Source organism: Callospermophilus lateralis, chromosome 7 (assembly GCF_048772815.1).
Source record: "Callospermophilus lateralis isolate mCalLat2 chromosome 7, mCalLat2.hap1, whole genome shotgun sequence".
Taxonomy (NCBI): domain Eukaryota; kingdom Metazoa; phylum Chordata; class Mammalia; order Rodentia; family Sciuridae; genus Callospermophilus; species Callospermophilus lateralis.
In genome coordinates, this window is record NC_135311.1 from 141,633,799 (window position 1) to 141,770,229 (window position 136,431).

Below are 136,431 nucleotides of genomic sequence, written 5' to 3' on the forward strand. Positions count from 1 at the left end.
TCCCACCCGGCTTCTTCTGCTGTTTGAAAACCACCCTCCAGCTCAGCAGAGGGGTCTGCCTGGCCACAGACCCAGAGCAAAAAGGTGAAGTGACCATGGACTGAAATGTCTGAAACCAGGAACCCAAATAACCATGTTCTCCTTAGGATGTCCCCCTTATCTATCTCAGGCATATGTCTATCACAGTAATGGAAAGTTGACTAACACAGAAAATCTGGACCAAGAAGCAGGGTTGTTTCTGTGACTGTATCTGAGGATGTGATTCAGAGACCTTTGGAACTGCCTTGCAGTGGGAACTTGGGAAAGTCTGGAGGAGAAGGTCAGAAAAAGCCTAGATTGCTATCAGCAGATCTTGACGTTCGATTCTCGTGGGGGCCCAGAAGACCAGAGTGCTGACCGGTATGCAGACAGTAAAGGTCAGGTTGATGAGGTTTCAGAATGAATGAGGACTCCACTGGGATTCGGACTAGAGGTCACTCATGTTCCATTCTGGAAAAGAACTTGCCTGTGTTTTGTCCATGCCCTGAGACTTTGTGTGAGGCCGAATTTAAAGATGATGAACTAATTTATGTAGGAAATTTCAAGGCAGCACAGTCTTCAGACAGTGGGATGGGTGTTGTTGCTTTTATCCATATTTACAGTGAAAATTGGGAGCAAGATACAAAGCAGAAAGATTTGAAAAACTTGCTGTATGTCCCTAACAGGAGTACTAAAAGTTGTATCCAAGGAGGGTGCGGTTGCTAAAGAAATAAACGCCATTAAAAAGAAGCCGAGCACTGTGGACTGGGTAACGGGAAGAAAACCGTGAGGGCATCTCATGAATCAGCAAGCCCCTCTTTGCAGGTCCAGAGATTTGCCTGAGAAGAGAGACCCAGGGAGGGCAGCATACTTACACAGAGCTGTCCAGGGATGATTTTCCCAGGATTCTTTTCCCTGTGTTCGGCCATCCAAGCCCTCAGGAGCTGCTGCAGCGGTGGTCCAGTGGCAGACCTGGTGTGCAGATGTGCAGAATGCAAGGGGTTCTGGAGGGTTCTGGGATTTCCAAGGAAATCCAGGGAGGCCATGCAGGGGGTGGCAGGGTCGGGATCCCTGCAAGCAACTCCTGCCGGGGGGATGCACGAAACTGAAAGAGAAGCGAACCGGCAGTGTGAACCCCAGGAAGTCGGAGATGCCAGCACCCCGGAGCTTGCTGAGAGCAGCCGCAGGTAGTGTGGAGAGCCAGCCCCAGAAAGAGGCCACGGGCTGCAGCCAGGCCACAGGGGGACGCTGCCCAGACACTTTGGAGGTTCTGCCACTGTGTGCTCCAGGTGCCACACATGGAGCTACAGGATTTCATGTTTCCCTGCTGGATTTGATCTTGCCTTTGTTCAATCCTTCTTCTATTCCCCTAAACCTCCCTTTTGGAGTAGGAATGCCTACCCTGTGCCACTGTATCTTGGCATCATATGACTTGTTCTTTTGATTTCCATAGCTAGGAGCTGCCTCGAGTCTCGGAGACTTGAGACCCTGGCTTTTGGCAAATTCTGGCACTGTTAAGACTTTAGGGAGCCCTGGAGATTGACTCTCTGCATTTTGCATTATGAGATGGACATGGAGGCAGGGCAGGACCAAAATGTTATGGTTTGGATCTTCAATTTCCTCCAAAGGCTGTGTGTTTAGGGCTTGGTCAGCAGCCTGAGGCACTACTGGGAGATATGGAAACCTGTAGATGTGAGGCCCAGTGGGAGGAGGTTCGGTCACCGGAGGAGTGCCCTCCAAGGTGGTGGTGGGGGACCTGGGCCCTTGTCTCTCTCCTTGCCTCATAGCTACCACGAGGTGAGCAGCTCTGCGGCTCCATGTGTGTAGTATTCAGTTTTTTTTTTTTTTAATAGAGAGAGAGGTAGAGAGAGAGAGAATTTTTTAATATTTATTTTTTTCAGCAGGCACAACATCTTTGTTTGTACGTGGTGCTGAGGATCGAACCCGGGCCGCACGCATTCCAGGCGAGTGCGCTACCGCTTGAGCCACATCCCCAGCCCTAGTATTCAGTTTTAGCACAGAAAATCAACCGTGATGGTCAGTCTAGCCGGAACCCCCCCAGCCCTGACGTCCACTCTTTGCCATTGACCCTCTTCCCCTGAGTTTCTGCCCCTGGCCAGAACCTTTGCCTCGTCCTTTCTGTACAAACGTCCTGTCTAACGGGTGCGTGAGCCTTCTGCTCGGGCTCCTCTGTGGGCCTTGGTTTTCTTGGGAAGACTCCTGTGCACGTGTACAATTCTAATATAAATGTGTGTCCTTCTCCTGTTAATCTGTCCCGTGTCGATGTAATTCTTAGGCACAGCCAGAGATGCCAGACAGTAGGGAAATGCCTCCCCACACACCCTCACAACCAGCAGGAAGTGACCGGATGGGCTGGGAGACCCTGTCCCTTCCCCTGGGCTGCCACCAGAACCTGGCGAACACCCTGCCCTGTCTCCCCACTGACACCAGGACCTGGGGACAGGACCACAGTGGGATGTGCCCGCGTCTCCTGCCCTCCCACCCACCGTGTCTGTGCGAGGGGATAATGATCCATTTGTATTCATAAGCCTATTGTTCAGAAGATTAATTAAAAGGCAAGAGTATTTTTAACCATCTGTACTAATTTAGGGAAAGAATTTAGAAATATAATTGCGTTATCTATAACTGAGGAATTCACACAGATCCCTCTTGGAATCAGAATATTAATATCTCTCCATGAGACTCTGCGACTTGAGCACATCATCGCAGTCGTTCCTTCTAAATTAGCCAAATTAAACGAGGATGATTTAAAATGTTTGGCTGGGCGGACAGCAGCCATGTACCAGCGAAAAGGCGGACTTTCTCCCCAAGTTTAGGAAACCCACGACTCCGACAGGTAGGCAGAGGAGTTGCCAGGCCCCACACAGGACCTGCGCTGGGGCTCAAGCCACAGGGGTGGGGACAGCTGTGTCCCTGCAGATAATGCAGCAGGGAAATCAGGTCAGCAACAGGCTTGAGAGGAGGGATCCCCCCCTGGGTTTCCACCTGAGCAGCCCCTCGCACCTTGGAGTGGGTGACCCACAACCTCTGTCCCCTAAGGCCACCAGGAAGAGCCATCCCCCTGTGCAGCCAACAGACACAGACAACAAGCAAACTCATGGGGGGGAGGCTCAGCTGGTCAGCAAGCCCTGGAGGAGCCAAGGGCTGCTGCTCTGCTCTTTGGGTCCCCTGACCTGGTCCCCAGGAGAAGCTGCACTTTCCCCTTCCCCTCTGCCCGGGAGACTTTTGAAGACCCCACGTTAGTTCTTTTAGTCCACAGTGAAGGACAAAGGCTGGGAGGGGCACGGGGGACACGGTCCAGGTAGCACCATCAGGAGGTCATAACTGGGGCAGAGGTGGGCTGAGGTCCCAGACAGGGGCCTCATCAGGGCCCTGTAGCTGAGATAGGAGCTGGAGGACCTTATGCGGAGACAGGTGCCAGGACCCCCCTGTGCTGTGAAGGGGCCTGGGGCACAGAGGCCCGGGGACAGGTGCTATTGTGAGGCCACTCATAACACATTACATGTCAGGGTGCGCTCGGAAACTTGGGTCCCCTGGGTGGAGTCCAGGATGGTCCAGGGTCAGGCCTGGAACCAGTCCAAGGTCAAGCTGGAGAAAGGCTCCAAGCAGGGGACTCCTCCCGCCCACCTGGCTTCCTCTGCCCAGCAGCCTGCCCAGGAAGTGGCCGGCCCTCCAGGACTCCAGAGCCGCTCTGTGTCTTGTGCCATATGGAAAACGAGCCACGCTCACTGCGAACCGACAGCCCCTTCAAGCCGTCAGAGCCGCTGCACGTGGAGTGAAAGGGGGGGAAGACAATTTACAATTGCAAATTGGAGCTCCTCTCCAGAGCCGGCGATGATCTCGCTCCGGAGACAGATGGCGAGGAGTGTTCCAGGAACGCGTTTCAACACATCGCGGAACAGCAGAGAGGTGGGGCCAGTAAGGCCCGCGGCCTGTCACTCCAACTTGAGGGGACGCGGGGCTCCCTGCCCACCTGCCTCAGAAGCTCACCATCCCCCTCCCCTCTCACCACAGAGGGGGCCAGAACCGCAGAGCCCCAGGGCCCAAAGCCCACAGTCGCAGACCCCAAACTCATGTGCCACAGCTGTGGGCAGACCAGGTGGGGACAAACCAGACCAACTCTCTCTGTGGCTTTTAAATGAAGGACAAGGAGGACAGACGGTCCAGGCTGCATGCCAGAGCTCAGGCCCATGTGCATCACACAAGAGCCCCACTTGGAGCGGGGACACGTGGAAGGGAAGGGGAGGAGCCCACAGCCCCTCGGCCTCAGGCAAGGAGAAGGGGTACCCGTCCTGGGCGCAGGGCCACCCTTGCTCCCAGTGGTGCCTCTCTGCAGCCAGGATCTCTGCGAATGGGTGGTTAGCAGGACTGGGCTGTCCCTCCCAGAGCTCCCTCACAATGCAGCTGCCCGAGGGCCTGCCACATGCAGAGAGAGTCCAGGACAGGTGGAGGGAGGCCACCGGTCAGGGTCCAGGCTCTGAGGAGAGGAAACTTTGGGAGCCTGACGCCAGCCCAATGCCACACTGCAGGTCCAGCTTAGGGGCCTGGGGTGGCCAGGTGAGTGAGGACAAGGACACAGCCCCACAGGATCCCAAAGCCTGGGTCAGGCTGGTCAGGCTGGTCAGGGGAGAGGGAGTGGCGGGGGGATGTGCCCTGCCATCAGAACTCCCTGCGCGGAGGCTCCGAGGGGCAGCTGCAGTGCAGCCAGCTAGAATCTGCCACGAGACGGTAACAGAAAACGTCAGGGAGATGCAACACACACTCAGTGGTGCAAGGGGCCCGTGCCGGCTGGGCAGAAGATAGGGGAGGGAGGGAGGGGACGGGCCTGCTGAGCCAGCAGCCCCTCAGCCACTGCGGGGGGAGAGAACTGAAACCCTGAGGACCTGGAAGGGCCCCAGGATGCAGCAGCCTCTGTGGATGGGCGGACACGGTCAGCACCAATCCGCAGACTGCACAGGTTTGGGGTGTTCGTTTTTAATGCACCCCCTGCTTCCCCCTAAGGGGTTAAAGGTAATGAATAATGTCTCAGCGTCACTTTTGAAGAGAGAAAATTTAAAATCCCAAAAAAGATCCTCTGAAGGGCACATGAAGAGCCAGGATGCGCCAGGGTGCGCCAGGCCACGCTTCCGTCTGGATCTGGCTGGCGCTGCCCTTCTCGGGGAAGACCCTGGGCAGGGAAGGTGAGGCCCGGCTGCCTGGCCACGGCGGCTCTGGGTGGTGTGTGCCCGACTCTGCACCAGGCTCTGCCCTCGTGCCCCGGGCCCATCGTTCCCGGAGGCTGGGCCGGGAGGCTCTGGCAGAATGGCCCCATGGTGCTGCCCTGGGAACCCGTGCCACGTCAGGGCCCTCGACTTGGGCCATCGTGGTCACCAAACACGCAGGCTGCCGCTGGGACAGCGTCTTGTTTGAGACACTGTCCCGAGCAAGTGAGACCGGCCGATGTGCTCAGTCGTTCATCTGTTCTTTCGTGAATTGGGAAATTAATCCCGCAAATATTTACAGAGAGCTTTGCAGAGCGCTTTGAAGGGGAAATGAAGTTGCTGGCGGAGCTCCCGCCCTCGCCCGCCTCCCGCCACACGCTGGCTCCATGGGAGGTTTCAGGCCACTTACAAAACCTGCTCCTTGCTCCTCCAGCCGGACACTGAGGCTGGACGCTGAGGCCAGGAGGTCAGAGCCCCCCACTGTGGCTGAACCTGGAGAAGAGCCTTGATGGGCTCCCTGGGGCTGACGGGACAGCCCTGTGGCTGGCGGCTCCCACAGCCGCGGTGCGCGTCCTCACGGTTCAGAAGGCTGAAGCCCAGGATCAGGTGTCCCAGGTCAGTGCCTCCTGGGGCCCCTGTGCTTGGCTAGTAGCTGCCGTCTTCTCCCTGGGACCTCATATATGTGCCCGATCTGCGTGTCTGTGTCCAAATGTCCCCTCCCCATAAGGACATCAGTCAGGTTGGATCAGGGCCATCGCAATGACCTCATTTCACTTTGATCACCTTTGGAAGATCCTGTCTCCACACGAGGTCACATGTCAGGTACCACAGGTGAAAACCTCAGACCTGGGGCTGAGTCACCAGGGTCACAATTCAGCCCAGAACGATCCCTGAGCCTCACCTAGAAAGTCGGCATGATAGCTTCAGCCACACTGTCCCCAGGCTGACCTCCTAGGTGGGGCACGGTCAGCACTGTGAGCTCTAAAGGGCCGTGCCTAGGGTCACCCTTTCCTCTCCAGGCACAGGGAGCGAGACAGACAGGGCTCCTATCTCCCTGCAGCCCTCTGGACACTAGGTTTCGAGGGTGGGAGGGGACACTAGCATGTCCATCAGCAGAGGAAACCCTTTAAGAAAGGCCAAGTTTCTTTGAGAAGACGTGACCATAAGGTCAGCGCCGTCTCACCAGACAACCACTTCCCCGGCTAATTACGCGGCCTGCCTGGCTGATGGCATTGGATGCTAACAAGATGAGCTCTTCAGAGGTAATAAAAAAAAAAAAAAAACAGAAGTAAAAAAGGCAGTCCCTGGGTGGGAGGGCTTTGGCGTTTCGTCTGAATTCCATAATGAATAATTTATATAAAAGCTCTATTGGAGCCCGAGCGCCACAGTGAATGTTCCACGAGAACATACGCAAATATTTCAACATCGATGTGTCTCTGGTGGCTTCAGCTGACGGCCCGAACCAGATTTGAGCGGCTGCATTGCTTATTTACGAAAAATATCATAATCTTGCTTTTATTTGCATTTTCCCGGCTTGCAAGGGGTGACGGATTCTCGAGGCAGGGCAGCCGATGCAGCTGCTGGGTGGGCTCAGGAGGGAAGGCGGGTGGGATGGGGGCAGGAGGTGAGGAGAGGGGCCTCAGCACCCTTCACCCGCACAGCAGCACCTAGGAGAGGGACGGGGAAGGAGCCCGTGCTTTCCAGAACATGGGAAGTGCTTGGCCACACATCCTGAGGGGTTTGGGGGTTTGAGGAGACCCAGCCGCTGAGCTTTGAAAGAAGAGCCCAGAGAGAAGGGCTGGGAGCAGGAGGCCCTGGCAAACCCTTCTCCCAGGTGGTCGCGTTTCCAGGTTCAGCACACGATGGGGAGCCAGAGCCCAATAGACCCCAGAGTGGATGGGACGGAGCTGAGAGTCCGGGGAGACCAGGCCAGCTAGAGTCCCGAGGACAGATCAGAGAGGAGGCAACTGACTTCTGGAGGTGTGCAGAGGGTCCCCTTCAAGGGTCAAGCAGAGCCACAGATAGTGCGTGAAGGTGAGGAAACCACCCAGGGCTGGGAAAGGAGCGGCCAAAGGATTAGAGGAAATGGTGCCCCTTGATCATAGGGTGGGACTGCCACTGTTCCTACCAGTCAGACTGAAAAAGCTCAGCTCCAGGGCAGCTCTAGGTAGAGAGCAGAAGGAAGTGCCTCAGTCCCAGGAATAATTAACCCTGGATCACACACTGATCCATCTCATCTATCAAGTCTTAAACATCTGAAAGGATCGACGTGCTTCCACATAAGTCAACTGCATCTCAGGTAAACTCAAAAAGAGTTTGGAAAGACAAAAAAGAATTCAGACCAAAAATGTAAGACTTCAATGTCTGACACCTGATCAAAAACTTTAGGCATGCAAGAAGCATCACTATTATCACCATTATAACTCATAGTAAGCTCATAAGTGGCATGAACATTAGAATTAGCAGGCAAAAACATTCAGGAAACTATTAAAGTATATTCCACATGCTTAGTTAGAAGCAGAAAAAATATAAAAAGGCCCAAATCAAATTTCTAGACATGAAAAATACACTGAATATCACTTAGTAGCAGATTAGACACTGAAGAAGGAAAGATCAGCAAACTTAAAGACATAGTAATGAAAGTCTCCAAAACAAAACTCAAAGAGAAAAATAATTTTTAAAAATTGATGTAGCCAATGATGAATCAACTGGAAGAGGAGTTAGGAAAACTATCCCACTCACAATAACTTCAAAAAAATAAAATAAAATACTTGGCAATCAATCTAACAAAAGAGATTAAAGACCTCTATAAAGAAAACTATAGTACACTAAGGAAAGAAATTGAAGAAAACCTTAGAAAATAAAAAGATCTCCCATGTTCTAAGATGGGCAGAGGACAAAATGGCCAGACTACCAAAGGCACTTTACAGATTTAGTGTGATTCCTATTAAAATCCCAACGACATTCTTCATAGAAATAGAAAAAGCAGTAATAAAATTTATTTGGGAAAATAAGAGACCCAGAATAGCCAAAGCAATCCTTAGCAAGAAGAGTGAAGCAGGTGGCATCGCTATACCAGACCTTAATTGTACTACAGAGCTATAGTAACAAAAATGGAATGGCATTGGCACCAAAACAGACATGAAGACCCGTGGAAGAGAACGGAAGACACAGAGACACATCCACATACATCCAGTTATCTTATTCTAGTCAAAGGCGCCATAAACATACACTGGAGAAAAGATGGCCTCTTCAGTAAATGATGCTGGGAAAGCTGGAAATCCATTTGTAGCAAAATGAAATTGAACCCCTCTCTCTCTCACCTTGCACAAAACTCAACTCAGAGTGGATCAAGGACCTAGGCTTTAGACCACAGACCCTGCACCTAACAGAAGAAAAAGCAGGCCCAAATTCACATCATGTTGGCTCAGGAACCCAGCCCCTCAACCAGACTCCTAAAGCAAAGAAGTGAACTCAAGAATCAATAAATGAGACAGCATCAAACTGAAAAGAGAAGAGAAGACAGTCAAGAATGTGAAAAGAGAGCCTATAGAATGGGAGAAGGTGTTTGCCACTGGACCTCAGAGAGAGCATCGATCTCCAGGAGACATAAAGAATTCAGAAAACTCAACACCAAATAGGCAAATGACTCAACGAATAAATGGGCAAAGGAACTGAATGGACCCTTCACAGGAGATACAAACAGTCAATGAATATGTGGGAAAATGTCCAACACCTCCAGAAATTAAAGAGATTCAGATTTAGACTACACTGAGGGCTGTGTTGTAGTTCAGAGGTAGCACACTTGCTTAGCGCTGTGAGGCAGTGGGATTGATCCTCAGCACCATAGGAAAATAAATAGATAAAATAAAGCTAAAAAAAACTACAATGTGATTTCATCTCTCCAGTCAGAATGGCGATTATCAAGAATACAAGTAACAATGAATGTAGACAAAAAGGTAGACTCATACGTGGCAGATAGGACTGCGAATTGGTGCAACCACTCTGCAAAACAGTATGGAGATTCATCAGAAAACTTTGAATGGAACCACCATTTGACCCAGTTAGCCCACTCCTTAGTATATACCCAAAGGACTTAAAGTCAGCATACTACAGTGATGCAACCACAACAGTGCTTACAGAAGCTCAATTTATAATAGCTAAGCTATTGAAACAACTTAGGTGCCTTTCGCCAAATGAATGGATAGAGAAAACATGGTATACATACACAATGGAATATTACTCAGCCATAAATAACAATGAGATTATGGCATTTGCCAGTAAATGGATGGACCTAGAGACAATCATGCTAAGTGAAATAAACCATTTCATTTCCTAAAAATGAAAAGCCAAACGTTCTCTCTGATATGTGAATGTTAACACATGATAAGGCGGGAGGGGAGAATAGAAGTTCATTGGATGAGACAAAGGGAAATGAAGGGAAGGGAAGGAGAATGAGAAAGGAGAGGAGAATGAACCAGACATCACTTTCCTGTGTTCATATATGAAGACATGACCAGTGAAACTCCACATCACGTACAGCCACAAGAACGGGATCCTAATTACACTCCATGTATGTGTAATATGTCAAAATACACTCCACTGTCATGTATGTCTAAAAAAGAACAAACCCAAAAAATGACTATAAAAACTTTATGTAGGATTAGTGAGCTTGGGAATAACTCCGAGCAGTCTGATGTCAATGTGTAATTAGAATCTCAGAAGGAGAAAAGGGGGACAGACAATCTATTTGAAGAAATAATGGCTAAAAACACCCCAGGCTTGATGAAAACCACATTTTTACTATTCCAGAGGCTCAATGTACCTTAAGCACAAAAAAATATAAAGTCATGTCATAATCAAATTGCAAAAGAGAGTACCTCCAGAGTAGCCCTAGGAAACCTATTACCTACAGAGGAACCTGGTTTAGAATGACAGCAGATTTCTTACTGAAACAATGCGAGCGAGAAGACAGTGGGTCAAATCTCCACAGTAATTAATTGAAACTATCAACTAGAATTTCATACAATGAAATGTCCTTAAAAATAAAGGCAATGATTCAGTCTTCAGATAAGATGGCGTAATTATGCTCCATCAGGTCTCCCCCTTGGGATACAACTGTAAGACCTGGGCAGATGTGTGGACTGGGTCCTGGGGGACTCTGGGAATTAATTGCGGCAGACAGAGTAGGAAAGAAAATTAGACTTCGGGGTCTCACCAACCAGCAGTGAGAGTGCAAGTTTCCTCCTGTGTGGCTTGGCCTGAGCACAGGGCGGCTTGAAACCCAAAATGGGCATTAGCTCACACAGAGAGGGCCCTAGGGGAAGCCCTCGGATTCTAGCTCAAGGGCTGGGAAGGGTCTCCTGATGCTGCAGACCCCCACATCCTTGCTCTTCTCTATTATCTCCGACCCCAGCCCCCAGGCAATCCTGTGGCATTTGGGGCAGAAACCACAACAGGAACTGAAACCCTGAGGCATGAAACTTCTCCAGTTAGTGGATATGAGACTCCAGAAGGGCAGCAACCCCACTGCACTTCATCCTCTTCTGTTCCCCACCATTTGGCACCAGTTAAGGCACAGTCCCAGGCACAGCAGCCAGGACAGAGCAACGGACACCCTTGGGTTTGGGGACAAAGGACCAAAATGGCTGAAAGGATTGCAGAGGTGGGAAAGTTCTGGAAAGCAGCCCCATGAGTTGTTCATGAACTTCTAGTCTCACCTTAAGATGCACTGAACTGAGCCACTTGCTGGTTCAAAGGTGAACCGGCTGCTAGATGGTGAACATGGGACAGTTCTGGATGGTATCCCAAGGCTTTGAAGACGGAACTGACACTGGGACAACCCACAGGAAGTGGGTTGAGGCTTGAACTCAACCAGACTTGTAGTTTCCTAAAACAGAAATATCAACATTTTCTCCAAGTTTAAATAAAGAATCATCTCAGAATATTTGTAGTATTCAGGATACAGTCCAAAGGTATGTGGCATACAAAGAACCAGCAAAATACCAACATACATGGAAAAAAGAGAAATATTGGCAATAAAAGATGATAAAGACATTAGAATTATCTGATAAATAATTTGAAGTATTAGTATTAGTCTGTTTTCACTACTATAATGAAATACTTGAAGCAGGTTACCTTATAATAAAGAAAAGGTGTTTATTTAGATGATAGTTCTAGAGGCTCAAGGGTCCATTTGTGATGATGCCCTTCTTGCTGGCAGAGTACTAAGGAGGTACAGGGTATCAGGTGGCAAGAGACAGGGAGCATGTATATATGTGTCCATTCTGGTCTCTCTTCCTAAAAGCTACCAGTAATCAATCATGGGCCTCCACCTCAATGACCTTATCTCATCCTAACCACCTCCTGCAGGCCCCACCTCTAAGTCCATTAGGTTTCCACTCTTAATGGGAATAAAACACAATTCACAAAGCCTGGGGGTGGAGGGGACTCATTCTAGCCATATCCTAAACATGGCAGGCAGCTCTTACAAAATCCTTCAACAAGTAACCATCAACACTCTTGAAACCAAAGGGAAAATAGGCAAAGTTCAATCTATAAAGAAAAACCAAATGGAAATTGTAGAATGAAAAATAACCAAAAAAAAATTAAAGACTCATCAGATGGGCCCAAAGTAAAACAGAAGTGATAGACCATTGTCCATGAACGTGAAGCTAGATCAGTAAAAAATATTAAATCTTAACAGAATAATTAGTGAAAAACGGAATCAGGGACCTCTGGGATGGTAAAGAAGTTAGGAAAGACTTAATTTTTTCCCCTGAAGCTCCAAGAAAAGAGGAAAATCGTGTTGCTGAGGCAAAGCCTGAGAAGCTTCCTGAATTTGGTGGAAGACATGAGCCTACAGGTCGAAGAATCTGGGAGAAACACAAACAGGACAAACTCAGAGCTGCAGCTGTCAGGGCAGGGGATGAGACTCCATGGTAGAGCTTGCCTGGCATGTGCAAGGCCCTGGGTTCAGTGGCCAGTAGAGAGCCAGAGAGAAGAGAAAGAGAGACGGGGGCACGTGCTCTTTAAAATTGGCAATAGATAAAATTTTAAAAAGGAAACGAAAGAGAGATTTAATCCAAAGAATGCATCTCTCCTGGCTGCAGCCATCCCCTCTGCCCTTAAGAGATGGCATGACAGGGGCTGGGGTTGTGGGGACTGTGGCTCAGTGGCAGAGTGCTCGTTTAGCACGAGTGAGGCCCTGGGTTCGATCCTCAGCACCACATATAAGTAAATAAATAATATAAAGGTGTTGTGTCCAACTACAACTGAAAAAGTAAATATTGAGAAAAAAGAGATGGAAGGGCAAACCCTGAGTGAAGGACAAACCCTGAGTGACATGTACCTAAGTCCCTGCGCTGCTTCCAGACCCAGCAGCAGCAGAAGCAGCACATATAAAGGAACCCAGAAGGCCCTACCTACGAGGCCACTTTGATTTTTTTCTTTCCTGCTGTCCTCTCTCAGACCCTATCAGTTAGATTCAGGATTTAAGTTTAGTGGTAACTCCCAGGAGACCAGGCTACTTCAGCCGGGTGAGGAGAGGAGGCAGAGGCTGGCCAGGGAGGTGGGGAGGACACAGTGACCTGGCTCAGGGTCCTTGTGCCCAGGGACATCCTCACTCAGGTGAGGTACCACGGCTTCACCCTGCTCTTGGCCCCTTCACCCACCCCTGCCTCCAGTGTCCCTGTCCTCCACGGGACCACGCAGGATGGCAGCTCAAGTGCAGATTTGGATGAGTCTGTTGATGCCTCTGGTCTCTCTTTGGTGACAGAACTACCCTGACCCCACCCCTAGCCTTCAGAGCAGCTGAGGTCAGGTGGGGGTCAGCAAACCAGGGCACAGAGGACGCATCTGCCCCAGGAGTGAGGCACGTGGACTCTAGGTCCAGCAGCCTGGAGCTGCCCGTGGCTCAGCCACAGATGCCTCTGGTTCCCTGAAAGACTCCACCAGCTTTGGACACCGCTTGACCCCGTGCCTGATGAAGGGGTCAGCAATAGACAAACTTCTGATTTTTTTTAAACCATTCAGGTTTTTTAAATTTATTATTCTTTTTTTGTTGTCGATAGACCTTTATTTTATTGATTTATTTGCGGTGCTGAGAATCTACCCAGTGCCCCACACATGCCAGGCACGTGTGCTACTGCTGAGCCCCAGCCCAGCGCCCCCAACTTCTAATGTTTTAAGCCCCACCCTGCCGGGTCCTTGGTCAGCGATGTGTATGAATCAAAGAAGCCACGGTGGCCAAGAGCAGTGACCTCCACTCCGGCCACTGTGCTCAGTGGGGAACTGCCAGCAGAATGCAGCCAGTCCTTCGCTATGTCTGCCTCCTCTAGGACCTTACACTCTGCCTGGGTCCCTGCTCGGCTCTGCACAAGGCGTGTTAGTAGGTTTATCAGCCCTAATTACACCTACTTCGTTCTCCTTCAAGACTGAGGCAAGATTTGCAGCCTCCATCTAAGACCCCTGGAGTGGTACATAAGAGTCCTTGTCCTGCACCTTCCAGGAACCGGGGAGGCAGGACCGTCACCCCACAGTGACACCCTCCAGCAGGAGTGACCGCCTCCTGGGGACTGAAACGCCCTCTCCCAGGACCAGGTCTGACAGGTGAACACCCGACAATAAGTGAAACCCGCCCGTCGAGTGACGAAGCCTTCTCCGGCAAAGACATCTCGCTGAACCAGAACTGAAATCGTGACCTCAGCGTGACCAAGGCTCTTAATTAAGCAGACCTCGGGCCCCACCCCATCTTCTCTAACTCAACCTGCAGCCCCTCAAGATGGGGCTGGGTGCGGATCCCCCTGTGCCTTCCCCACACGGACAGGTTGACAAAGCTCCTTCCCTGCCTCTCACCATGACCTTCTGGGTGATCAGACCTGTTCTGTTGGGGCCCCCAGAGTCAGGCCTCTAGCCTAGAACCCCGGAATTTCTTCACATGCATTCACAAGCCCTGGGACTCTCGACCTCCTCCTCTGAGCGGCCAGCCTAGTTGAAAACACAGCCTGCCACTGTTTCCCATGTGTGTTCACACACGCAAACACAAGACCCCCGCTGGAGAAACAGGACACTGAACACTCGTGCACAGATAGCCCGCCTCTTACCACCAATTCCCCAGCCCCGATCCCACGGGGCGACATGGCCTGAGTGCATGTACCTGCGTGCACAGAGGGCTGAACCACGTAGAGGGAAACCTGGTGCTTTAGCAGGCCGGCTGGTGCGCACTCTCGCTGTCCCTTCCCGCTACAACTTCTCTTGACTCTTGAATGCCAACAATCCTCTCCAGGCTCGGGGGGGCGGTCAGCCGAGTTGACTGTCCCTGAATGCAGACACCGGTCCTGGAGGACAGGCAGCTTTGCTCTGTCGGCCCCCAGCTCCCCTGCTCAGGAGGCCCACACTGACCTGCAGAACCTGGAACGTTCTGGGCAACTGCCATCGGCTGGCAAAAGCCTCCTCATGGAGAGGTCTGTCAGAAGTGGAAGGCACACAGGCAGGAGCCTCATCTCCGCAGAAGCCGAGGAGCCGGAGCCACCCACGAGACAACACTGTGGATGGGGGAGACTCCTACAGGCACCTTGGACAGGATGGAATGGCCGCCGGGAATGGACAGCACTCTCAGACCCCGGCAGCCACTTCCTGGCAGGGCAGAACTGGAGCCTGCACGGACGCCCCGTGTGGCCTCCCTCTTGGTGAGTGAGCAGTTCCTGTCCCCAGTGTTGTCCATGGAGCTACGTACTCTGGCCCGCTCTCTACATGGTCCCAGGGAGCCTGGGGGACCATGTAGACCGCTTGCCCCACAAGTCATCTCTGTTCCCAGAGCCACTCTCCACCCTTCCCTACAAGAGCATGGCCCCCAGGGTGGGACAGTGTGGGTGCCAATCCCAGCTCCGCTACCCACAGCTGCAGGCAATGGCAGCGCCTCCATCGCCAGCCTGTCTGAGCTGGCACTTCAACAGCACCAGTCACGGGAGAGTGCTCGGCGCTGCTCCAAGGCTCACCTGGCCTCGGCTTCCGGCACCCAGAGGTGCTGCTCAGATCCACGTGGCCCTCCGCCCCCAGCCCCACCACCCACGACGGTCTCCCCCAACCCGGAAGGAGCACAGTTAGCTGTGTGGTTGGCTCAGTTGTCACAGCAAAGCCCACAGACCGGGTGGCTTCTCCAACAGTGGTCCTAGTGGCCAGAGTGCAAGAAAAGACACCGCAGGGCTGGATCCTCTGAGGCCGCGAGGGAGACTTTGTCCCTGTCTCCCCAGCTCCTGCTGCGATCCTTGCTGGTCCTTGGCTACAGGCACCACCCACCCCGGCGTCCCTCTTCACTAGGTGTTCTCTGCGAGTGGGCAGGGGACGGGGTGTCTGTCTCCGAATTTCTCTTTTTATAAGCACCCGCATTCTGGATTATGGCTCACCCTAAGGACCTCCACCTAGCCAATCGCCTCGGCAAGGTCTCCATTGCCCAGTAAGGTCACTTGCTGCAGCACTGGGCAGTGGGGCTCCACCCTATGGCTCAGAGGAGTCACAGTGCACCCCACGGCCACCCCCCAGGTTAGTAGGTGCAAAGGCCTTTTCCCCCGTGGGCCCGTGCGGGGACCTCTGTGTCACCACACAGCACAGACACTGGAGCCTCAGGTGCAAGGTGCCCTTGAGGGTTCAGAACTGCTTCTGGGCCTCGCGCCAAGGCAGGAGTCCCTGTGTGTGTCCACTTCTGCTCCCTGGAGGCCTCCTTCACCCAGTGCTTCAGGGCAGATGGCTCTTCCAGGCTGCAGCTGTGGGGAGAAAGTGGGGGCAGAGAAGGGAGCGTGGGGAGCCAGCCGGGCACCTCCTGCCCCCACCCCCGTAGTCCCAGACTCATCACGAGGCCCAGGTGCCAGCGCTCCACCTGGGATCCAGAGCGTCACCCCTCGGCAGCCCTGCCTGAAGAGGGTTCCCAGGCGGAGGCTCTGATTCCCCTGCCAAGCGGAAGGAACCCAGCAGGCGATGCCTCCTGGTCACTGTCCCTGCTGGCTGTGTTTTGTCTTTTGTAGTCACCCACTGAGCTGGACACCGCTGAAGGTCACCAGGCTGGGCCCAAGCATGACCCGAGAACCCAGCAGGTCCGCCAGTGGGTGGTCCCAGCCCAGACCACACAGACGTTGGAGAGGTCCGTGCCACCAGATGCACTGTTGGTGGAACTTCATAAACGGCAGCATGAAATATTTACCCACTTACACGAGCTTAAGTAATTTAAGTTTGCTGGAAATCAACATCATGTTTTCATCTTTAATGAGCCTCTGTAAAGCAGCGGCTTCTGTCACTGGCAGGTGTCGGGGACAGGAGCTTCCACAGCCAGATGCGGCTTTAATCTCCCTCCTCAGCAGTGCAGGCAAAGCTTGGCCCCGGGCAGGGCAGGCGGGCGGGGGATCAGAGCCCCGTGTCCCCCCTGCTCCCCTGCTGTCTCTGAACACTGAAGGACACTGGGCACTCCTCAGCAGAGCTCACAGGGCCCTGGTCAGCTGAACGGTGGTCTCCAAAGATGTGCAAGTCTTAGTCACCGGGACCTGTGAATCCGTCAGTTGATGTGGCACAAGGGACTTTGCAGACATAAGGACCTGGAGATGGACAGTGTGAGGACTTATTTTATGTGTCAACTCGACTGGGCCGAGGAGGGCCCGGAGAGCTGGCGTGACCTCATTTGGGTGCACCGATGCCCTGTTTCCAGAAGAGGGCAGCATTTCCATCAGTAGACAGAAGAACCCCGCCCATGCCGGTGGGCCTTGTCCAGTGTGGGTGGTCACCTTCCAGCAGCAGTATCACCCAGGACAGGTGGACGTCATCCAGTCAGTTGGGGCCCCAAAGAGAACAAAAAGTGGAGGAAGGGCAGCTGTGGTCTCTACAGGGCCATTTATCTTCTGCCTTGGATGTTGGGGCTCCTGGTTCTTGGGCCTTTGGACTCTGGGAGGTAGACCCGGCTGCCCATTCCAGGCCTCCAGCTCCAGACTGGACTGCACCCTGGCTGTCCTGGCCTCTGGCTTGCAGGCAGCAGTCTGTGGGACCGCTTGACTCCTTATCCTGTGAGCCAGTCCCCCCAGTAAATCTCCTCGTAGACAGATGCGCACGTACACACTGCTGTAGCCCGCTCTCCCATGGCTGCAATCGAAAGCCCTGACCAGAACAATTTAGAGGAGGAGAAGCTTGTTTTAGAGGTCTCAGTCCAGAGAAGGCTGGCTCCATTCCTCAGGACTTGAGGTGGGGCAGCGCATCATGGCACAAGGACGTGGCAGAGGGAAGCAGCCAGACCACGGCACCAGGAAGCAGAGAGAGAGAGGGAGGGAGGGCGCTCCACTCATCAGGGACAAATAGGTGCTCCAAAGTCACGGCCCAGTGACACCTCCTCCAACCGCCCCTCCCTGCCCGCAGTCACCACCCAGTTAATCCTATCAGAGGATTACTGCACTGGTTAGGTTAAGGCTCTCATAACCCATCATTTCACCTCTGAACCTTTCTGCACTGTCTCACACATGGGCTTCTGGGGGACACCTCGTCTCTAAGCCATCACACACACAAACATGGCAAATTCTCTCTAGAGCACACAGCCAACCCTCCAGATCCATGGGTTGTGCATCCAGGGGTTCAACCCACCTCAGTCAAACATATTCAGAAAATTGCATCTGCTCGTAAGTAGAATATTAAAAAGTTGATCTCATGGAAAATGAGAGTGGGGAGAAGAGGGAGGCCGTGGGCGAGGCAGGTCGGCAGGTGCAATGTCGCTGAGCCTGTTACCCTCTAGGGGTGCTGGGTTCCCCGTCTGCGCTCAGCAGAGCATTCAAGAGCAGGACAGAGACAGAAGCAGGCAGCAGGCTGATGGCAGACCCAACAGAACAGACTTCTCCAAAGAGAAGGGGCCCCGGCGCCAGGAGGTGGTGGGGCAGTTTTGGCCTGTTCTTTTTATGGTCTCCGAAATGTCCTCCTTTCCTTACCTCCTCCCTGTCCACGTGCTCCTCACCATTATTGATTGGTGCCCCCCGTGTTCTGTGTTAGTGTTTCTATTGGGTCCCCCCCTTAGGGGCAGGAATACGGAAACACCTGTCCCCGCTTGTGTCCACAAGCGCTTTCGTCAAGGAGGAAGTTGACCTCTCAGGAGACCCTCTCCGTGCGCCTTTGTTCTGGCCCTGCCTGGACCTCCTCCCTCGCCATCTTGCCCAGCCTGCCTACGCCCTTCTGCCTCTTCCTCAAGGGATAAGAAGAAAAAGTCCTGTTAGCAGCACAGTACTGTGGATTCGATCAGCACAAGGCAACGTATGTGTGAACCAGCTCAAGGGATGAGTGTGAACACACTCACCACGGAGAAAGGACCAGTGTCTGGTGATGGGTGTGCTAATTACTCTGTGCCGATCGCTGCTCAATGCAGACATGAATCAAAACATCACATCGTGCTCCATAAATATGTACAAATATTATGTGTCAATCAAAAAATAAAAAGAAGGAAATTGCATCTGTGATGATGAGATACGGATTGTTTCTCCTGCCATTGTTCCTAAACAATATGGTGTAACAACTATTTACATAGCATTTACATTAAATGACATATTCCAGGTGTCCTAGAGATGATTTCAGGTCTTGAGGGAGGGCTGGGGGCGGAGCTCAGTGGCAGAGAACATGCCCAACGTGTGTGAGGCCCTGCGCCCCATCTCCAGCTCTGCAAAAACTAAATAAATAAAGTCTTGGGAGGACTGTGAAGGGCACACACAGATACTGCAGGATTTTATATCAGGAACTTGAGCATCTAGGGAGCTTGTTACCCACCGGGGGTCCTGGAACCAATCCCCATGGATACCAAGGGAGCACAGTGAGGGGAGAGAGAGAGAGAGAGAGAGAGAGAGAGAGAGAGAGAGAGAGAGAGAGAGATGATTGACACACACATATCCTACAGCTTACACTTCCTCTGGAAAACCCTAAGGCAGGAAGAATTATCTGGGGTGGGGTGCGGGGAGGCAGGACCCACTGCGGTCACAAAGGATCCTCACAGGGACAGAATGTGAGAGAAGATGCTACATGGCCGCCTTTGAAAATGGAGAAAGGTCTCCCAGAGCTGCAGGCAGCCCCTAGAAGCTGGGAAGGCAGGAGGAAATGGTTCTCCCCTGGGACCTCCGGAGGAGCCAGCACTGTCCACCCTCATACACTTCTGCTCACCAGCCACAGAGAGCAAACTTGTGCAGGTTTCAGCCCCTAAGTCGGTGGCCCCAGGACCGTGACCTCCCTTCAGCTTCTGCCAACCAGCTCTCAACCTGGCTGCACAGGCTCCTGTGAGGTCTGGCTTCAAACCTCCGGCCACCACATCCAGCTCTGTGACCTTGGGCAGGAGGCTTGACCCCTCTGGGCCTGAGTCTCCTCTTTGAGGGCCCTGAGAGTGGGCCCTGGGGCTACTTGGCACTGTCAGCACGGTGCCCTGGAGCTGCCGCTGCCCGCCTCTCGGGGGCTGTCTGAGAGGGGCAGGAGTTCTCGTCACGAGTCTGCCCAGCGGGAGTCCTGCAGAGAGGAAGCTCTTGCCCATTAGTGCTGCCATATGTCTAAGGAAAGATGAAACGGAGACCAAAGCTGCCTCCACGGCCCAGCGAGGAACAATTAATGCTGGGATAACGGATGTGGCACTGAGCGAAGGCAGGTCGGGCTGGCAAAGTCACACTGGGCACACGCGGCCCGTAAGCCCTGGAGGGGCAGAGGCAGGTGGCAATGCCTCCCACCCCCCCAACCCAGCCCTCTGACAGTCCAGTTCCTGCACAGCATGCTGGGCACTGCAGAGACCTGGCCTTGGCTGAGTGCTGGGGGGACCTCGGCCCATGCTCTGGATGGAGGAAGAGTCTAGCAGGATACCAAGGCAGGAAGGAGGGATGCCACTCAGGCATTAGGCTCCTCCTAGGTCCCCAGCTCCTGGTCACAAACTGCTGGGACTTGGGAGGAGACTCCAGATGGCCCCAGCTGAGAGAGGCACCTGTCATCTGGTTGCAGAGAGGTGTACGTGAACCGCTGTGACTCGAGACGCAGAGGACTCTCAGGGCAGGCGGGACAGAGGGGCAGGCTCAGGGGCTTGATTCCCTGAGGGGCCAGTTGCCAAAGGGAGATGCGGGTGGCCCCACTGGCTCTGGCCTGGGTGGCTGGGGGGACAGAGCACTGGAGCCTGAGGAGGGACAGGGTGACGGGGAAGCCCGGGGAAGCCCTGGACTTGGTTGGGGGCTGCGAACGTGGGGTCCAGGCAGAACCTCTGTGGGGAAGCTGAGGCAGGTGCGGAGTGGCACTCAGTTGGAAGGGACAGGCTGTGACCGGCTTCAGACACGACCCTGCTCTGAACAAGGAGCCTGTGGGAACTCTACCGTCCCTCCTCTGGTCCCTGGTTCCCCTCCAGCACCCGGTGGCTACGGGAGTTACCCGACATCCTCTTGCCCATGCTGGCAGGGCCACACAGAGTCGCTGCCGAGGAGAACACTGAGAATCTGTGGGTGCTTCCCACAGACTCTGCAGGGGGCAGGGGGCGAGGGAAGACCCCTGCAGGTGAGGAGGGCAGGCCGGGGAGGAGGTGGGTGGTGGTGCAGCCAGGAGCACTCCTCCAGGCCGCCCCTCACAGTGCCCTGGGTCAGGCTCCAGCACAACCTCAGGAGGGCCGACTTCAAAGGGCCTCGTTGGAAGCCCTTCGGTGGCTCAGCCAGCAGCTGTCAGAGTGCCTGTAATGACTCTGAACTTTCCCTTAATCCTTCCAACTCTGCAAGCAGCTTACATAATCCATCCATCCATCACCAGGCAAGTGTGGCGTACAATGAGCAGGACTGTCCCCAAATGACCCCGGGCCACGTGCCAGCTGAGACAGGGGCTCTCCTTTCCCCTAGTGAACAGGCTGCTTCCCACAGACTCACCCAGGCAGGAGCTGAGAGCCCCACAAGCCAGGGCCTCGACCCTGAGCAACTAACTGTCATTTCCAGACACTGCCTGGTGCCAAAAACAAATGACGAATCTCATTTCTCTCAAGTGCACAACACAAAGCTGGGATGGGAGGAGGTGCGCTCCCTCCCTGGGACAGGACAGGCCTGGCACACCCCTGCCTCGGTGCCCAACCCAGGCCTGGTCTGCCTCTCAATCTTCCCGTCCAGTCTACCAGCTGACCCCCATGTCTCAGAGTCCAGGAGTGTGACCCAGACCCTGACATGTCATGGTGCCCCAGATAGAGCCATCTGGTATGAGACCAAGGTCCTGGCCCATCCCCAGGAGTATGATCCTGAGAATGTGCAGGACAAGGGTGGCATTGGGCGGGGGGGGGGGGGGGTGCCGGAGCCTAAGAGCGTAGCCTTGGAGAGCAGCCACCAGGACTCAGATATCACTCTGGGCTTTGGGGTGTTTCCTCATTTCTCCCTGCAAGACCTGAGGTCGTGGGCATTAATATCACCCTGGTCCTGCTGACGAGGAGACGAAGCCATGCTCACCCCAGGCTCCCAGGGAGACAGTGGCGGCAACGAGACTGGAGTCCAGACATCTGGCTGCAGCGGCTCCCTGCACGGCCTCTCAGAACAGCAGTGGCTGCTCCACGGGGCTCTGAAACCCTCAAGGAAATCAGGCAGGGTGCAGGGCTCAGCCCTGGGGCTGCACAGAGCAAGTTCTTGTTAAAACAGCTCCTACTGTGGGGCAGGACACAGGAGGAGGGGCAGTGTCTCCAGGTGGGATCCCTCCAGCTAGAGCGTGGATGGGATTCACAGGTGAGGAAAGCTAATGGCCACACTGGGTGCCACTATCCATTACATGATGAATGGATGGGTCTGGGCTGCCATATTGGTTTCCTGGGGCTGCTGCAATAAACTGGGGTGTCTCAAAACACTACACATTTCTTCTCTCACAGTTCTGGGGGCCCAAAGCGAAAATCCAGGTGTTGGCAGGGTCAGTCCCTCTGGAGGCCCTGAGGGAGAATCTGCTCCACATGCCTCTCCAGCTCCAGGGTTCGGCAGCCATCCTCGGCCTCCCCAGGCTTGTGGATGCATCACTGCACCTTGGCCTCGTCTTCGCTCCATGCTCCTCCCGGATGTATGTCTCCGACTCCACAGGAGTCCCCTTTCTCTGTGTCTGCATCCAAAGTTTCCTCTTATATTGTTAGAGTCTGTAAACAAGTCTGGATGGCGCCTGGCAAAATGCCAGAGGGAGTGGTTTGTAAAGTAACAAAAGCGAGCCATTAAGTGTGGAGATTCCTGATTGGTTGACTGCTGTATCTAGTTTATGCTAATTAAGATAAGCTGTGCAAAATGTATAAATACCTCTGTTATCCTACAATAAAGGGCTCCGATTCCTGCTACATCAACGTACACAAGTTATTCGTCACCCCCTGGCTATTCTGCTGCAGCTGGACTGCGGCATTATATGACACTGGTCATTGGGTCAAGGACCACCCAGCCAAACACCGTTCCAGCTTCACCCGATTATACTCACAAAGTCCCTATCTTCAAACAAGATGGAAGACATGGGTACTGAGGGTTTGGATTTGAACGTACCTTTTTAGGAACACAATTATACTCAGTGGAGCTGCTCACATCAGCAAAGAGTGGGACCGATGTCACCTGCCTCCTGCTGAGAGAACCAGCACCACCTGCTGCTCATCAAAAGAACCAAGCCATCTACTGAGCCGCCAGTTTCAGCTGCCCCTTGCCAGGAAGTACCAAGGACAGAGGAACACGGTGAATGGCACCATGGGGACGACGCAGTCAGCAAAGTGCAGAGTCGGGGCCCCTCTAGAGCCAGCCCACCAGACAACACGTAGGAAGTGAAAGGGCAGGATGGGCAACCTGTCCATTAAAGGAGACACCAAAGAGACATCAGGTTTAAATAATGGGTACCACTGCACAGAGTTCCGTTAATTGATGTGGGTGGGGGTTTCGGGTTGTTTGCCTTTTGATAGCCCATTAAGCTAAACAGGCATTTGGTCTGATTTTCTGTTATGTGTGGGTTTCGTTATCATAGAAAGGTTTCAAAAGTTAACTACTCTAATTACTATTAAAATCATCACCATTGCTGTGAGTTGAATGTGTCCCCAAAATGCATGTGTTGGGAACTTAGTCTGAAAGTTCAAGTGTTGATCTCACTTGGAGGCAGGACCTTTAGGAGGTGGTCAGGGATAGACGAGGTCATGAGGGAAGGCCCTGTGACAGGTCAGCAGCCACACAAGAGCAGCAGAGACTGAGCCGCACATGCAGCTCCTTTCTCCAGCCACCTGGTGCTCTCCTGCAGATAAGGTTCTCACCGGATAAGGGCCTCCCCTTTGGACTTCCCAGCCTTCAGAACTGTAAAAAACAAATGTCTTTTCTTTATAAATTACCAGCCCACATGGAATTGTGCCACAGCAACACAAAAAAGAATTTAGATAATCATCTTAACCATGATCCTGATATCCTTCCACAAACATTTATGAAGATTTCCATGATCTGGGCATGGTGGCACATGACTGGGATCCCAGTGACTCAGGAGGCTGAGGCAGGAGGATCACAAGTTCAAGGTTAGCCTCAGCAACTGAGGCGCTAGGGAACTTAGCAAGACCCTGTCTCAAAATAAAAAAGGGCTGGGGGATGTGGCTCAGTGGCAAAACACTCCTGGTTTCAATCCCCAGTACAAAAGGAAAAAAAAAAAAAAAAAAAAACCATGGATCTAGCACTGCACTGTGCTCTATGCTGAGATTTCAGTGATAAAACAGACAGGATCTCTGACCCATGGAACTTACTACCTGGGGCAGGTGAATGGTGAACAGGTAACGATCCCACAAACGACCATGTCATTCCAGCATGAGGGACGCGAGGACAGAGAGGGGACTTGGAGGCCGAGGGTAGCACCCGGAGCCTGTTGTGGTCTGGATGTGAGTGTGCCCCGGAGCTCCCGTGTTGCCAGGATGTTTGGGATGACTAGGGAGAGCTGAGACCTGATCAGAGGGTGAGTGCACCTGGGTGGAAACTGTAGGCAGGTGGGGGTCGGGGAGGCGGTCACCAGGGCTGCCCTGGAGGGTTCTACTGTCCCCAGCCCCTCCTCTGCCCCAGCTTCCTGGCCCTCACGGGGTGAGCGCTCTCCTCCCCCATGCCCACTCTCCGCGATGCTCCGACTTACGGACCAGAGCAACGAGGCCCCCGACTGTGGGCCCACCCTCTGACCCCGTGAGCCCAAAGCACCCTTCCCTCCTCTCACTCGTTCTCACTGGGTGCTGACTGACGGATACTGAGCCGACAGACAGCCTCCATTTCCCCCGGGAGGGAGGGTTTGGGTCCTGAGGGAAGGATGTGGGCTGAATGCGAGCACCTCCCGGTCAGTAGGGTGCCAGGCCCTCTCCCTGGGGCGCAGATGGAGGTCCTCATTTCAGACCCCATTTGAAACACGGGAAAACAGACCTACGAGCTGGTGTGAAGCTTTCTAAATCATGCCTGATCTGCATGCCAAAATGCACGGTTCTGCAGTGCTCATCGAGCGAGTCTTGGCAGCTGCCTGTACCCGTGTACAAAAACACCCCACAGAAGAAGGGCGGCAGGCCCTCGCCTCTCTAGAGAGTCCCTGCTCCAGCCACCTCTGCTCAGAGGCCGTGCCTTAGATGTCGAGAAACTCGGTCCAGGCAGTTTTAAGAGAACTCTCTGCCACAACTGGCTGCAGCTTCCCCTAAAGGAGGGTCAGGGGTGGCTGCCGTCTCCAAGGCGCTCGGACCCCTGCACAGCATCACCCCAAACCTGCACAATTAGGCAGGGGAAAGGGCCAGCCAGCTGTCACCTGGAGGTGGGGCACAGGAGGCCGTGATGACAGGCATCTCTCACCCAAGAGACCTGCAGCTCATCCACTCCAGCTGCACTCGGGGTGAGGACCCAGAAGCCAAGACATCGGGCGGCAGGCTGGGAAGAAACTCGAGCAATTTCTGGAAAGCGGGGGGACAAGAAAGCCATTCAAATGGCTAAAAGTGCCCCTGAGCTGCACAGTCAGAGTCCAGGTCTCTTTCTTCCTGGGCCAATGGCAGGAAGTGTGAGGTCTGCTCTGCTGGGACCTTCTTCCACGAGTTCTCTCTGTTGGTGAAACCGTCCCTGGAATGTGGGCACACAGTCCTCAATAGCCACTTGTCCTTGCTCCCAGGATCCCGCTGGCCTCCTTGCCCACATTTGCCTTGTGCAACACGTAAAGAGGTGAAAGAGAGTGGGAGGGGTCTCCGTATAAGCCCAGCTCCCCTACCCCACTACCCACCCACGCCCCTCACAACCAAGAAGAGGTCACCCTCCACCACCACAGCTCCTGAGCAGGGACGATGGAGATGCCGATGACACGGATTCCCTATTCGGGAAAGCAAAGGAGTGTCCCTGCAAGAACAGCTGGTGCCGTGGGCTGAGGTTAAAGGGCAGGAGGAGCTGGCCTCTGCTGCTGACCCTCCTGGCTCACAAAGACTTCCCCTGAACCGAGTAGGAGACCCGCGTGAGCCATGAAGCCAGGAATAGCACCAGGGAGGGCAAACGCTTTGAAGCTGGCGGATTGCTGGATAGGGGAGAAGAGTGGGGGGGAGACGGTCATCGCTGGGAGGAGGAGGAGCCCTCAGGCACCCCGACCTCCAAGCACACTGCTCAGAGCAGCCCTCTGCCTCCTCTTTGGCAAGCCCAGGGCTGAAGACCCTGGGAATAAATCCCCAAGCCTATTAACCGCCCTTGGGAGGGCTCTTCATCTCTCTGTCTGGCCACACCCCGGGCTCCCGGCGGCAGGTGTTTTGGAATGACAATCCAGCCGAGGACTAGCTCAAGGGTTTCCTAGGAAATCTGCCACCCAAACTCCAGCAACTGCCTCAGAGGTTGTTCCTCACCCACCACGAGAGAAACGCATGGGCTTATCCTGAAAGAGGAGGTTCAGTGCCCACCCGACCCGGGCAGAGGCGGGAAATGGGGCGCCCGCCATGCCTGGGCCCTGCATGTGGCAGTTCTGCCAAAGAGAGGCTGCCTGAGAGAGAAACCACCTGAGTCTCTGCGGCACAAGAGGCTCTTCATCCTACCTCCCAATTGGGAACGCCAGCACCCGCCTTCCCTTTGCAGCCGCTGACCTGTCCTGGTTAACCCCCGCAAAGAGGGTGACCCTAAATGGAAAGAAAGGAGGATTCAGTTCATTGAGACCCTACCACAGGCCAACCCCTGTACCAAGGACAGTACATGCCTCGTCTGCCAGGAAGCCCGCACCCGGGCCCCTGGGACCACCATCTTCCACCACCAGTGGGTGCACCTTTAGGAAGGGGCGGACTCCACCTGGCTTCCTGTCAGGCCTGACCAATCAGCTCCTGCGGTGCTGGTGATTGGCTCACACAGGGCCAGGACCCAATCACAGTGCACTCCTAGGGGTCTGGATTGGGGAGGTGGCCCTGAGCTTCTAGGGCGTCCTGCTCCCAACTGGAACTGGAGACTCAAAGGCCGCACCTGAGTGGAGAGAACCAAAGACCCAGACGGGCCTGGAATTCATGGGGCCTGCAGTCCTGTCTTTGGCGTCAGCCAGTTTGGGTTGTTTCCTCCTTTTCACCTGCAATCCCAAGAGCCCTATCAGCTGTCATCGCCGCTGTCAGACAGGGAAACTGAAGCTCGGGGATTAGGCAGAGCAGCCAGATTCACACAGCTGTTTAGCTGCAGAGGTGAACTTGAAATTTTAATTCGGATCTGTCTGAATCTGTCAGAATGAATCACATATTCCATCAAATCAAAGGCATACCATTATGTGATGGACCACTAAGAAAGAATTCTAAACTCTGCCAATTAAATCTTAACTCAATGCTTTCCTATCACCTGTGATTTTATTTTTATAAAATCCTTGAGCAAAAAAAAAAACTTTATGTATCGCATTTCCCTCAGATACACACAGGAAAGGGAAGACACGTGAAAGGAGTCAGTCTCTGCTATTTCTGAATCTCCCAGCCCACGAGCCCCACTCTCCGGGGCCACCTCTGAGTCCCTGTGGCTGTCTGGTTTCCCACAGTGTGTGTGGCCAGAGGGTGGGACCGGCGGTGAGGGGAAGAGGCATCTCTCCCAGGAGGCCCCCGGCTGCCTCAGACTTCTCTTCCAGTTGGGACGCTGAGAGTTTCTGGAAGGAGCCAGAGGGGGGCTTTTATCCCCAGCCAGGACTCCTGTTCCTTCCTGAGTGGGCCCTTCGGTGGCCGTGACTGAAGGTGAAGGCAGCACCTGGAATGACCGCCAATTCACAGGTAAGCAGACCTCGAGGCCCCAAAGTCAAGGTCAGGTGCAGGCAATTCCGAGAGGCTGAGATGGAAAAATACCCCAGGGCCCAGGCCCTGCTCGGGATGCACAGGGCCCTCCTGCGTTCACAGAACATGCGTCCAGTTTCCCGCTGGATCCTAAAAACATCAGTGGAAAGCCTGCTTGGAAAGCCCAGGGACCCAGGGACCCAGGAGCGGGGCGTCCACAGGCCCCAGGCACAAGGCAGCATCCAGGCCTAACTCAGGCTTGCTGCCTCCAGAGCCCGATCGGGGCACACCGAGGTGGAGGAGAGTTGGGATCCTTTAAAGCACTCGCTCTTTGAGGAGACCCCAATAACATCACCCTTCTTCCCACCCAAGTTCTGCGCCAATTAGAATCAAGACAAACGAGTCAGTGGAGGGTGAGCCGGAGTCTCACTTGGGGGCACAGCTTCAGGGAGGAACAGACAGGCTTCCCACCCCAGAGCAGAGCTGGCAGGGCCCCCCGACAGGAGGCCGAGAGCCCGGGCAGACACACCGGCTGCTCCTGCACCCATCCAGTGGGGGAGGGTGGGGAGACTCGGTCTCTTCAGCTCGCACATCCCGTATTTTATCTGCAGCCCATGGTCAAAGGCAGACTGAGGACTGTGAGCCACCACAGCAGGCCCAGCCCGCTGCCGTGGGCAGGAGTGAGGGCCCAGGGCCAGAGGCAGAGCATCTTGAAGAGGCATTTTTCCCTGGAAGGAAACGCCAGGCGTGGGCAGCAAACACCTGACTCCCGCCCCGGTCCCCTGTGCCCTGGGGGCATCAGAAGGCCTCCTCTCGGGAGAACTGCTCTTCTGTGTGTGAAAACCCACAGTGGGCCTCAGGGTGGCAGAGAAAACGCTGGAGCCTGCTGTGAAACGGGCGAGGCTGACAGACGGACAGAAGGGACGATCATCTGCACCAGGCAGCGCCATCTTCTCTGGGAGCAGATGCACCTACGGAGAGCTTGGCCCAGGTGCCAGCCCAATTCAGCCAAGAAAACAGTCATGGCATGAATTTCAGGAAAGAGGGTTCCATGTGGGAACTAGAAAAGTTGGGGGCCGAGATAGGGAAGGCTTGGGGGGGGGAAAGACTGACCTCCAGCCTGCAGCCTGGGAGCAAGTGGGGAAACAGGAAGTGGGGACACAGCATGATGCTCAGTGAGCAAGGCCTGCTGGTGACTGCCAGGGCCCTCCCAGGTGGCTGTGGGGCTGCACTGCAGGACCCCAACCACCAGGCAGCACAGGATGTTCGCTCAGGATGTATGAGCACTCTGCTTTGGCCTGAGGAGATGAGGCTATAGACCAGTGGCCTGCTGAGGGCCCTCGAGCACCAGCCTGGGATGCAGGGCCCCTCAGCCCCAACCCAGGCCAGGTTCGTTGTGTCTTGATTCCTGGGCACTGGGCTGTACCAGCTCAGCACCATGCCCAGCAGCCCAGCGCAGCAGCTGCTGTCTGGCACAGGACGACCGTGCCCACATCTGTGTTGGCACTGGCAGCCAGGCTCCAGCAGGCCGCCCTGACCCATGGCCAGCAGAGACGGCTCTGGGGAGCACAGGGCCAGAGACGGCTGTCCCAACCTTTGCTTAGTTTCCGTTCTGCTCACCCACAGACTCACAGCTCTCCAGCAGTTCTCGGGGTGCAGTCTCTCCTCTCGGGTTCCCCTGACACGTGGAAGCTCAGAACCCCACCCCCACACACACAGGCTCGGGTCTTGGAGGAAGCCCATACCTGCCCTGGCTCACTCCCCTGGCAAACAGGTGGCTGGGCCGCGGGGTGGACTGACAGTCAGTCTGCACCTTAATTCCATCTCCGTCTCTTTGCCCTGGTTAACTGAAGAGTTGGGATCAAGGTGCTGCAGTGCGTACCTGGAGGATGGCTGGAAGCACCTGCACCAAGCGTTTGTAGGGAACCGTGCTGGGAAAAGATTGGCGTCTCAGGAGAGCTCCGAGGCCCAGCTCCCCAGAAACCCCGGAAAGCCAGGAGCGTGTCCCAGGTCCCCCAAACATGCACCATGGCAGATTGAGCCCAGCTGGAGAGCAGAGCTTTGTGCAGAGACTCAGAAACAAAGGCAAGCAGGACGGGGGACCCAAGAAGGGGAAAGAATGCAGGGAGGAATGGGGAGGAATGGGGAGGACCGAGCGGACAGAGATTGACGCTGGGAGAAGACACAGCCCTCCCCACAGGGAAGACGTGCAGGTGCACACGGGGCCAGCCCAGCCACTGGGTCCCAGGGCTTCAGTAGGTCTCAGGCCACCCCGGACCTCAGTCTCCTCATCTGAACCAACAGGCCCTTGTGCCCCCCGCCATGACTCACTGGTGATCTCAGGAGAGAGAAAGGGTTTTCTAGGAAAAGACAGTGGGAGCGGGGGCCGGAGAGGAAAGGAAAGCCAGGAAGCCGGACGGAGCTCGGAGTCCCTGCTGTCCTCGGGGTCTCAAAGGGTGGAAGCCCCTGCAGCTGGAGCCACAGCTCGGCCACCCAAGGGAGGGGCTGGGCCGCTGAACCCAGGAAGGGTGCCCCTGTGTGAGGGAGAAGCCAGTCAGCCCACATGTGCTGCCTACGAGGTGCCTGAGCCCCAGGGAACAGCAGCAGCAGCCCAGCCGGGCACCTGGGAAACCCAGCCCACGCCAGCCCAGAACCACGGGGATGGGAGGATTCGCCCTGCTCCAGACCAGAGGGCAGTGGCCAGCTCTGGACGCACAGGGTGCAGTGAGCCCTCCCGCCTGCGCTGTAAGCAGCTGCCACCGCTAATGCGTTCTTAAGGTGCCACTTTCACTGCCTGGCACTGGCCAAGGTGCTGGGAACCTGAGAAGCCAAAAACGCACAGAAAATGCTTCTGCTCACTCTGACCCCGGGCTGCACAGAAGATTCTAAAGGCCGTTAGGAAAGGAGCCCCTTTCTGTGTCCCTCGCCTGCTTACCACAGCCACTCGTCCTCCCAGAGGGCATCCTGGGATGCTAGATCCAAGAACAAACTGAGACCAGGAAGCGGCCCAGAAACTGTGCTGCCTGGGCCCGCCAGCCACTTCTTCTGCTGTCTCATCCTGCCCCCTGGTGTCCAGGACCAGAGACTCCCAGGAATGGCTTCTCTGGGTGCTAGCTTAGTGCTCAGGAACAGAGCCCCACAGGGTGGAGAAGTGGGGGGATGTCTAGGTCCAAATCTGGCCGGAGCACCTCCTTGCTGTGTGATCCTGGGTGAGTTTCGCCCCCTCTCTGTGCCTCAGCTTCCCCAGGTGTAAATGAAGGCAACAAGAGAACTTGTCTGTCATAGGTTGTGGGGAGAATCACCTGAAGTGGTCCATAGGAGAGGTTTCCAACAGTTCATGAACAAATGGGGGTGCTCTCAAAACAGGGGGACCTCGTTATTCCACCCACGGGGAATCCAGTGGAGGCCAAGCCAGTAGGCAACTATCCATGACTTGATCACTAAAACCGTGGTCACTCCTGTGCCCAAGACCCTGTGCCAGCCACCTATGCAGGTGGACAGCCGACTCTCTGCAAAGGTGAAGTCCTATGAGGTCAGAGTGCGGGCTGAGGGCTGGACCTGGGGCTTCGTGGTAGAGCACTTGCCTAGCACATCCGAGGTCCTGGGTCCAATCCTCAGCACCACATAAAAATAAATAAATAGAATAAAGATGTTGTGAAGAAAAATGCTAAAAAATAAAGAAGAAGTGGGGCTGAGCCTGTAAGGGGCGGGGGTGTCCTCCACTCTGAAGTCACTGTGTGCTGCTTTCCCAGCCGTTCTCAGAAAACCCCAGGACCCCGCAGCCCGGCCTCTGCAGTGTGGCCCTGCACCCCGAGCCCCTCGTGCAAAGCATCCTCAGCATAAAGATCCAGGCAGGAGGTCTGGGAGGTGACCCGAGATCCCAGGCCGGGGCTCCGCTGGCTCGGCAGCAGCTCTGCTCTTGCAGGCTTCTGGTATTTCTGGGCATAGTAGTGATGAATTTTCAAAACCATTGCTAGGAAAATCCCTCTTGAGAACTTCAAGGGGAAAGTATCACCGTTTGGGTGCAGTGCCCTACCTGTGTGCGCCATTGGAAACCACAGGCTTGGGGCTGGGTGTGCAGAACATCCAGCCTCCGCTGACGGCGGACGCCTGATTCTCTAAGACCCCCAGCAGAAATGAATGACGAGAGGTCCACGACACCCTGGTGGGTCAGACAATGCATTCATCACTGACCCGGGAAGGCCAGGCTCTTGCTTGGACAAGTGGCCGGGGTCAGGCTGGGCCGGCTGGAGAGCAGGGCCCCATTCCAGGGAGGAGGGAAAGGCAGGAGTCTTCGAGATCCCACAGCCAGGCGCCCCTGGGCTTCCAGGGCCGGCTTAGGCCCCCGCGTTCACGAAGACACTTTATCTGCAAGCCCCTCTGCGGGAAGTTAGCACCCCCTCGGCATCGGAGTCAGAAAACTTTTAGTAAATTAAAAAATTATTCAGAAGAACATTTCTCTCCGACTGGGAGGAAGGCAGGGTGCCTCTTTTTTCCTTAGAGGAAAATGTTTCTACAAAACCTTTTTCTTTGTCATCAGGTACGTGCAGTAGGTATTAGTTCCAGAGAAATCCCACAGAAATCCGGGAAAAGGAGATAAGAATGTTCCAACCAACCCAAGGAAAGGGGAGCCGCAGACCCTCCGGGCAACAGCTTATCTCACTTTTTCCTGTGTGTCAGAGAGCAGCTCTGGGAGGCAGCCTCTCAGGGGTCCTGTCTGGTGAGCGTGTCACTGTTTCCCCGGGGCCTGGAGCCGCCCTGACTAGTCCCGTGGTGTGACTTAGGGTGGGCACAGCCTCACTGGATGGCAATAGGGTGAGATTGGCCAAGTCAAAAGCTGAGCCGCGTGCCTAGGGGTAGGGGCTTCGGGTCAGATGGAGAGTCAGCTGGGAGACTGATGGCCACGTGGGCAACCCACCAGTCAGCTCTGCCCAGGTGATGGAGCCCAGCAACCAGAACGCTGGACACGGGGGCTCGGGAGCTCCCTGGGCTGGTGAAGTGGTCACGTACGGGTGCCAGTGGAGTGACCCCAGGAGTGACGAGAAGAGCTCCGCTCAGGCACTTTCCTGGACTCAGCCACTTGTCCCCTCCTCTGCTGGTCTCACCTGTGTCCTTTCCCAGTGAGGGGCCATCACTCTGAGTGGAGCAGCGATTGGTGCGCTCCGCGAGGCCCTCCGGTGAATCATCAAATCTGAGGGTGATCCTGGGGACCCCGAACTTGTGACTGGCTTCAGAAATGAGATCTTGGGGGGCTGGGAACCCTCCCCTGTGTGTGGGGCCTGGCCTGCTGTCTGTGAGTGAGAGGGACAGGCACGGAGAGAGACAGACAGAGACAGAATCGTCCCCCTTTCCCACATCTGGTGAAATTCTCCCTCTGGGATACTAAGTGTACATCCTGGAACTGACGAACCCATCGGAAAGATTTTCCCCACCTTTTCACCTCTGAATTCAGTCCAGTGAGTCACCTGGGAAGCACCCAGGAATTCCAGATGGCGCCGACATAAAGCCCTAGACAAGGCACGCACCTTGTGAGCTGCGGCTTATGCATGAGCTGACACCCCAGGAACCCAGGGGCCTGTGGAGACCAGCCACGAGGTGGGCCCTGCCTTCTGCTTTCTGCCCAGACTCTGAAAAGGGGGGGCGCGAGGTGGAGAGGAGCAGGTGCCTGAGCTAGACGGGGAGGACGCGTCACTGGACAGCGGGGCGTGGGCAGAGCCAGGCCCGAGAGGCAAGGCCGTGCCACAAGGTGAGTTCATAGCTGCTAGGTGCTGCCAGTGCACGGTGCCACATATCCATCGTTCGGTCTCCTCAGAGCCCGCTGGCCTGAATCTGGATTCTTGGCAAACAACTGGACAGGGCACCAGCCACAGGGGTATTAGCAGCCAAATGTCCTACAAGGAAATTGGGGATTCCTGCACACAGAGGAGCCGGCCAGAGTGAGCAGAGATCAACTGCTTGCCGTTCTTCTCCTGGGCCACCAAGCAGGGCAGACCCCACCCTGACCAACGAGGAGAACTAGGGCCACTCTGCCTCTCGTGGACCCCAGCTTGCTCAGAGCTGCTTCCTGCCCACCTGCAGGCTTGCCTCAGCCCTGCTCTGAGAAGGTCATCTCTGGAACTCCTTCCCCTTCCTCCACCGAGGTCAGCCACGTCTGTGGGGACAGGGGCAGCTTCCTCCTCACCAAGCTTCGAATCTGAAGCTGATGCTGCCGGTGCTGAATCTCTCCAGCAAAATGGCTTCTGCTGATGCTCATCTTCAAGTGAAGGGAGGCTTTAGGCCCTGTGCACTCCCCGGGCGGTGCTTCTGCTTCCTGCACCAGCCACCATGCCACCTCAGAGGCCTTTGTCCCCTCCAGGGACAGCGAGGGCAACTTATATCTCTAGCACCTGAAGGAACCCGTTTGACAGTCCATGAAATTTAGTTCTGGGAGACCACATATGGGCATGGCCCTTGAGATGGCTGTAGGTCAATGTCCCCAGTCCCAACTGGGTCCACATTCTGCCAAAGGAACATCAGTGAGAATGGGCAGAGTCCCCTGTACAACCCCCCGGGAGCACCTCCCAGCGTGGAGGGGCAGGGTCCATGCACGGGCTTCCCTTGCAGCTCCGGTACGGACAGCTGCCCCAGAACATATTCCTCCTGTGCACGACCGGAGTGTCACTGCACAGCCACAGAGGGACCACTCCTGTCAACGGGCACATTTATGGGCAAAATCTGTCCCTAATGTTTAGTCAACCAGCCAAAGGGTGAGGGGCACCTGGGCGAGGCAGGCAGCCATGGTCTGTGCAAGAGGCCAGGTCCCCGCCTCCTGTTCTGCAGCTGGAGCCTCACCTCACGTTCCACCACCCCCAGAAGGCAAGGCGGCTCTCAAAATAGGATATTCCACCTTCATGGACTTCTTCCTGCCGGCCCCAAATGCCTCAAAAAATGGTGTTTTTCATTGAATTGGAAATCTTGCCTTTTCCAGGCCCTGTCCTTTTATCAAAGGGCATTGCCACTGTGATCCCGTCACAGGGCTGCAGAGAGCCGTGAGGCTGCAGGAGGCCAGCCCTGGTGCCTGGGTGGTGTTCACGACGTGACAGTCCTGTCTGACGGTGCAACTTCATTTACACCCCGGGGGTGTTCTCAGCATCACCAGGGCAAGCTGCAGCCACGGTGGCCCCAGAGCTCTGTGCCTCGGGGTGGCCTCTGCTGGCTCTAGGTGTGCACCTGGACTAGCCCAGCAGATTGCAAGCTCCTCCCCAGCGAGAGCCACATTGCAGGCCATCAGGGCCTGGCTCCGTGTGTTTGTGTTTTGTTTTCTTCGGTGCTGGGGGGACTGAATGCAGGGGGGTTGGATGCACGTGCTAGGCAGACACTCTACTGAGCCACACCCCCAGCCCAGGGCCCACACTCTTAGATGCTGCCCCAGGATTTCTCACGAGGCAGAAGCCCACACCAAGAGCTCCCCAGATATTTGAAGGATTAAACAAATGGATTCCAAGTGCAGTGATGGGGTGCGGGAAGATGTCTGCAGATGATTTCTGGTGTACTTCCTTGGGGCCTATGTTGGTGCAGTGTAGGGCCTATGAGCATTTTCCTTCCTCTCTACTTATGTCTGGAAGATTCACCAAAATGATTCTGAGTTGCTCTCAATAAAAACAGAAGCACAATTAGACTTTTCAAACACACATGATTAATTGCAGATAAAAGACAGAAGCCAAGACTGAAAAGACAAGTGAACAAGAAAACATGAATAAGGAATGCTCCAAATTCCTGCCAACAGACCAAGATGAGATGGGAACAGGCTGTGAGCTTGGGACCGTGTCACACAGGTCCACAAGTCAGTCACAACCCATCCCAGTCTTGCTGAAAAGAAGCAGGTATAATCAACCCACAGCTGCACCCTAATCCCAGGAGGTTGGGGAATATTTGAAGCAGAAAATGGTCTCTGTATTCAAACATATTAATGTCACAGACTATTGATCAGTCTACAAAGTAAGCTCCCAAAACTCCCGAAATGTTTCGCCCCAGTGAGAGCCCTACAAGGCACTGGGGTTCCCACTGCCCATGTCTAGGACCCCCGCTCCCCTACCCTCCCTTCTATCTCTGCAGGAACTGTAGCCTGCAGAGAGCGTGAAGCCCAACTCAGTGCCTCCTGACGCTCTTCTTGACCAACCTGACAACAGACTGTCTCCTGCTTGGCACCCGGCTCAGGTGCCCACCAGGTCCCATCTCACACATCCTCCTTCCACCTCCTCACATCGGGCAGGACCTGACTGAGGAACGAAGGCTTGCCAACAGTAGATGCCACCCTACTCCTGGCTATTACTGCGCAGCAAAGCCAGGAGGAAGGGGAAGGTGGCCACCAGAAACTTTATCAAGGACATTTTAAAGCAGGTTAAGAGTTTTTTGTTTTATTTTTTCCCTTGTTTCCTCCTCTGCCTTTCTTTAACATGGTTCTTTAAGACATAAAGGGTCAGATGCACCGTCTCTTGCAGTAATGAGATGTGCTCTGGCCGGGTGGCCTTGGTTAATGGGTCTCCTGACTGCTAATCAGTTGGAAATCCTCTTCAACTTCTCATCAGCCTCACGTGTTTGTTGAAGGCAAATATGGAGCTGTGGACACGTGGTGGTTAAGCAGCAACTCTGTGGTATAGGAGAGTACCCAGCTCCCTCGAATCTGCAGTCCCAGGTCTCTAATGCATCATCCCCACCACAGCCCATTCCACAGACGTCAGCAGGGAGTCCACCAGAAGGGCAGGCACTGTGCAAGGCCGTGCCTTCAGGGGTTACAGTCCGTGTGGGAGACCCACCCCACAGGGGCACTGCACAAGCATCCCGTGCGGCTATGAAGATGATGCCCTCGTGGTGCCCCTCATCCTGGAAGGGCAGGGGGCAGCTAATCAGAAATAAAGAAATGAAACAAACACGAGAAACTCGGAGACACATGGAGTGACTGGCTTCAGTTTGGAGTGGCTTTGTGCTCTTCCAGGATCTGCTGCAACCCAACCCAGCAACTGAGAAGGTGCGGGGGAGGCTCCTCTGGGTACTTCAGCACCTGTCATCAGGGGGCAGCTTGCCAGCCTAGGGCCCCACCTGTTTCCTCCTAGTAGACCCAAAAGGTGAAGGAGGGAGGAGGTGACCCTGGTCACCAAGAACCCTTATCTGGTCCCCCACCCCAGCAGGCCCGACACCTCCTATCGTGTGTGTTCCCATCACACTGAAAATCCACAGTTCTTTATGTGAACATTTCACCAACACTCTTCTCCCCCACTGAACCAAAGCTCTAAAAAGTCAGCTTGTTTGCATTTGCGGCCACTGTACCCCAGTGCGGGTCTGTCTGGCCCACGATGGGATCTCGGCAGGCACATGCTGAGTGAGTCAGCAAGAATGAAGGTGCAGCCATGGGAGATGGGAAGAAGACACCCAACCCAGCACCATGTCAAAGGCCCTTAGTTGACAGATTTAATGTGGGGGCAAGAGGGCATCTGGTGATGCCACCCTAACAACACGAAATTTAAGCTGAAGAATTGATGAGCCAGGCAAAATGGGTTGAGCAGAGAAACATGGAAGAGCCATGGCAGCTGTTGGGGAGCTGAGCAGCAAGCAGTGTGCACAGCAGGGCACTGTGGCCAGAGGAGGCCAGGCAGACAAGCTCAAGGGCCCTCCATTCAGTGAGGCATCTATCCAGGGTCTACCATGTGCTGGGCACCAGACTGGGTCTCAGAAGAGATGCTAAGACTATTGTTCTTGATCCTGGAAGAAGTGAAGCAAGTCCCCACCATGGAGCCCTGCCTGCCCTGCTGCTGTGGGCAGGGGGCCAGAGGAGCAGCGAGGGCCAGCAGTGAGGGCCAGCCGTGAGGCTCTGCAGTCTAGAGTTAACAGGGTCCAGCAGCTGATTGGATGTGGCCAGAGAGAATGAAGTACAAGGACAACCCTGGGGTGGGGACCAACAGCAGAGCTGCTGGAAACTGTTCCCATCCCTGGGCAGGAATGAGGGACCAACACCGGAAACCTGTGAAGAAGGACCAAGAGTCCTAAGGGTGTCAACCTCGGTGGCTCAGAAAGGCCAGAACACCCATCACAAGATCACAAGGTGCCCTGACTCCACCTGCCAACAGTAGGATGGAAACTGGCTGTGGCCGTCACCCCCTCCCTGGCTTGTGAGCTTCTGAAGGACTCCAGAAAGATCCCTGAATCAAACTATGGAAGCGACCAGTAGGCGGACAGGTTCGGTGTGTGACAGAGCACCCCGCTGGTTTTTAAGACCTGGCAGCAATCACATTAATTTCTCTTCAAATGGATTTCCTGCCGGTCACACACCTGTCATTTCCCTTCCATGCACCTGGTGGGGGAAAGTATGGCGAGAAGGACGGGGCTGGAGCCCAGGTGCAGCCAAGCATGTGAGTGTCCACGCTCCGCCCAAAGGGAAATCCAGCCCAGCTGACCCCCGGGACTCACTGCACACCTAAGAAAGCGTCCCTTAGGAGGAAAGGAGCCCGCAGGGTCCTCACGGACTCGCGTCTTTAATGCACTGAAAAGAGCAGGGAGCATTGGTGCCTTCGGACCCGCGTGTGCACCGCACCTCCGCTACAGAAGATGCGGGGGGCCCTGGGGCAGCTCACTCCCAACCGCTGCAGTCTAACCGGAGGCCTTAATGATTCTGACGAGGCCGCCTCTTTTAAAAAGAGAAATAACATATCATTAGAGGAAAATTTCTTGGAAGTGCAGCGTGGACTGGATGCGAGCCACCCCAGGACCTGCCGCAGGTGGGACCCGGAAGGGCAGCAGCCACGCACGCGCTCCGCCGTGGCCCGGCCGGGGCGCCTGGAGATGCAGCCACCACCCGCTTCAAACATGGCGGCCACAGACGCGCCGAGGAAGTGCCAGTCTCAAACATGGCCTCGAAGTACGCTCGACTTCCGGCTCCCGCCTCCCGCCTCCAGGTCCGAATCCTCGGAGCTGCGCCCCGCCCGCCTACGTAAAGACCCAAGTTGTTAGGTCACGTGCCGCGGACGCCGAGCCGCGATTGGCCAGCTCCCTGGAGACGTCAGACGCCGTACAGACGCAGGTCGAGGGGCGCGGGGTTGGCGCTCTGTGGAGGAGCGGCTGGCGGGGCGCGGGAGCCCCGGCGCCGCTCACACTCATGAGGAGCAGGAAGGTGAGGGGCGGGCCGCGGGGGGGCGAGGGGCGGCCTCCGCCTGGCCTCGCCCCCCCGGGGGCGGGGGCTCCGGCCTCCTGCGGTGCCCCGAGTCCCGGGCCGCCTGCCGCCGCCCGGGGCGGGAGTTCGGCACGTGACCGGCCGGCCCGCGGCTGAGCGCCGGAGGGCTGCTCGGCCACCGAGCGCTGCGGGTGCGGCTCCTGCGAGTCGCGGGGCTGGGGCGTCCGCGCCGTCTCGTCTTCTCCGCCCGAGGTGGTTCCCTAGCCCGCGGCGGCCCGCTCCGCCGCCTCCTGTGTCGGGTCGGGAACTGGACGCGAGTAGAGCGCCGGGTCCTGCGGTGGCCGCGTCACGGTGCACACCGCTCTCCCCAGCAGCCGAGAGAGGGAAGGAGGGGATGTGCATGGAAAACTTCCAAGGACGGGACCACTGGACCGGCCCGCTGCGGTCCTTTGTGGCCCTGGGCGTTGAACCCGGGGGTGATCTACCTCGGAGCCACATCCCCAGCCTTTTTTTATTTTGAGGCAGGGTCTTGCTGATTTGCTGAGGCTGCCCACGAACTTGTGATCCTCTTGCCTCAGCCTCCTGAGTAACTGGATGACAGGCGTGGCCAGTGGGCCCCACTGGCCCAATTTTCTTTGGATTTAAATTGCTGTCTGTGGTCACTGGCTCCAACCTGAAGAACTTTCTTTATTTCTTGTAACGTGAAGCTGCTGGCAACGAATCTCAGCTTTGTGGCTGGAGGTCTGTGCCCTGCCTTCATCTCAAAGGGCAGCTTGGCTGGGTTAGGGTTCTTGGTGGGCAGTCTTCTTCAGGTACCTTGAAGGTGTTTGATGCTCTCCCGTGGCTTCCATGGGCATTGGTCTCCTGCTGGTTCCAGAGTTTGTCCTTATCCAGGACTTTCAGGACTGACACTGATGTGTCTGGATTTACCCCACATACCTTGGCATTTACACCACTTGAAGTTTGGTTTGTTGACATTCCTGGATGTGTAGATTGGGAACTTTTCTCCTTTCCTTTCTTTCTGTTGTTCCATTACACATGTTGGTGTACGTGATGCACTCAGTGTTTCTGAGGCTCCTTCCCTTTTCCATTTGATTTACATGATGTACCAATCTTCAGTTCATGGCTACTGTTGAGAGCCCTTCCCTGTAGTTTTAAACTCTAGAGTTTCCACTTGGGAACTCACACACACACACACACACACACACTTCCCCTCCCTCCCCAGTCTCTTGTGATGTGACACTGTTATCTCTCTCCTCTTTATTCACAGACAGTGTGGGAACATGGACTTGTCTGGGCTGAGTGGTAGTTTTGTCCCTGAGAGAGGTGCACAGCAGCTCTTGGCAGTGTCACATTCAGTGACAGAACTGCTGCTGCAGGGCTCTTCCCACCAAGTCCTGTGCTGTGAGGTGACATAAGCCTGGCCCCAGCAATCTGCAACAGCCCCTGACCCTGGCCAGGAGCCCCTTGCTTGTACTGCCTGTAGCAGGGGCGCCCCCTCCTTCCTCAGGTTGCTGCCCCAACACTTTTTCAAATGCTCTGTCTCCAGCTGGGCAGAGTCCATGGCAGGGGTGGAGGGTGGATGCGGAGACTTGCTACCCTACGCTGGCTTGTTCCTTTTCTGTTTTTCCATCTGCTGTTGAGCAGAGCACCTGCATCTGGCACGTCATCGATTTCCAGTTCTAGGGCCCGTTGTGGCAACAGCCTCTGAGCTTGTAATTTCTACCTTAATTCCTCACTTCTGTTTATCACTTTATTACTCTTTATTACTCATTTTTATACTCTTCAATTTTTAAGGTGAACTTTGAAACTTATTTTCTAAGTGTAGTGCAATATCCTGGACTGGATTCTAGAACAGAATAAAAAAGTATTCATGGAAAGACAGAGGAAATACAAATATCATCCAAAGTTCACAGTATAGAATCAATGCTAAGTTTTAGTGTTGCTCTGTTGTTTTTGCTACTTTTCTGAAAACCTAAAATTATTCTTAAATAAGGTTATTTTAAATGTTAAGGCTTTTTTTTATTAGAAGCCTTTCCTTTGTCTTTAGAATAAGATAGAAGTAGACAGCAGCTGACAGTAAGATGTGGAAGAAGCTACCTGCTTAAAGCTGGAGTTAGGACTGCCATTTAGGGAAGGGAGGGGAGGCCAGGAACTTGCCTTCGTTTTCATTTACCTTTTGTCAAGAACTTGACACATCAAAGATTGACAGCCTTATGAGGAAGGAAATGTGCTGCTTACTCTAGACACTTTGAGATGATTTTGAGTCCATTAACATACACACATGGTCCTACAAACATACACAGTGAGGAGGCAGATTGTCCCAAGCCCCCAAGATCATGCACAGCAGATCCTGTATCTAAACCCAGGCACAGCTGCCTTCCTATAAAGGTGGTAAGAGCCTGGGGGGTTCTCTAGTTGGGAGACTTCAGCTGCATGCTCATGTTTTTTCCTGGGAGCATCCTCTGACTGAGCCTCCACCTGGTCTAGCTCACAGGTGGAGTGCGATCTTCAGCGCGCCTACGAGCCCGAAGTTGCTCTGAAGCCAGCTTGGCCCCTGCCCAGGATGTCACTGGCTCCACGTCTGCCAAAACAGCATGTCTGGTGAGCTCTGTTGCCATGAAGAATACCAAGGTCTAAATACTAAGTTATCACTCCAAGACGCTAATGTAGCTTAGATCCCAGGGCCCATGGGAGGAGAGCCTGGTGCTGCTGACTCTGCTTTCAGGAGGCTGGGCTGTGCAGTCCAGAGTGCTTTCCTGGCGTTTGCCACCAGGATGATTATGTGTGTCAGGGACCTGGGCTCCAAGATACGATTGTTCACTCTGAAGGTGGCCTGTCCAAGTGATAAGGGTGCATTGTCATACTGCTTCACCCCAAATCACGAGAGGAAGGCTCAGGGGGCTAGGAAAGGACCCTCTGATAGTCTTGAGCTGTTGTCTCCAAGGAGTCCCTGGCCCACTGGGCAGCTGGTGCTGTCTCTTGCTCAGCTGCTTGTAAAAGTCTTGAAGTCCATGTAGCAACCTCTGCTGAGCACCTCCCACACACCAGGCTTGGGAGAATAATGCAAAAACTCGTAGAGCTTCCATTTAGTAGGAATGAATGGAGACTGGATCCTCTTATTGTAATTTCATAACAAAAGTAAACATATGCTTCAGGAAACACCCCCCCTCCCCCGCCAGGGAAAACCGAAAGCAATGGAGTAATGACAAGGTTAGGGTCTAGACTTATCCTCAGCCATTAGTGTGTATTCTGTCCCTCCAGTGGTGACACAAGGTGACGAGAGTTATGTTGTCTCAGGTGAAAAGAAACAGGAGCCTCTGGGATCGAGGCCTGTGGTTGCTAGATGTGTCTAGTTTCCCCTTTATGTTCTTTCTTGGCAGACTTCCTCATCACACAAGGCTGCAGACAGGCGGACTTCCAAGAAGTTCAAGTGTGACAGAAATCATCTTTTGAAGGTTGAATTACAGAAACTAGTCCCTAAAAGTGACAGTGCTTCTTTGCCAAAAGTGGCACCCAAGGTCCCTTGTGAAAATGAGTTTGCAGAAGACAGTATGTTGCTCCTAGGCCGTGAGGCTGGTGTTGCTGCACAGCAGGAGGCTGCGGCGCCTCCCCTCAGCCCTTGCAAAGCTGCCAGTAACCCTTGCTCAGCAAAGACTGAAGATGGTCTATCTACGCAGGAACCCAGCGCAGGGGCAGGGGCAGAGGAGTCAGATGGCTGTTCTGTGGGGCAGGACCAGGTGGCGCTGGAAAGAGAGGATGTGCGGAAGCCATTGTTTCAGATGGACAACAGCGTCTTTCTAGATGATGACAGCAACCAGCCCATGCCAGTGAGCCGATTTTTTGGAAATGTTGAACTCATGCAGGTAAGAGTGGCACATCCCCCTCCCTTGCTGCATCTGAGGCCTGCAAGCATGCCTCGCCACAAAGTTAATACACTTTGATAATTTTAGTGCAAGAGAAAAAAATAAGGGTTAGCTAATCAGGGCACTCCCTCCAGCTCCCAGGCTCAGAATCCTGCCATTGAGAAAGGCGGGCACCTTCCAGGTGCACCAGCACCCTGCACCACTGTGGTTTCCTGAATCTGTCTACCCCTCTCTTGCCTGAACCAGAGTCCTCCTTACCGAGGGATGGGTGCTTGGACCTCCTCATTTCCATGTCTAAAAGGGAGGCCCACTCGGACAGACCAGAGCTAACCAAGGTGAACTGTGTGTGCAGATGCTCTCATTGTGTCACTTGGGACTGAAGTCCGTGTTTTCTTCCCTCTAAGGACCTGCCTCCAGCCTCTTCAGCTTGTCCTTCAATGAGCAGACGAGAATTCAGAAAAATGCATTTCAGAGCCAAAGACGATGAGGATGACGATGATGCAGAAATGTAGAGAAGCACAGAATGATTTCTCGACACATTCAGGATAGTTAACAGTTTGACAGTTTAGCAAATTATGCAATTTATATACAATGCATCTCCAAGAGAATGTCTTAATCAGATTTCACCCCTAAGAGAACTGTGCAGAACACCAGATGCCTGTGGGAGGTGTCTGTGCAGCCCTGCAGCTGCTGCTTGGGTGCAGGCATCTTTTGTCACATTCGTATGCTGTGGTGCTGGCGTGGGTTAGCCATGAGGGCTCTGTGTTTCCGTGTTAAGTGAGTATGATCTTTGTAAGGAAACCTTCCCTTGAGCTCCTTAGTTTTATGATATGCAAGTTTTTGTTTTTTTCCAATATCAGAATCTGATCACTCCTGATCAATTCAGTGCCAGTGCTTGCAGGATTGTCCTCATTGCAGTGTAGAGCTAGTGTTGTTGACCTTGAAATTTTACAAAATACACATGGGAAAGAAATAAAAATATATTTTGAAAATTTTTCAAGTACTGTACCTAAAACTACTCCTTCCTCAAAAATTTGAGAGCCAAGGGAAGAAATGAATCTTGTAGGCCCATTAACCTGCAGGAGAGGTAAGGCCGCTGGGACAGGCTTTGAGAGGTGACCCAGCCCCTCCCCTGCCCTATTGTCCTTGTTGACAGCTCACTCACCTTTGCCACAAGAGGGTCAGACTGCCTCCCTGCGTGGTGGAGGCACCATCCAGTGAGGTGTACCATTCGGCTGCATGTGTTCTCAGGTGGCACCCTGGGCCCACATACCTGAGCCCTACCTGGGGATGTTCCCCAGCCCCCACCTGTATCAAGGAGCACCTGGTGACGTGTCTTCCCCAGTGGACAAAGGGGTGCAGCACATGGGGGCTTTCCCAGCCTCTTCCTTTCAGCTGTGTGCCAGGTCTCAGCAGAACACCTAGGAGGAGGAAGCCTGGCCGCTGGCTGTACCAACGGGAAAAGTGCTCGGCCCTTGAGAACGTACAGGACTCTGTAAGGAATGGCTCCATGTCTGGGCTCCTGCCCAGACTTGGCTGGGTGTAGCCAAGCTGCCCAGCCATCCTATGAGGTAACAGGAAGTAACAACACAGCAGACCACTTAGCAGGTGACAAGCCCTGTGAGGCTCCTTCCACTGCCCTCCCTGCAAGTAGTTTCCCTGCACCATTCTCTGCTTCTGTTGTGATCCCCATTATCTGTGACCGTCACCTGCTCTGGAAGATTCTGCCATTCATCCATTGACTGAATATAATTCAAAACTTTTTTGTAGTCATTTTCTGATAGCCAGGGGAAATAATTTACATCTTTAGATTGCTGCATAAGTGCAGTCTGTAATCTGCACTGCCTAGGTGGGAGCACCATCGGTTCTGCCACACCTGACCTGTGTAGGGCCCTTCCTAACTGGTCATGCAACTTGAGCCAGTCCCAGAAGCCTCATATGACATCTAGGATTGAGGTGGCAGAGATGGCAAACCTAAGTCCCTGAAGGTCACTATCAAAGGGAAGCAGAGTTGCCATAGCACAGGTATCACATGTACAGTAAGCGGCCCCAGGTGGTGGGCAGGGCCTCTAGAGCAAATGGACCCAGGGCAGAGGTCCTGCCATTGTTCTTCCAGATGCAGGGCCACCTGCAGAAACACCAGGGAATCAACCCACAGCACATGTGAACACTAAGCACTAGAGAGAATAAACTTCAGAACTTGCTAGCGTGTAGTAAGATCACCTTGAGCACCATACACCCTCTGCACAGGCTGACCACGAGCATCTGCCTTGCAGGCCTGGCCCCAAAACAACAGGAGGCCACATTATTACAAAAGGACTTCTTAGAAACCATCTCTAAACACAAGACGTGGGGGGCACAGTGCTCAGTGTGCCCAGGGGAGAAGGAAGGGGCGCTTCCTGAAGGTGTGAGCCAACACAAAGGGCAAGTCCCCACTGGTACCTGGAGCAGCCCTCTCTGGACTAGAGAGGCTTACAGCCTGCTGCACAGGTAGGACCCTCTGAGTTCCAGGAAGTTTCTGTGTCGGGCATCCTGGCTACCAGCCCAACTCTCCCTCTGCCTCGTGCCCTTGACAGGCCAAGTAGACACCACCCTGAGCTGGGACTTCAGTTCCACCACAGCTATGCTCTGAGACTGCTGGGTCTCTGCAGATGGAGGATTAGGGTCGGCCACTAATGGCCTCCAGCCTCCCAATTCAGCCTTATTCTCGTCACTCCCAATGAGCAGACTCCTGACGGTTTAGAGAGACCTTTATTGCTTTTTCTAATGGCATTAAGTGTAAAAATCCAAATATTATGAAATTTATCTTTACAAAGTACATTATGAATTGTTATAAAACACATTTTAAAAAATTCAAGTATTACAAATGCATGATGTAGGAAATTAGCGCTTTGTTACCCATTCCACTCCTGTTAAGTGCCCAGGATCACTGCCATGCACAGCTTGGTGTTTCCTCCCAGATTATCTGCACATAATACACTTTGTTTTTGGTACTGGAGATTAAGGCCCGAGGCTCTTAACCACTGAGACCCAGACCTAGCTCCCCCTTTTTTTATTTTTTATTTTAAAATGGTGCTTGCTACATTACTAAGAACCTCACTAAATTGCTGAGGCTGGCTTTGAACTTGCAATCCTCCCGCCTCAGCCTCCAGAGCTGCTGGGATTACAGGTATGTGCTACTATATCCAGCTTCCTACACACATTTTAAAAACCAACAGGTCAGGCTGTGGCTGTGGCTCAGTGGTAGAGCACTCACCCAGCATGCGTGAGGCACTGGATTTGATCCTGAACACCGCATAAAAATAAAATAAAGGTATTGTGTCCACTTACAACAAAAAAAAAAATACATATTTTTTAAAAAAAAAACCCAATAGGTCATACTCTGCGTAGCCAGCCCCCTGTGCACTCAACAGCTTCCCATTTCTACACATGAACACTTACAAACACTTAAAGCTATTACAGTTTTGCACTATGTACATGCATTAGGTCAAATCATGAAATTAATGACATCCAACCATTTTTTACTTAAAAAAAAACAAGCTTACAAGGTCCAACATAATGCCACTCAGCTATTCCCCACTGAGACATTTGGAAAGTTTTAAATAATTCACAGCAGTAACCCTGCAGTTCTCCATGGAGCACAGACTTTTACCCCAGAAGCAACACATCTCTCTCTCTGAGGCTTTTAAAAGGATCCAGAGATGGAACTGCCATTTAAATGGAGACCAGCACAAATCTGAGGCACAGGAGCAGCCAGGCTCAGCTGTGGGGCCTTGTGAGCGTGGAGACTGCCACAGGAACACATGCAGTGCTGGCAGATCAGTGCCAAAGGCCAGAGCTCAGCATGACTCCCTGACACAAGCGCCCAGCAAGCACCCAAAAGATGTCCTCTGGCAGAGGAAACAGACTCTGAACTGTACTGAAATCAGATTTGAAGAAGTTTTCTTCCAGGAACCACTGGAGTGAGGACAAAATACAAAATCGCACCTGTTATTGTTAGGCACAGTTGGGCCTTGTGGAGGGTAAAGGACTCGGCACCCAGGTCACTGGCACTTTCGAGCAGGCCGCCGCCTCTTTGGCCTCTTCTGGGATCTATAGATCCTACTGGGGTCGCACTCGAGCTTGTGGGTGGTCTTTTTGTGGCAGGCGATGTGCACCAGCTTGAGGTTCTCGGAGGTGAAGAGCAGGCTGTAGAAGTATTCCCAGTCCACCTCTCTCCCGCCCTGTTCCTGGATGGCCTCAGCCAGTGTGGGCACGATGGTGCGCTTCTTCTCTATTCTGCAAAGCCAGGTTAGAGGTGGTCACTCTGCTGATGCAGTGCCATGGCCCAGATGTGGTACGGTTCCTAACTCGCCCACTGTCACTAAAACATACAGTGCCTGGCCACTTACAGGAAAGACCAGCGTGGGATCTTTAAGAGTCTAGAGGCACACCAGGAACATCCCAGAAGGACCACATGGCAGTGAAACCGGTGGGCTCAGCCAACACTGCAGGAGCCCAGCTCAAACTCCTGTGTCGTCCCCGAGTTGTGGGCACCTATGGGCAGGTCTGTCTAGCAGAGCCTGCACCCAGTGTAGCACGTCTTACTCTTTAACACTTGATTTGTGGGCACTGTTCAAAAATGCTGAAAAGAACACAGGGGAGAAGGAGCTGATCATACTCCATCACCTCGAGCCGCCACCAGCAACTTGGCTTGTGTCCCGTTTCATCCAGGTCAAGATGGACCCCCAAGGCAGGAAATTTAAAAATGACCTGACGCTAAAGTCACCTTTGACTCCCACCTCAATCTCATGTCTGCTTCCTACCTTGGGGACGGGAATTAAGGATTCAGTATGTCTCTTTCTAGTCCTAATCTTACATGTCTAGTTTTTTTTAAAAAACATGCCATTACTCTGTATAAATCTGTTTCACTTATAAGCAACCAATTCAAGAGAACACCAGGTATCTAGTAAGGAGATGGGACCACAGTGAACAGGTCATCTGGCACCAAGGTGTCCTCACCCCATAGCCTGGAAAAGCTGAGAAAAATACTGTATCACATAAGTGAGAGCAACAGGAAAAAGGAGGCACTGAGCTGCCAGGAACACAGAAATCACTGTTTGACGCACGACACCACACTGTAGCCATCAGAGGGGCCTCGAGGGGCCTACGCCGTGCCCAGGGCCCTGGGTAGAGAGAGGGAGGCCCTTCTGCATCCAATGTCCATGCCATCCAGCCAGCTGCCCCTCCACCACACAAAGGGTCTCCTGCTGGCCCTCCGCCCTTCTCCCCAATGGCCCTGCATCCCCAAGGGTGATCAGGAGGACAAGATCTGACGTCCAAGCACTTGTCAAGGCACATCTGCCTCCTGTTGCTAAGGTACGTGGCCACAACTGGATTCAGCATCAGGGGAGGGGCAGGGGCAGGAAGGGCAGGTACCATCTGTACCTATCTCCAGTCATCCACCCTCGGGCCGGTGTCACATGGGCAGAGTCCAGATGAACACAACCAACACGGCTCGGGAACAGCAGGCAAGCAGCAGTGTGAAATTGCTTCAGCACCACTGACAACCCTGGGTGTCTGTGGGGACAAGGGCACAGACACTCCAGAGAGAAGCCCACAGGCCAGCACATGGGTGTGCACAGGAAAAGCTCCACCTGAGATGAGTGCTGAACCCAGCCCACACACCATCAAGGAACCATACCTGGACAGGCAGCACTGTCCCCACACAGCCACAAGACAAAGGCCAGGGAGGGGCCAGGTGACTGCCCAAGACACCTCACCTCAGAAAACCCGTGCAGGGTGCCGGGCTTCCTGGACCACCCTCCAATTCGAGACTTTCTAAAAGGACTCCCAGCCCCACTGACGGCTGCTGTGCTTGTGGCTCTGAGTCACCACAGCTGAGGCTACCTAGCTTGGCGTCAGCCAGGGAGGAGGCACACAAGGCGACCACTCCTCCAGCCACTCCATGCGCCTGGAGCACTGCCAACCAGGAGAGCACGGCCAACCAGGAGAGCACCGCCAACCAGGAGAGCACCCAAGCCTTGGGAGCACAGTCTACAGTTGACCCCAGTCCCCAGCGCCCCCAGAGGTCAGGCTAGTAGCACTGACTTCTGCAACGGACAGGCTCGACAGTGTGGAACTGCAGGGCCACTAGTGAAGAACACTGCTGCAGACTGGGGGGCGGGGCGACTGACCGCCAGACATATCATTTTCAGAGAGGAGAAAAACTAAAACTTCCATTAAAAAGGCAGAAAAGCAGGCAGATGCCAGGAGACAACGGATCACCCTTCAGGTACTGAAGCGGGTGCCTGTCAACCAGCACTCAGTGTTTGATGGAAGTTTCTCGAGCAGGAGCTGGACAGACACATGCAGGCTGAGAGTCTGCTCCTCCCACCTCCATAAAGATGCACCAGGGCCCCCGGCCATCAGCAGCACGGCCAGATAAGACGCAGAGTGCTGGCGAGCAGACACGGGTGGTGTGTTGGTTATGTAAAGGACACCGGCCAGAAAACCACACAAGCAGGACTAAAGTCAGGGGGACAACCACCAAAAGGAGAACAGCGTGCCAGAGTGAGGAGGAAGATGCAGACTTTGGGTGTTAAGATACTTAGGGATGCCACAACAGAACACAGCTGAGCACCCACGTTCCAAGCACTGAAGGGCGGTGACAGGCAGAGAGGAAGGACCACTCAGGCAACAACGGAAAGCACAGTACAGACCCGAAAGAAGTGCAGAGAAGGTACTGTGGGCAGGAAACTCAGAACAGGGTAGCTCCAATAAACTCAGGTCCATTTACTCATGCAATAAAATATTGCACAAATATTGACCAAACAGCCACTATCGACAGACACTGTGCTGGACACTGGGAACAGGTGACCCCACAGAGATTGTGTTCCAGCAGAGAGTTCCGCCATGGGGCAACACAAGTCTCAGGCTGGATGAAACAAAAGGCAATTAACCTGGCTAACGAGACAAGTGCCAACCTCAGGGCACCTGGGAAGGTACACAAGTGCCACCCTGCCTGGGAGAGCTGGCGAATGTGGAGCAGCAAAGAGCATCTCCGTGAGGAGTCTCGGCCAGTCACAGCAAACAGGCTGTGACGCAGAACCGTGAGGAACACGCCAAGGCTTGAAACAACCACAAAGACATCTCTGGAAACCAAGGGCTGTCAATTACCCTGCATCGAGAGCGTGGTGATGAAAATCAGCCTCTAGAACCACAAAAGGATCTCAAGGGCTGCTGTTAAGTAAGCCAGGCAAGAAGAAACGTGTGGCCTTAACACCAAGGACACAGAGTGCTGAGGGAGCCAGGCCCTGGCCGGACCCCCGCAGCTGCCAGAAAGGAAGGGCTCCCCTGCACTGCCAGACAGCAGACCTCTGAAAAGTCTGGATTCCTCTCCGACCTGCCACTGGCCTTCTGCGCCACAACATGTGAGTGGGAGGACGGTGCCCTTTTATTTCACAGGTGGCTTGCTTTTTAGCTCTTCCACATTTAAGCAAGTGCACAGTCTTGAGCCCCACATCAGGGGAAGGCTGTGGCTATGGCTGGGGAGGACGGACAGACCAGCGTTCCTTCATCTTCTTAATGACCACTGGTAAAATCGACACTTTTAGTTAAAAACCAGTGCACACAACTGAAAGCATGTATATCTTATGAAAGAGAACGAAACTGACATGGGAACTCCACAAACACCATCACCGGCTCAGGCCAGGCCTTCCGCCACTACCATCTCTATTTGTTCTAGGCTGGCATGAAGAGTTCCAGAGCAGACAAGACAATCCGAAGGGCCACACGTGGACACTCAGTGTCAGAAAGAGCCCAGCAAACAAACCAACAGAGAACTCGGCGAGACCTCATGACGAGTGGGCAGGACGACTTCCTCCCAGAGCACACCCAGCACCTACGTCTGCTGTGGTCAGAGAGCAGAGAGCTGAAGGCCAGCCAGGTGGAAGGCATCTGTGACACTGACAGCCACCAGAGACGCAGAACTTGTGAAGAGCTCTGCAAACAAGAAGCTATGGAAACGGCCCTGCTAGCCCCAACTTCCCCACAGGCCATGGCCACAGCTCCAGTTCCAACACGTGGCACCAGCCTCTGAGAGCCCAGTACCAGGCCACAGGGAGTCAGGCGCTAAGGGCAGACAAGGCCCATCCACATGTGGGAACAGAGAGCAGAGGGCTCAATGTCAGGCACGCATTGTGACAGCAGGCAGAACATGTCTGTCCAGCAGCCCATCCACGTGCACACACGGGGCTGCTTCCCTGGACCAGACCCATGCAGCATAGTGAGCACACACCAAGCAGCCAACAACAGTGAGCCCAGGTTCCTTGGCAGGGCCCGGACCCCTGTAAGCTGCTCTTCTTGTCTGCAAACCTGAGTCTCAGCAACAGGCACTCCCAAAGGTCCCCCTGCCGCAGACTCACATGTGATCCAGGTTCCAGGTGCTGAAGAGGACCCGGCTCTCCCTGTTGCTGTAGGGGTTGATGGAGTGCTTTGACGCACAGCTGTCCAGGTCAAAGGGGCCCTGTGTCGACAGAACAGGGGAGATGAGGATGAAGCCCCTGCACTGGTCTCCAGCCCCTGGGGTGAGCCTACTGGGCAGAGAAGCATCTGCTGTCAGGAGCAGGGCAGGAATTCTGCCTTTGGGGCCATCTCCTTTCCCCCTCACTGCCCCTGACGCTATCTGCTGAGTTTGCAAAGGGGACAAGTTAGTTTTTGTCAGGGCTTCTAGAGACGTGTCTTATCATGTGCCTACATGTCTCCGTGGTGAGTAGACCAGTCTTCTCTAGCTGTCCCAGGGCACTGTGACCACACACAGCTGCCCCTACCCTCCTGAAAAGTGGGGAAGGTGCTGACGGCCAGGGCCATGGCTGGGGAAGGGTGAGCAGGACCACACTGCATGATGCTCTGCAAGGCTTCTTGGACTTTCCCTGCGACCAACAGAAGCTGAGCCGCCTGGGTGAATAAGCCGCGGTGGAGACTGCCACCTTCCCAGGGCCAACAGTTGTGCACCTCGGATGTTTGTGGGACTCTTGCTGAGCACCATGGCCGCACCTGCCGCCCTCTGCACCCTCGAAGCCTCCCAGCACACAGCCACCTCTGCCTGGCACCCTCCCAACTGTCCACCTCCCACGACTCTGGGACCTCCTCGAGGACAAGAGAGAGGCAGGAGACACCTCTGTCCCCAGCTCATTGCAGAGCACCTGGCACAGAGTGAGCTCTCAGCAAATGGTGCAGTGAGCCCCTGGGAGTCTGTGTGCCTGGCCAGCTGGGAAGGAGGACAGTTCCACCATCACCACCTATCGCCATGAGGAATGGTCCAACAGGAAATCAAGGGCCTTCCCAGTGGTCAGAGGCCACCCTGGCCACCCAGCTCTGCTGTCAGAAACACCCAGCAGGAAGGCCCCAGTGTGGGGACTCACTGTACAAGCACTTGCAGTTTGCCATGGCAGGAGGCCCCCCTGCAGGTGCCCCCCATGCTGCAGCAGGGCCCAGAGAAATGCCACGCCCTGGAGCCATTACCACTCAACACTGGACCACGCCTCATGTCCCAGAAGGGAGCCCAGGACAGCAGCACGCAGGAAGCACATGCAGACGGCCAGGCTCACCCTCACTGCATCACTGCTCCAGCCTCCAGACCCATGTGAAATGACGCTCCTCTGGACGTCAGGAGGTGGCCCGGCCAGAACCGGGGGTGTGCCTGTGCAGCCCAGAGCACTCTTCATAGCTGATGCCCCCACCAGGGAGTGAAGCTCAACGAGTCCCCCCACAAATCCTGACACACAGGGACTCTGCCACCCAGAAAGCTAATGGCAAGGCTCCGGGCACATGAACATCAGCACAAGCCAAGGCCAGAGCTTCTCGCTCCTGCAGCTGCCCCCTGTCCAGGCCAGAGGGTCTCGAACTGAGTCCTGGGTCGAGAACATGCCTTCAGTGCTATTCACAGGCCTGCCCTCCCAGGTCTGAATGCAAGGGCCACCCCTTCCCACAGGCTGTGCCAGGCAAGCCAAGGGTTCAACTCTTCCTGCCTCACTCAAGGAGAGCTGTGCTCAGGCCACCAGGGCTGACCTAGGAGGAAGGACACGGCTCACCTGGCAGGAGAACCAGCCTTCCCGTGTGCAGAGACGGCTGCTGGCCTCAGCTCCTCGGTCAAAGTAGCTGCCATTGTATTGCGCAGACCTGAGCCTCTGGCACATGGCACCAAGGATCCGTAAGTACTCCTCACGAGCTTCTGCGCCCAGCACTCGGGAACAGGAGCTCACCTGCAAGAGTCCAGGGCCTCGCTGGTCCCAAAGCCTCTGTCAGGCTCCCAACCTACAAGCCTCAAGGTCCTCAGAGACCTGCCCTTCTGGCCACATGGACTAGACCCTGCCCAAACCCAGTCCTGTGGTCAGAGGTCTGCCCACTGCCCAGCTGTCCCATGCTATGAAATTGCTGAGCCCATGAACTGGAGGTAATGGTCATGCTGGTCACCAGGCTGGATAAGAACTAAGATCACACAGTGATAGCAGCCACCTCCCTGGGGACAGGCCAACAGGAGTCATGGTTAAGGCTGGGTCTCTCCTGAAGAGGGAAAGCACCAGGACCAGCCCTGCCATTCCAGTGAACTGAGTTCCTCGGGAACACGGGGACAGCCAGCCACCAAGACCTTGGGAGGTGCAGAGACAGGAGATGGCAGCACGTCAGCAAGTAAGGCAGACCAAGGGTACAGGGAGCCTGCCCATGTGGCGCAGTTCTGGGTCAGCACACAACCCTCCATCAGCCAGTGCAGGGAGGAAACCATGCAGACAGGAAAGAAGAAAGGGGTGTGGAGCTGGCTCCACCTTCAGAAAAGAGGGCAGGGCCACAGGAGGAGGGCCAAGTGACAGAGGAGGCGGTGACCCATACCTGTGGCTCAGGCCGCTGACCCCTCAGGCCTCGGCTAGACCTACCAACCTAGTCACTGTGGCACGAGATGGACTCAGCTCTGAGCACCCTCTCAGTCTGCCCGCTCGCCCTAGCACTTGCCCTGGCACTTCCTGGTCACCATGGAAGAAACCCATGCTTAGGCATCGTCTGCATAAGGAGGCCTACAGGTGCTCGCCCCTTCCTGGCAGGAGCAACAGGTGGGCAGACAGGATGGCAGCACAGGGGCAGCACCACACACAGTATCCTGGAGACACCCCACAGGGCACAGCCAGCATGCCCACAGGAGGGCATCCTCAGTGGCAGCAGGGTCACCCACGGGGCACAGTCAGGCATGCCCGCAAGAGGGCGTCCTCAGTGACAGCAGGGTTACCCACGGGGCACAGCCAGCATGCCCACAGGAGGGCATCCTCAGTGACAGCAGGGTCACCCACGGGGCACAGCCAGGCAGTGCAACCAGGAGGGCGTCCTCAGTGGCAGCAGGGTCACCCACGGGGCACAGCCAGGCAGTGCAATCAGGAGGGCGTCCTCAGTGACAGCAGGGTCACCCCACGGGGCACAGTCAGGCATGCCCGCAAGAGGGCGTCCTCAGTGACAGCAGGGTCACCCACGGGGCACAGCCAGGCATGCCCACAGGAGGGCATCCTCAGTGGCAGCAGGGTCACCCACGGGGCACAGTCAGGCATGCCCGCAAGAGGGCGTCCTCAGTGACAGCAGGGTCACCCACAGGGCACAGCCAGGCAGTGTTTACATGAGGGCGTCTTGGTGGCAGCAGGACCACCGGGAGGCACATGCAGCTGCATCCAGTCCCACAAGCGTGGAGGGCCCAGTCAAGGTAGGGGCACAGGGACGGCACACCATGAAAAGACAACACCCACCCCCTGCTCTACAGCTGGCTCAACTCGTGCCAGTGAGCGGGCCTGCAGGGACCAAAAGCAGACAAAGCTGCCAGAGCCAAGACCTTGCTGTCCCACCCAGAAGGACCTGAATGGAGACACCTGAATGGAGACAGAGCCCAGTGCGTTGGAGAGCTCAGGCCCACGCTCCTGGGGCAGACACCTGGCCCACTAGGCTCCACGGAGCATCCCCTTCCACTCTGCACTCCACCTGTCACACAGGTCTGATCTGCTGAGGAGCAGCGGAGGGACCATGCCAGGACCGCAGACCCAAGGCCTGCCTTCCTGAAGGCAGACAGCTGCCCAGGAGTGTCCACACTCCTTCCTATGCCACTGGGCCAAGCCTCTCCCAGGGAGGAGCCAGCATCAGAGCCCCATGTGGCCACTTGGCCCTGCAGTTCTTCTCCAAGCTCAGATGACCACACTGTGCCCCAGAGTGTTGGCAAGAGGCTGCTGCCCGAGCAGGGCGAGGCACAGAGAGAAAGGGCATCTGTCTGGGAGAGTTCAAGTCAGAATGGAACTTGCTGCCACATGGAAACACTCAGGGGCTAGTTCTGCTCTTTACCAGCAGGAAGAAGTCCACACAAAACAGAGGGGGAGTAAGTGGCTCTGCCGGGCCTCAGCAACCCCAGCCACAGACCTCCATCCCAGGTTCTAGCACACTGGGGCACCCAATAGTGGCCTCAGAGGTGGGGCACAGGAGAGCTGTACCAGCAGAAAAGTGGCCTCCCACCATCTACCCACACCCGGGCCCAGAGCCCTGGGCACAGCTGGCCTGAACAAAGAAGCACTTACCTCTCTCAGGTAACTCCGGATCCGGCTCTCGCAGCTGTATCGTAGGTAGCCCGACTTGTTCCTGAATCGGGACTCCAAGCCTGTAAGGATGAAGAAGAGTCCCCGGAGTCCAGGGCTACCAGGGCCTCTTGGCTGTGCCCGGCTGGGCTTGCCTGTCATGCAGGGCAGACCTCACGGTCAGCCAGCTTCATCTAGAGAACCGAGGGTGGCGGCATGCAGGGCTTCATTTGGTCTTTGGTTTTGAGGCATCTCAAACACCACTAAGGGCTTCTGCCTGGCTGCCCAAACTGCCCTCCTTTTCCAACATGGGTGCCAACTCCTCAGGCTACCTCCAATTGGCTTCCAAGGCCAGTCCAGAAGGCAGGAGTGACCCTAGTGTGCATTAGCAGAAGATAAACCACATGCACCCATCCACAACGGAACGCTGCCCAGCCTTAAAGACAGTCCTGACACAGGCACGAGGACAAACCCGAGGGCGCGTGCTTCACTAGGTAAGTTGTCACACAGACACACCCTGCATGGTCCCACTTACGGGAGGCACCCAGAGTCATCACACTCGGATGGAAAGTAGGATGAAGGGCATCAGGCTGGGATCAGTGCTCAAAAGGTACAAGATGCAAGAGTCCCCAGGCCATACGGCAGTGACAGCAGCATGACAGTGGGTACTCAGTGCCACTGGACTGTGATGCCATTCTCTTCCACATCTGCACTTCAGCCAACCACAAGTCTTAGGCGTTTAAAAATTACACCTGCACAGACCACAGGCCTGTTGTTCTGCCACTCCCTGGCCCACCCAACAGCTGTGCATGCGGCCAGGCACGGCGGATGACTGCAGGGATGCGAGCAGCTGCAGGCAACAGACCTGCACATCCCGAGGGTTTGGTCCCATGGGGGTCCTGAAACCAAAGGCTCCCCCGGACACTGGGAGTCAAGCCTACTTAACAACGGCCCAGACAGTAAGCTGCGTGCTGCACTCGTTTTCACCTCAACATTTTAAGAGTAATAAGTTCAAAAAGGGCAGCTGGAGGCTGCCTGGATGCTACCTGACTCTCCACGAGCCCTTGCTGGTGCCTTCCCCACGTTCCCAGGCACTGGAAGAGCACATCCCGTCCCGCCTCCCTGAAAGGCCACACCAGCTCTTGGTTGTGGACACTAGGACCTGACAGACCCCAGTTTCTCCTGGGCCCTTCCCCAGCCCACACACCTTCAAACCAGGGCGGGTCCTGGGCTCGGGTCTCAGCCGAGATGTTCTGGCTGACGGTGTGCAGGAGGTCGGCCAGCAGCTTCTGCCTCAGGGGGGCCCTCTCGCCAGAAAGCAGCTGCCGTGCAGCTTCAATGACCCCAGCCTGTGCCTCGTGAAACATGCTGAGGAAGCGACTGATGTCACTCACATCTGCCACCAGCAGGGAACAAACAGAAATGCATTCAGTCCAGGGAAGCCTTGATCAGAGGAGAGGCTGCAGCTCTCCGTCTCTGTGACAAAATACCTGAGAAAACAATTTAAGGGAGGAAAGGTTTCTTCCGGCTGCTGGTTGCAGGTTTCAGTCCATGGTCAGTTCCGTCCACTACTCGGGGCCTGTGTGAGGCACAGCATCATGGACAGGGGCCTGGCAGAGTGGAGCCGTCACCTCATGGCATCCAGGGAGCAGAGACTCCCAAGGACCACTCTCTTCAACCAGGCCCCACTCCTCCAGTTTCCACCACCTCCCAGGAGCCCACTCAGCGGTGAGCTCCTGGTGGATTAACCCACTGATGGGATCCAATCCAAAGCCCCACCAACGGACACCACTGCACTGGGGACCAAGCCCTCAACATGTGCCTTCAGGGACATTCCAGACCCAACTTCAGCGGGCCTCGATCCCTCAGCCTGGGGATTGCTGGGATTCAGACTCAAGGGGTCCAGGCCCCCTCCCAGCCAGCTGTATCCAGCAGCCAACCACACACCAGCTCCCGCCCTCTGCCCCCGTAGGGACGTGTGTCAGACAGCGAAGCACCCCCTGAGCACCCCTGCTCTCCTTTTGGCCTCCTCTCTTCTAAGCTGAGGGCCTTCCCTGGAGACCCCTCTTCAGACCTCCCAACCACGCCTCCTGCCCTGGCGCAGAGGTCTGCACAACTCCCAGGGCGGGGAGCCCTCCCACAGGCTCTCAGGGTCAAGAGAGACCAGCCACCAAGGGCCCTATCAGAAAATCGCCACAGGGTCCAGGGATTCTTAAGAGGAGCACAGGGAGGCCAAGTGGGGAGTCAAGCCTGGTTCAGTTTTCAAAACCCACCCACAAGACCCACCTCTCCACAGCAGGAAGGGACCTCAGGGCCCAGGGTTCAATGGGGTTTCTTAGACTTAATACCAAAGGCAGAATCAGAGAAGTAGCAACCATCAAATTGGATTTCATGCAAAATAAAAATTTGCTCTGCAAAAGACACTGTTGAGAAGAGCAGAAAGACAAGCAGAGTTATTTAGTTTTTATGACGACCAATTTGTTTCTTCCTTTATGGCTCATGCTTTTGGTATCACATCTAAGAATCCTTTGCCAAATCCAAAGTCATAAAGATTTTATTCTTGTTTTCTTCTAAGTGTTTTGGGCTTTTACTTCCTACATCTAGGTCATAAATCCATTTTAAGTTGATTTTTGCATGTACTACATTCATTCTGTGACTGTCCAGTTATGTCCACACCTCTTGCTGAAGAGACTATTTTTCCCCCACTGACTACTCTCAGCACCCCTGTCCAAACAGTGACCACGTTTACTTCTGGGCTCTCCATTCTACTCATCTACACATTCACCCCTGGCAGGACCATGGTCTTGGTCACCACTGTGGGAAGCATGAGTCCTCCTGTGCTCTTCTTCAAGATTGTTTAGGTTATTCTGAGTTCCTGGTGATTCCACATGAATTACAAATCAGAATCACCATGTCAACTTATGTAAAGGAGCGCCTGGGATTCCCTGGGGACTGTGCTGAATCTGAAGACCTGTTTGGAGAGTACTGCCACCTCACCAATATCAGGTTTGTCTGATCCACACATATGAGCTGCTTTTCCATCGACTCCCACCTTAAATTTCTTTTGATAATGTTTTGTAGTTTTCAGAGTAAAAGTTACATGCTTCTTTTTTAATAAATAATTATTTTTCTTTTTTTAGTTGTAGATGATCACAATACGTTTATTTTTATGAGGTGCTGAGGATCAAACCCAGTGCCTCACGTGTGCTGGGCAAGTGCTCCACCACTGAGCTATAATTCCAGCCCAAAGTTTTATGCTTCTCTTGTTATATTTGTTCCTAGTATTTTATTCTTTTTGATGCTACTATAAACTAGATTAATTTCCTTATTTCATTTCCAGATTGCCCTCTGTATGTGGATAGAAATACAAGTGGCTTTGTATACTGCTCTCGTATCGTGCAGCTTGCTACGCTCCATTCTCAGTTCTCAGTGTTTTTAATGGATCCCTGAGGACTTCTACTCACAACAGTGCACCTCTCAGGGAGAGTACTTCTTTTCCAATCTGAGGGCCTTGTTTCTTAACTGTCCTAGCACGATACCTCCAATACAATAATAAATGAAAGTGGCAAGAGTGAACATTTTTCTTGTGTTGTTGGGGGTACCAGGAATTGAACTCAGGGGCATTTGGCCACTGAGCCATATCCCCAGCCTATTTTTTATTTTATTTAGAGTTAGGGTCACCGTTGCTGAAGCTGGCTTCGAACTAGTGATTCTCCTGTCTCAGTCCCCCAAGCCACTGGAATTACAGGTGTGCACCACTGTGCCCAGCTAGGAGTGAACATTCTTATCTTTAAAAACTAAACACATGCTAACCATATGACCTAGCGCTGCACTCCTGAGCATCTTTCCCAGAGAAATGAAAATACACATCCACACAAAAACCTGGGCATGACTGCTCATAGCAGCTTTATGTCCCCCAGCAGGCGAAAGGTGAGGCTAACTGTGGTACAACCAAGTCACACAATGGGGAAGAGTGGACCACTGACACTCAACACTTAGATAAATAAGACCCATCCCAGAAAGCCGTACATCACACGATTCCATCCGCCTAGTATTCTTGAAATGACAAATTATAGAGATGGACCATATGAGTGGTCACCAGGGGCAATGACTTCAATAGGTGGGGACAGGCAGGATCATAAAAGGGCAGCACCAGGAGGATTATGCCAAGTGGAAGTACCTTGCACCTTGACAGAACAGGTAGTTCCAGGAGTCATCGCAGTAGTTCACAGACGTGGCCCCAGGGTCAGCTTCCTGGGTTAGATGCTGTGCTATGGTCATGCCAGAAGTGACTTTGGGACAAGTGGTAAAAGGTGCGTGGAACCTTCCTATCTTTGCAAGTTCCTGAGAATCACTGTGGGGTATTTTTATTTTTTTGTTTGTTTTTAACGTTCAACATTTCTTTACAAGTCTTCCTAGGAAAGGTCTTGGTAGAGGAAGGAAGATGGAGTAGAGAGAAGAGAGAACCACAAGAGACTTGCGGAGACAAAGACTGGGAGGTAGGTTGGCACAGCAGCCTGTGGCATTTTTTTTCAAACTATACCAGGAACCAGGGAAGAAAAGGAAAGATCCAGAGGTCCCCAGTTCCTGCCTCCCAACAAAGGGCCATCCCAGGTGACATTATGGTGATTGTGTCCTATGTTTCATGCTGGCAGTGAGCCCCTACCCTGCAGCCTGGAGATGTGGACAAACTCTTCAGCTTCTCTCTCCCATTCGGCAGAGGAGGCAGGATTAAACCCCTGGGAACACCCCATCCTTCCTAGGACACCCATCTCTATATCCTTTAGAAAGGAACCCTCCAGAGGATTGGCACTCCAAGGAGTCTTCCACCAGGGGTAAGAAACTCTCCATGCTGGGTTGTAACACAAACAGCGCAGATTTGCTGTCCACCAAGTTAAGAATCACACCCCAGGCCTTCAATTCAGATATCCCCAAAGAACCACCTGTTGGAGCAAGTGTCCAATAAGACAGCCCTCAACATAAGCCCTGCAGACAAGGTCTCAGCAAACATTACTAGAAAACAGCCAGGTACACAGATGGGCCCCGCCCTGCCCTGCCCTGCCCTGCCCTGCCAAAAGCAGCAGCAAGACTCCAGCCTTCACAGCTCTCTCCCTGGCTCTCACTACCCACAAAACTGCAGCCTCAGCCTCAGCCTCTGCCTGTTAGCAGTAAAAAATTAAATTAAAAAAAAAAAGACAATCAACTGAACAACCCGGCTCCCGAGCAAGAGGACCGAAAACTCAGTTGGACTGGGCCTCGGTGCGGCTTCCCGCCCATGTCCAAGGTGTTTGCACTTACAGCCCTGCCATGTCTGGCCCTCGGTGAGCAGCACGAGCTCGGCGTCATCGGGGAGGCCCGGAAAGTAGTCTTCAGTCACCTCGGTGCCATCCTCGTACAGGCACAGCCGAGAGCCCTGCACGGGGAGCTAGGGAAGCAGGAGGAGCAGGACGCTTAGACTAGAGCGCAGAGGAGCTGCTGTTTGCTGGCCTCCCAAACAAAAGGCGCGAGCTGTTCAGGAACCCAGTTCAGGACCGTCTGGGTGCACACCCAAACTGGCATCACAGCCAAGGTGCCTGAGACATGCCAACTGGAGGCCGTTTGCAGTGCGGATTCGCCATTCTAAAACGAACTCCTCGAGGGCACGTAAAACGCGAGCCTTTTTGGAACTGGTGTCTGAGTGCATCCCCAGAGCCCGTGACCCAGTGTGCGCACAGACTCACGCACTGCCAGTCTTCGGGACCTGGTCCCTCAACACTCCAGCAACTCCCCGCCGCCGCCCACGTGCTCATGCATGTTCCCAGCGAGGGTCTACACCCATTCAGGGAAAAAAAAACCTGTCCCCAGGGTTGGGATGCCCCGACGGCAGTGACCCAGGCCTTCGCTCTGCCGAAGGGGCGGAGGGACGCGGGGGCCATTCAGCGCCGTGCAGGTACACGCTGCAAGACCCCAGCTGCAGCGGGCGGCAGGTGCGGCCCTCCCGGGCCCCACTGCCGCTGACTCGCGCTCCCTTGGCCGTGCCTGGACAGAGCGCGCAGCAACCAGCACCCTTTGCGAGTCCCTGCGGACCTGAAAGCGCAGGCAGCCCTTGCGCAGCAGCTCCTGGCAGCTCCGGCCCGCCACGCCGAACTTCTGTGCGCTGCGCAAGGCCCGCAGCCTGACGGTCTTGAGCTGGCTGACCACAGCGCACATCCCGGTAAGGATCCCGGGAAACCAGACACTGCTCGCTCAGAGGAAAAGCTCCGGCATTCTCGCGCGCTCATGCGCAGGCGCAGGAGCAGGCGCGACCCGGAACCGAGGCCTGCCCCCGCGCGAAGTCGAAGGCGCGACCCGGAACCGAGGCCTGCCCCCGTGCGCAGGCGCAGGAGCGATCTGGAAGGGAGGCCAGCCCCCGTGCGCAGGCGCAGGCACCGCCCGAACCCGAGGCTTGCTCTCGTGCGCAGGCGCAGACGCGGGAGGCGGGCGCGCGGGCGCAAGTGGCCCGGTTGTCATGACAGCAGGGCTGCGTCCCGGGCGCTGGGTGGAGGCGGCCCGGGCTGCTCCTCGGCTGCCACCGCAGCCTGGGGTTGAGGCGGCCGGAGCCGGGGACGGCGACGGCGGCGCCCCCCGAACTCCGCCAGAGGGCGCGACGGCCCGCGCGGGACCGTAGAACGTCGGCCGCGCCCCACCCCCCCGCGCGCCCTGGGCGCTGCGCCGAGATCTCGCGTCGCCGCAGGTACCCGCCGGGACTCCCGTCCGCGCCGCGCCGGCCACCGGAGGCCAGCGGGGTCCTGCCCGGGCCTGCGGGAGCACCGGCGCCGCCCGCCCCGGCGGCCTTCCCTCCGCCGGCGCTCGCTGCACGCGGAGCGGACCGGGCCGGGCCGGTTGCCGAGGATGGAAGAACGTGGTTCTGGCCCTGCATAGGTTGAACTTGGGCCTTGGCGAGGGGCGGGAGAGGGTTACTTACTAAGTGTCAGATTTCTCCGAAGCCCCTTCAGTCTTACAATTATTTGACTCAAAGTTGTTATTTTATTGTGTAATGTTTTAAAAGAAACGAAAAGAAATTGTTTCCTAGCACAGCCTCTGGAAGTCGCTAAATTGAGTTTCATCTAATTTGTAGCTTATCGTGCCGGCTGGAGGTTAAGTATAGGGAGCAGGAGCGTCACTGGGCCTGGGGAGAAGGGTGAGCTGGCACTTGCTGGGCTGCTCATTCCTGTCTCTGGGGCTGCAGTGTCTGGTGAAGATCAGCCAGTACTTTGTTTGGATTTATTGGGGTAACATGGTATAGTGGAGGTACTCTTGTATTTGGACTTAAAGGTCCAATGTGTGAATCTAGGTGCTCTCACAGAGTGTATTAATTAAGATCAGTGACACGGTGCCACACGGCCAACACAGCTCAGTAGGCACCTTCCAGGTGGTATTGAATCAGGTCAAGGTCAGGTTCACTGAAAGCCATGATAGCAGTCATTTGGCTGGTGTTCTTAGATGCCCTATGAGCCAGCCAGCTGTGTCTTGTACTCCTTGCATCTGGGACTCCTGCTTTCCTCCTGGTTGTTTTTACACAGCAATTGTTATGCTAGTGAATAGTTTGCCTTCCCCCGCTGGTTACTGAGAACTAGTTAACATGGTTCTATTGGTTTCCTAACCCTCCCCCTCCCCCCCAAAAAATGTGTTTGTACCCTAGCAAATAACTTGTTTTTACTGTGAGAAAGTTTCACAAACTGAATGGCTTAAACAATAGAAATTTATTCTGGAGCTTTAGTCTGAGTTGGGGTGCCCTCAGGGTCACATCCTCTGAAGGCTCTGGAGAATCCTTCGTGTATTTCCAGCTTCTGATGGTTTCCAGCAGTCCCTGACACTCTGCTGTAGACCCTGCCACGCGCCTGCCCCCATGGTATTGCCTGATATCCTCACTGTGTGTGTGTGTGTGTTGCTGGTTTGCTATCTTGTAGTGCTGTAGTCAAACCCATGGCTCCGCATGTGCTGGGCAAGAGCTCTACATGGTTTTACACCGTCAGCCCCTTCTCCCTTCTTAAAAAGTCCAGTTACATTGGATTGGGCGTACCCTTGGGACTTCATTTTAACTAGGTTACATCTACAAAGACCCTGTTTTGAAATTCGGTCAAATTTAAAGGTAGCAAAGGTAGGACTTGAACATGTCTTTGGAGGACACAATTCAGTTCACAATACAGGTCAAACTTGAATAAATAAATTCAAATTTGGGGGAAAATCTTAAGTGGTACTTTAAGTAAAATCAGAAGTATTTATAAAAAAGTGTTTGATAAGGCTGGGATGGTAGAGCTCTTGCCTGGCATGTTAAGGCTCTGGGTTCAATTCCCAGCACCACCCCCAAAGAAAAGTGTTACACAGAAAAACTGGACTCTTCCAACGTGATGGAGGAATCTAAATGCTTTGTTATTCCTGCGTACATCAGCCAAGTGTGAACTGATACCTCAGGTGTGGTGTTAGTGGGTTCCTTAAAGAAGTCTCCCTCTTCTAAACAGCCCAAGCCTGCAGAATGCCCCACAAGATCGGATTCGTCGTGGTCAGCTCTTCTGGACACGAGGATGGCTTCAGTGCCCGAGAACTGATGATCCACGCACCAACTGTCAGTGGGTGGAGGTCTCCAAGGTGAGGCTGGGTGAGGCTGGGGTGGGGGATGCACCAGTTCCTGATCTGCAGATGGATCCCTTTCAGTAACTTGGACATCACGAACCACAGGGTGGTCACAGTGTGCAGCAGTGTGACATGACTAGTTGTGTGATGGGACTCCTTTCCTTTTTGTTTACGTTTATTTGCTGGCCTGGCTGAGTGTGATCCCACACACCTGTAATCCCAGCAACCTGGGAGACCGGAGGAATGCACTTTCAAGGCCAGCCTTGGTAACTTGGAGAGACCTTGTCTTAAAATTAAATCAAAAAAGGGCTGCATGCTCATAACTCAGTGGTAGAGCACCCCTAATTTTAGTCCCCAGCACCAAAGGGGAAAAAAAAAAAAAAGATATGCTGGCCCTTTCCCTTCTACCATCAGCCCACACTCAGGAAGTGAGCAACTACAGAAGAGAAAGCAGAGCTGTCACCACCTGACCCTCTCCTACCACATGCCGGGTGACACATTCTCATCCCTTTTCTGAGTAAAGGCTGTGTTTGCACACTTTTTTGGTCTTGTGGTTAGGTACCTATAGGGAAAGATTTTTGCCTCTAATTGCTTTTATGTGACAACAGGTTTCAGCCAGGGTCTCTTTCAAATTTTTCTTGAACATTTGAACATGTTTATAAGAATGTTTATTATTTGAGTGTGTGTCTTACGTTCTTCTGAAGCATCTGCTTGGTTCAAGAGGCCTGTGTTTTTCACCAGCACACCACCTAGCTGTGCTGAGCAGGCTCCATGGATCTGCTCAATGCTCAATACCTCCAGGGTCCTTGTCTCTGTTTCAATTCACAGGAATCTAACTGAAAAATCTGTAAATATGTAGGGCATTTGCAATTCAATCATATTGTTGTGTCCTGCTGAAAACTGAATGTAAATCACATTTAAAATTAAATTTTATTTTCCTCTTTGATTTCTTAGGGTACCCAAAAAACAGGCTCACTTTCCCTGCCCAAGTCCTGAGGGAGTTGAAATTAAATAGAGCAAAGCAGGTAGGGATGCAACAGCACCCAATTGCTGATGGCACTGAGGGCAGAAATACATTGTGAAGCCCAAGGCAGGAGAAGCACCCGCCAGTAGCCTCACCTCCGCTTCCCAGGGTTCCCTGATGGAGAGTCCAAGGGAACCTCCCTTACCTTTCCACAGAGGTCCTGTCGCTGACTGCTTTTGTTCAGTGTGTGTTTATCTATCTATCTATCTATTTATTTTAGTTGTAGGTGGATACAATATCTTTATTTTATTTTTATGTGGTTCTGAGGATCGAACCCAGTGCCTCGCGCTTGCCAGGAGAGTGTTCTACCTCTGAACCACAGCCCCAGCCCTGTTCAGTGATTTTATGTACTTTAAGGTTTTCAAATAAATAGGAACCCTGTTGGTAATATTTATAACAATAACACTAATATGATGCCTTTGTATACTGACATTGTAGTGTTTTTTATTTTGCTATTGTTTTTGTTGTTGTTACTGGGGATTGAACCCAGGGGTGCTCTACCACTGAGCTATATCCCCATCCTTTTTTATTTTTGAGACTGGGTCTTGCTAAGTTGCTGAGGGTCTTGCCAAGTTACCCGCCTGGCCTTGAACTTGCAATCCTCCTGTCTCGGCCTCCCAAGCCTCTGGAATTACAGTTGTGCCTCACCATGCCTGGTGGCTTGGTATTTCTTTTGGGGCATGTTAGTAATGTGCTTTCAGAAGAAAGGAGACATGTTCCAAAGGAAATAATGTGTGTACTCCTGGTCACCACACAGACTGCCCCAGAGTCAAGCACATGGCAAGAAGGCAAAAGATAATATCTTCCAGCCAGTAGTCCTGAAGACAGGACCAGACACTCTATCACCACAACTACAGAAAGTGTGTTCAGGGGCAGCTAATGGCAGATGGAGGGATGCCCCCACTGCGGTCTCCAGGGAGCAGGAAACATACCACAGCTCCTTTCCGGCCTGGACTCTCCAGCAGTGTCACGGTGGAAACACTGGTAGAAGCTTTTGGATAAGGCCTGGATCTCTAGTGGCCTGGACCCTGGGGTTGGTGGGGAGGTGGGGTCAGCATTTGTTTTCCACATCACACTCCAGGCCTTTAGGTGTCTGTGTGGAGCTGTGGCTCTCCCGCTGGGTGTGGGTCACTCAGGGTGATGTCCGGGCAAGGCTCCCTCGTGAACAGGGCCTTTCAAACTCACGGCTGAGGACCAGGGGAGGGAGCTAAGGAGGTAGGAGGACTAGAAAGGGGTAGCATCAAGGACACTGGAGCCAATAGAGGGTTTGAGCAATGTGGGCAACTGTGTAGCAGAGCAAGGTCACAGCCGAGGAGGAGACATGGCACTTGGCTTTAAGAAGTTCATGGTGGCCTTCGTAGGGTGACCTGTGGGCAGTGGCACAGGGGGAAGTGTTTGAGAAAGTAGTGGTGGCTTCAGGCAGCATGACATTTGGAAAGAATGGGAAACCCCTGGAGAGGGACACCGAGTCATTGGATGTGCTCTTGAGTTGGGACTTTTTGGACTGTGTGTGTGATGTGAGTGCTGGTCAGGAGAACAGGCTCTGCTGCTATGGGCCAGTGGGCCTAAGGGCACCTCTGCGCTGGGCAGCAGAGCCTGCCGTGTGTGTTTCCTGGGTGAGGTGCGGGGCTGCCACACATCCAGAAGCACACCCGCAGGGCACTGGACACACTCCCGACCACCCCATCCCTCAACTCATGGGCCTGGGAACCTCCACAGTCCTGTTACCACATGCTCGTTAGCTACTGTGTGTCCTTCTGCCGCCATCCTGGCCGTGCAGTACCTGAGAGTCGGTGCTGGCTGACACGGTTCTCTAATCCCTTCTCGCTGCCTAGTTTTCTTGTGTACTTCTGAGCAAAATTAGAAGCACCCCAGCCTGGCTTCTCCTAGAGCATGGTGCACTTGTGGCAGGTCCTCAGATCCCGTGAACAAGTTGACGAAAGGTTTATTTTAGCTCACAGAGGTTTTGGTCTGTGGTCACTCAGCCTACTGCTCGGGGCCTGTGATGAGGCAGGGAAAAGCCCAGGCTGGAGGAGCCTGTCCAACTCCCGGAGGCCAGGGAAGCAGAGGCTGGACTCCAGTGTCCCCTCCAAGGACACACCCAGAGACCCAGCTTCCTCTACCAAGTCCCTTCTGAAGGTTCCATGCCTGCACAGGCTGTCACCAGGGGGTTTATCAAGTACTTGGCTCCTATGGGAAAATCTTGGGCTCTACCTTGCCCACTACTGCAGCCCCTTGAGATGGGTTCATCTGTCCCGTAGTGAACCTCAGGTCCACTTGAGCTGTGGTTACAGCTGCCAGGAGTCGGGTTTGTGCTGGGTAACTGGAAGATGGACCACCCCAGGGCCATCCTTTGGCTCTGCCCCAAAAAGCTCCAAGAAGGGCAGAGTGTCACAGCCTCTCCTCTTGCGCCCTGTGGCTTGGCCCCCACAGCGCCATGGGTTCACCTGCTGAGGCTGGCAGCACAGCATCTGGGGACTCTGCAGTCATGGCTCAGAAAAACAAAGATGTCTTTACTTTCAGATTCTGTCAATTCCCACAAGAAATTGTTCTTCAGATGGTAGAGAGGTGTCGAATAAGAAAGCTGCAGCTGCTTGCACACCAGTACATGATCTCAAGCAAAATCGAGTTCTACATTAGCGAAAGCTTGCCTGAGTATTTTGTACCCTACCAATCGGAGCGATTTCGCAGACTTGGGTAAGAATGAAATGCAAAATTTTAATGGTGACTTTTAGCCTGACCAAGTCTACCTAAGAGCTCTTAAGAATCAGTGAATTACCCCTTACATTGGGTCCAATGTGGCATTGCCAACACCTGCCAGGGATTGGTTGGCTGAACTGCCGGGTGATCATGTCTCCTGATGCCCACAGCCAGTTGTGCTTTGCAGGTAGAGAGCTTTTCAGAAACACTAACTGGAATCTGGGGCTTTTTCCCAGGCTGCCATCCCAAGCTCAGCTTTTATTTAAGCTTGCTGAGTCCAGCAGGAGCCAGGGGTGGGTTGTTGTTGAGTGGACACGTTCTCCACTGTGTTGCCTTTCAGCTACGTCTCCCTCTGTGATAACCAGAAGACCGGCTGCAAAGCCCGCGAGCTCAAGTCAGTGTATGTGGATGCCGTGGGGCAGTTTCTCAAGCTGATATTCCACCAGAACCATGTCAACAAGTACAATACCTATAACCAGGTGAGCACAGCGCATCTGCACCTGCAGCTCTGCGCCCGCCTCTGCACCTGCCCAGGTGTCCTCACTTGCATGTTCAGGCCTCTCTTCTAAGGAAGACCTTTAATGTATGACCGTAGCGCTCTAGATTCAGCTGGAAAGAAATGTAAGAGTGTCCATGGAAGCTTTTATGTCAGCTGCATGTAGTGGGTTAATATTTTGACAAAATCACTCCCACCTCTTTCTTTTCCATTCCTTCAATGTGTCTGCTAGAAAACAATGGCTGTGCAGCTGGCACTGCACCCCTGTGGACAGCACTGTTCTAGATGAACCCCCGCTGCTGACAGGAGACAGACCCCTGGTAGACACTGGGGGCCTGCCTGGGGGCTCTTGGCTCCAGCAGCTGACTCTTAATCCTCTCCCACCCACTCTTTCTTTTGATAAATGAACTAGAAATCAATTGTGTCCAAAGAGGTCTTATTGACAAATAATTACAACATTCCCTGCCCCTCCAAGAATACAAACATTCTTGGGCTGGGGCTGTAGCTCAGTGGTACAGCACTCACCTAGCATGTGTGAGGCCCTGAGTTCGAGCCTCAGCACCACATAAAAATAAATAAAGGCATTGTCCATCTACTTGAAAAAAATCAAAATAAAAAAAAAATACAAGCATTCCAAGAAATCACACCTTATACCAAGTAAGCAAGTCAGGAGTGCTAACTAGGCTACCGTGGCAGCATGACTTGGCAGAACACTGCAAGAGCCATGCCTACCTTTCTTTGCTTGCTCCATGTCACCTGCTGTGTTCACAGGTAACACCCTGATTAGGCACTGAGGCCAAAGTGGTTCTCAGCGATGAGGATGGCGATGGGAAAGAGACTCCTCCCTGCGGTGGAGGATCAGTGACCCGATAACCTCAGCCACATTGATCTCTGTTTCCCTTTCATGGTCTTAAATTTATCATATGGTTTTTGACCCATGACCTCAACCTTGAGTTTATTATAGGCTGTGATGGCTTCAGGAGTGTTTAGCTACTATTGTTTTAACATGCTTTAAACAGTTGAAATAGGCACTTGGGTAAGCATTTGAATACTAATTTATATAATTCACTTGAAAATCGATGATGTTGAGCTGGGCCTGTAACCCCAGCCACAATCATGCTGAGGCAAGAGGATGGATTGCTAATTCAAAGCCAGCCTCAGCAATTTAGCAAGACCCTAAACAATTTAATAGAACTCTGTCTCAAAATAAAAAATAAAAGAGGCTAAAGAAGTGGCTCAGTGGTTAAGCACCCCTGGGTTCAATCCTTTGTATGAACAACAACAAAAACATGATGTCCTGTATGTTAACGTAACACTTCATGGTTTACGAACTTTGGTATGTGTCATCTCCCCATTTGATAACAGTGTAAGTCAGAATTCGTTATAAAGGGCTGAAGGCCTCTTAAACATTTTATGCTTATTTCTGTTTACTTAACTTCTCCTTAGGTTGCTTTGGTTGCAGTAAATATCATTGGAGACCCTGCAGATTTTGGTGATGAAAGCAATATTGTAAGTTTGAGCCATTTAATTCCTAAGAAAGAATATGTATTTCTAATAGGATCACTTATTTTCATTGCAGAAAGTATCATTTTCAAAGTATTTATAAATATAGCGAATCGTTGTCAGATAATTTCAGCAGCCATAGTCTAATAACCTTTTACTTAAGAATTTTAGCTGTCTCTCCAAAAGGTCGCCACATCTTGCTGACCTTCCTATCAGATTATCATGAAGTTAGGATTTCATGTTGTGCCTATGTGCCGAAATCCTAAGCAGACATTTTGCTCCTGAAGACCTCTAGAGAGAAGTTGATTGATCATTATCTTGGGCACAACCCGGAGGATCCAGCCCTAGAGGGGACTTACGCTGGGTAAGTCCCTTCCCCACCTCTTGGCCCTGGCAGGATGCTAGCTAGCATGACCTTCCTCAGAGTCACCAGTGTCTCCTTGCTGATGGATTCTGCATTCAGAGGTGTCTAAATGCAGTCTGGAGCTGGATGAGCCCCTGACTGGGTTTTCTCCATGCACAGCAAGAGCAAGGCCATCGGGTTCTTTAGTGCTCTGGGCTGTTGGGCATCCAAGACAGGCTAAGGCCCCTACAGTGCATTGTTGTTGAGCTCTGTCCTCCGTCCTTTGACATTTCACTGGCACAGGCAAATTCAAAGACACTATTTGGCCCAAATTATCAATCACTCAAGACTTCAATTTGTGTCTTCTTTAAAATTAAATTCACACCAGGGCAGCTTGGCAGAGCGGCTTTAGGGCACCACCTCCCAGTTGGGTCACTCTTCACAGTGACAGTTGAGTACGCTTCACTTTTGCTGTCCTTCTTTTTTTCCCCTCACAGTGGGAAGACCCTGGTGGGTCAAGAGTCAGGGAGCTGAAGAGCCTCCCGCAGCTGCCCACCTGCTGCATCCGTCACCTTCTCTTTCCCAGCTGCATCTTTGGGCACACAGTGTCTACACAATGTTTATGAGAGCATAGGGTCCTATCCCAAAGGTGCCCCAGTCTAAAGAGAAAAGGAATTCAAAACAGCACTGGTTCCTCTTCTCTGACAGCAGCTTCCCAGTAAAGAAGAGATGAAACATTTTAAATTTTAATAGAAGTTTCAAATCTGTCCATAATTTTGGGGTGTGATTTCACTTCACCTGAGTGTCAGTGGAGTCTGCTAACAACAGGATGTTGTTAACATTTGAACCATTGCACAAAACATGGAGTAGGCTGTCTGTGCAGGTGCTCGGGAGCCGTTTGCCGCCGGCCAATTCTGTGCCCAGGCAGCGGCCTCCTTCCCCAGAGCCCTCCCATCTCCGAGGGCTGCAGCCTGAGGGGATCAGGTGGAGGAGGGCTGGGTGTCAGAGAGGCCCCTGATGACTTCTCGGAGCCCTGGCTCCTGACACAGGAAGTGCCAGCTGCAGGGGTGGCTGGCACTTTCTCCAAGACTGCTCATCATGGAGCACCAAGGCTCGCCGGCCACAGCAGCATCCCCTGGAGAGGAACAAGCCCTGACACATGCATTTCTCCCCTAGGAGGTCTGACTATATCTCTCCACTGGACGACTTGGCTTTTGACATGTACCAAGACCCCGAGGTCGCACAGATCATTCGCAAGTTGGATGAAAGGAAGCGGGAAGCTGTCCAAAGGGAGCGTTATGATCACGCCAAGAAACTGAAGCAGGCTATTGCTGACCTGCAGAAGGTACTGCCTCTGTGAGCCCACCCCTCTGCCTGTGGATGGCCTCTTAGTTATAACACAGCAGCGGGTTCCTGCAAGCTGCGGGTTGGCATGGGTTCTAAGGTCTCCTCCAGGGCGAGGTAAGGAGGGATGAGCACTTTGAAGATACGCGTGGCCGCCACTGTGCTGAGCAGGACCCTTGCTACTGCCAGAAGTGGTAGAGGACATGCTCAGAAGCTCGGGTGGATTTCTGGCTTTATCTGGCACAGGACAGTGGTACGCATTGCTGCTGTTGCAGAGAGTGTGGCCTTTCCCATTTCTGTGCTGACCCTTCCCCGCATACCTCACACTCAGTCTCTGCCTCGTGAGCTCCCCTCCAGCTGTGATCTTTGCAGACGTGGTTTGAAGCAGCAGACACCCTGTGCTGCAGGTGGGCGAGCGTCTGGGGCGATATGAGGTGGAGAAGCGCTGTGCAGTGGAGAAGGAGGACTATGACCTAGCCAAGGAGAAAAAGCAGCAGATGGCCTGCTACCGCGCACAGGTGTACGAGCAGCTGGAGCTACACGGCCTCCTGCACGGCGAGCTGGAGGTCAGCAGGGCAGGGCACTGACTGGGCAGGGTGACAGGCTCTGGGTAGTGACAGGACCCTCAAGGAGTCACCCAGCCCCCTCTGCTCACATGCAAGGCGTGGTGACTTTTCCACCTGCCCCGCCCTAGAGAAGGAGAAGGTTCAGAGTGCACCTGTGGCCCCGGTGGGTGGTGCCCTGCCTCTGGCACAGCTCAGACAGGCAAGTAGGCACCCGTACAGCAGGTGAGGAAACAGGCCCTGAGAGCCACAGGACAGTGGAGAGCACAGGCTGCCTGGGTCTCACCTGGGCCCTCCCTTCTGGCCGCTGACCTCAGACTGATGCTGGCCAGCATTGCCTCCACGTCCCAACAGGGTGAAGTGGAGAGCACAGTGAGACCCCCAGTCTGTGGCCCTGGGCACCATGCCCAGGCGAGGTGACTGCAGGTGGTTATTCCCTTTACAGTTGTGCAGGGTCCCCTGACCCTCAGGGAGTAGTAGTGCCTGGTTCGAGCACAGGCCTGCTCAGGCTCAACCAGTGCCTCCTGCCATGGTCGGCTTCTCCACAAGTGAACAAACCTGTTCACAGCGGGACTTGGGTGTGCACGGTGGCTCTGTGTCCAGCACCCTAACTGAGGAGAGCACAGCAGGGAAGCCGCACGACTTGGGCTTGAGCAGGAAGCTTTCCTTTGAGATGTGCCATGCTGAGGACCCTCTCCCAGCACAGCCTTCCTCCAGTCACTCACCTGGGGACAAGATGGTAGCTCCATGGCATTTGAGATGCAATGTCCCTTCCTTTCCTCCAGATGCGGAGGCCCCTGGATTTGCCCCTCCAGCCCCTGGATCATTTCAGCAGTCCTCACCACCGAAAGCCAGCTCCCTCGCTGCCACAGCCAGAAGAGGTGACCCCCGAAAGCCAGCTTGCCCACCCGCTTCTTCAGGAAAAGCCTTCCTCGAGCCCCCTGGCTCCTCCTCCGCGGCACACTGCAGTAGAACAGCTGCTGCCTGCCGCGGGCCCGCCTCCAAGGAGCAACGTGGGTAGCTCTGTTTACTTTGGTACTGTTTATGCCACAGGTGTTTTACTAACCACCAGACTGTGCCAGGTGTGGTCCAGTGCAGGAGAGGCAGGCACTCCGCACATGGCCAAGCCCCTCCCAAAGTTCTGCCACGGACACAAGGGCTAAGGCCAGAGCGCCACAGTAGCAGGAGCCAAGGAGCCACACCCTTGGGAGGCACCGTCTGCAGTCAGCCTGCAGCCCCCTCCTGTCCTGTCCCTTACCTGTGTTCTCACACGTCCTTCCGCCTCTGAGCCTCTGCTTTCTGTATAAAGACAAAAAACACTTTCTTAAAGCGTCAACCAAAGAGTAAAAAAAAAAATTCCAGAAAATGCCTAGCGCACCAGCAAAGCCTCCTAGCATGTGATAAAGCTCGTGCCTGGCCACCATGCCTGATAGAACTTCCTGTGCTGTGAGTGACAGGACACCTGATTCTTACTGGGCGTAGCTAGCAGCTTAGGAGATCCTGTGGGCCTCGGTCGGTTTGATTTATTGATGAACTATGTCGAGTCTGTTTCCCACCTCACCCCAGGGCTGCAGTCACCAGGTACCCTGTGCCATCGGAGGAGGAGGGAGTGTCCTATTCTAAGCAGCATCCTTGTGTTTACCTGGTTAGATCATCCACAGTCTCACACACCAGCCTTGAAGCAGCAGCCAGGACCAGAGCAGGGGTGTGTGGAATGGGCCATCAGGGCCTTCCTGGGGCTTCTGGCACTGTGAGGGGACAGAAAGGAAGACACCGCCTCTGCCCCAGAAGTGCCTACTGCAGAGGCCACACGCCACGTCCCTGTGGCTTGACCTTATGTTCTGCTGAGTACTTCAGTTTAATATACACAGTGCTCTTCCCGGTTCTATTGCCTCAGTGTTTCATGACTAGATTTGAGGGCGTGAGAAACTCGCCCACTGGTGCATGCTCACTCACCATCTTGGTGAGTGCCAGGAGTGGACCGGCAGCCCCACCCACTGCAGTGTCAGCACACACACCTCTTTCTCCCTCTACTCATCTCCCTTCATTACCCAAAACTCTGCTACGTTCTTTCTCATTTGGTCATGGGCCTGTCTCCTTATGGGACTGCAAGCAGGGCAGAAGGTCCATCTTGTTCGTTACTGTGTGTTCCAAGATGAGTGCCTGGTACAAATAGGTGCCCCATGAATATTTGCTGGAGCAATGGGTGAGTGAGATAGGCAGCTGCCTAGCTGGGGTCCTAGGCAAGCAGAGCAAGCCTGTGTAGAGTCTCTGACCTTGGCTCTCTGGGTCAATCCAAGGCCGCTGGATGGTGAGCTGGTTAATAGGCAGGCTGGAGCTGACTTTTCAGCAGTAAACTAAAAAAAAAAAAAAACCAGTGGTCTTGTCAGGAAAAAAATGCAGTGCCTTTCTCGGCTTTCATAATCTCTACTGAACTGAAATTGCTACTGGTCAGTAGTAACTGAGGCCAAGTCTGAATTGCTATTTTATGGTAAATTTAGAAAGGACTAGAAGACCTCTTCGAACTGTGCCAGTTACTTCCTGTTTACTGCTGCTCCGATCTGATGATGCGGATAGTGAGCAAAAGAGTACCTTTCTGACACTCGCTCTCCCAGGAGCGCAGGAGGCCACCGGGAGTGTCACTTGGGGTGCTGTCCTCTCTCCTGCAGGTGGACATCCTGCCCTACGACGAGCGGCCCCTCCCTGCCCCCCGAAAACAGCAAGCAGAAGTATTGACAGAACCAGACGTAGGTGAGGCCGACCTGGGCACCCTGCGGAGAGGAGCTGTGGCCGGGGAGCCCGAGCCCCTGAGCGAGAAGGCCCTGAGGGAAGCCGGCTCCGCGGTGGACGTGTTAGGAGAAACCCTGGTAAAAAGGAGAAACCGCCACACACGTGTGCGTGCACAGGCACACTCACGGGGGAGGGGGGTCTTTGGTGGTGCTGCCGCTGCCACCAGGAAGCCTGCCCTTCACTCACTCTCAAGGGCTGTGGAGCGCAGCTGGGTTCGGATGTTATGAAAGCATGTTCACCGAAGGTGTGTTTCCTCCTGGTGTTCTCAGAGCTTGCAGGGTGCGTCACTCCTAGGAGCAGCAGCTAATTGCAGTGACAGTGATGGCAGGGAAGAGCCTAGAGCCTCTTCTTGCCTGTCCCCGGCCCGCTCCAGAGGGCCCTGTTGGTGGAGTTGGTGTGTTAGCACAGCCTTCCCATCCAAGGAGCTGTTCCCTAAACACACACACTCTGCCAGGGACCCGCTACTAGAAAAGGTCCAGAGTCTTAAAAGCAGACACGTGCTGCTGCGTTGTGGAGACCTGGAGGGCAGGTGGGGGGATGGAACCTACCCCCTGAAGCAGGACCAAGCAGGCTCTGTGCCTGGCAGGTTGCCGGGGCCTATTCCAAGACCTGGTCCTGCCGAGAGGATGCGCTGCTTGGTCTGTGCAGGAGGCTGATGGAGGTGCCTGTTGGAACCCCGAAGGAAGACGTGAAGAGCATGCTGAGAGCATCTGTCTTTCTTGTCAGAAGAGCCATGAAGGACATTGTGACCTCGGTGAGTCCCCTCAGCCTGCTGGCCACAGGTGACATGCCACTCCACAGTAGAGCAGAGCAGCTGAGGGGCAGCCTGTCCTTTGTCGTAGGTGACTGGAGTGAAGGCTATTTGGCAAGATGCAGGGCAGGTGAGGTCTGAGACCACTGCCTCTGCTTCCTCACCCCTCTGCCTGGTGCAGTGCCAGCTCTGCCACAGTCCCCAGCAGTGTGCAGAGGCCTGATTGCCACTGCCAGCAAACACGGGACCTGAGGAGCCTGGAATTGTGTTTTTCCAACTCCACGTGGCCTTAAGAACAAGTGCCACAGTGTCACCCTGGCTGCAGCTGTAGAGGAGCTGGCCCTCTGGGCCAGGGTGTTGGCGAGTGCTCCCTGGCACAGTGAGACGGGAGCAGAGTGGGGTCTTCAGAGAGCAGTTGTCAGTTTCCGTTTTCAACACTTCAGACAGCGCGTGGGTCTGGGCATGACCGATGGAAATCTAGTACTAATAGTGAAGTGTATGTTTTCTCTTGGAAAATCCAGTTAGAAGAGCTCATCTGTTTTTATCCCATTTCATAGGTCTTTCAGGCTTCTTTGAAATTACTGAAAATGATGATTACACAGTATATTCCCAAACATCAGCTGAGCAAGCTGGAGACCACCCACTGCGTGGAGAGGACCATTCCTGCCTTGCTTGCCAGGACCGGAGATTCCTCCACCCGCATGCGCATCATGGCTTCAAATTTTATTCAGGTCTGAACTTTACCATAGAACCTGACACCGTGGTCACGAACACCCCGCGTCAAACGTGCCTCCTCTGGGCCAGGTCCTGAGGAAGACTGAGGCGCTACCTCTCGGTGGAAGGAGTCCAGCACTTTCTCCCTTTCTTTAAAACCTGAAGAGCGCCACAACTAGCTTCATTTAAGAAGTTCAGATTTTCAGAGAAAATGAGGAAAAATAAGTACCATATTATTGATTAGAAAGTAAAAATGAGTCATATGACAGTGGCAAAAGGCCCGCCTTGTTAACACAGCTCAGAATTTGGAGAGGTTTTCATCTTTCAAAAAATTAGGTCAAGTCAAGAGCTTTGTAATGTTTTGAACAACTAATAATAATATTTTTTAAAAAAAGGTCAAAATGAGAACATTTTATTGCTTCAGGGTTTTTTTCACTTGTTTATTGTGAGTTTTTTTGTTTGTTTGTTTTGGGTTTTTTTGTTTTGTTTTGTTTTTTGCTTTTGCATTTTTTTGTTTGTTTTGTTTTCCTTAAGAGACAGGGTCTGGCTGTGCAGCCCAGGCTCAAATCCTCCTGCCCCCACCTCCACACAGCTGGGACAGGCCAGTGTGCTGCTGCGCTGTCCCTCATTCAGTTGTTGTAAGTGTGTTGACGTGAGCAGGTGATTGGTGCTGGAATCCTTCCACTTGAGGTGGTCCTCTGTGTGTGTGGTGCTGGGATTGAACCTGGGGCTTGTGCATGCGAGCCGAGCACTCTACCAGCGAGCTCTGTCCCCAGCCCTCAGCCTTGTTTATTCATACGTTTTTACTTTGAGGCAGTCTGTTGCCCAACCCCAGGCTTCCTCAGCCTCCTGAGTCTCTGGGATTGCAGGTGTGGCTGCCGAGCCTGCCAGGACACCCTGCCGTGGGTGTTGGGTGCAAATTGCCCATCCACAGGCCCCTGCAACTGGGGACCTCCTCACCTCTGTGGCATCTATGTGCTGTTTGAGGAGTTTGCTGTCCACACTTGGTGAAGAAAGCACTTATTCTTCTATTTTTCCTACTTGTGCAGCCATCCGGGGCCCAAGTGCACAGGAATCGTGTTGCCAAGAGGAGAGGGGATTCTAGGTGACAGGACCTGAGACTTAACAAAACAGATTTGCTCTCCCAGCTCACCTGCTTCAGCACTTCATTACCCATTCCTCTGTTGCTGGCTAATTAAATCACAGACATTCTGGCCATAGAAAAACCTGTTTGTTTAGACACTTAATAAATAGTAATCCTGCTCGTTTTTTCATTTTAATCATATTAACAAGAGAATTGTACATTGTTACTCTCTTGGTTGACATGAAATGCTAAAATAATGGCCTCAGCTACAAGACTGTAATTATTTTTAGCATTTTAGAAATCAGAGAACCTTTTCTTGGTTGAGAAGCACCAAGAACCAAAACCTTCACGTTCTGGGCTATTCCTCCAGGCGCTCATCAGCCTCTGAGCTGTGTGTTCTTCCCTGTTATGCCTCTCAGCACAAGTGTGAGCTTGCACGCCCATGACGACTCTGCAACCTGCCGTCCTCTCTCTTCCTGGTGCTGAATCATCCCTCGTGCTCTCCTGTTGCTCCACAGGAAATGGCCTTGTTTAAGGAGGTGAAGCCTCTCCAGATCATCCCATCCCACTTGGTGCAGCCTTTAAAAGTCAACTGTTCGGCTCATCTGGCCATGAGTCAGATGGACCTCCTGGCCCGCCTGCTGAGGGACCTGGGCACTGGGAGCACAGGCTTCACAGTGGACAGTGTGATGAAGGTGAGCCACCTCATGCCGTGTGCTAGCCACTGTGACCTTGAGCGTGGAGAGTCCCATCAGTGTTCGACGAGCGAGTGCGAGCCTGACTTCATGCCAGTGCATGAGGGCACCCCGTCTGCATGCACTGATCCCCCCATTCCTGGTGTGTGGTGTGGGCGATGCTGGTTCATGATGGGAAGCAGTCTGAAAGGTCGATGGACACTGGTCTTTGCCTCTACCCGGGCCTGTGGGCTCCTTTCCACCCCGAGACCTCCTGTGAACACTGCAGAGGACCACACGCTCCAGCAGCCCAGGCCTCCCGTGGGCCCTTTCTGCTCAAGCTGGCCGACCTGTGCTGAGCTCAGCTCTTTCTCTTGCCTTGTCAGAGGCCACTGGTAGTAGCCCACACACACCAGTGCTCTAATTACTCCCATCCTTTTCTCCCCATGCTGCCAGCTCAGTAGGCCTGCATCTGCCTTGAGTCCAGTCAGTAAGCAACCATTTTGCCCTGCAAGGTGTGTCGCCCCCTCTCCTCCCACAGCAGCACCCTGCTGCAGGTCGGCTTCCGCCTGGCTGGAGGGAGCTCTGCGCAGCGCAGACGCCCACAGGCCAATAGCCCAGAGCAAGCTGATGCAGTTTGCAAGGACAGAGGAGCTCTGCTCCATACAGTCACTCAAGGACTCAGTGTCCTTCGAGAATGATGCCACCTCCATTGCCACCAAGTAGAAGAAAGTGACCAGAGCGCATCTGTGGAGAGTTTCCACTGAGATGGCCAGCCTCGGAGAAGGGTGTGGTAAAGCTGGGCACAGGGCAGAGCCAGCTGGCCTGGTGTTGTGCCGTGGTCCAGATGGGGGAAACCGAGAGGAGAGGTTAAATAGGAGATGAAGTGGGCCAGCGAAAGGGTGGAGCCTGGAGTGGACAGGCATCAGGCTGTGCACAGAGGGGCCAACCTCAGGAGCAGACCACACCTTGCCCCTCGGAGCTCAGGGAGGTTCAGAGCGAGCCTGAAACGATCACGTGGAAGTCTAAGTAGCCTGTCAGGGGGCTGCCGTGGTCCTGTGGACAGCACAGCACCTGGGGCACCCCTGACGTGTGGCCTCAAGTCTGAACCAGCAGTGTGATCGTGGCACCTGCTGTCACAGTCGGCACCACCTGGTATTGCTGCTGGTATTGGAGGACTGGGCTGCGTGGATGTCTGTGAATGCAGGAGTGACTGCACAGGGGACTGTACGCTGCCAGCTGCAGTCAGGGCAGCGAGGGCCGAGGATGGCCAGCACAGCAGCAGGTGGACAGGCTGGACTGAGGCTCTGATGGGTGGAGGGGGCGGAAGAGGAGCTGGGCAGGCAGCAGGTGGTGACCAGAGCTCAGTGCCCTTAGACCAGTGTGTGCCTCAAGCCGAGCCCGTGGAAGTGAGGAAGCCCAGTGACCAGAGGCCCAGGCACCAGGGACCACTGCCTGGGACAGGGGAAGGGTGGTCTAGTGTGTTCACTGACACACCACAGAGGCGTCACAATGTCACTGGTGCCCCACCACAGAGGACAGAGGGGTCGGAAGGAGTAGAAGAGACAGCTGAGGGGGCGTGCACAGACCTGGCAAATGGCTTCAAGTGGGAAAAAGGAGGGGTTTGGAATCAGCTGTTTGTTTATGTGTTTATTCTTCATTGTTGATGGACCTTATTATTTATTTATTTATTTGTGATGCTGAGAATCAAACCCAGTGCCTCACACATGCCAGGCAAGTGTTCTGCCACTGACCCACAACCCCACCCACGTGTGCTGTTTATGACATTACAGCAAAAGACCCAGGGACACAGGTCACATTCAGCCTGTGCGCCTGGGCAGCATACACACGAGTTCAGGAGAGCAGGGCCTCCAAGGAGAAGCCTGTGGGCCTGGGAGACACCCAGAGGCACTGCACAGCAGCCACAGCATTGCACTTCTTAAAAACAGAAAGGTCCAAAATAGGCAGCGGAATTAAAGCATTTGTTAAATTCAGATGGGGAAGCCATGAGGTTTTCTTTCCTCGTACACATATTTGGAATATTTTATAATACTTACTATGAGGCTATGGTGCTGGGCACAGAGGTCTCCATGTGTAGTCCCAGCTACTTGGGAGGCGGAGGCAGGCAGGAGGATGGCAAGTTCAAGGCCAGCCTGGGCAACTCAGCAAGGTCCTGTGTCAAAACAGAAGGGCTGGGGACATAGCTCAATGATCGAGGGCCCTGGGTGCCATCAAAAAAAAAAAAGGAGAAGAAGCAGAAGGAATTGTTTATGGAAGGATATAACCTAAAGATGCCTGTTAACTCATTCAGTTGGGAAAAGCATAGGGATCAATCATGGGTTCAACTGTATCTGCAAGATCAATTATCAGGAGGGGTCTTTGCATCTTGATATTTGGGGGTTATGTCTGTTTTTTCTTTATTTTTCAAAATTTTATAACAATAAAAAACAAAAATAAAAATTTTCACCTTTTTATAACAAACCTGTATATTTTTTTTAATGCTGGAACAAATTAACTTTGTGAGAACCAGTAATGAGAAGCCTTCCGACTTTGTTTCCAGTTTGCAGTGAGCGCCCTGGAGCACAGAGTGTATGAGGTCCGAGAAACAGCAGTCAGAATCATTCTGGACATGTACAGGCAGCACCAGGCTCTCACCCTGGAGTACCTTCCTCCGGACGACAGCAGCACGCGCAGGAACATCCTCTATAAAACTATTTTTGAGGGATTTGCTAAAATAGACGGCAGGCCCACAGATGCTGAAGTGAAGGTGAGCCGGCCCTCCTGGGTGGTCACAGCAGGTCTTGAGTTGCTTAGAGGGGCTGGGTGTGGCTCAGTGGCAGAGCGCTCGCCAAGTGCATGTGAGGCCCTGGGTTCCATCCTCAGTACCACACAAAAATAAAATAAAGGTATTGTGTCCACATGCAACTAAAAAACAAATGTCTTTTAAAAAAAGAATTTATTTTTAAAAATAAACAAAGTTGCTTAGAACATGAGTAAATAACCCACCTAAGGAGCCCTGTGTGCAGGAAGCACAGGGGCCTGGCGAAGGCTGTGTTCCCCAGCTCGGGGCCTGACCCCTCTACTCCTGCACGGGAAGCTCACATGAAGAGTGGTCATTGGCAGTTTGTCAGTAGCCGGGTACTCAATGGACCTGAGACTTTAACTGTGGTCATGTTAGTGTCAGTGACTGCTGTGGTGTGTAAAACGTACCTCGTGTGCTTCTGTCTGCCAATGTCTGAGACTGCCCCAAAAAGCTACTCTAAAGGAGAGAAAAAAAAAAAAAAAAAAAAATATATATATATATATATATATATATATTTTTTTTTTTTTTTTTTTTTTTTTTTTTGACCAGGCACAGAAAAGAGCAGCCACAGAAGAAGCAGAAAAACAGAAGAAGGAAGAGATCAAAGTTCTGCAGGGGCAGTTGGCTGCGCTGCAGGAGACACAGGCCCACGTCCAGGTGGGCAGCTGGCCTGTCTGCCAGAGTTTTTCAGTTGGAATTCCCTGGGTACCAACGGGTGCTTGACTGACCGTGGGCTGTGCAGGTGATGGGGGCAGCGCGGGGCTTGGCAGGCGTGGGAGTTAGTCATGCAGGTGACAGTCACTGTTCTCTCATGTTCCTGAATTGGTTTGGGGGTTGATTTTTTTTTAAAGTCTGCTGGGTAGTAGATGGAATTAGACATAGAGTATTTGGTTGACTATTCTGCTCTGCTGCCAGGATTATGGAGGGAAGAGACAGGCGAGGGAAATGGGAAGCGAGAGAGCTCCCTGCCTCCTCCAGAGGCAGAGTGAAAACATGCACCTGAATCTGAAGATTGCTGAGCAAGGTTTGGGGTCACCATCCAGTCGAACGGTGTCCTGAGTGGGAGGCCTGGATTCGGTTTGGTCAGATACAAACGTGCTCCTTCCAGGCTGCCCTGCTTCTGGAATTGAAATTAGTTGTGATTCAGTTCCTGAAGTTGAAGGAAAGTTTCCCGTAGAAAGAGAACGTCAGCGAGTCGGGAGGTCGCCTGGGGGTGAAAGCTCAGTCACCAGTGTGTGCGGGGCGCTTGCCTGCCGCCTCCTGCCGCCCTGAGCACCAGGCGCAGCAAAGAGTTTGGGTCTGGCACAGTTGTGAAAGGGGAGAAGGCATGGTCACCAGCGGGGAAGGGAAACACCCTGCAGAGGAGCGGGGGCCACAGAGCACTTGCTGAGCTGGGCGAAGGGGGCAGGAGGAGCTTCCTTTGCCACTGTAGTGGACGTGGGTGGCCGCTCCTCGGGCTGCCCCAGGCATGTGGACTCACACCTGTGTTTACAAGTGAGGAGACAGATGTGGCCAACTCACGGGGCTGTTCAGGGCCAGAGCCAGCACAGGGCTGTGTCTGTGTCCCTTTGTGGGCACCAGCCCAGGTGGACTGTGGCCCACAGTGACCTTAGCACTTGTCCCTGATGCTTCTGTTTTGTGTCCTAGGAGAAGGACATCGATACTGTGAGGCCCAAGAATCAGGGTAGGTATCTGCAACCCAGAGGCCACCTAGAGACCCCGAGGGCCCACAGCAGTGCCAGGGAGGGCCAGCAGCACGTCGCACACCCTCGGCTGTGTGTGGAGCAGCTCTGCCTTTTTAGAAAGTCATTTCCTGGGGACTGTCCCTGAGCTGCAGGCACTTCTCCACAGAGCTGGCTCATGTTCTCTCTTAACCTTCAAGGAAGGAAAGCAGTCCCACCTGAGGATCCGGAAATTCCAGATAACCACTACCTGGACAAGTGAGTACTGCCCTGGCCTGCCTGTGGGGCCACAGGGACCCACCAGGAGCACTGAGTACAGACACCTCCTCCCTGGCTCACTTGGGCCAGTCGATTATGGGCTCTCTCCCATGATTTTTAAAGCCTGGAAAATTGCCCTAAGCTGATGAGCTTCAGCTGAGCCCGGCAAGACCACCGTCCCTTCTTGGCCCACAGAAGTCACCCTGTTTGTCAGAAGTCCTGTGGCTGTGAAGTGCTCTTCACCACTCAGTGACCAGGACCGATACGCAGGAGACATAGGGAAGTCCCTTCCTGTGTGTCAGTGACCCCAGCACTCCTCCGACTGAGGGGCCTGAGCTCACCCCTGACCATGGCAGGTCAGGGGTGGAAGGACTGCCTGAGGAAGCCCAGGCTGTCGGGTGGAGGGGTCTGGAGCTTCTTCCGGGCGAGGGCCTGGCCTCCACCTGCTTCTGTTCCCTCAGCCTCTGCATTTTCTGTGGGGAGAGGAGCGAGTCCTTCACAGAAGAGGGCCTGGACCTCCACTACTGGAAGCACTGCCTCATGCTGACCAGGTGCGACCACTGCAGACAGGTGAGGCGCTGGCCCCGGCGGCCCCGCGCTGACGTGCATGCCAGGTTTTGAGAGGCCACATCACGGAGTTGTCCCAGGTCTTGGTAGTTTTAGGGGGAGTCCTGAGAAGAGCAGTGGTGGCCTGTGCAGCCCTGGCCTGCAGAGAGGGGGCCCCTCGGGTCCCCACCCTGCCACTGGTGGTGGCTTGGGGGCTTTGTGTGAGTGGGACCCTGCAGCGTGCTATCCTGCGTGCCAGGTGGATGGACGCCCGCTCTGCCGTGCCCAGGCTCGAGTGCGTGGCAGGCGTCGAGCACCCAGCTGTGGCCCAGCTGCAGGCAGCTGGGGCTCCTGTGAAGCCTCTGCTGTGGCATCTGAGTGCACCTGCGCCTTACGGGGATGGCTGGGCCACGGGCACTCGGCTGCCAAGCAGGGCCACGGAGTATTGCTGGTGGCCAAGCCAGCTGGTGGCCCCAGAGGCAGAGGCCACCTGGGAGGGGGCACCTGCATGCGCACCTGGAGGCCTTCAGTGCCAGTGCCCTGTGGTGTGAAGCGCAGCGCCACTGATCCTTGGCCCTCGGCGTCCTCTTCTGTGAAGGCCCGTGGTCTCCTGTCCTGAGCAGCCAGTCTGTTCCTGGCTTGTTGCCGTCCACACGCGTGAGCCTGAGCCTTGCTGTGTGGAGGAACCGGGCACCTGCTCCTGGTCTCCGCCATCTGCTTGCAGGGCTCCCCTCACCAGTCTGTGGCTCGTCCTCTGTCCTCTTTAAGGAACCCTGCTCTAAGTTTCCAACGTCTTCTCTTCCACAGCAGCTCTCCTTTTTTTCCCCCTGAAAGTAAAGTAACTGTTTTTGAAACAGAAAGGAGTGGCGCTCCCCCAGAGAGGGTCCCGGGCTGGTGGTGGCCGAGTTGCCGCTGCCTGGGGTCTACATGGTGTTGCTGGAGGTGATGGCTTCTAGGAGGGGAGCTGCTGCCTCCACATGAGACACTCCACGATCACTCCCCTCCAGGCGGGGTGCTGTCCTGTGCTTGGTCACGCGCTGCTGGCCTATCGGAGGCTCTGTCCAGGGAGTGGTTGCAGTGGTGGTCCCCTCCCTGCCTGCCCACCACATTGCTGGCTCCTGCACTCAGTCCCCTCTGAAGAGGTCACTCTGACTTGCCATCGGGGAACTTGGGTGATGGCTGCTCTGGCGCCTTCAGCTGGACGGGGCATCGGCAGGGGCATGGCAGCAGGTCCTCCACGGAGCCTCCAGGGCCCCTTAGTGGGTGGAATTCTGTTTGGGGTTTTACTGGAAGAGCCATTTGTAGCTTGGACCTCTCTGCCTCAGGGTGGCCTGGAGGTCGCGGTGGCAGTGGCCTGTGACTGGACAAGGCACACACAGGGCAGGGTCATGCCAAGACAGCAGTGGACAGCACAGTGGAGCCTTGTTGTCTGTGAACAATTAGTACAGAAACGGTCAGTGTCATCAGCCAGCCCTGAAACCATGAAGACAGCAACTCATTATAAGTTTAGGCTGGGGTCCACCGTGTCATTGATCCGTGACACCATTTACACCTGAGAAACACAGCAGAGCCAGGCACAGTGGTACACGCCTATAATCTCAGCAGCTTGGGAGACTGAGGTAAGAGGATTGAGAGTTCACAGCCAGCCTCAGCAGCTTAGCAAGGCTCTTAGCAACTCAGTGAGACCTTGTCTCTAAATAAAATGTAAAAAGGGCTGAGGGTGTGGCTAGGCACATCCACTGCAGTTAGGTTTTACAGTGACAGGCCTTCTTTCTTAGAGAACCAAGTGGGCAGTGGACATCTGTCCTTTGCTCTGAGACTCAGGCCCACAGGAAGGGGTTCGTGGGCAGAGTTGCCCTCAGAGCTGTTGCCCCTCCCCTGGGAGCACAGACTGACCCCCCCAGTGAGTGGAGCCTTAGCACTAAGTTCTAGAGGGCACACAAGTCATTCCTGCCAAAGTGTCAGGGGTGAGAGGACCCGGCTTCTGTAGACATCCTTAGAAATGCTAGGGATGGGCTGGGGCACAGGTCAGTGGCAGAGCACTGCTTGGCTTGCTTGAAGTTCTGGGTTCAATTTCTAGTACACTCCCACAAAAAAATCTTTGCCCGTTATGGTGGCACACGCCTGCAACCCTAACTACTGGGGACTACCCAGGAACAGAAGGGTGAGGCGGGAGAATCACAAGTTCAAGGTCAGCCCAGACAACTGAGTGAGACCCTGTCTCAGAGGAGCTGGGAATACAGCTGCCCCTGGTGGATGCTGGTCACACAGAGCACCCCCAGGTCCACCCTCAGGACCACAAAAAAAGAGAAAAAGCAACACTGGGGAGCCAGGCCTCGAGCCCAGGGCACACAGTCAGCCTCGGGCTGCTCTGCCCCAGGAGCTGGTCATACTCAACTGCAGCCCCCGTGCCTGCCTCTTGGCACAACCTTGAGTGGTACCAAGGTGACAGATGACTAGAGTCACACACCACAGAGGTTCTCTGGCTTGCCTTCGTGTGGGAACGACAGAGAAGCTGTCTTGCGTTAGGGGCCCCAGCTCTGCAGGTGGCCCTGGCAGGACAGACCAGTGTCTAGCAGCACCCTGTGTCTCGGAGTCCAGGTGGTGGAGATCTCCAGCCTGACAGAGCACCTGCTGACAGAATGTGACCAGAAAGACGGGTTTGGCAGATGCCACCGCTGCAGCGAGGCCGTGCGGAAAGAAGAGCTGCCGAGGCACATAAAGGCGAAGGAGTGCAACCGTGAGTGTCCCCGGCCACCGCGTGTCCCCCGGGCAGGGCAGCTGCAGCAGGGTGTCGCAAGGACCTGTGTGTGGCTAGTGTCTGCCAGGCAGTCCCTGCGCCCTGCTCCGACTGCCACAAGTCGCCCAGTCTTGTCCATTTCAATCATTTCAGCTGCCAAATCAGAGAAGCTGGCCAACCGGTGTCCCTTGTGCCATGAGAATTTCACACCTGGAGAAGAGGTGAGGGGCGTTCCCCGGGGAGTGAGCACCTTGGAGGTGAGCACCCCCTCAGCCGCTGCCTGCGGTGCTGGTGCTGGCCGCAGCTGAGATGTCCAGGGTGACCCTGTCGGGGCAGGGTGCCACTCACCTGCCTCTTCCCATGACTTCCTGCCCTCACCTTTATCTACAGTTTACTTGAAGAGTCTCACCTGGTTGGGATTCCAGCATCGTGTGGTTTGGGGGTTTGGGGTCATTGCTTTCATCTGTTGGGGCCCCTGGGCAGGGTCTATAACACACTGGCCCTGGGTTTATTGGTGAAGAAGACTTGGCCCAGTTGGTGAGGCAGCCTACCTCTTACCCCAGACCAAGCACTCCTCTCCACCCTGCCCATGCTGCAGTGTGACTTGAGGGCTGGTGGGGAGGGGCAACTCTTCCGTGCCCACCACCTCTTCCCACGTCTCCCTTCTCAGGTGAAAGAGGCATCCAGGCTCTGCGCAGTGTGCTAGTGCTACCTCTGTGTGCCGGACAAGGCAGGCCAGCCCTGGAGACCTGCTTTTCTCCTCTCCCACTTTCTCAGTTCTTGTCTCCTGCCATCCACTTGCTGTCTTGATGCTGGACTCTCCGTGTCCCAGCAGATGGCTCAAACCAAGCAGTCCCTCAACCACAGAAAGCTCACATAAAGCAGGAAAGATGCTGTCCCCAAGCACATTCTGCCAGGGTCCTACCCGCCCTGCCTGGTGCGCTCCCTCCCTCGCTCGCTCTTCCCTCCTCTCCAACCTGCAAGTTTCAAATGCTCACAAAGTACACAAAAGACTAAAAGAGCTCTCAGGTGCCCTGCAAGCACTATCCCTAGCCTGTCCCCCCTCTGCCCCATGGGCTCCCTGCCTCTCATCGCGGTCCAGACGGCGCCTGGTCTTACCCACAGGTGTCTTTTTTTTTTTTTTTTTAAGGTGTAGATGGACACAACACAATGCCTTTATTTTTTATTTTTTTATGTGGTGCTGAGGATTGAATCCGGGTCCCTCCTGAGCTAGGCGAGCACTCTACCGCTGAGCCACAATCCCAGACCCCGACAGGTGTCTTAGTGCAGAGCTTTCACATAGCACCTGCTGACTGGGCCTTGTTCCCAGTGTCCCTGGTGCACACTGTGGAGCACCCATGTCCCAGGGCATGGAGCACACCTTGCTGTCAACAGCTCTCTCTTCTTCCAGCCTCTGATGAGGAAAGGCCCTGCGGCCTCTGGGGTCTCTGTAGGCTGAATGTTCTGAGTGTGTCTTCCTGTGTCCTGTGCTCATCAGGTGCAGAGCTGGGGTGGGCATGGCGGGCTCGTCCATCGGAGGTGGCAGAGTGTTCTGATTCTGCCCCTCCTCCATCCACAGCCAGAATGTTCTTTAAGCAGAAGCACACCTGTTCTTTCACCACCTGAGGTTGTATTCTGCATGAGAAAGGCACAGGAGCACCTCAGTCCCTTAACATAGCCAAGTCAGTGGTGTTTTCCAGAGGGACTGGAAGGAGGTGTCAGAAAAGGAGGTCCAGACAGCAGCATGGGCTGGGCATGTGGGGACACTGCAGTGGAGACCCTGCCTCCGCCAACCCACTCCTCTGCACTGGGCTCCCCGGCCTCCCCTAGCAGCCCAGGTGCTTCTCCTGCCTGGTGCCATGTGCCCCAGCTGGGCTCCCACACACAGGCTCCTCACTGCTGCTGGGCGGGTCCTGTTGCCAGGCTGCTCAGTGACCAAGAGTCTTCTCCTCACTCTCCTGGCCACGGCCCCACACTGCCTGCCTGTGCTCATGGCATGGCCTCAGGATCCACGGCAGGAGTGGGTGATTGACCTCCCTGGCTTCCCTGAGCCGCCTCTCCTCACTGTTGGCCGGGCTGCGGGCCTGGCTAGGGAAGCACCCACTTTCCAGCAGCTGGCAGGAATATCTCCTTGTGGTCATCCAACTGTGTCCCTGTTCTCCTGCCAGCTGTCAGCCAGGGCCTCTCTCAGCTCCAGGACCCCTTGACCCAGTAGCCCTACCCATAGGTTTAGCATGCAGCCCCCTCCCTCCAAGCCAGCAGGGGAGGGATGAGCCATGTGCCCTTGCTGCTGACCAGCCAAGTGAGCCTGGGAGGCACCCTCACTTTAGCCACAGGAAGGTCTGTGGGCCTGGAGGGCCCAGGGCAAGGTCTGACGGAGTGGGCTGGGGCAAGGCAGAATGCAGCCCTGAGACGCGGTCGCGTGACCAGTGGCCGTGTCTTAAGATGGTGGTCTGGGGTGAGGGGTGTGGCTCAGTGGAAGACCACTTTCCTGGCATGCACAAGACCCTGGCTTCCATCCCCACACCACAAAAATACATGTAAAATGCACATGGGGCACCTTGGAGAGCACAGCACAGTGCTGCAGGGAGCTCAGGTAGAGACTGGCGATAGCCAGGCCCTCCTGCAGGGCTGTGTGTGTGGCACATGCTCTGTGTACCCCAGCAGCACCCCTCATGGCCCTGAGGGAGCCCAGAGCACCCTCTGGCCAGGCTGTGTGAGCGCACACTCCTTAGGGCCTCAGGTGAGGTGCTTAAGGAGAAGCAAAGATGAGGAGAGTGCAGCCCAGCAGGCCCGGGGGTGCTCTGCCTAGCCCCCAACCACACGCATGTGCACACTCTCACGAGGGCCTCCGCCTGTGGTGGCACACGGGCTGGGCACAGGACCTCTGCAGCTCTGGAACTCAGTGTCATTGGGGCAGTGAGTCATCCTGGTGGCCAGGGACTGGGCACAAGCCGGGCACAGGGCCTCTGGAGCTCCATGTCGACGGAGCAGTGAGTCGTCCTGGTGGTCAGGTGGGCATGCCACTGCCTCCTCTCACTGCAGGCATGGAAGGTGCACCTGATGGGCCCTGCCGGCTGCACGAGGAACCTACGCAAGACACACATCCTGCACAAGGCCCAGGCTGCGCTCCCAGGTGAGGTTCATGCCCATGCAGGCCTTGGGGCCGTTTTGATCAGTGTCCCTGGCTGTGTTCCGGTTCCCTAATGAGGAGCAAGTCAATCATGCCACAGCCCCTCTCCGTCCACTGTGGCTGCTTCTCCCAGGTCCCAGAGAACTGATCCACAAGGCCAGGCACTCCTGGGTGCCATGCTGCTCCTCAGCACTGCCTGTGTGACTGCCTAAAGGATTTAGGAACAAAGAGGTAGACCCTGCAGAGCCACCCACGTCTGGTTTATTAGCCACCTGCCATGCTGGAGACTTCTGCACGCTTACCTCAGGCGTGCCGCGTAGGGAGGGGGTGGTATCTGCGGCAGCAGGTCTGTGCTGGCTCCACGCTGAGGCGCTCGTGCAGAGGTCATCCCCGTCCAGTTCTTACAGATAGGTGGACAGGGACTAGGCCCTCAGCCAGGAGGCTTGCCTCGGTGCACAGCCACCCTGCTGCGTGCCGAGGATGGTGTTCTTAGATGACGGTCGGGTAACTGGCCCTGTTCTGGTTCCCCCCCTGGATGTGTCTGCACCCCTGAGGCTGTCCTGTCCTCTCCTGCTGCCACCTGAGCACCTGCATCTGTGGCCTTGCACAGCTCTGCACGCTGCACTTGTTGTGGTCAGCTTTTTTGCTTCTGTGACCAAAAAATCTGACAGGGACAATTTTAGAGAAGGAAAAGTTTATTTGGGGCTCAGTTTGAGGTCTCAGTCCAGAGATGGCCGACTCCACTGCTTTGGGCCTGAGGCAAGCAGCCATCCTGTGGTGGAGGAAGGCAACCCAGGACATGGCAGCGGGGGAGACAGACTAAGCTCCATTCATGAGGGACAAAATCCACCCCCAGTGACCCACCTCCTCCAGCCTATAGTTACCACCCAGGTATCCCCTGCGTGGGTAACCCCCCGATTAGGGTGAGGCGCTCGGCCTGACAGCTCACCTCTCTTGTCTTCAGGAGACACCATAACTCCACCTCTGTCCACTGTGCTGACACCTCCAGGCTGGGAGACATGGTCCCAGGCCTCTCAGGCCCAGCTGCTCAGGGTGGGTTCCTCCTGCCATTCACACTGCCACCGTGGGCATGAGTCACCATCCTAATGTAGTCCCATGTCGTGTGTGTCTATGCCACAGGAAAAGGCCTCGCAGGGACCAAGTCAGGCAGCTCAGGAGCCAAGTCTGGAAGCAAGATCCCCACCCCAAAGGGAGGCCTGAGCAAAAGCTCCAGCAGGACACACACAAAGCGGTGACACGGGACCTTCCGTGCCCTGTCCACCAGGGACTGGGCAAGTGTTCCCAAACCATTTCTCCTAAAACTCTTCTGGACGCACCAGCCCTGTCTCTGTCCCTGCTGCCCTAGGCCTCCCCTGTGCCAGCTCTCTGCTGTCCTACAAGTGACGTATGTGAATCTGACCAAAGAGCCCCACCGTCGGGGCCCCGCTACCCTGCGTGCTGAGCTCCAGTCCTGATTTCTATTAGGACAGAGGCACATGGGCCAGAAGCCACTGCTCAGGGAGGATCGGCACACGGAGCATATTCCTCCTTGCTGCCTGAAAGTCACCGAAGCCTTTGGCACATGAGTCCTCGTCGCACATGGCAGACTGTGCAGGGCACGAGCTCACTACAGTGCCCCGTGGCCCCGGGAGAGCAGAGTTCAGAACGAGCATCTGACTGTGCCTTTCCTCAAGCCCATCGGTCTCCACTCAGCCCAAGTAGCCACAGGGAAGCAAGGCCAGTGTCTGCAGGACTGTGTCCACTGTGACAGGAAGTAATGGTTAAGAAGAAAACCTAGAAAGCAGATCCTGAAATGACCCCGTCAGCACGTGCCCTGCTCCCGGCTTGCTTCCTGCCGCAGGCTGGTCATGCCTTTGCCTGGGCCTGCAGCTGCTCTGCACTGGCAGTGTCCTGAGGAAGGAGTGTGGAGTGACTTCCCAGTGACCCTGCACTCACCTGGCCACAGGACGCCCATCTCCAAACCTGTTTTGTTTCTGCCTGCAGCATCTTCCACGTCTGCTGACCCACCAGAAGCATCCCACGCACTCCACAGGCCCAGCCCCTCGGCCGGGTCTGTCCTCCATCCTTCCTTGCCATACTGTACCTGGGACCACAAGTCCACCTGTTTCCAGCAGTTCACACCAAAGCGCTGCTCAGGAGTTGGCACAGCCCTCAGAAGCAGGCTCCTCCACAGCTCCTCCACCCTCCCCACAGGAGGCCTAGGCTTCCTTGTTAGACCTGGTATTTCCCACAGCTGCGTGGAGAGGCCCAGGACCATCTGGAACCTGCCGGAAAAGCCCCAGAACATCCTCACCTCATTGTGCTGTCTCTGCGCCCAGGTGCCCAGTCCACCAGTGGCCAGGGTTGTGCTTGCTCCCTGAGGCCACACAGCAGGCTTTCAGAATGCCACTTAGGAGTTTTGGACTGAGGAAATGAGTATGGTGCGATTAGTGTATGAGTGTTTTTAATTCCCAACCATGTGAAACCACAAAAGGTATGGTAACCAACAGCCTCATGAGTCCCGACTCCTGGGTGTGTTATAACCATTGATCACTTCAGTTCCCAAACTAGTACCTCCATTAGGGTTGTCTCAGAGTACTGGGTGAGAACAAGGCCTACCTATTAGACGTCTTTCAGGTGTGGGAGAAACATCGTAAACCGTGTGGGACACGGCACAGCATGGATGCCAGGACGTCCGACATGCTCCTTCACTTCCAAAATGGCGGCCTTGGTTTCTAACTGCCCCCACCCCCAAGTACAGGTGAGATACTTCTTTAAGTAAAATGAGAAAAGTTAACCAAGGAATTATTCTTTTCTCTTTGAACAAAACTTCAGAAAGATACATGTAATGTTTTCTGCTCTAACTTAAAGAAGATATTTGTAAAAATACTTCATTTTTAGTGATTGGTCAACAAAATTGGGCTCCTCCTCTGCTCTTTTGCTGGTGACAGAAGAATCATGTGCTTTGCTGAAATGATCCTAGCAGTGAGGAGTGGCCACTGAAGTTTTCACACAGTTACGCACTATCCAGGGACCAGGAATAAAGGGAGAAAATATAAATGGAACCACAAGATCCCTCAGCCATTCATAAATAAATATCTAAATTCAGAATACTAATTAATAATTGAATTTTCATTTATGAATAGGTTCTGGATATTTAATTGTATTTATTATTTTCTATTTCAGGATATTAATATAATTTAAAAATTTTAAATTGTACCTATAAATTTCACATTAGAAATGTAAATACTTTTAATGAAAATTTGCAACTTTTTAATGTTTTAACAGTTTTCTATTTGTCTTTATTTCAGGTACCAGAATTATAAAATAAATAATATATTTTTTGTTATTATTTTAGGGCTTAAGGGTTAACTCACCTTGAGTATATTAATAAAAAGATCACTAAGTGTTTTGTCACTTTTATTTCAAGATTATAATTGAAAAGCACTCTGCAAATAACTTTGACATTAGTGATCACACATGTAGCTCAGCCTGAAACTGAGGGTGGCAGGTTGGAAACCACAGAGGAGGGAGGCAATTGGGGTCCAGCTGCTGGACCAGTTGTCCAATGGGCTTGTGCTGGAGAAACTAGGAGTCTTGTAGCTACATAGACTGAATTGTTGACCAGCTCCCTCCTGTGGGAAAACCCCAGAATACTCAGTGTGTCCACTAACTAGGCTCAGAATGTCCTGTGTCCTCCAGCTGCGCCCAGGGGGGGTTGCACTGTGTGGTTCCCGTGTCTTCCGCCTTTTCTACCAACCAACAAGGTTATTTGATCTTCAAATAAGATCATATGCAGCGTTTTCTCCACATGGTGCAGAGTGGTTTCTCGGTTTGTCAGCTTTTGTTGTGATTTGATTATATATTAAATAAGTGATTTTATAATTATTCCCATGTTAAAGTCTTGTATGTGCAACTTTGTCCTTTACAGGTACAGGTGAACTTAAAACTTAAGTTCAAATGTATTGCTTCAAAATTTGGAGCTGACTTTGGCTAATGCTGCGTGTGCTTTGTAGAGTGCAAGGTGGGAAGGTGTCTGGAAAAGGCACCACTTGCTGCCCAAGACAGCGGCCTGGGGTCTGGGGCTCCAGCACATACACAGGGCTCATGCCCACCCAGGTGCCTTCAAAGTGCACTCTTTGAATTAGGTATTCTCCATTATGTCGTTGCCTGTTGGTTCTTGAAGATGAAATTTGTTCTGAAATGATCCCATCCCCTCGTCATTCAGGACAGCATTGAGCACTGGCACGTCCCCTGTAGTCTCTACCTGCCCCCACTGTCACTTAGCTCCTGCTCCCCAACAAGACTGGAACCCTGGCCAGAGTCCTCATTTGGAAAGCTGGGGAGGTCCAACCTGCGTTAGGAAGGTCAGGCAGGGTTTAGGGACCCTGTGAGCTGCTGCTGCAGGATGGGGCAAGTCCCAGAAGTTGTCCCATGAGCCCTTAGCCTGGCCTCGTTGCAACCATTCCAGAACCCACGGCCAGGAGTATGGTCATTAGCGACAGCCCTGGGAGCTGGGTTCCAACACTCAACACTGCACAGCCGCGCGGCAGGGCCCACCCTGGGTGAATCTGAAGCCCCTGCTGCCTCCACGCCCCTTCAGAGGGACTCCCAGGTCTGAGCGTGTGCAGAGGAACCTAGGAGGCTGTCTGGACCTTGACAGATCCCGGAGCTTCTGACCCGCTCACACGGCTGGCTCGGCCTCAGTTTCTGGCCCTAGAGTGGAGCTGGGGCCCTCCTACGCCCTGGAGAGAACCCACCTCCTCTAGACACTCCCCTGGTGCTGCAGTCCCGGCGACTGGGAGGCTGCGGCACAAGACCACAAGCTCGAGGCCAGCCTGGTCCTGTCTCAAAATAAAACCCAAAACGGGCTGGGGTGCAGCTCCAGGGTAGAACTCCCGGGGCTCAGCTCTCAGTGCTTGTCACCGTCCTGCTGACACCTACCTTCTCCTTCCCACCATCAATCGGCCTACCTACCTACCTACCTATCGCTCCAATCACTAGGAATGATCCAGACACTGCATCCAGCCCGTATTCTAGAGTCGGGGTGTAGCTGGCGGTGACTGGCGTCCGCCTGCGGCCCGGGGCTCTCCAGGACGCTTGCCTGCGGGCTGTCTCTGCGCCGCGGAGGACCCCTCACGCCCTACAGGGCCCCGCGCGCCTCGCTAGCCGCGCACGTTGGGCCCCTTTCTCCGTGGCACGCACTCCGCTCTCTAGCCATCGGATGGGCTCTCTATGACCTCTTCCGGCACTGGCCGGAAGTGGAGCGCTGCGCCCCGGAAGCCCCGGCGCGCGCGGCGGCAGGCGGCGGCGCGATGGCGGCGGCTGCTGTGTCCGAGCCCTGGCCGGAGCTGGAGCTAGCGGAGCGTGAGCGGCGGCGCGAGCTGCTGCTGACGGGCCCGGGGCTGGAGGAGCGGGTGCGGGCGGCGGGCGGGCGGCTTCCGCCACGGCTCTTCACGCTGCCGCTGCTGCACTACCTGGAGGTGAGCGGCTGTGGCAGCCTGCGCGCGCCGGGGCCGGGCCTGGCGCAGGGCCTGCCGCAGCTGCACAGCCTCGTGCTGCGGCGCAACGCGCTGGGGCCCGGTCTGAGCCCTGAGCTGGGCCCGCTGCTAGCGCTGCGCGTGCTCGACCTGTCGGGCAACGCGCTGGAGGCGCTGCCGCCGGGCCAGGGCCTGGGCCCCGCGGAGCCGCCGGGGCTGCCGCAGCTGCAGAGCCTCAACCTCAGCGGCAACCGGCTGCGCGAGCTGCCCGCCGACCTGGCGCGCTGCGCCCCGCGCCTGCAGAGCCTCAACCTCACCGGCAACTGCCTGGACGCCTTCCCCGCCGCGCTCTTCAGCCCCGGCGCGCTGCCCCTGCTCAGCGAGTTGGCGGCCGCAGACAACTGCCTGCGAGAGCTCAGCCCCGACATCGCGCATCTGGCCTCGCTCAAGGTCAGCGGGGGCCGCGGAGCGGGAGGGAGCCCGGAGGCCGCCGCCCGCAGGGACCCAGGCGCTCCGGGGTCTCCGCGGGGCGTTTCGAGTGTTAGCAGACTTGGCTTCTCCTTCAGGTCGGGAGCAGGTGTCCGAGTTTCTCGTATTTGTGAACCTACTGAGCCCCAAAGGAGTGGGGGACATCAGAGGCACAAACATCTGAAAGAACTGCAGTCAGCATCATAGGCATCACGCTGCGCAGGGTGTCTCACAGGACCCCAGCCACTTCCTTCTGAGGTTGCGGTGGCCGGTCAGGTTTCTCTGAAAGCCCAAGGGCTTCCCTGAAGCAAACAGCTCTGGGTAGCTCCCCAGCCCCAGCACAGTGCCCGACCCGCAAGAGCCCATTAAGTCTGTTGAGTGCCATAGGCGTCCAGAGCCACAGCTAACTCCATTCTGGGTTTTTTCTGCATCTTCCCTTTTCGTTCGTCCTGAGCAAAGCAGTCCTGCATTTCTTCTTCCTCCTGCTTCTCATCCTTGAGTTTATGGAACTGTTTCTTAATGAAAGGTGTATACTGCTTAGCGACTGAACTTGCAGGGAACACCACTGCTGAACGGGGCACTCTTTGCAGACATGCTTGTATACAGACGCATCTGTGCATGCAGTGGGGGGGTGAGGAGACAGGCAGGCACTTAGCAGAACCACCTGGCCTTGCTGGCGTTCCTGAAAAGCTGAGGTGTCCTGATCCTCTGGAGCTATCGTGTTCCTCTGCTGCTGAGGTTGACACTGCACATTGTACTGTCTGTTCTACCTACAGGCTGAGAGGCCTGTGTGGCTCCTGGAAGGCTGTGGAGCCAGGTGTGCCTCCCCATGCAGAGCCTCAGGCTGTGGGCACAGTCAGTGACTGCCTGTGACAGTCACAGGGGCGTGGAGATGGTTGTGTTCAGCTGGCTGCAGGCTGGGCCTTAAGGCTCAGAGCAGAACTAGCATCCTGCCATAAGGAAAGCCCAACCCAGGACAGAACACCAGGAGTCCCACTTAATTAGGGAGCAGAGTAGCAGCAAAGAGGCTGTAACTTGTCCACTCCTTTCCTAGATGGGGGAGGGTACAAGTGCATGGGCTCAGGCAACAGGAAGACCCTGACCCTTTTCCCCACCCCAGCTGCTGAGGCGAGGAAGCCAAGGAGCTGGCTGCCCCCTTCTGGGCTTTACCTCCTCGGGTAGCTGCCTGCAGATGCGCCTGGCTTCATCTCCCCGGCCTTGGACCCATTTAGCTCGATTTCCTGGGGGAGACCCCAGAGAACCTGGGGTGGCCTTCGTCCTCTTCTTCCCAGGTTCTGTGACCCGGTGGGTTCAGTGCCAAAGTTGTGGAATGGGGCATTTCATTTCTTCCCACCTGCTTCTAAAGTGGCTACCACCCAGGCCCGCGGTGCCGCCATCCGGGGCTGCTGGAACAGACAGGGCAGCGCCTCCGTCAGCACGGGCCCCCTGGGGATCTCTCCTGCCCAGGACCAGTCTCACTGGAGCTCACACAAGGACTCCTTCTCCCACAGTTTAGTACAGAGAACTTCAATTTTGGGCATGAGGTCTATTTTCTGGTTTTCTCAGTTGCTGCCAGAGATGACAGGGCTCACTTGGGACCTGGAGAGTGCAGGTTCCCTCAGCCACCTAGTTGGGATCCCTTGCCCAGTGTGGCTGTCGGGGCCAGGCTGTGTTCTGCAGGAGGAGCCGGCCGTGGGCACTGTAGCAGGTCCAGTCAGGCATCTGGAGACCTGCACTCCAACGCAGCTTCCACCTGTCTGCGTTATCCTCCGAGGGACCAGAGGCCCCTGCTTCCAGTGGTGCCCACTCTTGAAGCCCATGCCTTTATTGCCATCATGAGGTTGTCTTCTTAGTGCCCAGAGCTGGGACAGATGCAGTTTGGGAGTGGAACTAGCTGTGCCCTCCTCAGCAGCCCCACAGTTTCTAACTGTGGCTCTCAGCATCTGGGCCTTTGCCCCCTCAGGACTCCAGGCTGCTGCTGTCTCCCTCTCGCTCTCTCTCCATAGGGCCTTCCGGTAGATCCTGGGCTACCATCCAGGCCCCTGCATCCTGCCCAGATGTGCTCTGTGCAGTGGTGGTTGTCTCTGGAAGACCCCACTGCCCCAGTGTGTAGGTACTTAGTCCTTCCTGGGGAGCCCTCAGCCGGCTGCTGGCACTGAGCCCTGTACTACTGGGCTTGCATTGCTCCTCTGCTGCTCTTTCTAGGTTTTAAGTCACTTGTCTTTCATCAGTGGAAGAGGAAGCTTGCGTTCAGCTGGGATTTTGTGGAGTGACGAGGTTTTATTCTACTAGAGTTCTCTGGTGCTTCCACCAAAGCCCCTTTGAATAGCCAGAAGCCTCCATGTTCAGCATGTGCCTAGCAGGCTGTATACAGACAGACTACTGCAAGCTGTCAAACCCCTTCTCAAGGCACAGAGGCTCCTGGGCTGACCCCATCCTGCTTTAGACCAGCCCCAGCTCCTAGTGCTGGAGTGGGGAAGGCGGGGGCTGTGTAGAGCCTCTCCCCTCCCCTGTGGCAGGTGGTGAAGAGGCCCGCCCTGCCCTGTGCTTCTTCCTGACAAGAACTGGCCTAGCAGTGGCCCCGGAGGGCCTTTTTTGCTCATGGATGCTAGAACCTAAGCTCAGAACCAGGGCCTGCTTTCCGTGCTGCCTGCTAGTGGTACTATTAGTGACACTTGAGGGGCCCTGCCTCCAGTGGAAATGGCTGCCAGGGTAGGTGCCCCACCCAGGCCTCCCTGCAGAATTGAAGAAACCTGGGGCACAAGGTGAAGGTCAGGCATCAAATCTTGGGGTCCAGGATCGAGTGGGAAGCCCCATACCCCAGATGGGCTGCTGTCAGAACAGGCACAAGCTGCCCAAATCCCCTGTGGGCCACCTGTAGAAGGTACATGTGAAACCTCAGTGGGCTTTGTATTTAATTAAGAGATCTTATTACATCCGAGCAGAGGCTCCAAAACCTGAAAGAATCCGAAATCCTAAACACTTCTGGTTCCATGCATTTGGGACAAGGGACACCTGTAGTGACAGTTATATTAGATGTGCTAATCCAGTTCATTGACCGTTCTGGGGCTGCCTAGTTAGGGCCTTGGTGGCACACCAGTTGCTCCAAGGGACACCGCATGTTAAGGCTTAGGTTCTAGCATCCGTGAGCAAAAAAGGCCCTCTGGGGCCACTGCTAGGCCAGTTCTTGTCAGGAAGAAGCACAGGGCAGGGCGGGCCTCTTCACCACCTGCCACAGGGGAGGGGAGAGGCTCTACACACAGGTCCTCCTGTGCCCCCTCCAGTGCTGAAGACAAGCTATGAAGGTGGAAGGGGCCTCACGCTCGTTCAGGGTGTCAGTGTGGTGGCCCCACACCTTTCCTAGGTCCTCCATCGCTTCAGTCCTCCCTCCCACAGGAGGCACAGAATGGTGGGCATGGTGGCCACACAGTGAGCCACACTGAGGGGGAGAGGCGGTCAGGGTTCACCACATTTGTTGTTGCCCTTTAAAGAAAAAAAATAGCCCCCTGAGGGGAACTTTCTCTGGGAAGAATTACTGGTTTGTCCCTGAAGCAGGGCACATCCCCAGCCAGGTCACGCTTCCTGTTCCCTTTTCCTGCCACTTAATGATGGAGCCTGGACCCTGGAGCAGTTGTCACAACCTTAGTGAAGCAGGACGAGTTCTCAGAGGTGCTGTCCTGCCGGAGAAGCACCGTGGATTGGTGCTGTCCTTGCAGGTTGCAGGGGTGGGGCGGTCATTGCTGGGTCTTTCTCACTGACCCAGGTGCCTGTCGTGAGAGCCTGTGCACAGGTCCTCTCCAGCTTGGCCAGTGTGCTGTCTTTCTGCAGACCCTGGACCTCTCCAACAACCAGCTAAGCGAGATCCCCGCTGAGCTGGCCGACTGCCCCAAGCTCAAGGAGGTCAACTTCCGAGGGAACAAGCTTCGAGACAAGCGCCTGGAGAAGATGGTCAGCGGCTGCCAGACCAAGTCCATCCTGGAGTACCTGCGTGTTGGCGGCCGGGGCTGCGGCCGGGGCAAGGGCAGGGCAGAGGGTGCCGAGAAGGAAGAAGGTGGTGGGAAGAAGAGGAGGGAGCGGAAGCAGAGGCGGGAGAGTGGCGAGGGGGAGGAGGAGGCCTCCGATGCCGCCAGGCTGCTGCTCAGGGTCCTCCATGTCTCTGAAAACCCCTCGCCCCTGACGGTCAGAGTGAGCCCCGAGGTCAGGGACGTGCGGCCGTACATCGTGGGTGCTGTCGTGCGGGGCATGGACCTACGGCCCGGAAACGCACTCAAGCGCTTCCTGACCTCCCAGGTAGGGGCACTGGCTCGATACATGGGGTGGGTGTGGGAGGACATCCCAGGGCCACTGAACAGCTGGACAGGCAGGTGGCCGGCCTCTGCGTTGCTCCGGGACTCAGCCTTGCAGTTCGTTCAGGCTGCTGGCTGAAGACAGTGGGTCTTGGGACTCCACCCGAGTCGCACGTGGAGTTCATGGGAGGTAGTCGGGTGCCGGCCAGCCCTGTTTCCTGGGTGGTGTTTTGCTGTGAGTCTGCCCAGCTTTCAAAATAAGAGCCCATCCTTGCCCAAGGGAGGCTTCTGGGCAGTTTTCCTTGTTGGCTTGCTTCTGGTTTTCAGCCACAAGTTTTAGTTCAAGGTGGGTTCTTCAGATGCATGTTCTAGAATTAGAGAAAGAAACAAGGCCCCCGGGAGCAGATGAGGCAGCTCTGCTGTCCCTGCTCCCCGAGAAACGCTTAGCAGGTGAGGCACGGACAGGCGTGGGGCCTGGGCTGGTCAAGGCATGTGGACACCTGGGGTGCCCGGCCACTGAGGCCTACGGTCTCGCTGTCGTGTTGCAGACCAGACTCCACGAAGACCTCTGCGGGAAGAGGACGGCAGCCACCATTGCCACCCATGACCTGCGTGCCCTGCGGGGACCCTTGCTATATGCCACTCGCCCACCCCAGGACCTCAAGGTGCCTTCACTGCCCACTCGGTCTGTGTCTCCAGGTTCTCCTTGGTGTCCTTCCACATGATGCGGTGCTGACGGCTTGAAGCCAGGCATTCCACAGTGGTCAGCATGTGCAGAGTGGAGTGGGGAGCATGCCTGCTGCGACCACTCTTGGAGCAGCTGCAGAGCTGTCCAGACTCCTGGGGGGGCGGGACTCTAAAGAGGTCTCCTTCCTTTGTTCACTTTTACCCAAAAGTGCCACCGTGGGCCAACTTGAGTGTGAGTTGTCAAATCAAGGTGCCGCCCTAGTCTGCTTAGTTTTGTGCATTGCGCCTGTGTCCTCAGCAGGTGGAGGGCCTCCTGCCCGGGCTGTGTCTCTGCCAAGTGCCACCTCTGTTGGCCTTCTGAGGCCCTGCATACTTGGAAGCAGTTGTGTTTTAGCCGGGTTAGAGGAGAAGCCCAGCTTCAGAGGAATCTGAGCGTCAAGCACTCGGGTCCCAGTGGGGTGGCTAGAGAGACCTTTGAACACAGGTCCTCACAGTGACCATGTGGGGCTTGGCAGGCAGGCTCCTTCCTGGTCAGCGTGATTTCCACTCGGGCAGCTGGGCAGCTCTCTGGAGGTCAGCAGGGGAGGGTGGAGGATTGCTGATGCGTAAATGCAGTGGGCTGTTGTCCGAACTGCCTCTGGGTTTCTCCCTGACAGATTGTCCCCTTGGGGCGGAAGGAAGCCAAGGCCAAGGAGCTGGTGCGGCAGCTGCAGCTGGAGGCTGAGGAGCAGCGGAAGCAGAAGAAGAGGCAGAGTGTCTCAGGGCTGCATCGGTGGGTCCGCCAGCTCCGTGGGCATTTCTGGCCACCACTTGGTCAGCTTATTCCTCAGCAGGTTCTTAAAGCTGCCAGAACTTGAGTTTTCTCAAAGGTGTAGAACAGAAAATCAGTCTCCCCAGACTTCCCTCAGAAAGAGATGTGAGGCCACCTCACCTGCGTGGACCCAGGCCCGTTTTGGAAGGTGGCGCCTGCTCCAGGGGGAGTTGGCAGGTGCCGGGTGTGGATGCTTTGTGTCACTTGACAGAAGCAGGGTGGCCCCTGGGACAGGACAGAGTGTAAATTGCCAGTCAGACCCACAGCTCCCTCAGCCTCGGGCACCACTGGGCGTCTGTTGGCAAACACAGGTGTGGGGCATAGGCTACTCCTGTGTGAGCGGCCGTCTGGAGCAGGCAGAACTTGTGCCTTAGTGGTGTTTGGTGCGTCTAAACCACTTTCCAGTTTAATCCAGATTAGCCTGTTTGCACTTTACTGTGGTGCTAGGTGTCAAACCCAAGCCCTGCACCTGACGCACCCAGCCCTGTTTGTTCTGAGACGGGGCCTCCCTCAGTTGCCCAGGCTGTCCTCCTACCTCAGCCTCCCGAGTCACTGGGATCAGGGCATGGGGCCAGTTTAGCTTTTAGGTGCCTGTAATATGTCTTCCTTCCCATGTAGGTACCTTCACTTACTGGACGGGAAGGAGAATTACCCTTGTCTCATGGACGCAGATGGAGATGTGATTTCTTTCCCACCAATAACGAACAGTGAGAAGACAAAGGTAGGATGGCACCCCGGGATGTGGGTGTCTTCCCGGTGGCTCTGGCACCCTGTGGAGATGCAGACCACCAGGCACAGGCCCTCCCTCCCTGGAGCTGCGGGCTGCATTGGCGGTGGGAGGCTGGGGCGTGGTTCAGGGCCACTCTGCTCTACAGCTGTCTCCTCAATGCCGTAGCGGTCGCTGCTCTCGATAACTGTTCTTTTCTGGAATCTGACCTTTTAAGATTAAGAAGACGACTAGTGATCTCTTCTTGGAAGTGACCAGTGCCACTAGTCTGCAGATTTGCAAAGATGTCATGGACACCCTCATTCTGGTGAGCCCTGCCCGTCCTCGGGAGAGTGTCACCGTCCGTCCTTGCACAGCTGCCTACAGGGGTCCAGCGGCCTGGGCCACCTCTCATCACTTGGTTAGAAAGATCTTTTTCCTTTTCAGAAAATGGCAGAAATGAACAAATACACTTCAGAAAATAAAGAGGAAGGATCACTCTCGGATACGGAAGCTGATGCAATTTCTGGACAACTCTCGGATCCTCAAGTGAATCCTGGTGCTGGGAAGGATGGACAGTCCCCCCTGGTGGTGGAGCAGGTCCGCGTGGTGGACCTGGAGGGGAGCTTGAAGGTGGTATACCCGTCCAAGGCTGACCTGGCTGCAGCTCCTCCCCATGTTACCGTCCTTCGCTGACAGGCCAAACTGGGCTCAGGCCAGCAGGCCATCTATCACGTGCGCCTGGTTCTACGGGGTTTGTGAGTGACGCTGAGTTATTCAGTATGTTCCCACCGCCGTGTTGTTAGGTGTGTCTTTGTTTGCTTTATCCAGTGATTCTGTTGTAAAGTGATGGCCGTGTTGTCTTTACAACACTAAACTGATGTTGCAGGTTTTCATGGAATTGCTCAAATACCAGAAGTAGCTATTCAGCATGTTCCAAATCATGCAGGCCCACTGAGACCCTGGGCTTGGTGTGAGTATGCCAAAGTCAGTTGGACAGCTGGTCAACATGTGTTTAACTGAACTGCAATTATTTTTCTATGATGTAGTGTTTCTAAGTCATTTTGGGCCAGTAGTGCCAGAATGTCATGTTTTCCAGCTTACATGACTTTAATCTTTTTATTTAAAGGAAAAAAAAAAAGTTTTTTAAACACAAGTTTAGAACAAGCAGTGTTTTTTCTCAGTGTTTGCTGGTGGGGCACCTGACGGCTATGAGCTGTACCAGACCTTCAGGATCAGTAGCCCCAGGTCTGTGGGCTCTGCACAGCTGGGACGGGAAGGGTGGGGTGAATGGTGGCTGGTCATCGTTGGTGCATCAGCACCACAGCTATGGACAGCTGTCATACCTAGCCCTAGAGGAATGTGGGGTGTGGGTGGGCAGATAGGACAGCTCTGTTCATGAGCTGTCAGTGATCCCTGGCCTGCTAAAGGGTATGGGCAGTGACCAGAGAAGGCGTCATAAAGTTCTAGCGTCGGATGAGTGGCTCTCCGTGTCGGGCCTTCGGGTGGATTCCGTTGTGAAGACTGTTCCGTGTGTGGGCTTATTGCCTGGCACATGCACACCCTCCCTAGAGCCAGAGTGCTTGGACCAGAGGTCCTGTGATCTCACTGCTCTGTCTGGCTGAGCAGCAGCACCTGACACATCAGCATCTTATTTGATACTTTTGATAGCCTTTGACATAAGGGACAGTTTTTCTCTCACGGAGGAGACTGGTAATTTTTTTGGAGGATTTGTAGGAAGCCCAAGGTCCTTCCAGGTGGGTCCCTAACAAAGGTGGGTGGCTCCAGAGCTTAGAGGCATGAGCTGGCTGCCTTGCAGCTCCAGCCCAGCTAGCCAGTCCACCAGGCTCAGGCTAATCCAGTGGCCAGGCTGGCTTCAGTAGGCTTGCAGATCATAGCTTTCCCTTGGGGCCTGTCCTCCCAAAGCCTATGTCACGCATGTGTCAGTGGTCCTGCATGTGGTCTCATGAGTCGCTGTCAGGCCAGCAAGGCTGCTGGGGTGTGTTTAGCAAGGGTTCTGTCCTGCTAGGAGGCCCAGGAGAGCTTCCCCAGGCAGGGCCATGGACAGTTGAGAGTTCCCTTTGGATAGCTGTGGCAGAGGGCCACCCTGTCTCTGGGTGGCTCAGCCCAGGTTCGAGCTGCCTTGATTCCCCAGGCTGCTGTGGACGCAGCCTAGTACCATGAAGTTTGGAGTATTTATAGGAGGTTTGGCTGACACCATCCTTGCCTGGCCATCTCTGATAAAACATTTCCTAAGAAATGCCTCCATCAGTGCTCAGTGACCCTCTACTACTGCTTCCAGAGGCTGTTTGTGGAGGTGCATAAAATCCACGCTAGCCCACATGGGGAATCTGGGAACCAGGGCCCATGCAGTTGCTCCTGGCTGTCCCCACCCATATCTGGACCCCACTGGGGCTCGCCCAGGCAGCCAGTCACTCCGGCCAGTCCAGCAGATCTTCCAGGAGGGGGCAGAGGGACTGCTCTGCAGGGTCCTGTCATGCTCTCCCAACCTTCCGAGGACCATAAAGCCCCAGAACCCAAATTCATGACCACAAGGGTCAGGGGGCGCCTGGAGCCTGGGGTCACTTATGGAGGTGGCCCGGTGAGGCTGTGGGCACCAGGGTGCTGGCTGGAGTCCCTAGGCTGAGTGTCTGAGGGCTGCCAGAGGGTGAGCTAGGGCCATCTGACTGGCTTTGGGGTGCAGGGCTGGGCCAGCTAGCGAAGCTCCATTGCTGCCCTTCCTTTGGTTCCCAGTTGGTCCCCTGTTGCAAGGAAGGCACCTGCCCATGGGCTGTCCCTCCTGGCACCATCTGCACACTACTCCTGCCCAGGGCCACACAGCCCTGGCCCACCCCAGACCTCTGGAGCAGAGTACTGACCCAGCCGCCTGTGCCCTTTGCCACAGACCTCTAAGGAGTGCCATCCACGGGGCTCCAGAGAGAGCCTCCAGCTGCTGCCTCTCCTCCCCAGAGTCAGCCAGGCAGTACTGGGTATGACTGGGCGTCTTTGGAGCTGAGGCCCAGGCCACTGGAGTGGACTGCTGCAGGCTCCCATAGGAGGGTCATTGCCTGGAGAGGCCTGTGAAACAGCCTCACCCGTTCCTCAGAGCCCTAGCAAGGGGCATGGGGGAGGAGCAAGGAGACCAGCTGCACCGGCCCTCCCCAAAGCTGGGCAAGGTCTCTCCCTCCTGCCCAGCTTGGCCGGGCCCCTCTGGTTTTAGGAGTTTGGGGGGTGGGGGTCCAGCCTGGAGGTTGGCAGGGCCTCAGCCCTCTGATTCCCTGACCACAAGCCCAGTAGCTGCTCGCTGTCTCCCGCTCTCAGCCCGGGCAGGGGTGAAGACCACTTTACTGCAGGGACGCTTCTGGCAGTACCCTTGGTGGCACACACTGGCAGAGCACACAGCCCAGGAAGCAGGAGCAGGTACCAGGAGGGACGAAGGTTCTCAAGGTGGGCAGCAGGCCCCAGAGCAGCCGGGGCCTGGCCCATGTGTCAGGTGGACGGAATAGGACCAGCCACATCCTGGGCTCAGGCCTGCCCCTGTGTCCCTACAAGAGGATTCATCCAGGACAGGACACATTTCAAGGCCAAGAGCCAGACAGGATGGTAGACAAGAAGGCACAGCAAGAGAAGCAGGTCCTCCATACAGGCCTGGCCTCGAGTCAGGCCTGGCCAGGCAGTGCCTCCTGCTGTTGGTCCAGCAGACCTGTGATGACTGCTGTGCCAGGTTCCCGGCCACACCAAGCACTGGAAAGAAGCAGGCCCTGCTGGGGCGAAGCCAGCTGGTGGGCACACCACCCCCATCCTCCCGCAGCTGCCCTGGGAGCTGGGTTGCTCAACAGGGACCTTGTTTGCTGAGGGGCCCACCCCACTCTACACAGGAAGCATCTGGGGCTGGTCTCCACCCCTCAGGACAGGTGCACAGGGGGCCACCGTCCTTGTCGGAGCCTCCTTGCAAGCCAGGAGTCAGGCCCAGAGAGCACAGGGCCGCGCGTCTCTGCACTTCCCTATGGGAGGACCCCCATGGTCTCTAGAAAGCACCCCCACCCTGGTCTTGACGAGGGAAGCCCTTAGCCAGGGAGGACAGCTGCCCAGGGAACTCTGGGGACTTGGCCACAGGACCCCGGCTGACAGGGCCCAGTCTCCAGCTCTGTGTGCCCCTGGGTAGCTGCCTTTGAGGGACGTGGCCCATGTGCTGGGGCCACGTGGCACATGCATTCTCAGCTGTCCACCTGGGCACTCCTGGGTGGGGCCCGTGACAACCATGCACACTAGCGTTTTCCTGTGCCCGGATGCCTATGAGCTGGCTCTGCCCCTAGGTCTGTATCCCTGTGCCTTCAGGTCCATGTCCACGAAGGGTTCTGTCCCTCCAAGCCCAGGATCCCCGGCGTTTGTGGTCAGCCTGGCTGCGAGGGGGGCAGCCTTTATTTGCACTTGTGCACATAGTAGCCTGTGACATAACCCAGGATGAAGGTGACCCAGAAGAGGGCCACTCCGCCCAGCACCTTCATGGCAATCCCCAGCCTGCCTGAGCACAGCTTCTGGGCGACCCTAGGGTGAGAACCGCTGGGAGGTGAGCCCCAGGCCAGGCCCTGGAGGGACCACCCAAGCGAGCCGGGGGAGGGAGGGGAGGAGGACCTGAGGGAGGGTGGCCAGCATCAGGAGGGCCAGTGAAGGGAGGCCTGGGTACTCTGCTAAAGCCGGGAGATGCCCATCCCAAGAGCCCACCCAGTGGGAGGCCCAGGGCTGGGGGCACGTGAATGGACAGGTGGGAGGAGCCTTCTCCCAGAGCCTCTCACCTCCTGCCACAGGAGGCCTCTTCTGTGCTGGACACAGCAGCCATGCTGACCTCGTCCCTGCTGCTGTCGTCCCACTTGCTGTAGTGGACACTGCTCTCGTGGGGCTGCATGCTGTGGTGCCTAAGCTGGGCCGGAGGCAGAGCTCTGACGTCACCCCAAAGCACAGCCCCTGCAGGGCAGTGGCCAGGCCTTGTCTGGGCTGCAGTTAGGGATGATCTTTCTGCAGGGAGGAGGGACACTAAGATGGGCTAGTCTCACCTGACCTGTCGGGGTAGTTTAGTAACTTGCCTAGGGTCACATGGGGAGGGCTAGGCCAAGCAGGAATTCCAACCCAGGAGGCTGAGAGGCTGCCCAGCCCTGCCCTCAGGAATGTGGGCCCTGTTTCCACCCAGAAGGGCCCCCCTGGGGCGTTGGGGCCTGGCCTCCACAGTGCATTTATCAAGGGAGACCAGCACAGCTGGTGCTGCCCTCAGGGATGAGGACACTATGAACAGCTCCTGTGGCTGATAACTGTCTCCCAGCCCTGCCAGATAAGGCCCCAGGGCTGACCTCTGGAAAGGCTGGGGCCCTGGCTGGTACAGCCAGGCTGTGGGGGAGGAGGCCTAGTAGCCTCAGGCAGGACAGCAGCTGTGTCCTCTGCCCTTCCCCCACCCTCTGCCAGGCTTGGGGATCCAGGGGCTCCAAGAGCCCTGGCAGGTCGGAGGGTGGAGGGACGGCTGGGTGCTGGAGCAGGCCACCCAGCTCCTGCCGCTCTGACTTCTGCAGGACTGTCCTGCTCTCCGGCACTCAGCCCCGTCCTGTGCCCCAGAGGCTGGGACTGAAGTGGAGGCCCTGGGGCACTTCACAGAGCACCCCCTGGCCTCTGGCCTGCTCTGACCTTCTGTTACCTACCTAAGCAGGGTGCTAGGTAACCTGGGTGCACAGCAGCTGAGGCCCTACAGTGGGAATGCTCAACCTCCTCTGAGCTGCCCTGCTGTGTCCTTAGGCTGCTGTCCCATGAGGAGTCAGCCCCAAGCCTCGGAATACCCAGCTGTCCAGTCCCCAAAGCCACCAAGCCTTCAGGTGGGAACTCTGCTGGGGCTGACACTCAGGCCCACAGGGGCCAGATGTCACTGGAAGCAGAAAGTTCTGCTTTCTGAAATGTATCAGGCAGAGGGGTTGTGGTCCTACGCTCATGCCTCACTCCTAGTGGGCAGAATCAGTCTTGTTTCAGGCAGCCATGTTCTTGCTCCAGCCCCAGATGTCATGAGCACATCTGGGTTGATCAGCTTAACAGCCCTGGTCGCCAGGGGCAGGCAAAATGCTGGGGGGGAGGGCTTTTGCTTTTGTGAAATTAACAGCCACCTTCTTCCTCCCTTGATGTGATGGCTGGAGCTGTAGCAGCTACCCTGCAACACTAGCAGGGAGAGTGCTACCTCCACAGCCACACCACCTGCCCACTCAGGCTTCTCTGGATGCCCAGAAGAGTGCACACACACACACACACACACACACACCCAACCACCCCAGCAGTAGATTCCATCCTGGAATAGTAGGATCCTGTTATTTGCTGACTGGTGCAGGACACGTGGCTCCCAGGTCATCTTGACTGGACACAGCCACCAGCTGCAATAGGCAGGGTTCTGGAGGGCTTCCCTCACTGGATGTCTGTCCCAACAGGCACAGGGATAGCCAGAGAAGCCTATCAGGGGCCTCTTTCAAGCCCTGGGGCTGGTGGGGCGGGAGTGAGCACAGGAAGTCCTCCGTGCAGCAGCTGCAAAAGTTAGACTGGTCCCTCAAAGTACCTCTGAAGACCCCACACTTACAAAGAACACGTCCTGGTGGGGCTGAAGCCTCTTGGGTACAAAAAACTGGCCTGGGCCTGGCCAGTGGTTCCCACCTCTGGGTGCGAGTTGATGTGTCCAGCCTTAAATAAATAAAACAGAGAAGAGGAGAGGGGCCCTGCTAGGGGGTCACTGTCCCTGAAGTTGTCCCCAAGCGCCACCAAGAGCTGGGCAGGAGTTGAGGCCCAGACAGTCGTGGTGGGGCCAGGTCTGCCCTCCACATGCACAGCGATCCTCAGGCCACGGAGGCCAGGCCTTGGAGGGCCTCGGAGGGCCTCGGAGGGCCTCTGAGGGCCGGGGGCGCGCAGTCAGGCCCGCTCCCTCCCTCGTCCGCACCGGGGTCTGCAACTTGATCCCCCACGTCTCACCTGCGCCCGGCACCAGGGCTGCTGCGTGCTCGGCGGGAGGCTTCTCGGCCTGGCCCGGGAGGGGCGGAGCCGAGTCCAGAGGGACGGGCCGGGAGGGGCGGACGTGGGAGGGGCTCAGGTCGGGGTCTTGCTGCGCCGCCGCCAGGAGACTCAGGGTCTGCACAGGGCACCTGGTCCTCCCGCGGCCTCCCGAAACCAGAAGTCCCGGAGTGGAGCGATGGGAGGAGTTCTAAAGCCCCCACCCCAGCCACCAAGGAAGTGGCCCAGGCACCTGCGCCCATGGAGATAGCAGGCCCTTGATGGCTGAGAAGTGGGTGCTACAGAGAAGGGGAGGTGTCAGCCTGAGGGCAGGAGGCACCTCCGGGCTCCTTCAACCTGGGACTGTGCGCTGGGTGGGGCGGTGGGGGGTGTGGGGGGGGTTGCTTAGTGAGAGCCTCCCCAAGAAGGTCCCAGGGGTGAGTAGGTGTGCGGACCGTGAGCCCAGGGTGGAGGAAGGGAAGGAAGAGAGGAGACCAAGGCTGGCACCAGGGTTTAATTCTGAATCAGAGCAGGTACCCCCCATCCCGGGTCCTGGCCTCTGAGGGCTCACTGCCCTGGACAGCTGCTGGGCTTATTTGGAGGTGGCCTTCCTGGGCTTGGTGAGCATGATCTCTGACTGCTGCAGCGGAGGCACTCGGACCCCCTTCTGCTTCAGCTGGTTGTAGTAGTCGCTCCTCTCTGAGATGATCCTCTGGACAGGAAGTACATGGGCAGGTGGTCTTCCCTGTTTCCCACCTGGCCTTACAGCTTCTGCCCAGGCCCTGTGGGCTGCTGGACACTGCCCCGTCCTCCCCTAGAGGCTGGCTAGAGCAGTGGTGTGCAAGTGTGTGCAACAACCTCTGCTCATGCCCTCTGCCAGTTCCTGTGGTGTAGGACTCTAGAAGCTGGTCTCTAGCCTGGGCGGATGGGGGCGGACAGGAGGGGCAGGGGCAGTGCAGGAGTAGACCCCCGCCGTCAGCTCCTGGGTTGGCTCACCACAAAGCCCACACCCATTCACCCCTTCGGCCCAAGAGTGTGAAGAGCCCAGCCTCCCAGAGGCTAGGAGGGACATCTGTCCCTCAGCTTTCTGTCTGTGTAGCGCTGGTCAAGGGAAAGTCCCTGTCCCCCTCCCAGCCCTCCTCTGCCCTGGCTGTCAGCACTTCAGGCAGTGTTGAGCACAGGCCCTGGGTGCTCCCTCCCCCACCAACAGGAGCCAGGCCACTGACCTCTCCCCTCTGTCCCTGCTACAGCAGCATTACTGACCAGACCCCCCACACGGCAGAGGCAGAGGACCTGGCCGCTGGGACGCATGGGTGTGCTGGGCTCAAAGGGCAACACCATGGAGGAGGTATGGGTGTTGGGAACAGAAGTGGTTGTGAGTGAGAAGTGACCCCCAGCTCAGCCTCGGGTGCTCAGAGACCCCAGAGCTCTGGGTCCCACCGTATCCTGAAAGTGAGTGTGCACTTCCCCGTTACAGAGCGAAGCCCCAGTGGCCCAGGGAGCCCAAGAGTGGCCCACAGCCTGGCCACCACTGAGTGGGTGGTGACTGCTCCTGCCAATGCACCAAAGCCTGCATTACTTCTGCTGCAGCCCCCGCCCCTCTGAGCCCCTGCTTAGGGGCCTCAAGTCAGTGAGCTTCAAGGCTGAGGCTGGAGGGAGAGGATCCTGGCTCAGAGGCCTGCTCTAGTGTCCAGCAGAAGGGAGTCCTCCACCAAGGAGCCTGAGCCAAGCAAAGTGGCCCCGTGATGCAGCAGCTAGACCCTGCTCGTGGTGGTCAGGAGGCGCTGTGGCTGCTGCAGCCACCGGTCACCAATACCCTGCCTCTTTTGGCTGAGAACAGCCCAGACTCACCAGCTCTGTGGCACGGCCCCCCTAGGGAGGGTCTGGTACCCTCGGCTCAGGAAAGCATGGTCCTGGGGCCATGGTGACGGGTGCACAGCCAGGGTGACAGAGCCCCCAAATCCAACCCAGGTTCCTCCCCCGACCCCAGCTGCAGCTCTTGGAGGAAGGAGAGGCAGAGAATACTAGAGAGTACCTGCAGGGCCTCCAGGATGTGGTTGTCAGAGAGCTCAGTGGCCAGGGACTTGATCCCGCTGACATTGAAGGTGGCCTGGATGATCCTACTCCTCAGTCTCTCAAGCTGCCACCAGAGGGAGGATACCATCACTCTTTGACCCAGAAAGATGCTTTATGCGTTGGCTGTGCCATGCCCTGAGTCCTACAGGCCAGGAAGGCACGCCCTGCCCTCCCTGTGCATGGTGTTAGGAGCTGGAAATGGACCTGGGGTCATGTGCCTGCCCCAGGTTCAGAGGTACCAGATCAAATCCACGACCCTGGGCAGCCCAGCGTCAAAACCAAAAGCTTCTGCCGTGCCAACTTTTTGCCTGTCTTTAAACTGGAAAAAGTAAAACCTGCACTGAGTTAGATATAGTTCAGAGCTGCAGACAGCCGCGGCGTCATCTCCTGACACTGCAGGAGAGCTCCAGCCAGCCCACTCCCGGCCCTCAACGACTCTCTCCAGGAGTCCAGCAGGCCTTCCCCTGAGCACTGTTGGCCCTGGATTTGGGCACTTAACAACTGACCTGGTCTGGGACCCCTCCCCACCAGCACGCACGGCCCTCCTCCTGTTCCTCATGGCCCGAGGCATCGTGCTGTGGAGCAGCGTTCAGCCAGGCCCTGCAGAGGTGTTCTGGTCTCTCCCTGCCTGAGCATCCTGCGTGCTGGCAGCCACCGCCCCAACGCCTCCCGCAGACCAGAGTGAGCTCTGCGGCATCCTGCCAGCCTCAGGCAGGGTCCCCCAACTGCAGCTACAAGAGCAACTGGGCGCACCCCTGTGTCCAGAATCCCTGACACTGCAGGATGCCACCGAGAGCCAGGGGCCTGGAGTGCCAGGGAGTGTCATCATGTCTGTTTGCCTGTGGGGCAGTTTAAGCAGCAGCTGGAATGTTGTGAGCCCCTGGGCCTCGAGGGGAGGGGGATCCTGCTCTTTCCAACATTTGTGCCCCGTTCTATCCCCAGCACCATGCTAGGGGCTAGGGGACCGAGGGGACAAGGGACTTCTCTGTACCAGGAGTACTTCCATTTGTACAGCACTATGGGTCATCCGGGACACGCGCCACGGCAGCATGGTGTCCTGGGGACCCACAGCATTCCACACTCTACCAAGTCCTCTGAGTTGGTAGGTGACAAGGGTGGGGCTGGATTTCTAAAAGAGGTGGAGTGGAGGGCCCCAGTAGTGCTGTCCAGGCCCATGGGAGAGGCTGGCCTGAACAGGAAGGGGAACAGAGTTGGATAGAGTGGACTTGCCCGGAGGGTGGATGGGGAAGGAAACTGTCACTTCAAAAGCCCGTGTATGTGTGTGTGTGTGTGTGTGAGAGAGAGAGAGAGAGAGAGAGAGAGAGAGAGAGACCTTTCCTGTTGCTGAGTTTGGATCCTAAATCAAGATGGGCTCTGGGTCCCTCTCTGGCAGGTGCACCCATCCCGTGCTGTGCTCATGACCTCCAGGCTGAGCGCAGCCCCCAGGTGAGACAGCAGGTTCAGACCCCAGCACCACAGCAGGTATGGCTCACCCATCCTCCCTGCTTCAGGCCACACATCTGTGAAGTGAGGACAGTGAGCAGGTCCACTTCACAGTTTTGTTGAAAGAGTCAAAGGATGTTAACAGAGCAGTGCTGGCTGGGCCCCTTCCTGCCTGGTTCACTTACCAAGTCCTTCTGCACCTTCCTAGCCAACCCAAGGCCCACTCCCTGCTGAGCGAGGCCGCCTGCGGGTGCTCCAGACCTCCTGCTCCCTCCTCCGCCACAGCCTAAGTGGCAGCTTTCTCTGGTGGGATCCCAGGTGGACCAAGGCCCACCCCTGCCCTCTTGGTGCACAGTCTCCCTGGGCGGGCCAGGCCTGGGAGGACGGCCGCATACCCTGGACTGGGCGCACTCCAGGGCCACGCGGGTGGCCTGCTCTGCCTGCTGCACCACCTCATTCCTGCTCTGCAGATCCTCATGCAGCTGCTTCCACCGCTGCCGGTGGTCCTGGTCCAGGTCAGTCTGCGTCTGCAGCTCCCCCACCTTGGTGCTCAGCTCCGTGATGGCCAGGTCACGTTTGGTGAGCTCTGTCTCCAGCTCTGACACCCGCTGGGAGGAGTCAGGGAGGACAGGAGTCACCATCAGGCCCAGGTGCTCCCGTCTGGTCTCCACTGGTTTTCTCCAACAGCTGGAGGCAACGGCCTGGTTCCTCCCTCCCACCCCAGAGCCAGCGTCGCAAGGGCCCCTGGTGCAGATTAGAGGCCTGGGGCGTGTCAGGTGGTGCTGCCTGAACAAAGAGGCCCAGGCTGGGGCGACCCAGAGCAAGGACAAGCCCCGGCCCGCCCTTCCACACCACCCAGGCTGGCACCTCTCGGAGGACGAGGTTGTCCTTCTGGATGAGCCCCATCATCTCCTGGTGCTTCTTCTCTTCCCGGAGGCTGGAGAACTGGAAGGCAGACAGAGGCTTGGCCTGGGATGCTCGTGCCGAGGGGAGAGACGGAGCCCTGGCTCCCGCTGCCTCCTTCCCCAGCTCCCTAAAGCGACAGAGGAGGAGGAAGAGTCTGAGAGCACGCGGGAGCTGGAGGCAGAGGCCTCTCCGGTCAGACTTGCGGGACCTAAGCCGCCCACAGGGCGAACTGCAAACTTCCCGGCTCGCCCACAGGCTCCTGGGCTTCAGGAAGGCAGAGGCCCACAGGCGGGGACTAGTTACTTCAGAAACTAAGCCCCACCCCTGTTCCCAGCCTCCAGGGGCCAGGTTCCTACCTTCATCCCCCCTGACAGAGACAGCTGGGTCTCAGGCTGAGAGGCCACCTGCTTGAGTGGGTGGGAAGTGGTGCAGACGGCTGCCTCCCCCACCCCGCCCCAGGGCCTTGGCCTTCTAGAGAAGACACTGGTGCCATTTCCCAGCTTGCTGACCAAACCAAAAAAGCTGACCAAACCGAAAGGACGACCTGAGAAGACTGCCCTTCAAAGCTCCCCGAGGGACACCGCTCTGCCAGAGAAGCCAACAAACAGCAGAAAGATCCGGAACAGAGGGCAGAGGGCCACTGAGGCCTGGGAAGTGGGCGAAGAGAGGCCCTGCCTGTGAGGCCTGGACACCCGGCCAAGGGGCAGCTCCGGCCCTCCACTGCTGGAGTGGTATCCAGAGGAGAGGGGTCGGCCGGCCTGGGCCTCCCCGCAGCAGCCTGGGCTGGAAGGCCACAGTCACAGCATTTGCAGGGCTCAAGGGTGGCGTTTCCCAGGTGGACCTGCGGCCCACCAGGCCATCTGACACCAGAGTGGGACGCAGGCACTCTGTGTCCCCAGGCCTTCTGCCTGTGCACCCTGGGGGAAAGCCCCGGAGCACCTCTGCACCAGGGAGGAGGGAGATCAAGAAGGAGCACGTGTGGGTGCAGAGGCTCAAAGGGAGGCGCTCAGCCCTGAGGCTGTTTTCAAAACTCTGGTTTCGGTGACTTGGGGACCATGAGCCACTATCCTGGTGACATTGGTGCCATGCAGAGCTGGCTGGTGTGACAGGATGCTGTTGAGAGGAGAAGGTGGAAAGGGAGTAGGGGAGAGGAAGACCCGAGGGGCAGGTGCTGAGCCTGCCGTTTCAAAACTCGGGATTCCTGAAGAATCAGGGGCGCCTGCGAGCGGCTGCTGGGGGAGGGCAGTGAGAGGCAGGGACTTGCGGGACTAGAAACCTGAGTCTGTAAGAGGTGCCGCCGGGGGCTTGGATAAGAAGAGCTAAGAGCACCCAGCAAGAGCAAGGGGGCTCCGCGCACCACACGCTCTCCGAGTACAGAGGGCCTCGTCCAGGGGGTACCCCGGAAGTGACCAAGGCACCTGGGGCAGGGCCAGAGGGCAGCAGGGCCACCACTGGACATGTGGGCTAAGCCTCCCACAGGCCCTGGTGGGAATCTCAGCTCTGCCACTATCAGCCACGTGACCCTGGGCCAGTGCTCAGACGCCCGGGCTGGGAGCCTCCACCCACCGCCAGCCGCCAGACGTGAGCCAACCAGGGCTGGGGGGCCGGGGCGCAGCCACCTTGTCGGACATGGCCTGCAGCTGCTGCTTCCGCTCCCGCAGCTCCTTACGCAGAAGCTCATTGTCCGCGTTGATCTTTCGCAGCTGGGATTCTTGGAACTCCACCTGCCGCTGCAATGTCGTGATGGTTCCTGCGTGAACATGGCGGTCCGACTGGCGGGGGGACACTCCACATCCCCAGGTTGCGCCCTCTGCACCCCCCCTGCCCCGCCCGCCCCTGGCCGGCTTGCTGGGCCGCGCCACCTGTGGCGAGGGCGTATCTGGTCCTGGTGACCCCCAGCTCGCTCTGGAACTCCACCAGCATGCGCTCGTACTCCTCCAGCTGGGCCATCAGCTCCTCCTCGAAGGACTCGGTCAGGGAGTAGGCCTTCCTCGGGGGGCTCCCCTCTTCCTCCCGCAGTTCCCACCTCTGTTCCTCCGATTCCTCCTGGTCCCCGTCCTCTTCCTCGTCCTCTTCCTCCCCCTCAGTGCCCTCCTCCAGCACGGCCCCCATCCTGCCCATGCTGCCCTTTGCCCTGGTCAACGGGGGCCCCTTGTCTTGGCCTTCCTCTTCCCCCTCCCTCTCCCCCTCCTCCTCCTCCCCTTCCCCCTCCCCCTCCTCCTCCTCCTCTTCCTCCTTGCTGTGCTCCTTGGCGTGCTCCTCCTGCATTTGGGGAGGGAGAAGAAGGGGACTGGGCAGGGCACTCACAGAGCAGCTCACCAGCCAGGCAAGCCCCAGCCCCTGCCCAGCCCCTGCCCAGCCCCCCGGCTCAGTGTGGCACCTGCTGTCAGGAGATTGCAGGACCTGTGCCCACAGGGCTAACATGACCCACCCCTCACCTGCACTAGGGATGGCCACCCCCACGTGCCAGGGCCGCATGTGGGGACAGCACGCCTGGCCCCTTTAGCACGGACCTGGGCCGCCCTGGAGAAGGGGAGTGCTCCTGCGCTGCCCGGCCAGCTCCGCACCTGCACCCAGCGCTCCTGCTCCTCCTCATCCTTGTAGAGGGACTTCAGGAGGCTCAGAACCCCCAGCTTCTGAGCCTCCGAGGGCCGCTCCTGCAGGACACGGCAGGTCCCTGACTGCAGTTGCCCCCACCCAGTCCAGGTGGGCGACTGCAGAAGAGGGTGGGGCACTGGGTGCTCTGTCAGCCCAGCAGTGCAGTGATCGGCAGATGGGCAGTCCCAGGTAGCTGGCAGGGCTCTGGGCCACCGGCAAGTGGCCTACAGTGACAGGCATGCTCATCTGGAGGAGTTGAGGGGCCAGTGCAGACAAGCACCCCTGACATGTCTCACCTGGGCACTCCACAGCTCACACCCAGTGGCCCTGGAGGGTGGATGGGGAACCCATCCGCCTGGCCCCTGCCCTCTGCATGTGGCAGCTCTGAGGAGTCCGGGCGTTTGTCTGTGGTCCGGGCCTCCTCCCGCCAGCATAAGCTCAGGCTGGGTCAAGTCTTGGGAAGATCCAAGGACCCGACACACCTGCCTCATGGGTCCTCTGCCCAGACCTGGCATCATCTCCACCCCTGTCCCACAGTCCAGGACCCTGAGGCCGGGTCAGAGCCCACCAAAGCCAGAAAGTGGGAGAGGGGCTCACAGGCAGGTCAGGGCGACCCAGGAACCACTGCCTGTGTCACCCCCAGCCTGGCGTGGGTCACACCTGCAAGGTGGCCTCCAGCCTGCCGATTTCAGAGGTGGGCTCAGCCTCACATATGAGCTGGGAAGCCACGACTGTCCAGGGGAAGGCAAGTCAAGGGCCCGGCTCACAGCGCTGGCCTCCCACTTCCCACCCCTGCCTAAGTCTCCACGGGCGTCCAGCCTGTCCACCAGAACCCAAGGCCAGGCCACGCTCCAGGGGGGCCTGGGACTGGCCAGGGGCCTGAGGAGGCCAGCCCTGACACTCACAGCACCCCTGCTCACCTTCCTATCCGCAGACGCGGGTGTCTCTTGGCTTTTGCTTCTGAGGAGGCACTTCAGCTGCTTCCTGAGAACCTCCTTCTCCCCCTGGAGCGCCAGGATCTCCTGGTCTTTCTGCTGGACCTGCGTCTCCAGCTCAGACAGGCGCCGAATCTCCTCTTCCAGCATAAGCAGGGAGTGTTCCTGGGCAGAAAGACAGGCACCTCCGTGGGCAGTCAGGGACACAGCTCTCCGCCCGGGAGGAGCAGGGCGGCCACCCAGAGTCCCAGCTCTGAGACCCAGGGCTGCAGCACGTCCCTGCAGCTGGCTCCGTGGCCCATCATCTGGGCGCCTGCCCTGAGAGCAAAGCCTTGTCCAGCTTCCCCCACTGAAATGCAGGAGGCAGGTCTTCCCCCACACTTAGCCAGCGACGCCCGAGCTCCTCGGGGCCCTCAGCCTCCTCCTCAGACTCTCCATTCCTTCAGTTCTTCAAAATCGAAGACAAGAATGAAGATGTCTTCAGGCAAACAGGAGCTGGGAGGGTTTGTCATCAGCAGATCTGAACTTAGGTCAATGATAAAGGAAAGTCTCCAGACAGGGAGAAAATGACCCCAGACCGGATATTCTGGAAGGAAAAAATAACTTGAAACTTTTTTACCATTTGGAAATACAGTGATACGTTTCTATCTAATGTATGGGCAAAGAACACATCACAAAGGAAATGATAAAACGATTTGAACCGTGGGAGGGAGCTAAAGCTGTGATTAAGGTCAAATTTATAGCCTTAAAATGCATGTATTAGGGCGAAAATGGGAGATCCACACAGGAATTGAGAACATGAAATGCAAATTAACCTATAGGAAGCGAAGAAGGAAGGGAACAATCCAGTTAGACACAGGAGTTGGGGGGGGGCGGGAAGAACTCAGCAAACTGGGCAACATTTTGACATTCGGGAAATCTAACAGGCGTGTGGCAATCATCTGTGCTATTCCTATAACCTTCCTTTCTGTCTGAAATAGACATTAGATGGGGGAGATAATCATGCAGATTCACATTATGTTGTTCTGGCCCCAGTGGTTTTAGACACATGCACGTGTCTGAAATTAGCCCAGTGGCAACTGGTAAGAGCACTGATCTCCTCTTGGGCTGTGTCTCCAGAGTAGCTTGCTGGTGCAGGTGACTCCCACCACCAAATGACAGTAGCTCATCTAAGATAGCTAGGAAGCGAGAACAGCAACCCTAATGCTACCATTTGTGCTCCTAGAGGCAGCCAAGCCTGCAGCCCTTCCCCTGGATGGCTCACATGCATTATCTGGTAAATCCCACTGTTGGTCCATGATAACAGCGTAGCCAACGGTACTCTACACGTGTCTGTGTGACTCTAGATAATCTATCCTCCGGCCATTTCTCAGAAGTGGAATTGCTTTGTCAAAGAGTAGAAACACTTTTTAAACCATGAAAGCTATCATCATTTACAGTTTCAGGGGTAAATGTCACCTGAATATCCTGGACCTGGACTTTCTGGGACTCTTAAGTCCCACAGTGCCTCCACCCAATCTCATCTCCCCTGGTGCTCCCACAAGCTGCCCAACATCTTATCACTCATTTCTGTACCTTTCCTTAATGCTTCGTCAATTCAAAAAAAATGAATGATATAAAAATCAAACATATAGCCAGGTGCAGTGGACATGTCTACGATCCCATCATCTGGGGAGGCTGATGCAGGAGGTTCACAAATTCAAGGCCAGCCTCAGCAACTTGGCAAGCGAGACCTTGTCTCAAAACAAAAAGGGCTGGGGATAAGGCTCAATGGTACAGCACCTCTGGGTTCAACCCCCAGGACCAATACATAAATAACTGGGCACGAGAGAAAATTGACAAAACACAGGGCAGAGGCTAACAGAAGAATTAAAATGGAGCGGCCTCGAGCAGACTGATGTAGCCGAGAGAAAGTGAAAGTCACCGCTGTCAGGCTTGAAAAGGAGGCTATTCCTGGAGGCTGAGGCAGAGGATGGCAAGTTTGAGGTCAACTGGGCAACTTGGCAAGACACTGTCTCAAACTTTAAAAAAAAATTAAAGGCTGGGAAATGGCTCAGTGGGTAGAACTCTCACCTACTACCATGCCAGGAAAAACAATGACAGACAATGCTATTCCTGCAGCATCCATGGGGAAGACGGCGGTCATCCTTGTATTCTGGCAAAGTCCAAAAGTTACATGGAAGAGCACATTTCTCAAACACACACCCAACCAAAACAGGAGGACAAATGAAATGTGTCTCTTGTAAAGAAATCACATTTGGGGTCATTAAAAAACCCTCTCCTATAAGAAAGCTCCAGGCACAGATGGCTTCGATGGCAATTCTCTGGAATCTATGGGAGAAGAGAGACCAGCCTTAGGCACAATCTTCCCGAGCCTGGGAGGGTAAAGGGAAAGTGCCCGTGAGCTCATTTTTCAGTGAGACCCCGATACCTCTGACACCAGAATCCAACAGAGAATCGTAAGACAAGCAAATCATAAGCCAGTCTCTCTGGTGGACATGAAAGTCACAAAGAGGACATGGCGGGAATCGAGCTGGGTGCAGATCTGCCTGTTGAGCTGCGGGTGCTGCTGGTGTGATTCAGAAGGCTCCAGAGGGGAGTTTCGGGGTGACAGCTCTGCAGAGCTTTGGGGGCTAAACATGGGGCAGTTCCCCTGGGTGAGGACGGACAGGGGCCAGGGGACCTGTCAGCATGAGATTCGTTGCAACCAAAGAGGGGTCTGGAGGCCCTCTGGGGCCCCACCTGGGGCCTGCCCTGGCTGAGCAGACCTGGAGGAGAAGCCTCCTGGGGAGTCAGGACCCAGAGCCAGGGCATGGGGCCAGTACCTTCTCGTGGATGACCGAGATGTACCAGGGCATCCTGTGTCTCGGGAAGCTCTGGGCTGTGAGTGGGCTGCTGGTGACGGGACTCGGGGTCCGGGACTCGTCCTCCTTGTGCAGGTGGCTGAGCTCACAGGCGCTCTTACTGAAGGGGATGAGGCGCCCTGGTGGGCAGAGGAAGAGCGGGCAGGGGCGCTCTTGCCTGGCCTGGCGCCCACCGGCAGCCACCTCCTCAGTGACCTGCTCCTGTCTCCTGATTCTGCTGCCATGGCAAAATCTAAGGGTCCCCGTGTGCTCAGTGTCCACCCCCCCAAGAAGCGGACCTGAGAAGGCAGTGGTGTCCCCAGGGACGCCCTCACGTCCACGCCCGTCCCTGCAGTGGGCGCAGGGGGCAGAGAAACCAGAGCTGGGGGTGAGGCCAGGAGGCCCTCCCAGTGTGGCCCTGTGGCCCCAGGCCTGGCCCTCCTTGGACCCAGGCTCTCCGTCCCCCCAGCCCCAGGGAGCTGGTCACTGTAGACGGCTTCCTCAAGTCGAGGCAAGAGGGAGGCATCTTAGTGGGGATTTCGTTTTTTGGCAAATGAGAGCCTGTTCCATCTGTGCTCATGTGCCTTACGGGTCTCTCTCCAAGAATGGAGTGTCCCTCATGGGCCCCTCAGTGAGGCCCACGAGGCCTGTCCACCCAGGTTGGGGACAAAACCTTTCAACTGCAGTTTTTCCAAAGACAAGGAACTGCTCTCCTGGAAACTGCAGTGTCCACTCTTGATGAAAGCAGAGCCTGTCTTGGGAGGTCATCTCCCAGGGCCCCTGAGCAGAGGCGGTCCTGGGGAGGGTCGGGCCCAGCAGGGCAGGCAGGGACTCTGGGCTCCTTACTGTCCACTCCCGTGTCCAAGCCCCGCCTGTCCAGGAGCGGGTCCTCCATCATCCTCCAGGTCTCAGGGCTGACGCACACCTCCCTGGGCAGACTGACCACAGTGCCTGAACCTGCAGCGCAGAAGGTGCCAGGTGGTGACCCAGGCAGAGCCCACGGTGGTGCCTGATGGTTGACCACGGGGCAGGGTAAAGGTGACTCTTGGTGGGAGGGGTTGACCAGAGGTGGGTTCTGGCCTCCGCCACCACAGCTGTCAAGTGCACGCCAGCGGCAGCGCCCAGGGGCAGAGGTTGAGCACACCCACGCCCAGGTGTACCCTCAGCCCCAGAGACCTGCCCACCTCAGGGTTCCTCTCACTGGGGAGGGGAGAACAACACCCAGGACGGGGAGCTGCTACTTGTGCCCAGCTGCCAGCTGAGAGCCATGGACAGTCCCCCAGGATAGCAAGGGAGGCTGCACACGCCCAGGTCGGGAGCAGGGGGCTGGGGTGAAGCCTGGCTCTGACCACTGAGCCGCCAGCTGTCCTCTGAGCCTCGCACCCTGCATCAGAACACGGGGACTTGCACAGGACAGCCGCTACCTGTGGTCTCCTGGGCCACTTTGTTGACAGTCCCACAGCTCCAGCCTCCTCCCTCTCCCCTGTCCACAGCGTTGGGGACCCTGGCTCATGAGAGCAGAGCAGGAAGGTGGGAGACAGGTGGGAAGGAAAATCGGCCCAGAAGAGTCCTCGTCCCTCCTCCCCACCCCCTCAGTCTTGTGCCACCTTGTGCCAGAGTGGAGTCTGAAAGCAGCCGCCGAGGCCCCACGCAGGCTGAAGGGTGGCAGGGGAAGGGGCAGCTTTCGCCAGGGCCCTGGCTGGGGTTCTTACCCAACTGGGATATAGATGTGGCCCTGGTGCTAAACTGGGGACAGCCAGGCCGCCGGAGAAACGCCCTCCTCATCTCCTCCATTTCGGACACAAAGCCATCAGGGCTGTCCGTGTCCTTGAGGTCACTCTGGCAAAATAGGAACCATGAGGCAGTCACTGAGAGAGAAGACCCAGGAGGCTGCGCCCATTGCTGAGTGAGGGGCCCTGCCTGGTGCCCACTGCGTCGGTCTGCCCTTCCCGGCTGCCTAGGTCACCATGCAGACCCTCCCTGGAAGCAGCCTGGGCTGAGCCCTGGGCACGTCTAGGAAGCCTGCTTCAGGCTCTGCCAGCACAGGATGCCACTGGCCCTTCTGCTGACGCCCCTTCCCATGTCCTCTTCTCCCCTCACCCTCCTCTTCCAGATGCTCCCAAGGGAGTCTCAAGGCCAACGGTGCATCTTCTCCCCAGGCCTGGGCTGGGTTCCTGCTCTGGGCTGGGCTGGCCAGAGGAAGTGGGAGCCAGGCTACAGAGGGGAGCCAGCCTGACCCAGCTACTGAGCTCAGGATCGGAGAGAGCAGGCCCTTCGCCAAGCAGGAGGACGAGGCCAGCAAGAGCTCTCCCTTGCAGCCCCGCATGTCTTTGGCTGCCTGGAACCTGCTATGGACACCCACCACCAACACGTCTGTGGAGTGCCGGCAGCTGACGGCAAGTGGGAGGGGGTCGGTCCAAGGCGGCTGAGCTCCTGCAGCCCTGGTCCTCCTGCCTGGGCCGTACCATCTTCCGGTAGTAGCGGCTGACGGCCTGGGCCGACCTGCTGAGGCTGTGCTGGTTTCGGAGCTGTCTCCCTTCTGGGTTCTGGGTGTCGCGGCTGGACACATTCTGGAGGATCATGAGGCCCTTGGCGAGGGGGTGAGGCACCAAACTGCACCTCTTCATCGTGCCCTCTTTCTTAGGTAGCATCAGGAAGGGGGACAGAACTTCCCAAGTTCGCCCGGAGTCAGAACGCTGGCCTGCTGCTCCTGGGGACCCTCCTCAGTCCGGCTCAGGGTGTCCAGGGGAATCTGACCTTGAGCAGGGACCTGCTGCCTGGGGCAGGAGGTCAGAGAACACCAGCTTCCAAAGTTCCCGTCCCATGGGACCCTGGGAGCCATGTGTGGCATCACAGATGTCTCCATAGAAACAGGGCAGGTCACATCCGCCTCCATTTTCTGCAATTAGGAAAGGGACCTGAGAAGGGGAGCTGGGAGTGGTCGGCAGGGCGTCCCCAGGTGTGGCAGTGCAGGGATGGCCTCAGGCCAGCAGCCTGCACCCCCTCCTGGTTTGATTTTGAAAACCTTCATCCTCGTTTTTTAAAATGTATTTTTATTGGTGCCTTGGAGTCAGATCTTCAGGTGGCCTCGCCGGGACATATTCCCGCGGCACGCACCGTGGTGTGGTCAGCTTCCCTCCCCCGTGCGCCCCTCCCACGTCCTCCCTCGGCTCCATCACCCCTCTGCCCCTTATTTAAACCTGATTCTGCATCAGGGGCCTCGTTATGAAAGGTTGATATCCTTGGTGAAAACCCACCATCTGGAGGCATTTCTAACACTTGGGGTGTAATTCTCTTTTTTTAATAGAGTGGGACGGAGGGAAAGGCCTCTTCCAGATAAAGGCTCACTGTTCCTTCTGGAAGCAGAACCCTTCCCGTCTGCACCGTGCTCAGGTCGAGAGCCCTGTGCTGGCCGCCAGCCCTGCTTCCTGGCCTGCCGCCACCCCGGGCTGGGGCTCGTCCGGGGGGTGAGGAGGCCGGGGCCTCTCTGTGCTTTCCAAGTTCCCTAACACTTAGTGGTTGAGAATCAGTTCAGGTGTTCCTCAGCCACAGGACACCTTCAGAGAAACGTCCATCTCAGTCCTTTGCCTATTTATGAGTTGTGTTTTTGAGTGGGGTTTTTGAGTCTTGGAGTTTTAATATATTCTGGATACGAATCCTGAATCAGATGATCAGCAAATTCTCTCTCTCATTCTGTATTTGCTAATCATCTGATACAGATGATTTTATTCTTTGAAGGATAAATTTTTTACTCTATTGATTTTATTCTTTGAAGGATAATTTTTTTTTTTAACTTTGATGAAGCCTGATGCATCTGTTTTACTTGTCACCTGGTGTCCCATCTGAGAAACCGTTGGTCGTGAACCTTTTTTTGCCCCGTGGGTTCTTCTAAGATTTGTGTGGTTTGGCTCTGGGTCGAGTTCCTTGATCCATTTGGGTCAGGCTCTGTATGTGGTATGGGCTCCCAACTTCCTTCATCGCATGTGGGGTCCAGCTTCCCAGTGTCATCTATCCAGAGGACTATCCTGCCTCCCAGTGAAAGGCCCCAGCAACTGCCCACCAACACGTGCAGATTGCATCTGGGCTTCCTGAGGCTGGGCCAGGCTGGGCCAGTACCGCTCTGTTTTGCTTCACAGGAGCTTTGACATCAGGGGGGTGACTCCTCCAGCTTTTTTCTTTTTCAAGACTGCTTTGGGATGGTGGCCACACCTGTGATCCCAGTGGCTCGGGAGGCTGAGTCAGGAAGATCTTTGAGTTCAAAGCCAGCCTCAGCAACTTAGCAAGGCACTAAACAACTCAGTGAGACCTTGTTTCTAAATAATTAAAAAAAAAAAAGCTGAGGATGTAGCTCAGTGGTTAAGTGTTCCTAGGTTCAATCCCCAGTACAAGAGAGAGAGAGAGAGAGAGAGAGACGGCTCTGTCTGTTTGGCACACTTGAGACTCTGAATTTTGGGGTAGACTGCTGTCATTGTTTAAAACCTGTATCCAGGTGTGGTGGCACACCTGTCATCCCAGAGACTCTGGAGGTTGAGGCAGGAGGATCACAAATTCAAGGGCAGCCTCAGGAATTTAGTGAGACTCTGGGGAATATATAGCTTAGTAGTAGAGCACCCCTGGGTTCAATCCCTGGTAAAAAAAATAAAAATAAATAAAATAAAATAAACAACCCTTACAATCCCAAGCTCTTGGACACAGACTCTGGGATTGCAAAAATTACTGAATTATGTTAGGGAGTCTCTAAGTCCAGGAAAAGCGTCTGGAAAAGTTTCCTATAACCACTCTCCCAATTGAGAGGCGGTGCCTCCCTTGGAGTTCACTGGAGCAATCAGCAGTATGGTCATTCCACCTCTGGAATGTACGAGTCAGTCCATAGAGACGGGAAGAGGCTGGTGGTGCCAGAAGGGGCAGGTGGGCAGGCCTTGGTGGGCAGGCCTTGGTGGGGGGCTACGAGGCTGGTGTGGAGCCAGGCGCTGGGGAAAGGACCCCTGTCCGCTGGCTGCCCTCTCTGGGCGTCCGCCCCCTGCGGGCCATGCTCCTGGAGGTTCCGGTCTCCCTGGGTGAACCAGAGAGGGGCTCAGATGGCTGAAGGCTACTGTTTTTCTTAATTATTTCCAAGATAGAAATTAGTAGGAAAAGCCCGGATAGTGCAATCAGGGAAGCCCTGTGTGGGAGGCTTGACCCCCTGGAGACATCCAGCCTAAAGGGCACGGAGCAGGGAGGCTGGCTGGACCTGGAGACAGGTGCCTTAGGGCCGGGACCTTGCCTGTGCGAGTGGCCCCGCCTGGGAGACCAGGGAACCATCCCAGGTCCAGGACCCCCGTGCCCTGTGCTTCCTAAACTGGGGGGAAGGTGGTGTGTGCCCGCGGGAGCCGAAGCGGATCACCCCGCAGGTGCTGATTGGCCCGGCCACCCCAGGGAGACGCCTCAGCTCCTTAGGAGGGGACGTTGCTCACTGGCGAAATTCTCCCTGCCCCGGCCCTGGGGCCCACTGCGCCCGGGGAGCTGCGCCCTTCCCGCGCGGGCCCCGCAGCCTCCGTGTGCTGGGCGCGTCTCTCTGGGTCCCGCCGTGGCCAGCAAAGGACCACGCGGCTCTGCCGGGAGCTCAGGGGTTCACACAGGTGGCGATCCTGCGGCGCAGCCCCCTGAGGCCTCTCCTGGGCACAGACTGCGCTCCGCCCCGCCGGGCTGCCGGCCCTCAGCACCGTTTGGAGAGCTGTGAGCCCTCCCTCAGGATTCTCTGCCCTTCTGAGGGGCTGCCGCCTGCGAGTCATGCAGGGCATCTGCTAGGGAGCCAACCCTTGAAGTCCTGAGCTGTCCCTGCTCACTGCCTCCTAACTGTGCCCGGCTCCCTGACGCTTTCCTATCCCGTGCAGGGACTTGTAAGAAAAACAAAAGGAGGCAGAGCTCGGTGCAGGGGTGTGGGAGCCCCTCCAAATGCACCACCTTCAGTCCTGACGCACCCCGTAGTCTGGTGAGGTAGTGCCATGTGGGTTTTTCCCTCCCTCGGACAATAAGGTGTGGCCCTGGGGTGGCCCTACCTGTAGCGGCACCCAGAGGGGTGGAGCTACACTCACCTGTTCACTGCCTCATTTGAATGGCTTCTCCCCAATAAAAGGGTTCACCACGTGCTCCTGTCTCTTTCCACGGACCCCTAAGGTCAGGAGCCATGATAGGACCCAAAGGAAAAGGTATTTGCCCTGTGTGGTTATTTCGTGCAGCCCAGTTCTCCTGCAGTGACCCTGAGTGTTCAGTCGTGGGTCGAGACACAGGGCAGGAGTAGAGGCTGCCCATGGGACCTGCCAGCTTTATTTAAGTCCACAGGTTGCATTAAGTCGTTGGCATCGTTAGTACTTATTGCTCATAGTAGACAGTTACTGTTACGTGGGCAGGTGGAGGCACAGGGACCCATCCGTGTTGTCTAACGAGCGTTCCTTCATTCCCAGAAGCTGAGTGTCTGAGATCAAGGTTGAGGCTGGTAAGACTCTAGCACAGAGCCTCCTCACGGAGGACGTTGCCACAGCAGCCAGGCCCTGAGCATGGGTTAGTCATCTTATTAGTTCCCGGGGGAGACCACAGAATATTCCAATTGTGGAAAACAAAATGCTTGTTATTCCTTGAGAATGTGTTCACCAGAGGAGATTGGCTGTCTTGTACATTTCCACAGCCGGAATCCTTACGGGACTGCAGGACTAAGTCTTCCGTTGGTCACCTGGTCACCTGATTCACGGGCTGGCGCTGCGAGTCTCTCCGCACTGTTAAAACCGCCTGTCTTCACCCTGTTCTGCAGCCACACCCAGCACAGTGAGCCCTGCTGCATCACCTGGTCCCCCCGGCCTCTCCTTTCCTCAGCCATCCCAGCAGCACCAGCCTGCCCTGTCCTGCTGTGGGCTCCTTGTCCCCTCAATGCCATCAGCTCCACCACCAGTGACATGTTTGCCCCAGAGGGATGAATGCCATCTGTCCCACTAGCCACCTCCCTGGTCCTGCTCTCTGAATGCAGAGGCCACCAGTGTCCTCAACACAGACCAACCAGTGACATTTCAGAAGTGTCCGACAGTGGTGTCCAGAAGTAGCAAGAGCCAGGGCACTGGCTGCTGTGGCTGGACAGATCTGGGGTGGGGTGTGGTACACAGGGCCATCTGGGTGGAATGGGTGCCAGCTGCTGCCTCTGGCTCTGCGTAGCTGAGCATGTGCTGAGCCAAGCCATGCGAGGGTGGCTCAGAGAGGATGCGGTGTCACCCTGGACGCCAGCAGTGCGGTTCCAGGCCTCCACCAAGGGTTCTGAACAGCTGTGTGCCAGGCACCGTTCTGGGGGCTGGAGACACGGCTCCCAGTGCAGCAGAGACCCCACCCTGGGCTGGGGAATCGGATGGAGAGAGAGGTCCGTGGGTCTCAGGTTGAGAACCTGCACAGGCTGGTGGTGCAGGTTCCTGGGGCAGGTGCTTGGACAGAGAGGTCAGAGAGTCCTCCTGGCCCCGACTAGCCACATGCTGCTAGCTCAGGGCTCAGTAGCCTGGGAGCGCTGGCGGGAGGGCAGTGGACTTGGGGCGGGGGCTAGACCGTGAGGTCCAGGCTTCTGTCCAGTGTGTGTTAGGAGCCCCGGAGGACCTGAGAGGCTGGCTGCTGGCTTTGGTGTGACACCTCCCGCTGTGGAGACAGTGCCCTGGGGCAGCTGAGGATGGAGGGCACTGCAGCAGCGTAGGGTGGCTAGACGCACCTGGCCCGGGATTTGGTGCAGGTGCAGCCTTTGAGTGCGGGGATCAGCTGTCTCTCTCTTCCTCCTTCCCCCTTCCTAAGGTCACTCCACCATGTGGGACGTGGCCCGCCAGCAGGTGGCAGTATCTGCGTGGCTGAGTGTGCCTCCTAGTCTGGGGAGGTGCCGCAGACTTCCATGACCTGCCCATCAGCAGACCAGCTATGGGGTCAGCTGCGCCACCTGGGCAGGAGTCTCACCTCAGAGCTGGCCTGGCCCACCGCAGGGTCCCATTCAAGGGGAAGTGACATTCAGGTAGGGGCCTCTCAGGGGACACACCCTGGGGAAGACTTCTAGGACCCCCCTGGACTTTTAGGTGTGTTTTTGTTTTCATGGAAACCTGCCTCCTGCCAGTGGACAGGGACTGCCCACTGGACTCCCAAGCGTGTGACCACAGGGAGGGTGGAACCGCCCGGCCCGGCCTGCGTGGAGAGCTTGCATCACTTCAGATGAGGCTCTGCAGACAGGGTTGCAACCTGAGAGCGGATGCTCTGGGGTTCACACTGCAACCCCATCTGCACGCTTCCTCAGGCACAGGAGAATCATGTGACAAGACGGTGGCCCAGAAGCACTTGCAGCAAACAGGCTGGTTTCTGACCTGAACTCCAGCAGCTCGAGGAGCAGGCCACCCAGACGCAGAACCAGACTCCCTGAGCGGAGCGCTGACCGCCCGGCCTGACCTTCCTGAACCCCCCTCCCTTGGCTGCAGCCGCAGTCTGGCTGGGGATGGGAGGACCCAGGGGCTCTGGGCACTGATGGTGTTCTGGCTGGCCACACGTGTTCTGGGTTCCCAAAGCGCCCTGACCTGGGCACTGTACCACACACGCGTTGGTCTCGGAGTTCTCTGAACGTATGATTCTGTAAATGTGATGCTTCAGTTAAGGCATGAAAACGTTCCTCCGTGGAGAACGCGGGCCTGGGGCAGATGCCATACAGAACTGAAAGAGCAACCAGGGAACTTTCCAAAACCCCCCAAACGTGAGACATTGGTGAGCTCCGGGGCCACAGTGAGGCTGTGCTGCCACAGGTGGCCGTTCAGCCCAGGCTGTTAGGACACGTCGTGTGCCCAGCAGGCTGGGCTGACCCCTGCTGAACATGCCCTTCAGAGCATCCGTAACAGGAGGAGTAGATACAAACTCGGGTGAGTCTGGGCAGGAGGCAGCTGTGGAGCGCAGGAGGCGTCACGGGGCCTCGCGTCCCCACTCCTCTTGCCTCGCGGCTTGCTCATGGTGGGGCACATGGGGGTCAAGTGGCTTGCCCATGAGTAGAATTTGCTGTGTGAACATTTTAAGTGGACGGTTCAGGGCTTAGGTGCCTTCTCCCTGCTGGGCCACTGTCACCTCCAGCCGCCTTCCAAACTGAAACTCTGTCCCTACGAAACACCAGCCCCCAGTGCCAGCAATGCCACTCTGTGTCCCTTGTGGGGGAGTCACTTGGGGCTTGTCCTGTGTCTGGCTTCTTAGCTCCACGTCCTCAGGGTCCGACCCTATTGTCCATGCCACAGTGTCCTTCCACAAGGCCGTGCTGCTCCGTCCAGTCCCGTGAACACACTCATGGCTGAGTCCTCCTCTCTGCCCAGGCTGTCCTCCTCTCAGCCACCGTCCCTCCTCTGCTCCTGCTGCTGTGTGCACGGCGGAGCAGGGCTGATGCAGAGACCCCTCACCTCAACTGGCCAGAGCATGGGGAGTGGGAACCGCTGAGCAGGACGCTGACCTCCAAGGCCCAGCGGGGCAGGAGCGGGAGGCTCCACTAGGACCCTGGAACGCAGCCACCCAGGCCAGGAGCAGGACCACACTGCTGCCCGCTAGCCGGCTGCTTATGGCATTGCAGGGCTGGGACATTTGGAGAAACTGAGGCAGCATGAAGACCCCCTTAAACCCTGAGTCTTATGATTGAGTCAGAGAGATTTCAGACACGCCCCTCGGAGGAACAGGAATGAGTTTACTGAAGGGATGGGAAAAGGGAACGGGGCACTCTCAAGGGACAGAGTGGGTCTTCTCAGAGAGGACAGGGCAGTGGGCCCCTCCTGCACTCCAGCTTTATGGGGGGTCCCAGAAAAGTTTCTGGAGAGTCCTGCCCGGGTCCACCTCTTGACTTTTGACTGACAGCAGGTCGACATCAGACTTCAAGTCCCCGCTGCCATGGCGACTCCAGGTCCCCTGGCCATGTCGACTGGCTCTAGCTGGATTCTTGACCGTATGTTCTTACAGATTTTATGCTTAAGAGGAATTCTTCTTGTCTCCCTGACTTTCAGGGACTGGTCTGTGAAGCCACAAAGTCTCCTCCTTCAGGGGGACTTGGTTCCTCTGATGGACACTATCTTGGGCCTGTGTCTCTCCTGCAGGGTTCTGGCCTGTCCACCTAGGCCTGGCAGGTGGCTCAATTCTTGGAGAGGAAGGCCAGTGGGCAGCTCGGGGGCCCAGTCTGTAGATTTGCTCCCTTAACCTCGTGTTCCCACAAGCACACGGGACACTGGGGTTCCCGGAGGCGACTCCTTTCTCCAGGGAGCTGCCTGTGCCTTTGCAGGACCAGTCCCCTGTGTCCTCTTGCCCAGCCGCTTCCCCTGCGTCACGGGGGCTCCACCCCGTCACCTCCGACTAAGTCCTGAAAGGAGGGTGCCGGGTCGTCCAGCGCGCTTCTGTTCCAGCCAGCCTGGCCGTTCTGGATGCCTCGCCTTTCCCCGTGGGTTGCACGGTCAATGTCACTTCCCAGGGCAACGCTGCTGGCAGGGAGGGGCCTGCAGGTCAGCCAGGCTGCGTAGCCCGAGGTCGGCTTTGCTGACTGCCTACCCTGGGCCTTCAGCACCCAGGGCCAGTGCGCCTGTGTGACACTGCGGTGTCTTTGTAAGTGTCTTTGTAAGCTGGCTGCCGCTGGGTAGGGCAGGACTGGACGCGCATACTTGCCTCTGAGACCTCGGGAGGCTTGTTCTGCAGCGTGCGCAGGACCGTGAATGGAGACGGCTCCTCCCTTTCACTGTGCTTGTTCTCTCTCACCACTTCTCTCTTCCCTCCTCCCTTTCTTTCCCTTACTGGCCAGGGCCGGTCCTGGGGTACTGAGGAGGCAGGGAGGCCATGCCTGGCTGGGGTTTGAAGGGAGGCCTGCAGCCTCCACCGTGCAATGTGACGTTGGTGTCAGGTTGAGAACCTCATCTTCCACCCCTCGTTTGCTGCACCCACTGAGCTGCTGAGTGGTTGAGCTAACGTTGAAGCTGCCCAGCGCTGGCCTGAGCCCCGCTGGACCATGCTGTCTTTGGATTCACTTCCCTAAGTTTTTGCTAAGAATTTGAGTGTCTTTGTCCTGGAGGGCTGTTGGCCTGCCGTTTTCTTCTTCTGTAGTGTCTCCGCCCCGCTCCCGTACCCCCCGCGGTGCTGGAGAGGGGACCCAGGGCCTTGCTGTGTTGGCCAGCTCTCTTCCCCTGAGCTACGTCCCTAACTTTTCACTTTATTTCAAGGCAGGGTCTTGTGAGAAGTGGTTCAGCTGTTTTGCTGCTGTGACCAAAAGACCTGACATGAATAGTTACGAGAGGGAAAGTTGGGCTCAGGGTTCCAGAGCTCAGCCCGGCTGACGCCGCAGGCCCCTCCCTGCCAGCAGCACGTGCCGTGGAAGTGACCAGTGACGTGTGACCGTACAAGCCCAGGGAAAGGCGAGGCATCCTGAAGGGCCAGGCTGGCTTGGAACAGAGGGCCGGTCACGGCTGTGGGCCTGAGATGAGGCAGAAGTCCCGGCGGAAGGTCAGCTCAGGACTCGCATTAGGAAGTAGAGAGAGAGCTCCCTGGACCACAGACAGATACAGCCCCAGTGACCCTCCTCCTCCAGCCGCAGCCCAGCTGCCCACAGTCCCCACCCAGCGCATCCGTTCAGGTCGGTTACGGCTCTCGTGAGCCAGTCCTCCCCCTCTAAACCCTCCTGGACCCTCTCACTGGAGAGCTTTGAGGGACACTCGCATCCAAGCCCTAACAGTGCTGAGCTGGGGGTGAGCCAGCCGTCCTCTGGCCTCAGCCGCTCCAGGAGCAGGGGCTTGGGTGTGCACCTCCAGTTCTTAAGGACAATGTTCGCCCTTCGCTGGGGTGTCCCGAGTTCATGATCTGCCCAAATGAAGTTTGTCACCTCCAGTTCCCTCCTGTCAGGTAGCAGCTGGCAACGGGCCGTGGGATGCAAGGTCACAGGTGGTCTTCAGTCACCTTAGGGTCTCCTTTAAACCCCTTCCAAAGTAGGCGAGAAAACAAAGGGTGTAGTTAATGTGTGGAAAATGAAACAGAAGCTTGTGAGCTAGTGGGAGAGTACGTCCAGGGAAAGGACTGATGGGACTACTGGACAGGTCCTCTGAGGTGGACGGGAAGCTCAGTGGTAAGGCACCCGCAGGTTCCATCCCCAGGACAGAACCACAGGCAGACCAACAGAAAACACCTCAAACTCGCTGGCGAGAGCCTGGCTTGACAGTTTGGGGTCAAGGGTGTGTCCCCAAGGCTCGGTGCATGAAGCTGTCCCGTGAAGGTGACATTCCTCGTGTGCTTGTCCCAGAGCCTGTGGTTCTTCGTGGCTGCGTGCAGAGTTGTCTGGTGGCTGCCTGGTGGCATGAGGTCAAAGCTGCCCTGGAAATGGCTGCCTCCGGCCCCTCCCTCCCCACGCCCCTCCCTCCCCACGAAGGCCCCTCCGCTGACCAGCTGCAGGCCGGTTGTGGGTGGTCTAGAGGACGCCGGCCGCCCCTTCTAGCCACCGCATGCTCCGCTCTAGACCTGCGAGAGTCAGCAGCGTGGTTCCCTGGGCAGCTGCGGTGGATGATCAGAGCCCTTGGGCATCACTGGACAGGTCCCTCCCTGTCCTTCTGCTCCCACTCCCAGGCCAGCCACCACCAGGCCCCGTATGGAGACATCCTTAGATGCTCTGGGAACCTGCACGTCCTCAGAAGGGACTCGGGAGTGTCTGCCAGCTTCCCGGCCAGATGCCCTTTCCAGGGAGTTGGACAGCCACTGGCCCCCTCAGGCAGGAAGTTGACCCAGGCGCCGCCCGCTGACTCACGACCTGCACGTCTGTGCTTGTGACCGCCACCTTGGTGACCCTCGGTAGGAATGTTCTCGAGTCCCAGGTGAGCAACATGGCAGCCCTGTCCAGACTCCTGGCTCTGGTGGGCATCACGTGTCCTGAGTGGGCACCTTCCTCTGGCTGTTGGTTCTGGGAGGAGACTGGGCACCAGGAGGCAGAGCGGAAGCCCAGGGCAGGGGGGTTGTCAGAGAGGGTGGCTGGGCTTCCCTGGGACCAGGCCCCCTTCCCAAAGTGCCCCCCAGGCTGACCCCAGGAGTCTGGGACCTCCTCACGTCCACCAGAGGAGTGACCTCTGTCTCCCAGGTGCTGGTTTCACCCTGAGCCTGTGCACAGGAGCCTCTGCCAAGGAAGAGGCCCCCTGAGTCTCCAGGGGGCAGTTCCTCAGGGCCATGTCCACGGAGGCCATACCAGCAGTCCGGGGAGCCCTGGCACTTGTGGCTTCTATGGGCAAGACTAGCCCTGCGCTGCCCCTCCTGTTCCACTTCCTCCTGTGACTGAGGGAGAAGCAGGACCCCCGCGACTTGGGTGCTGGAAACAAGAAAGGAGCCCTTGGACGCGGTGTCTCCCTGCTGGTGGAACCTGGCTTTCACGTGACCTCGGCCAGTGACAAAGCTGCTTCCCTGCATCAGCGCAGGCCTGAGCCTCTCTGGCCAGCCTTCTCGGCAGGCCTGGAGTCCTGCTGGTCAGCCCTCAGGGAGACTGCGCATCGGGTCTGGATGGTGTCGCCCACGGGTGACCTCCACTTGAGCCCCTGTGGGAGCCGAGCTGAGGCTGACCGAGCGCCCGGAGCAGCTGCGTGTGTCCTTGGGCCTTTTCTGGTGACCACACAGTGACAGTTCCCTGGAGCATGTGGGAGGTGGTGCCTGCGTCGTCTGGCGCCCACGACGTGGGATGGCCACAGCACTGGGTGACGCACACGCACTGCTCCTGCTGGAGAGAGACTTCCTTTCCAGTCAGAGGCCAGGCACCAAAGTCCACTGTGTGGGCGTGGACTCCGAGTCCGGATCCGGCCTCTCGTTCCTTGTGGAAGCATTCCTCCGGGGGACGGGGCCTTGAAGCGGGGCAGCTCTGCTTTGTGCCCAGCTCATCTTTTAAAAAATCAGACCTATCGGAGGTGCTTTTGTGTACTTGAAAATGACTGTACTTCTCACCCCCTGTGATATGGTGGACACCAGGCGTCCCCAGCCCCTGTGCTACCGCAGCACTGTCCAGGGCGAAGTGACCCTCCTGTGAGACCTCATCAGTCCACCCCGTGGACGGGGTGATGGGTGGTAACTGGGGCCCGTGGGGCTGGCTGGAAGAGGAGGCCCGGGGCTGCCCTGGACGGTGCGTCTTCCCTGGGGACCTTCCCCTCTCCCTGCTTCCTGGCCGCCGTCTTGGGAGGAGCAGGGTCCTCTGTCGTCCCCCCCCCCGTGACAGCCTCCCTCACCTGGGAGAGCCGTGGCGTCGGTCGCAGCGGGCTGAGCCTCTGAAACCGTGAGCCAAAATAACCTCGTCTAAGCCGTCGTTGGTCACCGCGTGAGAAGCTGACTGGCCGTCCACCCCCAAACCGTGTTGTTTTAAAGCACAGATTGAAACTGGCCCATGTTGAAAGCACCAGCCGCTGTGGTTCCGCAGGGCGGTCAGCGCCCGGTGTCTGTGCCGTGGGTGGCCGTCCCAAATGAGTCATCCCAGTCCTCGTCCCCGTCCAGTTCTGAGGAACTGGTGCCTGTGGTCCAGAGTCCCGTCCCGGGAAGGGGGGATGTGTCTCCCCCTCAGCCCTCTCCTGTGGACCCAGGGATGGACAGTGAATCCGGGAAGGGCCCAGCTGCTCATGTGCAAAGATGGGTTCGAGGGAAGACGCAGACGGAAGGGTGTCGCTGGGCCGCAGCTGGAGCCCCAGCCTCCCTCGGCTCCCCGGGCGCCCCTGTGCTCGACGGCCAGCATGGGGACCCCAGGGCAGCTCCAGGGCAGCTCCGGGGGAGCGGGGGCCTCTCCCCACCTCGCCTCGGGCCTCTTGTTCGTCCGACTCTGCTTCAGACTGGCCTCCCTCAAGGCTGAGCAGCCTCCCCAGCCTCATCTTGCGGTGACAGGTTCCTGGCGCCTCGTTCACAACTCCAGAGCTGATAAATCTGAGACCAGGGGACCAAAGTGAAGCCCAGGTGGCTGCAAGCCTGCCGGGAGCCAGCCCTGGGCTCCGTCCATCCCCTGGGTCCTGCCGAGGAGCGTCATGTGCCTGACTACCCGTGTCCCCGAGGGTACCTGTGACGTGCCTGGAGGCCAGTGACCCTTCTAAAGCCAGGGACCCCGTAGGGACGAGGGATTGGGGGCCTGAACTTGGGGCCTGAGGTGGCCAGGCCCCTGGGAGGCCACTCCCTTGCCCACACGTCCTCTCCTGGGGTGAGGGCAGGGGACCCCCCACCCCAGCCCAGTCAGAGGGACTGACAGCCAGGGAGATGCGAGTGCTCACGGCCAGCGGGGGCCCGCACACTTCCTGCCTGCGCCCGGTCTCTCTGAGTTTGCTGCCGCGTGACAAGGACCATGAGGGCCTCAGGGCGATCCTCTGGAGCCCGGGAGAGGGTTTAGCCACGAGAGCCCGTCATCCGAACACGTGCTTTATTAGGTTACAAAACAAAAGTTCCCGCCAAGACACAGCTAAAAAAATAACACATTTCCCCAAGTTACATTACTGAAGACAGTTTGCGCTGGAATGCGTCCACTAATACTGCTGGAAGGAGCGCAGTCTCCGAGGACACGGGTGGCGCTGGTCCCAGCCTTAGAGCATCCCGTGCTCCAACCCCAGCTTCCCTCTGAGCCAGATGCCTGCACACCAGCCCTGGCGCCAAGGGAGCACACTGAGCATGTGACTGCTCCCGCAGCCCAGGCCTGGTGTGACGCCTGGACATGGCCAGAGCCATCAGAGACTGCAGAGACCCCTGGGCTGTGGGGTGTCAGGCCTTCCCGCCCGTCCTGGCTCAGCAGAGGGCATCCGGCTGACCACACCTTCCAGGCTACTGCCCAGGTGCTGCTGGGAGGACCTTGGGCCTTGAAGTTTTATTTTTTCTTAATTTTTGAGGTTTGTTGACCAGGACGTTCAACCTCATGAGGAGGTGGGTTCTGGGCAATGAGCACCCGCTCCAGCCCTGGCAGAGCCTTAGGCCGTTCACCCCAAGTCCTCCACCGGCAGTGCCAGGTGCTGAAGGCCGACGACAGGCCAGGGGCCTGAGGAGCACCAGTGTCCTTGGCCTGCTCTGGAGACGGCGCCTCCAGCGTGTTCTCCAACCGCCCATCCTTCTGTGGACGTCTGACCGGGGGGCCCCTCCAGGCCCTGAGCCGCCACCCCGGAGCACAGCCACCTGCACTGGGGCGAGCAGGGAGCGTGCCTGCTAGGGGTAGCCGCTCTGCCACCTCGGTGCTCCTGAGACGGGCTAAGGACCAGGTCAGGAGGGACCTGCACGGCTCCTGAGCTGCTGCAGGGGCAGAACCAGCATCCAGCCCTGAGGGGGGCCACCCTGTCTGCCTTGGTTTCCTCTTCTGTGCCACGACCAGCAAAGCCAGGCCCGCACTGTGCAGGTGGAGGTGAGCCAACACTCGGCCAGGAGCACACCTGCACCCAGCAGGCCGGAGCCCACAGGTGCAGCGGGTCCCTGGGCAGGGGGCGTTTCCAGGGAAACGGCAGCCCCCTGGCAGATGCAGTCAATGCCTGCCCCAGAGCTGGAGGGAGATGTTGGAGACCCCGTGGTCATCCTTGGCCTGCAGTGGGAGCCTCCTGGGCAGCCCTGACAGTTGCTGGCCACTCCCACCCCACGTGCACCCAGGCATCTGTGTCCTTCAAGGTCCCGAGAAGGGTGAGGTGGCGTGCGGTGGCTGTGCCTGTGTCAGCACACACTCCTGCTTTGGAGTGGCGGACAGATGGCAGCCTCCCGGGACCAAGTCCTGGTCTGGAGCTGGTCTGCACCACCCTCTGGCCTGGGGGCTTCAGTGTCTCTGCTAAATGACATTAGAGGAGAGCCAGGCCTGAGAGGGCCAGCGGCTGGCCCAGGGCCACATCGTCCTGCAGGTGGAGCAGCGGGGCTGGTCTCATCACACACTGCAGGCCAAGGAGGACCATCAAGGATGACCTCCGCAGTGAGGCCTCCTGCCCCCCCGACTGCAGGTGCTCTGGCTACGGAGGCTCAGGAGGGTCCTCGCAGATGGACGGGCCCACAGGTGGCCCCGGCCAACGTCTCCCCTCGCCTGCGGAGTCCTTTCCTTAGGCTCCATCAAGGCCGGGCCCCCGTCCCTGCCTCAGTGCCATCCCCTGAGAACAGGAAACCGTCACCAACACAACACTGGCCTCGGCCTGAGGTGGACCTGTGACACCTGCACAGAGGACAGGGAAGGACGTTCCTGAGTGCTGCTCGGTTTCCCTCCTCCACCGCTGTCCATCCTGGGGACATGTGACAGCCCCCCCGGCTCGTCCCCTTCAGAGCCGGGCTTGTGGGCAACATGTGGGAAACCGATGTGCCAGGTAGAACTCGGAAGGGACGGCTCAGAGTGGAACTCAAGGACAAAACTGCACCACAGTGACCCTCCACGTACAAAAGAGCACATTTTATCAAATGTTGACAATTTCCAGTAGTCCCCGCGACGTGCTATCCCTCTCCTCCCCGTCACCTCTCT

The 136,431-nt window shown here is 56.0% G+C and overlaps 6 protein-coding genes across 13 annotated transcripts; 3 read left to right on the forward strand and 3 right to left on the reverse strand.

The window, feature by feature from the left end:
* Window positions 1-38,473: 38,473 nt before the first annotated feature.
* C7H1orf174 (chromosome 7 C1orf174 homolog) lies at window positions 38,474-43,430 on the forward strand. Its single transcript, XM_076863424.2, has 4 exons — window positions 38,474-38,569; window positions 41,060-41,173; window positions 41,953-42,435; window positions 42,840-43,430. Exons 1-4 carry the CDS (start codon window positions 38,555-38,557, stop codon window positions 42,945-42,947), a joined length of 720 nt encoding a protein of 239 aa, XP_076719539.2. The 5' UTR covers window positions 38,474-38,554; the 3' UTR covers window positions 42,948-43,430.
* A 1,737-nt stretch (window positions 43,431-45,167) lies between these two features.
* On the reverse strand, window positions 45,168-61,262 carry Dffb (DNA fragmentation factor subunit beta). Of its 3 annotated transcripts, XM_077109987.1 has the most exons (8): window positions 61,077-61,262; window positions 60,305-60,435; window positions 57,997-58,002; window positions 56,218-56,453; window positions 55,014-55,093; window positions 52,509-52,679; window positions 50,841-50,941; window positions 45,168-46,713 (listed from the first exon to the last, which is right to left on the reverse strand). In XM_077109987.1, exons 1-8 carry the CDS (start codon window positions 61,197-61,199, stop codon window positions 46,479-46,481), a joined length of 1,083 nt encoding a protein of 360 aa, XP_076966102.1. In that variant the 5' UTR covers window positions 61,200-61,262; the 3' UTR covers window positions 45,168-46,478. The 3 variants fall into 3 exon arrangements, with proteins under 3 accessions (XP_076966102.1, XP_076717562.1, XP_076717563.1); XM_076861447.2 differs by lacking the exon at window positions 57,997-58,002 and having other exon boundaries at window positions 56,218-56,406; window positions 60,309-60,435; XM_076861448.2 differs by lacking the exons at window positions 45,168-46,713; window positions 57,997-58,002 and adding an exon at window positions 46,726-47,059 and having other exon boundaries at window positions 56,218-56,406; window positions 60,309-60,435.
* Cep104 (centrosomal protein 104) lies at window positions 61,167-92,521 on the forward strand. Of its 6 annotated transcripts, XM_077109986.1 has the most exons (24): window positions 61,766-61,910; window positions 62,836-62,880; window positions 63,491-63,617; window positions 67,150-67,323; window positions 67,667-67,805; window positions 69,269-69,331; window positions 69,613-69,689; window positions 70,845-71,013; window positions 71,420-71,578; window positions 72,361-72,588; window positions 74,245-74,442; window positions 74,952-75,119; window positions 75,674-75,847; window positions 77,433-77,609; window positions 80,149-80,355; window positions 80,941-81,048; window positions 82,039-82,075; window positions 82,274-82,331; window positions 82,793-82,901; window positions 85,479-85,617; window positions 85,771-85,838; window positions 88,663-88,753; window positions 89,715-89,803; window positions 89,891-92,521. In XM_077109986.1, the coding sequence occupies exons 3-24, from the start codon at window positions 63,505-63,507 to the stop codon at window positions 89,969-89,971; spliced, it is 2,826 nt and encodes a 941-aa protein (XP_076966101.1). In that variant the 5' UTR covers window positions 61,766-61,910; window positions 62,836-62,880; window positions 63,491-63,504; the 3' UTR covers window positions 89,972-92,521. The 6 variants fall into 6 exon arrangements, with proteins under 6 accessions (XP_076717559.2, XP_076717556.2, XP_076717560.2 ...); XM_076861444.2 differs by lacking the exons at window positions 61,766-61,910; window positions 62,836-62,880 and adding an exon at window positions 61,167-61,203; XM_076861441.2 differs by lacking the exons at window positions 61,766-61,910; window positions 62,836-62,880 and adding an exon at window positions 61,487-61,722.
* Window positions 92,522-94,033: 1,512 nt separating this feature from the next.
* Lrrc47 (leucine rich repeat containing 47) lies at window positions 94,034-102,344 on the forward strand. Its single transcript, XM_076861449.2, has 7 exons — window positions 94,034-94,680; window positions 98,527-98,988; window positions 99,533-99,649; window positions 100,328-100,443; window positions 101,101-101,203; window positions 101,427-101,516; window positions 101,636-102,344. Exons 1-7 carry the CDS (start codon window positions 94,066-94,068, stop codon window positions 101,882-101,884), a joined length of 1,752 nt encoding a protein of 583 aa, XP_076717564.1. The 5' UTR covers window positions 94,034-94,065; the 3' UTR covers window positions 101,885-102,344.
* A 3,265-nt stretch (window positions 102,345-105,609) lies between these two features.
* On the reverse strand, window positions 105,610-108,584 carry Smim1 (small integral membrane protein 1 (Vel blood group)). The gene is made up of 4 exons (XM_076863425.2): window positions 108,176-108,584; window positions 107,790-107,890; window positions 105,985-106,204; window positions 105,610-105,736 (listed from the first exon to the last, which is right to left on the reverse strand). The coding sequence occupies exons 3-4, from the start codon at window positions 106,092-106,094 to the stop codon at window positions 105,610-105,612; spliced, it is 237 nt and encodes a 78-aa protein (XP_076719540.1). The 5' UTR covers window positions 106,095-106,204; window positions 107,790-107,890; window positions 108,176-108,584.
* A 105-nt stretch (window positions 108,585-108,689) lies between these two features.
* On the reverse strand, window positions 108,690-121,682 carry Ccdc27 (coiled-coil domain containing 27; the record flags this gene model as incomplete). The annotated part of the gene is given in 14 exon segments (XM_076862674.2): window positions 108,690-108,905; window positions 110,229-110,333; window positions 112,108-112,320; window positions 112,580-112,657; window positions 114,238-114,368; window positions 114,481-114,874; window positions 115,186-115,275; window positions 116,137-116,286; window positions 118,977-119,134; window positions 119,841-119,951; window positions 120,084-120,088; window positions 120,712-120,833; window positions 121,460-121,648; window positions 121,650-121,682. Coding segments are annotated over 14 exon segments (1,899 nt in total), but the record flags the coding sequence as incomplete, so codon positions are not given.
* Between the last annotated feature and the right edge of the window lie 14,749 nt (window positions 121,683-136,431).

Coding starts and splice junctions, on each gene's coding strand:
- Smim1 (XM_076863425.2), bottom strand. CDS start 106,094: ATGCAGCCCCACGAGAGCAGTGTCCACTACAGCAAGTGGGACGACAGC. Junction 105,737..105,984: donor GAGGCCTCCTGTGGCAGGAG/GTGAGAGGCTCT, acceptor TTCTCACCCTAG/GGTCGCCCAGAAGCTGTGCT.
- Cep104 (XM_076861444.2), top strand. CDS start 63,505: ATGCCCCACAAGATCGGATTCGTCGTGGTCAGCTCTTCTGGACACGAG. Junction 71,579..72,360: donor TCCTGCACGGCGAGCTGGAG/GTCAGCAGGGCA, acceptor CCTTTCCTCCAG/ATGCGGAGGCCCCTGGATTT. Junction 75,848..77,432: donor TGGCTTCAAATTTTATTCAG/GTCTGAACTTTA, acceptor GTTGCTCCACAG/GAAATGGCCTTGTTTAAGGA.
- Lrrc47 (XM_076861449.2), top strand. CDS start 94,066: ATGGCGGCGGCTGCTGTGTCCGAGCCCTGGCCGGAGCTGGAGCTAGCG. Junction 94,681..98,526: donor CGCATCTGGCCTCGCTCAAG/GTCAGCGGGGGC, acceptor GTCTTTCTGCAG/ACCCTGGACCTCTCCAACAA. Junction 100,444..101,100: donor AGTGTCTCAGGGCTGCATCG/GTGGGTCCGCCA, acceptor CTTCCCATGTAG/GTACCTTCACTTACTGGACG.
- Dffb (XM_077109987.1), bottom strand. CDS start 61,199: ATGTGCGCTGTGGTCAGCCAGCTCAAGACCGTCAGGCTGCGGGCCTTG. Junction 60,436..61,076: donor AGGGCTGCCTGCGCTTTCAG/GTCCGCAGGGAC, acceptor CTGCTTCCCTAG/CTCCCCGTGCAGGGCTCTCG. Junction 46,714..50,840: donor ACCTGGAACCTGGATCACAT/GTGAGTCTGCGG, acceptor CTGGCTTTGCAG/AATAGAGAAGAAGCGCACCA.
- C7H1orf174 (XM_076863424.2), top strand. Junction 41,174..41,952: donor CTGCCAAAACAGCATGTCTG/GTGAGCTCTGTT, acceptor CTTTCTTGGCAG/ACTTCCTCATCACACAAGGC. Junction 42,436..42,839: donor GAAATGTTGAACTCATGCAG/GTAAGAGTGGCA, acceptor CTTCCCTCTAAG/GACCTGCCTCCAGCCTCTTC.